We start from the raw sequence: 144,179 nt of genomic DNA, 5'->3' as shown, positions 1-144,179 counted from the left end.
TGAATTCAGAGAGTCAATTGAACAGTTTTTTATGAAATTCAGAACCTTGTCACCAGAATCAGAAACTTCAGTAGATGGTTATTCCTTCTTTAAGCTCTTGTTTGTAGAGTCTAGACCATCTTCACCTGAATCTGTAACATCATTTGATGAGTACAGGCCTCTCTCCTGACTCTCCAATTCCCCAGTTCTTACATCAATATTGTGATTATTATGTGTTATTCCCTGCTGATAGGTCTTCATCACCTGAATCAGTAACATCAGATATTGAATTCTCTGAGTTCTGTCTTGATGAATTGTTTGCTGAAGAAAGAGCAGATTCACCTGAATCATTTATATCAGAAGGTGAATATGAACATGTAGACGAGACGCACACTAAATCCAGTCCTCTGCCACCTGAAGATGAGTACGCTCGTTCTTTCGTTCAGTACTGGCTTTCAGAGTTACAACCATCTTCTGCAGAACCCATGATATCACTAGATGAGTTAGATGCTGCAGAAACAAGCCCATCTACAGAAATTGAGGATTCTGAATCCCAGCCTATTTATGAATTCTCTGAAGAAAAAACATCAACTCCAGAATATAGACTAGTTTATAAGGCAGTTCCCTCCACGCTAATGGCCCATACATTTGTCCCAGCGTACAAAGGTGACACTTATTTGAGTAAGACAGGTGTTTTTGAATATGCAGGAGACAGACAGGTTAGAAAAGTCCTGGATCAACCGCATCAATCAAGTGAAGACTTGAGGCCAGTTAGTGTTGAAGAACCTTGTCATTCTGCTACTCCAGCAGAGGAGGAGACGGTACAAGAGGGTTCCTTGCTAACAGTCCCTCATGTCACTGACCAGACAGTCACAGAAACTTTGCATGAACCTCATTTGCCAATATCCCAGCCAGTATCGACAGAAATCAGAACCCCTTCCCCCCGTCTTAGCTGAATGGGAGTTCACCCAGTTGTTGTCCCTTCCTGAGTACAGACCTCTTTCTCCTGAGTCACTCGGTTCAGACAGGGATGGAGTCCTTTTATATCTTGACCACTTATTTACTGACATGAGGCCATGTTCACCTGAATCTGTTGTGTCATTTGATGAGTACAGGCCTCTCTCTCCTGACTCTCCAGTTCCCCACTTCATGCCTAAATGTTGCAATTATTATTTGGCTCCCACTGGTGATCGATCTTCGTCACCTCAATCAGTAACTTCAGACATTGAATTCTCTGAGTTCTGTCTTGAGGAATTGTTTGCTGAAGACAGAGCAGATTCACCTGAATCATTAATATCAGAAGATGGAATGAGATTAGTAGATGAGTCAGACAAAGATAAGAGCCAAGACAGACCAATGACACCAGATTCAACATCGGGAGAGAGCCTGTCATTTTTAGAGGACTGGTTTTCAGAGTTAGATTTAAGACCATCCTCCCCTGAATCCATTGTATCACAAGAGGAGTACAGGCACCTCTCTCCTGACTCACCTGTCCTCCAATATGGACCGGGTCTGTCTGTTTTTGCCGTGTCATCAGGAGAGAAGTGTTGGACACCTGAATCTGTGATATCAGACTTGGATGAGTTTGGTCTGGAGGACTTGTTATGTGCGACTAGAGCCTGTTCTCCTGACTCCGTCTGTTCCAACACAGATACTGTTTTAACAGACGGTCAACATTCTCCTCCAATAGACCAGGTTTCCACTGAACATGAACCTGAAATGAGAGTTGAAAGAGCACGCTTAAAACAACCCCCGGAAATAATAGGGGCCCCTTTTAGTTTAGTTTTCCCAGTTGTTTGCCAAACTCACCGAGCAGTAGAAGCATTTTTTTGTAGGGCCTCCTCCCCAGACAGCCACAGAGAACCCGTAGAGGATGTAGATTTAGATTGGTTAGATGATGTAGAGACTCACAGACCTCACCAAGCGTCCTCTCAGTCGAGTCACGTGCTATCTGACGAACAAAATCTGGGATCTCCTGTTGCTGCTGTCAGGGCGGAGGAGGCAGTTCACGAAAGACTTCAAGCAAGTTGTAAGTCAATCCAAAGAAAAGAACACAGTAATGTCCCTACGTTGAAAGGAAGTGAAGTGCAACCCAAGATTGACGAGACAAGCAAAAGAAAGCCGATGAGAAAAGCGGAAGACAGCCGAGTTTCTGCGCCGTCGGTAAGACCACGCACGTTCTCCGTCAGCAGGGAATGCAGTGACGCTTTCTAAAAACAATTAAGGCTGGAAGTGCGTAGTGCGTAGTTCGCATGCGTCGTGAAGGACCCTTAGGCTCAAGCTTTCACTAATGTGTTTTGACGCATAGCTGTAGGAGCTTGACACTCCTGCTGAGGCATGTTTGCATCAGCAATGCAGGAAGTGTCTCGGAAAGGCAACTAATGAACGGTAGTGAGACACATTTAGTCTCAACGCCATGGACTTCCTTCCTGTCACATGGTGTGTCCTCAAGCTAAAAATGGCTGACTTTATGTAACTTTATTGCCTTCTGTAGTAACCTACTTTTGACCAGAGATGTGCAGGCCCTGGTTAAAAGTAGTGCACTACAAAGGGAATAGCGTGCCATAGGGCCCTGGTTAAAGTAGTGCACTACAAAGGGAATAGGGTGCCATAGGGCCCTGGTTAAAAGTAGTGCACTACAAAGGGAATATGGTACCATTTGGGACATAACCTCAGAAATGGACTGGGATACTGCATGATGGTGCATTTATTCACACAGAAAAAACAACAGAAGTCATGTCTTACATTGAAAGATTCCTTTGGAGCTTAGTAAGGTTAATAGTTGATTGTCTTGAATCTTAATCGGGTTGACAGTTGATTGCATTGGAGCTTAGTAGGGTTGACAATTGATTGCCTTGGAGCGTAGTAGGGTTAACAGTTTATTGCCTTGGAGCTTAGTAGGGCTGACAGTTGATTGGCTTGACTGTGTCTTTCCTACTGTGGTATTCCTGCATTTCAGAGAATGTTGTCCTGTAGAGAAGGCTTTAGGAGAATTTCTTTAAGAAATGTACCCATCGCATTTTGATATAAGGAGATATATGTGTCAACGAGGTCGTGTCCTAATCAAATGAGTACTGCGGAACTGCTTCTATGCTTTGTACTGCTATTAGATGTACAGTTCTTGTAAGTGCATGCAGGTAATGTATGTACAGTGTGACAATACGATAGGTTTATTGGTTTGGCTCATCATTTTTGGTAATTTCATTAATTCATTGGAATGTTCATTTGAAATACATTGTCATGATGTATGGAACCTTGTTGCTGCATGTGCTGCATTGCTCCTTTTTCATACTATAGTTTCCTCAACAACATTAATCATTCATCATTGAGGTTTATATATTCCAGTAACTTTCCCAAAATTCCCAGGTTTTCCAGAAATCCTGGTTGGAAAATTCTTGGATGATTCTTAGAATTCTTCCAACCCAGGATTCTGGGACACCTGGGATTTTTGGGGGAAAGTTACCAGAATTTTGCAACCCTACCTCTATCACAAACTCATTTATAATTTTTTCCCCATTCCATCATTCTCATCCAGGTTTCAGCAGTATCCTCCATGGAGAATCTATCAGAACCCAAACATGTATTAGCGTTGGACCAACCGTCTACTAATAGACCTATCTCAAACAAAACACTCATGTCTGAAACCCAATCTGTGACTCCAGATCTCCAGATTCCAAATGCCTTTGAATTCAGTCCGTTATCCCCTGAAATGACAATGCCCACTGAGAAGATGAGGGTATCGCCAGAAAGTCCAGAAAAACCATTGAATCTGAACAAGGAGTCATCTTCTTCTGAAACCAGTCCAGTGTTACCAGACCTTCTCAGCCACAACTCAGAAGACAGCCAAGGTGATGAACCACAATGGTCAGCGACCAATCTACAAACACCCCTGGAGTCAGGGGCACCCGCCGAGCTTGATCAGCTGCTGTCGGAATTTGAAGAAATCAAACCGAATTCCGACCAGAAACTCTGGAACCACTGGACTCACCTCTTTCGGAATCCAGCGAAGTGGGTCTTGAAGATCTACAACCTTATGTTGAGTTTGAAGATCTCTTGCCTGAATCAGACGGAAATCCCACTGAGGGTGAGGAAGAGATCTCTAGTCTAAGTCCCTCATCCCCTATTCAGATCACCGGGGAGACAGCTGAAATAAGTGTAGTGGCCTCAGTGCCGACCCGATCTCTCCCTGTCCTATGAAACTGATCCGGAGGTATTTGGGGTGACCGCAGATCTAATCAAGACCTTGCCAGAACCTAGCCAAGTTACAGCTGATCCAGTTCAGTTGAGCCACTTTGAGTACCTGCAAACACACAGAGCAGAAAAATCAGATCTCACTGGTTCCATATCTTTGGTTAGCCCCACTGCTGCTACGAAATCCGTCGGAGCACCGGAATCTCCAGAACCATGCCATAAAGTTCTTGAACTGTCATCAGAATCAATTGTTCCATCTCAAGAGTTCCAGTCACTTCCGAACATGATGATGCTGCTGTTTTTACCGAACCTTCAACTGTAGAAGAACATCGAATCAGTCTCCCACAGCAGGACCAGGAAACAGTTGATGAAGAATATGACAACTCCAAAGAAACATCAAGCATTCAAGCTGCAGTCAAAAAGGCATCTATTGAACAAAGCAAAGTATTGTGCGAATCTGGGGGATTAACCACTGAGCCCAGCCAATTGGTAGATGAAACATGCATGAGCAATACCCCAGAAGTTGTGTCACATTTAAGGGATAGCACTCCCCTGAAACCCTTGAATACGATGAGCAGTCGCCCCAGTCACGTTCTGAAGTGACCCCACAGACTCCAGAGACCGTCACCGCCTACAGGTCACATTTAAGGGATAGCACTCCCCCTGAAACCCTTGAATACGATGAGCAGTCGCCCCAGTCGCTCTCTGACGTGACTCCACAGACTCCAGAGACCGTCACCGTCTCCAGGCACTTCAGCTTCGAGGAGTTGATCCCTTACCAGAGTCCTAGGTACCTCAACATGCTCTCTGAAGAGCTCAAGCCAAATACCAGTGAGAAACCATCAGAGAATCCAGTCACCCCTGGTCCAGTAGAACCCAGGGCAGAGATGGTATCAGCTCAACCCGTTCCAGAGGTTACAGCATCAGCCCATGATGAAGAGTTCTTCATGGAGTTCAGCCTCCCTCCTGAGTATGCTGAGGCATCCTCCTCTATCCACAAACCCAAGCCTCCGGCCTACGCAGAAGTCATACGAGGAAGCACCACCATGCACTTATACGAAGACTCTGACCCGGAGACTTACTTTGACTGCAAACAGGGTGTCTCAGACTTCTTCGAGACGGAACCTGACGAACTGAAGAAGAGGGAAAGGTCAGGGGTCGGCCGAACCCAAGGACAAGCGTCCCATTCAGGAGCCCTGGGGAGAAAGTACCAGAAGCCGACGGCGCTTCCGGGTTGCTCCGCAGTGCGCAAACACGAGCGTGGAGTCCTGCTGTCCTCAGGGAGTGAGGATTATGAAGACGCACCTTATGATGACATCAAGGAAGAGAGCGAAGAGCTGGCCCAATCTCCCGGCACACACAGAGACGACTCAGCCTTTTACCAGGCTCCTCAGGAGCTTCGTCCCTCTCAGAGCAGCAGATGATGATGACTCCCTGGACAGGGTGAGATGACTGTTGAGAAAATCCTCCCGCCATTCTTACCCATCTCCTGCTCTAACCCCCTAGCTCCTGCTCTAACCCTATCTCCTGCTCTGACCTATTTCCTGCTCTGACCCCCTAGCTCCTGCTCTAACCCTATCTCCTGCTCTAACCCTGTTTCCTCCTCTAACCCCCTATCTCCTGCTCGAACGCCCTATCTCCTGCTCGAACGCCCTATCTCCTGCTCTAACCCCTTATATCCTGCTCTAACCCCTTATATCCTGCTCTAACCCCCTACCTCCTGCTCAAACCCCCTATCTCCTGCTCTAACCCTTATCTCCTGCTCTAACCCTTATCTCCTGCTCTAACCCCCTATCTCCTGCTCTAACCCCTTATATCCTGCTCTAACCCCCTATTCCTGCTCTAACCCCCTATCTCCTGCTCTAACCCCCTATCTCCTACTCTAAGCCTTATCTCCTGCTCTAACCCCCTATCTCCTGCTCTAACCCCCTATCTCCTGCTCTAAGCCTTATCTCCTGCTCTAACCCTTATCTCCTGCTCTAAGCCTTATCTCCTGCTCTAAGCCTTATCTCCTGCTCTAACCCTTATATCCTGCTCTAACCCCCTATCTCTTGCTCTAACCCCCCTATCTCCTGCTCTAACCCCCTATCTCCTGCTCTAACCCCCTATCTCCTGCTTCAGACGGAATTAATGCAGTGATGGGATTTGAAACGCCTTTAATTCATATTTTAAACAGAATTCCTCTCGCATGATGGCTTCATGGGAAAGAACAGTGCCACTGACCCGTGATGATGTCTGCTGGGTAGCTGGTTTACATCAAGTTACTGTAACGTCAACGCAGGGATTCAGAAAGCAGGTGCAGTTAGTGAGTTTAAGAATAATGTAGAACGATACAAAACAAGAGAAACATCTGACAAGGAAACAGAACCAATACTCCTGAAGAGTGATCCTAGGGAGTGCTGGATAAAGGGGGGAGTAATCAGGGTAGTGATGGAGTCCAGGTTTTCCTCATGATGGTGTGCAGGTGTGCGTAATGAGGGTTGCCAGGTGTGCGTAATGAGGGTTGCCATGTGTGCGTAATGAGGGTTGCCAGGTGTGTGTAATGAGGGTTGCCATGTGTGCGTAATGAGGGTTGCCAGGTGTGCGTAAAAATGGGTTGTCAGGACCGGTGGTTAGTAGACCGGCGACGTCGAGCGCCAGAGAGCGGGAGTAGATGTGACAGTTACATTGTGTTGTTCTTGTTGCCCTGAAGAAGGCACAGTGATACCCACACGGTGGTGGTTTACCCAATAAATGACTGGGAGCTTTTATAGAGAGTGTTCTACTGTCTTTATTTATTTATATAGAGAGTGTTCTACTGTCTTTATTTATTTATATAGAGAGTGTTCTTTATTTATCTATATAGAGAGTGTTCTACGGTCTTTATTTATTTATATAGAGAGTGTTCTACTGTCTTTATTTATTTATATAGAGAGTGTTCTATGGTCTTTATTTATTTATATAGAGAGTGTTCTACGGTCTTTATTTATTTATATGAGAGTGTTCTACGGTCTTTATTTATTTATATAGAGAGTGTTCTACGGTCTTTATTTATTTATATAGAGAGTGTTCTACGGTCTTTATTTATTTATATAGAGAGTGTTCTACTGTCTTTATTTATTTATATAGAGAGTGTTCTACTGACTTTATTTATTTATATAGAGAGTGTTCTACTGTCTTTATTTATTTATATAGAGAGTGTTCTACTGTCTTTATTTATTTATATAGAGAGTGTTCTACGGTCTTTATTCATTTATATAGAGAGTGTTCTACGGTCTTTATTTATTTATATAGAGAGTGTTCTACTGTCTTTATTTATTTATATAGAGAGTGTTCTACAGTCTTTATTTATTTATATAGAGAGTGTTCTACGGTCTTTATTTATTTATATAGAGAGTGTTCTACTGTCTTTATTTATTTATATAGAGAGTGTTCTACGGTCTTTATTTATTTATATAGAGAGTGTTCTACGGTCTTTATTTATTTATATAGAGAGTGTTCTACGGTCTTTATTTATTTATATAGAGAGTGTTCTACTGTCTTTATTTATTTATATAGAGAGTGTTCTACTGACTTTATTTATTTATATAGAGAGTGTTCTACTGTCTTTATTTATTTATATAGAGAGTGTTCTACTGTCTTTATTTATTTATATAGAGAGTGTTCTACTGTCTTTATTTATTTATATAGAGAGTGTTCTACGGTCTTTATTTATTTATATAGAGAGTGTTCTTTATTTATCTATATAGAGAGTGTTCTACGGTCTTTATTTATCTATATAGAGAGTGTTCTACGGTCTTTATTCATTTATATAGAGAGTGTTCTACGGTCTTTATTTATTTATATAGAGAGTGTTCTACGGTCTTTATTCATTTATATAGAGAGTGTTCTACGGTCTTTATTCATTTATATAGAGAGTGTTCTACGGTCTTTATTTATTTATATAGAGAGTGTTCTACTGTCTTTATTTATTTATATAGAGAGTGTTCTACTGTCTTTATTTATTTATATAGAGAGTGTTCTACAGTCTTTATTTATTTATATAGAGAGTGTTCTACTGTCTTTATTTATTTATATAGAGAGTGTTCTACGGTCTTTATTTATCTATATAGAGAGTGTTCTACTGTCTTTATTTATTTATATAGAGAGTGTTCTACAGTCTTTATTTATTTATATAGAGAGTGTTCTACGGTCTTTATTTATTTATATAGAGAGTGTTCTACGGTCTTTATTTATTTATATAGAGAGTGTTCTACGGTCTTTATTTATTTATATAGAGAGTGTTCTACGGTCTTTATTTATCTATATAGAGAGTGTTCTACGGTCTTTATTTATTTATATAGAGAGTGTTCTACTGACTTTATTTATTTATATAGAGAGTGTTCTACGGTCTTTATTTATTTATATAGAGAGTGTTCTACGGTCTTTATTTATTTATATAGAGAGTGTTCTACGGTCTTTATTTATTTATATAGAGAGTGTTCTACGGTCTTTATTTATTTATATAGAGAGTGTTCTACGGTCTTTATTTATCTATATAGAGAGTGTTCTACAGTCTTTATTTATTTATATAGAGAGTGTTCTACGGTCTTTATTTATCTATATAGAGAGTGTTCTACGGTCTTTATTTATTTATATAGAGAGTGTTCTACGGTCTTTATTTATTTATATAGAGAGTGTTCTACGGTCTTTATTTATTTATATAGAGAGTGTTCTATGGTCTTTATTTATCTATATAGAGAGTGTTCTACGGTCTTTATTTATTTATATAGAGAGTGTTCTACGGTCTTTATTTATCTATATAGAGAGTGTTCTACGGTCTTTATTTATTTATATAGCCTTACGGTTCTGGTTGTCTTTCCATCTGCTTCACATCTTGATGCTTTCCTCATATTTGATCAGCTGTGTCCTTTACTGAGAATAGACCAGAACCACATTCTGTTGCTATTTAGCCAATCAAAATCTAGTTTTCTACTCTATGTTGCTTTGCATGATATGGAGTGGTATGAAGCTCCCAGTTTCAGCACATTTTGTTGTACTTTGTAGTTTTGAAAACAACCCCCCCCAAAAAAAAACATTCAAAGCTTCCTTCAACCACTTCATTCAAATAAGGAAACTAAAGGAAGGCACACCATGACATCATCAACACTTCCTTTTGCTTTGCTCACCAACAAAACAAAATGTCTGCATCCCAAATGGCACCCTATTCCCCATATAGTGCACCGCTTATGACCGAAGCCCAAAAGGACCTAGAAAATAGGGACCTCAAAAGTATTGCACTATATAGGGAATAGGAAGCCATTTTAGAACCATCCAATGGCATGTAATGACCCACAATGCACCTGTGCTGCCCCGAAACCAGGAGGTAGCTGTGGAGGTGGGTGAGATGACTTCTGATGAGGAGGAGTTCCTGACCTCCAGAGTAGTACGGAGGAGGGTTATCATCCAGGTACCTTCCCCACAGAGAGGAAGCCCTCCTGGGAGGACGTGTGGTCTGGCTTGATGCTTCAGCATGTAGGGATGTGGCCCCTATTGGGGTCTCTGTGTGGTCTGAGGAGAAAGTTTGAAACTTATTTTGCGGATGGGGATTGTTTAAAACAAACAGCATGATGGGATTTCCTCTCTTTTGTTTAATGAATGGGAGACCTTTGTCTGATCCAGTGGTTGTTAGTCCAGTATGAAATGTGTGTATTCTGTACTGACCGACAGAATTGTTATATCTGACCCAGTGATGCGTGTATTTCGTGTATATTTAACTTTTCACGCTGGAGTCTTACTAGTGTTGTAACAATCTCTTTGTTTCATTTTTGCTGTGTTGGAATGCTGTGCTGGGATGCTGTGTTGGGATGCTGTGTTGAGATGCTGTGTTGGGATGCTGTGTTGGGATCTTGTGTTGGGATGCTGTGTTGAGATGCTGTGTTGGGATGCTGTGTTGAGATGCTGTGTTGGGTTGGGTTGCTGTGTTGGGATGCTGTGTTGGGATGCTGTGTTGGGATGCTGTGTTGAGATGCTGTGTTGAGATGCTGTGTTGGGATGCTGTGTTGGGATGCTGTGTTGGGATGCTGTGTTGAGATGCTGTGTTGAGATGCTGTGTTGAGATGCTGTGTTGGGTTGGGTTGCTGTGTTGAAATGGAAAAAACCCCGCTAATTTTCATTTTCCGTTGCAAAACATTTTAAAACGTTTTCCTGTTGTGTTTCCTCATGAATATGACCTGTGCAGTCTCAAGTGAGTCCCAAATGGAACCCTATGCTCTATGTAGTGTACTACTTTAGACTAGGGCCTATAGGGGACATCTATTGGTGTCATATAAACTATATAGGGAACAGCGCCCCATGTGGGGAATCATTGTAATAACAGGCCTCAGCGCCCCCTGTGGTGAATCATTGTAATAACAGGCCTCAGCGCCCCCTGTGGTAAATCAGTGTAATAACAGGCCTCAGCGCCCCCTGTGGTGAATCAGTGTAATAACAGGCCTCAGTGCTGACTGTGTGTCTCTCTCTCTCTACAGCAGGATGAGATGACAGACATCCCTCCTCAGACCGTGACAGAGGAGCATTACACAGATCAACATGGACACACGGTGGTCAGAAAGGTAATCATACGTTGAAATTAAGACAATGTTTGGTTCCTGTCATTTAGTCATTACATCTGTGTTTTCACAATCCTATTCCTGGGCAGTGGTGTAAAGCACTCAAGTAAAAATACTTTAAAGTACTACTTAAGTCGTTTTTTGGGGGTATCTGTACTTTCACTATTTATATATATATATATTTTTCAACCTTGTCCTGGTTGTCAGAAAGTCTAAAAACACAATTTTCTTCCACAATAGTGTTCAAGGAGTTTATACTACAGGAACGGCTGACATTAGTATGACATATTGGCAGTTAAAGAGAACTAACTACCTGTTGTGAAATGTCTACTGTCACTTTCCCTCAAAACTTACTAAATAAGATGATCATTTGGTTATAGCCAGTGTGTGTGTGTGTGTGTGTGTGTGTGTGTGTGTGTGTGTGTGTGTGTGTATCTGTGTGTGTGACTTACCCTAACCTGTTCTGTGACTTTTGCCCTCTCCATCCAGGTTACTCGTAAGGTGAACCGCCAGGTGATGTCGAGTGAGGGGTCGCAGAGGGAGGAGGTGAGGGTGGAGGGGGGTGCCCCCCCAGGGGAGGAGGGGGACGGATACTCCAGAGTGGTCGAGAGGACCGTGCTGAGGAGCCACAGAGATCACTCAGAGGTGAGGGTGGAGCTGGGTGCCCCCCCAGAGGTGAGGGTGTGTATATGTGTTTGTCAGGGTTGGGGTCAATACCAGTTCAATAGCGGAGGTGGATAAAGATGACAGCCCCCATTTATTACAGCTACAGTTCTCTGTGTTGCTTCTCTTTTCCTGTATAAACAGCTACAGTTCTCTGTGTTGCTTCTCTTTTCCTGTATAAACAGCTACAGTTCTCTGTGTTGCTTCTCTTTTCCTGTATAAACAGCTACAGTTCTCTGTGTTGCTTCTCTTTTCCTGTATAAACAGCTACAGTTCTCTGTGTTGCTTCTCTTTTCCTGTATAAACAGCTACAGTTCTCTGTGTTGCTTCTCTTTTCCTGTATAAACAGCTACAGTTCTCTGTGTTGCTTCTCTTTTCCTGTATAAGCAACTACATGATCCCACTTTTAGTTTCAACATGCTGGAAATGTGAAGAAGAAAAAAATCGATTGTACTGCTTTATTGGTACATTCAACCATATCGCGCTCCGTAGTTTCAAAACGAATTGGACAGTACTAAAACAATGACGTCATATCTGAATTCTACTTATCTTTATGGATGTTCGCCATTCCACGCAATTCAAGAAGTTCACTGTAATTCCATTTCCATTTCCTGTTCTCTTCAATGCTTTTCAATGAGGACAATGTGGAATTGGAGTTAGTTTTCCTTTCTGAACAGACTGGAATTGAAATGGAATTGTGCCCAACCCCCTGGTGTGGTTTGAATTGTTCATACCAGAATATACCTGATGTATCTTTTCATAATAATAATATATTCCGTTTAACAGACACTTTTATCCTAAGCCACTTACAGTTTAATTATGGGTGGCCCCAGTGGGATTTAACCACACAAGATCAATTACATATTGTATTTTATGTTATTGCAATCTTTCCTTCCTGTCCCTTCTAGGTGACATTTTCTGAGCGTGACTCTGACTCAGTGTGGGGTGAGGAGGAATCAGCTGAAGGTCGCGAGGTCAGCCGTGTGGAGCGGAACGCGGTGGTGGTGGAGGGGGATTGGACCGAGACGCACCACGGTGACCCCACCCTGACCTCTGACCTCCCCACGGCCCGGGACGACTTCACACAGGTCAGCCTCCAACCAGCCAATCAGAATAGCCATCTCTCCCCTCCATCTCTCCCTCTATCTCTCCCTCAATCTCTCCCTCCATCTCTCCCCTCCATCTCTCCCCTCCATCTCTCCCCTCCATCTCTCCCTCCATCTCTCCCTCCATCTCTCCCCTCCATCTCTCCCTCCATCTCTCCCTCCATCTCTCCCCTCCATCTCTCCCCTCCATCTCTCCCTCCATCTCTCCCCTCCATCTCTCCCTCCATCTCTCCCTCCATCTCTCCCCTCCATCTCTCCCTCCATCTCTCCCCTCCATCTCTCCCTCCATCTCTCCCTCCATCTCTCCCCTCCATCTCTCCCTCCATCTCTCCCCTCCATCTCTCCCCTCCATCTCTCCCCTCCATCTCTCCCTCCATCTCTCCCCTCCATCTCTCCCCTCCATCTCTCCCTCCATCTCTCCCTCCATCTCTCTCAGTCTCTGGGGTACATGGGGGGGGGGGGGTTATCAGAGCAGATCTCTAGTGGAGGAGAGAGAGACGGTCAAGGACGACGGATCTGTCATCAGGAGGTGTGTGTGGGTGTGGGTGTGTGGGTGTGGGTGTGGGTGTTGGTGTTGGTGTTGGTGTTGGTGTTTTTGTTGCGTGTGTGCGTGCGTCTGTGTTTTTGTTTCAAGTGTATATGTATGTGTGTGTTTTGTTGTAATTGTGTGTGTGTGTGTGTGTGTGTGTGTGTGTGTGTGTGTGTGTGTGTGTGTGTGTGTGTGTGTGTGTGTGTGTGTGTGTGTGTGTGTGTGTGTGTGTGTGTGTGTGTGTGTGTGTGTGTGAGTGTTGACTAACAAAGGAGAATCTCCAGTCAATATGGTTTGAAGGAACCATGGAGGTGAAGTTACCATGGTAACTGTTGAATTGTCACAATGTGGTGTGAAGGAACCATGGTAACTGTTGAACTGTCACAATGTGGTGTGAAGGAACCATGGTAACTGTTGAATTGTCACAATGTGGTGTGAAGGAACCATGGTAACTGTTGAACTGTCACAATGTGGTGTGAAGGAACCATGGTAACTGTTGAACTGTCACAATGTGGTGTGAAGGAACCATGGTAACTGTTGAACTGTCACAATGTGGTGTGAAGGATCCATGGTAACTGTTGAACTGTCACAATGTGGTGTGAAGGAACCATGGTAACTGTTGAATTGTCACAATGTGGTGTGAAGGATCCATGGTAACTGTTGAACTGTCACAATGTGGTGTGAAGGAACCATGGTAACTGTTGAACTGTCACAATGTGGTGTGAAGGATCCATGGTAACTGTTGAACTGTCACAATGTGGTGTGAAGGATCCATGGTAACTGTTGAACTGTCACAATGTGGTGTGAAGGAACCATGGTAACTGTTGAACTGTCACAATGTGGTGTGAAGGATCCATGGTAACTGTTGAACTGTCACAATGTGGTGTGAAGGAACCATGGTAACTGTTGAACTGTCACAATGTGGTGTGAAGGATCCATGGTAACTGTTGAACTGTCACAATGTGGTGTGAAGGAACCATGGTAACTGTTGAACTGTCACAATGTGGTGTGAAGGATCCATGGTAACTGTTGAACTGTCACAATGTGGTGTGAAGGAACCATGGTAACTGTTGAACTGTCACAATGTGGTGTGAAGGAACCATGGTAACTGTTGAATTGTCACAATGTGGTGTGAAGGAACCATGGTAACTGTTGAACTGTCACAATGTGGTGTGAAGGAACCATGGTAACTGTTGAATTGTCACAATCTCTTTCCTTCTAACATTCTCTTTTTACTTCCTACGTTGTCGTCCGTTTTGGCCTTTCTTCCCTTTGCTGTTGTTTACTATCCATGCTTTTAGTTTGATTATCAGAGGTACTAATCACCCTGTCTCCCATCTCGCTCTCTCTGTCTCCCCTCTCGCTGTCTCTCTCTGTCTCCCCTCTCTCTCTGTCTCTCATCTCCCTCTGCCTTCTACTCTACGCTCTCTCTCTGTCCTCCTTTTTCTCTCCATCTTTCTCTCTCTCTACTCTCTTCTCCTCCCACTCCTTCTCCTCCCCCTCCCCCTCTTCTCCCTCTCTTCTCCCTCTCTCTACCTCTCCTCTCTCCTCCCTCTCTTCTCTCTTCTCACTCTCTCTACCTCTCTTCTCCCCCCTCCTCCCTCAGGGCCAAGATGTGTAAGGGGCGTACCCAGAGACGGACAGTAGTGAGGGGGGAGGAGCCTGTGGTAACAGGAAGCAGGTTCTCTTGGAGCGACTAGATGAGCCCTCTGAGGGGTCCTGACTCCACGTCCTCCAGCAGCACCTTCATCACCTCATCCACCTCTACTGTTAGAAGGAGGAGGAAGAGGAGGAGGATGGGGGAGGAGGGGATGAGGAGGAAGAGGGGAGAAAAAGGAATAACAGGCCTCCTTTCTCGCCTCGCTAGTTTCCTGTTCGGCCTCTGACCCCGCCCCTTTCCCTGATGATCCACCAATCCTATGCATCAGGCACATGCAATCCCAGAGTGCACCTCAGTCCTCCACCGTCTTCCTGTTTCAACAATCACTACTGTTTGGTCTTAATTAACCTGCTTATTCACTTCTTTTCTTTCTTTCTTTTTTCTTTTCTTCTTTGTGTGTTTTTTTCCTTTTGCATTTTTTTTTTTTGTGACCAAAGAGTGTTTTTCCATGTTTGTTTTCTGTACGTATTGGATCTTGATGCTGTGGTAGAACACAGACAGACATTAGTCATATATGTGTTGTACTGCTAGAGTAGGTGGTTGGACTAACAGACGCTATGATATACATCTCACAGGACTACCTGTCACTGGTACTACTGTAACATCTCACAGGACTACCTGTCACTGGTACTACTGTAACACCTCACAGCACTACCTGTCACTGGTACTACTGTAACACCTCACAGCACTACCTGTCACTGGTACTACTGTAACATCTCACAGGACTACCTGTCACTGGTACTACTGTAACACCTCACAGGACTACCTATCACTGGTACTACAGTTCTTAGTTATTCTTACTACGACATGAAAACTACAGCACTTCCTCTTCCTCATATTGACCTTTCTTTTAAAAAGGTCAGATATCACGATGTCACTTGTAGCAACCCTTAACCCCAATCCTTGCTTCCTGCTTCCTGCTTCCTGCTGCTGCTGGAGTGTTTAGTGTTCTTGTTCTACCTGTCTTCAGAAAGTAGCTATATCTAAATATGTGGTTTAAAAAAACTTTTGTCACCCGTAACCTAGGCAACCTTATTAGTCCCCTCCATTACCAGGTAGAGTAGGCATGACTGGTTGGTTAGCTGGTGACGATCATAGCTGAGATATGGTTAATAATATATAGCCTTGATCCTTCTCTCTCTCTCTGTCTCTCTGTCTCTCTGTCTCTGTCTCTCTGTCTCTGTCTCTCTGTCTCTCTCTCTCTGTCTCTCTGTCTCTGTCTCTCTGTCTCTCTCTCTCTCTCTCTCTCTCTGTCTCTCTCTCTGTCTCGCTGTCTCTCTCTCTCTCTCTCTCTCTCTCTCTCTCTCTCTCTGTGTGTCTCTATCTATCTCTCTCTCTGTCTCTATCTATCTCTCTCTCTGTCTCTCTCTCTCTGTCTCTCTGTCTCTCTGTCTCTCTCTCTCTCTGTCTCTCTGTCTCTCTGTCTCTCTCTCTGTCTCTCTCTGTATCTCTCTCTCTGTCCCGCTCTCTTTCTGTCTCTTTATCTCTCAGTCTCTATCTATCTATCTATCTATCTATCTATCTATCTATCTATCTATCTATCTATCTATCTATCTATCTATCTATCTATCTATCTATCTATCTATCTATCTATCTATCTATCTATCTATCTATCTATCTATCTATCTATCTATCTATCTATCATCTATCTATCTATCTATCTATCTATCTATCTATCTATCTATCTATCTATCTATCTATCTATCTATCTATCTATCTATCTATCTATCTATCTATCTATCTATCTATCTATCTATCTATCTATCTATCTATCTATCTATCTATCTATCTATCTATCTATCTATCTATCTATCTATCTATCTTCTTGTCTTTTAAACTCTCTCTTGGTATATCTCTCTATGGTTTTTGACATTTCCAACCTCATCTCATTGTTTGACGCGTGTGTGTATGCGTGTGTGTGTGTGTGTGTGTGTGTGTGTCAGACCTGAATTGCTGCTATGAAGGGAGTGGTTGGTAAAAGCAGCAGTCTTCTCTGTTATTGGTTCAATTCTTTCCTTGTTTTTGAAGTTCTTCTTCTGTAGTTTTGGTTCAGTTCACTATCTAGATTTAAGGAACTAGTTTTTGTTTGTTGATTTGTTATGGAGACTTGACGTTTCCTTTATTAGGAAATTCCTTTATTTTTTTTCCCAATGGTGAATACGCTGTGAATAAGTTGATAAGGTGTGATCATGACTGTCTCGTTTAGAAACAGTCCTCTGATATGAAGAGGTCTGTGTCACTAATGGCATCCTATTCCCTATGCAGAACCCGTAGGGCCCAGGTCATAAGTAGTTCACTACATAGGGAATAGGGTCCTGGTCATAAGTAGTTCACTACATAGGGAATAGGGTCCTGATTATAAGTAGTTTACTACATAGGGAATAGGGCCCTGGTCATAAGTAGTTCACTACATAGGGAATAGGGTCCTGATTATAAGTAGTTTACTACATAGGGAATAGGGTGCCATTTGTGCCGCAGCCCCGAGGTTGGTATGAGAGCTTCTCAGATGGTTCTTAGTTTGATTTATCAATGTGATTATTGATTACTTATCGGCCCTTGAGAGTGTGGGACCAGGTGTTAGTGGTTGTGTGTGTTTGTGTGTGAATTTGATGACATGAGCAGAGAAAAATGAACTTTATTTCACAACAACCACGTTGCACTCCTGACTGTCAGGGGGACGCACCTCCACGCTTTGGGCACAAGGACACAGGAAATGGTATGTTTAGCCAATGGGAAGGCCCATCTAGGCAGAATACAGTATTTGTAGCCAATCAGTCAGCCCCATGTAGGCTGGGTTCTGTATGTCTAGCCAATGGGAAAGGCCCATGTAGAAAGTATATGAGGGCAGGTACGGGACAGAGACACACCTGACTAGAGGTGTGGTCAAGCAGGTTGAAAGTATGTATACACGGCATCATTCACAGCTCAGAGCATTACTGTATGTATTTACCACAGTCATTAGCTACTGTATGTATTTACCACAGTCATTAGCTACTGTATGTATTTACCACGTCATGTATTTACTTCACTGATATCACTGGTTACTTACTGTGAGTGACGTTTAAAAATAATATTTAAAAAAATAAAGTGATACAAATGCAAAACTAGTGGAAGTTCACTGTGACTGGTCGGTCCGGCTTTTAATTTAACCAATCAGCATTCTGTTTCCGTGGTGACGGCATTTATATACATATATGACATTATACATATATAAATATTTACGAGGGCATGTATTAGTTTATTAAAATGGTATAATAATAAAATGCTGCAGTGTGTTTATGGCTGATAGAGAATAAAATGTACAAGTAATTTCCTGTTGTGTTTTTATTGTGATTAGAAGTACTGTTGATGAAAACCTTACAACTTTTCTCTTCTTTAAGTGACTACAATATAACTTATTACAGTACAGAACTTATTCATTACAGTACAGAACTTTTTCATTACAGTACAGAACTTATTCAGTACAGTAGAGAACTTATTCATTACAGTAGAGAACTTATTCATTACAGTACAGAACTTATTCATTACAGTACAGAACTTATTCATTACAGTAGAGAACTTATTCATTACAGTACAGAACTTATTCATTACAGTACAGAACTTATTCTTTACAGTACAGAACTTATTCATTACAGTAGAGAACTTATTCATTACAGTAGAGAACTTATTAATTACAGTAGAGAACTTAATCATTACAGTACAGAACTTATTCATTACAGGACAGAACTTATTCATTACAGGACAGAACTTATTCATTACAGTACAGAACTTATTCATTACAGGACAGAACTTATTCATTACAGGACAGAACTTATTCATTACAGTACAGAACTTATTCATTACAGGACAGAACTTATTCATTACAGTACAGAACTTATTCATTACAGGACAGAACTTATTCATGGGTTGTATGTTTCATCACAATATTGTTTAGAATTTTTGTTTTGGACTGATGCCTGACTGAGCATTCTACTCAATGCATCGTCATTAAGCGCTGATGAAGATTTTCATCGAAAGTCCATTACAGTGGCTTGGAAATACAATGACATTCAAAAGGAGGCAAGTAATTAGTAGGAAAACCTTTTGTTATCATTTTGATGTCACCAGATTGACTTTAGATGCAGTTAGCTAGCTAGTTAAGATTGAGGGGAGGCCACTGGATTTTAGCTAGCTAACGTTAGTATTGCTAGCTATTTTTTGACAGAAACTTTGTTAGCTAATGACAACATTGCCATCTGTCTAAAGTAAATCTGACAACATGATAATTCTGGGAAAGTTGTTTCCTACTAAATATTTGACTACTTTAGTAATGTCAACGTATTTCCAGGACACCATAGTGTAATTCAGACTAAACAGTAGTTGGCCTCTGTCCAGAATGACTGGGCTTCTCACCACTTTAGGGCTTCATTATGGATAGAGGGCGGTTTGAGAACATTCATAACAATGGCTGATCGAGGGCGGTTTGAGAACGTTCATAACAATGGCTGATAGAGGGCAGTTTGAGAACGTTCATAACAATGGCTGATAGAGGGCAGTTTGAGAACGTTCATAACAATGGCTGATAGAGGGCGGTTAGAGAACGTTCATAACAATGGCTGATAGAGGGCGGTTAGAGAACGTTCATAACAATGGCTGATCGAGGGCGGTTAGAGAACGTTCATAACAATGGCTGATAGAGGGCGGCTAGAGAACGTTCATAACAATGGCTGATAGAGGGCAGTTTGAGAACGTTCATAACAATGGCTGATCGAGAGCGGTTTGAGAACGTTCATAACAATGGCTGATAGAGGGCAGTTTGAGAACGTTCATAACAATGGCTGATAGAGGGCAGTTTGAGAACGTTCATAACAATGGCTGATAGAGGGCGGTTAGAGAACGTTCATAACAATGGCTGATAGAGGGCGGTTAGAGAACGTTCATAACAATGGCTGATCGAGGGCGGTTTGAGAACGTTCATAACAATGGCTGATAGAGGGCAGTTTGAGAACGTTCATAACAATGGCTGATAGAGGGCAGTTTGAGAACGTTCATAACAATGCCTGATAGGAAGCAGTTTGAGAACGTTCATAACAATGGCTGATAGAGGGCGGTTAGAGAACGTTCATAACAATGGCTGATAGAGGGCGGTTTGAGAACGTTGAATCAATGAATCCATTTTGAAACAATGAATCCAGAATTCTAAATAATGTCACGGGTCTGATTGTCAGGGGTATGCGTCATTTTAACTGACTTATCTGGAAGGGCCCATAAAGATCTGAATGCGACTGCTGCTGCTGCTGCAAGAGAGAGAGAGAGAGATAGAGAGATAGAGAGAGAGACAGAGAGAGAGACAGAGAGACAGAGAGAGAGAGAGACAGAGAGAGAGAGACAGAGACAGAGACAGAGAGAGAGAGAGAAATAGTATAATTTATGCCGCTGCTCTTGCTTTTCATGAGAGTGGAGCGTGGTGCGTGCAGCTTGTTATTGGCCAATCATAAGTCATCAAAGCTTCATGTGTGGCAGAAGTTAGGAGATATCTATTCAGAAGTTAGGAGATATCTATTCAGAAGTTAGGAGATATCTATTCAGAAGTTAGGAGATATCTAATCAGAAGTTAGGAGATATCTATTTAGAAGTTAGGAGATATCTATTTAGAAGTTAGGAGTTATCTAATCAGAAGTTAGGAGATATCTAATCAGAAGTTAGGAGATATCTATTTAGAAGTTAGGAGATATCTATTTAGAAGTTAGGAGTTATCTAATCAGAAGTTAGGAGATATCTAATCAGAAGTTAGGAGATATCTAATCAGAAGTTAGGAGATATCTATTTAGAAGTTAGGAGATATCTATTTAGAAGTTAGGAGTTATCTAATCAGAAGTTAGGAGATATCTAATCAGAAGTTAGGAGATATCTAATCAGAAGTTAGGAGATATCTATTTAGAAGTTAGGAGATATCTATTTAGAAGTTAGGAGATATCTATTCAGAAGTTAGGAGATATCTAATCAGAAGTTAGGAGATATCTATTCAGAAGTTAGGAGATATCTATTTAGAAGTTAGAAGTTATCTAATCAGATGTTAGGAGATATCTATTCAGAAGTTAGGAGATATCTATTCAGAAGTTAGGAGTTATCTATTCAGAAGTTAGGAGATATCTATTCAGAAGTTAGGAGTTATCTAATCAGATGTTAGGAGATATCTAATCAGATGTTAGGAGATATCTATTCAGAAGTTAGTAGATATCTAATGAAAGGAAGATGGTAAAGGATAGGCTACAACGACCAAGAGCCAACAGGCAGGCTGCTACTTAATATTATGAATGGAGTTATGTGTAACTTTAGGGTGAGAAAGTGCATGCACTGCAGCATAGTTAGCCTAGCTAGCTAACAGTAGCTAGCTTAACTAGCTTCTCTTCCCGGTTTGATGTAGCCCAAGACAGGTACTATGTAATCATATTTGATCCAGTCCAAGACATGTACTATGTAATCATATTTGATCCAGTCCAAGACGTGTACTATGTAATCATATTTGATCCAGTCCAAGACATGTACTATGTAATCATATTTGATCCAGTCCAAGACAGGTACTATGCAATCATATTTAATCCAGTCCAAGACATGTACTATGTAATCATATTTGATCCAGTCCAAGACAGGTACTATGTAATCATATTTGATCCAGTCCAAGACAGTCCAAGACAGGTACTATGTAATCATATTTGATCCAGTCCAAGACAGTCCAAGACAGGTACTATGCAATCATATTTAATCCAGTCCAAGACATGTACTATGTAATCATATTTGATCCAGTCCAAGACAGGTACTATGTAATCATATTTGATCCAGTCCAAGACAGGTACTATGTAATCATATTTGATCCAGTCCAAGACATGTACTATGTAATCATATTTGATCCAGTCCAAGACAGGTACTATGTAATCAGGTTTGATCCAGTCCAAGGTACAGGTACTTTGCAGAATAATATGAAATGGTCTGAGACCAGGCTGGGGAGCAGGGAGGAGTATTTGATGATAAATAACCTAGCTATTATAGCAGGAGTCTGCTTGGTTAGTTACATTTACATTTTAGTCATTTAGCAGACGCTCTTATCCAGAGCGACTTACAGTAGTGAATGCATACATTTCATACATTTTTTCTCCGTACTGGTTGATGTCTCTCCCTCACTCCTCCCTGGTCTCAGACCATTTCATGTTATTCTGTATGTAAATCTGATAGACTCCATTTAGTATGATAGGTTACGGTTGGTATGGTTACATAAGACAGGTAGTTAATGAAGGCAAAAACGAGAGGGCAAGAGTTTCTACTGTTAGACACTACCAGAGTTTCTACTGTTAAGTCAAAGATGTGTCTAACTAATCCAAGATGGACCACAGCCTGTTGTTTCCAATGGAAGCTCCATCTTTTCCCACTGCCAGCCACTGGGCTTCCTCTCACTACCATATTTGGTAGTGAGTGGAAACGTCAACCCGGATGCTTCACATTTATACATCCTGTGAAATATCTGTCTCATTGTTCAATCTGTGGTTTAGTTAGACACCACCATGGAAAATGTACAAAGATTTCAAAACTGTGGCGTGGTAGCATTTCACAGCGTCTGAACACGCAACAGTGAAACATTTTTTTTTAAACCCTAAGACCAAGAAACAACAACAAAGAAATCTAAAACAGAAAAACAGCAAACATTAAAAACTGTAGCCTACATTGAAACAAAGACATGAGGCAGACACAAGGATAGCAGAAAATAACACGGAAGACGTTCGCTTTCAAATAAAACTGATGAAATGTGGATTTACATACTCCTTTGTAGCGTTTAAAATATGAGCCTTGTTTTAATTTAAAAAACAGTTTGTTCCCTGACCGGGAATCGAACCCGGGCCGCGGCGGTGAGAGCGCCGAATCCTAACCACTAGACCACCAGGGAAAGCTACTTGAATCAAAACAGTTTGACTTTTGTATTGATTACTCAGCGCTGAGTTAAAACTGTAAGTTTAACATGTCGCTCTTTCTTTGAAAGAAAACAATAACCACAGATAAACGTTATCAGTATCTTTGCAATGACACATCCCAAAACGGTGTGTACGGCCTCCACCTTTCAGCACTGTAGGCTTTCTGTCTGGTAAACAATCACACTTTAGTGGAAGTTCAGTGATGCTTGTGGAGACTTTAACGTTAGCTGTATGGTTTACAGCTAGCCAGCTCTGGCCTTTAGTCCTTCGGAGTTCAAAGTCAAGCTGTTCCACTCTGATGTTGATGAAAGACCGACTGGCATGCAGAAACAGCGGCAGGAGAGGGTTGGGCGGGTGGAACCACCGCTAAAAGTCGCCAAAACAGACAACTCTGAAGGTGGGTTTTCGATGATACGTAGGGTTGACAGGAGGAGCCAAGGACAAAGTGTTGCATCAACAATCAGGTATGTACAGCAAACATCAACCACACATTACAGAGGTAACAGGCAGGTATGTACAGCAAACATCAACCAAACATTACAGAGGCAACAGGCAGGGTGGTCTGTGTTGTATTACGTTCACTACTGTCATACAGAAGCCACATCTATCTATCTGTCTATCTATCTAATGTTATCTATATATATATATATATATATTTACAGTATCTATCTATCTAGTTAGTTAAATAAAGGTTAAATTTAATATGTCTATCTCAGTCTGTCTAATGAGCCAATGCCAATAGCTAAATGGAGTCCATCAGTCATAACTTTTAGCTACCTATTTGTCCATCATCATGATTACTTTAATGCGTCTCTCTGTGACAAAGTCTCTGTCCTGGATGGAACCCTATTCCCTATACACTCAGGGCTGCCAACCTTTGAAGAAAGCTTGGAGTGAGATTTTGGGGTGCTGCCCAAGGAAAATTGTACTGTTTTAAAGTGAATTTCCTGCAATTCTACTTATTTTGACATGGAAACAAATCACAGTTAATGTGTATTCAGAATGTTTTGAATATTAAATGAACACTCAAAATACGACAACTTTGTCACTTTGAGATTTTGGGGGGGATGAAATTTAAAGTATGCAAATATTTTTTTCAACAAATTTTGTAGGTGGTTTTACACTTTATTCAGACATTAAATGAAATCAGAGAGCAAGACAGGCAAATAGAGAAAACAGTAGGAAGCTCAGTGGATTGATTCCTGTTATCTAGAAACAGTGGGAAGGTCAGTGGATTGATTCCTGTTATCTAGAAACAGTGGGAAGGTCAGTAGATTGATTCTTGTTCTCTAGAAACAGTAGGAAGGTCAGTAGATTGATCTCTGTTCTCTAGAAACAGTAGGAAGGTCAGTAGATTGATCTCTGTTCTCTAGAAACAGTAGGAAGGTCAGTAGATTGATCTCTGTTCTCTAGAAACAGTAGGAAGGTCAGTGGGATTGATTTCTGTTCTCTAGAAACAGTAGGAAGGTCAGTAGATTGATCTCTGTTCTCTAGAAACAGTGGGAAGGTCAGTAGATTGATCTCTGTTCTCTAGAAACAGTAGGAAGGTCAGTAGATTGATCTCTGTTCTCTAGAAACAGTAGGAAGGTCAGTAGATTGATCTCTGTTCTCTAGAAACAGTAGGAAGGTCAGTAGATTGATTTCTGTTCTCTAGAAACAGTAGGAAGGTCAGTAGATTGATTTCTGTTCTCTAGAAACAGTAGGAAGGTCAGTAGATTGATCTCTGCTCTCTAGAAACAGTAGGAAGGTCAGTAGATTGATCTCTGTTCTCTAGAAACAGTAGGAAGGTCAGTAGATTGATCTCTGTTCTCTAGAAACAGTAGGAAGGTCAGTAGATTGATCTCTGTTCTCTAGAAACAGTAGGAAGGTCAGTAGATTGATCTCTGTTCTCTAGAAACAGTAGGAAGGTCAGTAGATTGATCTCTGCTCTCTAGAAACAGTAGGAAGGTCAGTAGATTAATTTCTGTTCTCTAGAAACAGTAGGAAGGTCAGTAGATTGATCTCTGTTCTCTAAAAACAGTAGGAAGGTCAGTGGGATTGATCTCTGCTCTCTAGAAACAGTAGGAAGGTCAGTAGATTGATCTCTGTTCTCTAGAAACAGTAGGAAGGTCAGTAGATTGATTTCTGTTCTCTAAAAACAGTAGGAAGGTCAGTGGGATTGATCTCTGCTCTCTAGAAACAGTAGGAAGGTCAGTAGATTGATTTCTGTTCTCTAGAAACAGTAGGAAGGTCAGTAGATTGATCTCTGTTCTCTAGAAACAGTAGGAAGGTCAGTAGATTGATCTCTGTTCTCTAGAAACAGTAGGAAGGTCAGTGGGAATGCTCTGCACAGGAAATACTTATATTAATGGTTGATGGCAGTGGGTGACCAAATCATAGATTGCAGTCTCCTTGTCCATAGACTGCTTTCAAGGTAAGGACACAAACATTTAGATTTTAGTACATTTTAGGTGAGCTATCTCTTTAAAATAGGTCTGGAACAAAATCCTGCTTGCTCTCCAGGAAATGCCACGACGCCCACGGTGCAATTTAGAAGTAGCCCAAAAACCTGCAAAGCGCGACCAAGAGTATGTGAGCGAACCAGAGCTGGAGTGGAGCGAGAAGCGGAGCAGTTTACTGCAGCTCGGAGCTCAGGGTGAAGAAGCATAGTAAGATGATCAGAACCTGATAAGCTTCTATGTTGTACACCGCAGTCGTCATATTAGGGATATCTAGGGGAAATGTCCAACGGTTTCCTGAAAAATCAGGACATTCTTACTCTGGGAAATCTATGTGAAATATCAATTTCTCTTTAAACCAGGACATGTTACATTCCCTTTGTTTTGTTTCCTTCGTTACAGGTTATGAGAATCTATCGTCTGAAGCTGAGGCAATATCCTTCCATTCAAGGACTGTACCTGAAATGATACAAGATCACTGATGAAGTGTTCATTACAAAAGTTCTTATAAACCAGTGGACCAGAAGAAGAATTCCTCACTACCGGCAGACTGTCAGAACATCATTTATAACAGTTATCTGTGGGACTGATACCAGTGGAAGAGCTGGTCATGTCTAATAGTTATCTATGGGACTGATACCAGTGGAAGAGCTGGTCATGTCTAATAGTTATCTATGGGACTGATACCAGAGCTGGTCATGTCTAATAGTTATCTATGGGACTGATACCAGTGGAAGAGCTGGTCATGTCTAATAGTTATCTATGGGACTGATACCAGTGGAAGAGCTGGTCATGTCTAATAGTTATCTATGGGACTGATACCAGTGGAAGAGCTGGTCATGTCTAATAGTTATCTATGGGACTGATACCAGTGGAAGAGCTGGTCATGTCTAATAGTTATCTATGGGACTGATACCAGAGCTGGTCATGTCTAATAGTTATCTATGGGACTGATACCAGTGGAAGAGCTGGTCATGTCTAATAGTTATCTATGGGACTGATACCAGTGGAAGAGCTGGTCATGTCTAATAGTTATCTATGGACTGATACCAGTGGAAGAGCTGGTCATGTCTAATAGTTATCTATGGGACTGATACCAGTGTGGAAGAGCTGGTCATGTCTAATAGTTATCTATGGGACTGATACCAGAGCTGGTCATGTCTAATAGTTATCTATGGGACTGATACCAGAGCTGGTCATGTCTAATAGTTATCTATGGGACTGATACCAGTGGAAGAGCTGGTCATGTCTAATAGTTATCTATGGGACTGATACCAGTGGAAGAGCTGGTCATGTCTAATAGTTATCTATGGGACTGATACCAGTGTGGAAGAGCTGGTCATGTCTAATAGTTATCTATGGGACTGATACCAGTGGAAGAGCTGGTCATGTCTAATAGTTATCTATGGGACTGATACCAGTGGAAGAGCTGGTCATGTCTAATAGTTATCTATGTGGGACTGATACCAGTGTGGAAGAGCTGGTCATGTCTAATAATTATCTATGTGGGAATCACTGGAGAGAACCAATGAGGACAGGGGAGAATGACCGTCTACCTCTCAGCATAACATCTATGATTTATCCTCTTTGAATAAACCTGATTTTCCTCCCCCTGATTTGCTTTGGGGTTTGTGTTATTCATTTTAAAGAGTAACATCAACTGCTAACAAGTTCATAAACCATGTGCCATGGAATCGGTACGTCGAACATCTCTTCCCAACTAGTTTGCAATCTATATGTCAGAGCTGTAAAGCTTTTGGTCCTTAAATGTAACTGGTACACTTGTGTATTTTTTTGAATTTTCTTTAACCATTTTTGGTCTTTAATGCCGACAGACAAGTTCCTTACTCTCTCCCCTTCCACTTGACTCTTCCATTTTAGAGGTAATGCTGCAATTAGTTGGTTGTAATTTTGGGTAGAGCAGACATTTCTATATATTTTTGTTAGCTGCATGTGTGACACAACTCCACCAGTCCTATTTATGATATGATTTACAAAGATTATACCATTCTTTCCATAAATATATATAGATATTTAAATCAATTAGTATATTTGAGTTTAACCATAATATGTGTTGTAATATTTGTTCTGTATTTTCTGGTGGATTAAAATGAAATTGCGAAACAGCTTTCTATGGATTGTTTTAAAAATAGCTTTTTTTTGAGGGGAGATGAAAAGTTATAATCTGAATAAAGGGGAAAAGGCCATTCTAGAACATGGGGTGAGACATTCTTACTAATCTGCTAGAGAACCAGTTCTGGTTTAGGTATAACCTTTCCATGACTGAAACCTTGAGTAAGAGGTCTTATGCTTTAATATTTAATCATTTCTGCCCTCCGAATTCATATTCATTATATGAATATGCCCGTTTCATTTTGTCTGACTTGCCGTTCCAAATAAAATTGAATCTTTTTTTCTCATTTAATTTAATATACAAGCAAATTGTGAAATCAAATTAGCAATAACGAGTAGTCATTCTGTATGGTTATCATGTATCATACATGTCATTTAGATGTTTATACTTTACAAACACACATTTTGTTTCTGTAGTTATCAAAATCCATAGATAGTAGACAAAAATCTACAGGTTTACCAAACGGTTAAGTGGTTAACCATTAAGCACAGTTGGATTAAGGGATGGTCAAATGTATTAAAACAAATGAGAAGAGAATCATATGAAAAGTGTTGTGAAGAATTGCATTGTGAAAGGCAATTACTTTTAAATTAAAGGTATTTCTAGATGAAACACTGACTAGGTTTTGGTGAAAAAGTTACTGTGTGATTTTGTGTCTTGTACTTTAGTCAATTGAAAATGTGCTTAAAGTAATAAAAACAGCCTTTTGATGATCTGTTGTGAGTTTCATACTAAAGAGTTGTGGAATTTTACCACATACTTGTGAAAATAATACCAAAGTGATAAAAAAACTAAATATACAAGCTTTTTAGGACGTGGTTTTGATGGTATTTACTGTGTTTCAAATCATATTTAAATAAAGCTTTTTGAAATGTCACTGTTTCATCCACAAGTTACCAAGTGGTGCCTGGAGAAGTAGGTATTCTCTAATTTTACAAACGACCTGCGAAGGAAAGGAGCCGGTGTGAAAAGTTCTGTTTTCCTATAGTTTTGAATGGGTTTTCCCACATCTTCTGGGGGCAGTTTCACTCTCAAATCACACTTTGTTTTTATAAAAAAAACGACCAAAAGTGATGATAAGTCCTTAACAATGCTTGCACCACATCAGGAGACCGTTTTTTAGGGAAAAATGTAAAATATATATTTTTGTGAGGGTATAGTTGCCAATTAATGAAATGGATAGATGACTATCTTCGCAAGAGAGTTTTTGGATAGCAGTGTTTCTGTAGGCTACAGTGTCTGATGGCAGGCTACAGTGTGATAGCAGTGTTTCTGTAGGCTACAGTGTGATAGCAGTGTTTCTGTAGGCTACAGTGTGTGATGGCAGAGTTTGCTAAACAAATGCCCTGCCGATTGATACAGATCATCATCATATCATTCTGCCAGGTAGACATTCTTGGCAGTCAACATTTCATTTAGAAGGTTTTTGGGGAAAGCCTTTAGAAACGTTAATTCAACCAGTTGAGAGCTGCACACAGTAGGTGGAGGAATCAGTGGTGATTCTAGCATGTCAATCTTAGTGGGGAAAACAACCCATTTTTTTAGATGCATGCCTGCGAAGCCACGACACAACTCTAAATAATACATTAAATGCACTATAACGGTGACAAACGGTGCCCACAAACGTTTAGGGTCAACATAAAGCTGTCCAGACAGTGGATCTTACGGCTGACTTGTTTAACTAAATATGGTTTCTACTGATTCCTTGTGGATTTGTGTAAGTCGATAAGAACCGCATTCTCCTTCGATAATAATGAACGACAACATGAGTTTTGACCTTTGAACCATACACAAACATTATTACATTTATATTCAGTAAATTCATCTTGTTTGTTCTTATATAATTAAACACTTAGCTCTAAGTATGAGCAAGTGTAAACAAACGAGCTGCGACGAGGCAGGCCTATTCGTTCAGCGCTTTCAAAATGGACACCGACAGAAATTAAGATGGATATTAGTTCAGATAAATTCAGCAAGATGTAGAGGCCTTCACTTTACTTTTGTTTAAGTCACCACAGAGAGAGAAAGAGAGAGATCCAGACTCAGCGGTTAGCCTACCATCTGAAGTATGTTATTAGTCCTATGTGGTCTAAAAAGGAAGGACAATACAATCACGAGGATCCACTTTTATAGACAATATACCAACTCACAGACAGCACATTGAGCAAACAAAACAACCATCACAATATGAACTGGAATTACATGGGTCTATTAAGTAACTTTTTGTTGAATACAAATATTTGAATGGGAAGAGACGGTCACTGGTAACCATGGTTTCAAGGAGAGTATACTATAATATAATATTGTTGGGTCTGTAACTTATCACCCTCCTCATGGAGAAAATCACCTGAGATAATTATAACACACAAAGTGAGAAAAACAATTAAATGCATCATTCTAACATTGCCTAAAATGATGAATAAGATACTAATGAGATAGACCTGCACTATAACAATGCAGATGTACTGTTTATAGCATATATGATTATAAACGGTTGAGGAAAACCCTCATTTACTTTTCCCAACTTTACGCAAATCACAAGCGGCGACCGCTGGGCGATGACCAATCATATCGATTGGTTCCCGTGACGATGACCAATCATATCGAGTGGTTCCCGTGACGATGACCAATCATATCGAGTGGGCTCCGTGACGACGACCAATCCTATCGAGTGGTTCCCATGACGATGACCAATCATATCGAGTGGTTCCCGTGACGATGACCAATCATATCGAGTGGTTCCCGTGACGGGATGGGACCCACGGCTGGAGACTTTCTCCAGCAAAGATGGCTGACAGAAATACTAGGACGGAAGCAAATGTAATTAACGATTCATGCTAAAAATTTACAGTTGAGAGGAATGTGTTAGCTAGTTAGTGTAGAGACAAACATTTATGCATATTTGTGTTGTCATAAAGTTACTTACGAAAATCGCTATTCAGCAAGCTAGCTGACTAGCTAACATCAGCTAGCTGACTAGCTAACATCAGCTAGCTGACTAGCTAACATCAGCTAGCTGACTAGCTAACATCAGCTAGCTGACTAGCTAACATCAGCTAGCTGACTAGCTAACATCAGCTAGCTGACTAGCTAACATCAGCTAGCTGACTAGCTAACATCAGCTAGCTAACATCAGCTAGCTGACTAGCTAACATCAGCTAGCTGACTAGCTAACATCAGCTAGCTGACTAGCTAACATCAGCTAGCTGACTCTGACTAGCTTTATGGGTGTTGTGACATGAGTATGAACTTGTAATTCTGGTTGTTTAATGTTGTAGGGACTCCAGAAACAACCAGCAAACCAGGCGGTCGTCTTGTGAAACAGTGGATGTAAATAATCTATCTAGCTAAGACATTTAATGCAAATTGAATGTACAATTTTGTAAGCTTGCCTTGCTGATATTTGCAATGCAGATGAAGTAACGTAGCTAGCTATTTTCTTGCTTATTGTGCAGTGGAAGATACAATACCTGTATGCCTATAGATGTGTAGCCGATCTGTATATGGACCCTAAAACGTTTGGTATGAATATTAGTTCAGAACCTAGCTATGAACCTCAGCTATCATAGCCAGTTGTATCAACTTCAAAACTGTCTGAATTACATTAATGAAGCCTATGGATTGAGTAGAATATAATATAACTTTGTGCCAAGGTTGCAAGTCGTATATACATGTAGTTATTGAGATCCCACATTGTAGCCTGTACATTTAGTATATTCACTGATCATGTACTCTACCATGGCAAATAAAGGTCCAGTTCAGGTATGAATGTCTGAGATTATTCTTCAGTCATATCCAATACCAGGAGTATCAAATTCCAGTCTTTGAATGATGCTGTGTCTGCATGTATGTATTAGAATTATACACTTCAACAGTGTTTACCAATCTTGGTCCTGGGACATCAATGGTTACACATTGTAACTATGCAATAGACTAGAAACATGATTTAACTAGTTAAAGACTGATTTGTAATTCATATATACAGAAATATAATTTTAAAAACACTACACTACACTTCCTATGCATCATGTAAATACTGTAAAACTAGTTAATCTCAATATCTAATTTCCTTCATCTGCATTGATCTGAAACAGGATAGGTGTAGTATTTCATCACATGAGAGAATGTCAACCAGTAGAAAATGTGAAACGCTTTATTGAAAAAAGTGAATTACCCAAGTGTTATAAATATTATAAATACAAGTTCAATCTGTACTTCAATGTACATCTGGTGTGCATTATAACAGAGGAAGAACGTGGCGAGAGGTGTAGAAGACAGAAAGGGAAAGAGGTAAGAACAGAGGAGCAGGGAAGACAGCATATGATTAATGAATCACAGTGCTACCCTAATATTCTCTTAGTTCATCACTATTACATAATTGTCTCTCTAGCTGTGTCTCCTAATCAGCCTTGGGCTCCCAGTCGGCCTGAAGGTTATCTTAAGAGCGGGTGAGGTGGCGATGACGGGACTGAGTGTTGGCATCCTCTCTCACGTCAAAACATACCCGTTTATTCCATGTGTAACTCCGTTGTTGTTTGTGTCGCACTGCTTTGCTTTATCTTGGCCAGGTCGCAGTTGTAAATGAGAACTTGTTCTCAACTGGCCTACCTGGTTAAATAAAGGTGTTTTTTTTTTATAAATACCTGCATATGGAGAGACCGAATAAAAATGAAAAAACAAAACAAGGCTTAAACATGCTAACAGTCTCAGTCATCATAATCATCAAGAGGTGAAATGCAAAACTGATCTTGGAACATTAACTCTGGGACTACTACATCTCTATCTGTATTTCAATGTAAAGCATCTCTTTCACTTCCTGTTGACCTGACCAAGGGACCTCTCACCTCTGATCATGCTGTGCCCTCAATGTAGCCAGTTCAGATGCGGGAGGGGTTCACCGACACAGCTGATATAACCTAGAGGATTTAGGGAGAAGGGGAGAGAGGGATGACGTGAAGGAGAGACTGATTGAGAAAATAAGGTAGTTAACCACACTAAGTGGCTGCAGAGTACTTCAAGCTGAAAAACATGCACAGACACACAAGGACTAACAATATAGCGTAGTCACAGAAATAATGAAGTGTCTTACTATTCTCCATGGTTGGGCCTCTTGCCTATTTTTTGTACCTTTATTTAACTAGACAAGTCAGTTAAGAACAAATTCTTATTTTCAATGACAGCCAAGGAACAGTGGTTAACTGCCTTGTTCAGGGGCAGAACGACAGATCTGTACCTTGTTAGCTCAGGCATTTAAACTTGCAACCTTTCGGTTACTAGCCCAATGCTCTAACCACTAGGCTACCCTGCCGCCCCACACTCTTATTCTTTGAAGGTGGAAGGAGCCACAGTTATACACCTGAGCCTGCTTACTGCACAACACAATCCATCAATCAGATTGATACATGAGTGTGTAGGTGTGGGTTATAGGGTGTCTAATTGTTCTACATTTTTTCAATACGGGTGATTTAAAATAGTCCGTTTTATTTTTGTACAGACATCACACCCTTACCTAAACAGAACCCTCACCTGAGAAGTAGAAATCAAAAGGGAGAGAAACTGTGAATTTTATATTTTATTTAACTAGCCAAGTCTGTTAAGAAATTCTTATTTATAATGACGGTCTACGAAAAGGCAAAAGGCCTCCTGCGAGGCCGGGATTAAAATAAATTAAATAAAAATAGGACAAAACACACATCACGACAAGAGAGACAACAACACTACATAAAGAGACCAAAGACAACATGGCAGCAACACATGACAACACAGCATGGCAACATGGTAGTAACAATATGGCAGCAGCACAGGGTACAAACATTATTGGGCACAGACAACATCACAAAGGTCAAGAAGGTAGAGACAACAATACATCACGCAAAGCAGCCACAACTGTCAGTAAGATTGAGTCTTTGAATGAAGAGATGGAGATAAAACAGATTTAACTGCAGTTGACATAGCTAAGTAAATGTTAGAACACTCTTATTGCAATGTGGATGGAATGTGGATGGCTCTTAAAATAGCCTTTGGTTGTGCATAGCGTAGTCTATGGCGTTGCACATGGATTGCCTCTCTTGCTGCGTTGTTGGACCCCATCAATGAAACATCCTGCATAGCAGCAGACTTCTCCTCTGGCACACGGAGGCGAGCTGCAGATCCCCTCCTAATCCTCGTGTCCATCCTCATGAAGTTATGCAGGAAACAGGTAGCCTTCACATAGCTGAATTCCTCCAGGCCGCCACCCCACCAACTTGCAATGCCCCCCTACGATGGCGTGGGAGGCGGTGAAAAAGTTCAATATTTCCACAAACACACACACTACCCAATAATGTATATATACACTAGATGATTTATAGGGGGCGCTGTATTGAAGCCCCTTTTGCATCCATCTTGGGACTCCCTAACTGGTGTAAAAAATATATTGGAAGCTATTGAAATGAATTTATTAATGTCTACATTCGTTTTTACCACGTTTATTATATTAAAGACATCGTAATGCATCCATATTAAATTACATGTGAGCTAAACATACAACTGAAAAAAATATACCAAAACATTTTCCTTAAAGTATAATTTTTTCAGATGACTAATGTTACTGTCCCCATTACAACAACACACATACTTAAATCCATGCAATTGTGTCATTGAAACATTTAATTGAAATACTGTAGAATTCCATTCATTCCTATGAAGGACTGCTCCTACTGTGGAGTGCCAATATGGCCGACCGGTGACTTCAAATATTCTCAATGGCCAATACATGACATCAACTATCCAGGGTTTATATACAGCGTTGGAGTCTCCTAATAAATTAAAAGTGAAAGTTAAAAGTATATATGCTGCTGCAATTTTGAAACAACTGCGCCATGAAGGTAACTTTTTTGTTTTAATTTAAGATATCAAATATCGTGGTTTAATACAGGTCTAGACACCAATTGTTTTACATGAGCAGACGAGCGTTATTATTTTGACACAGAACACGGTGCAGGTTTAGTTCTATGGTTAGTTTTAAGGACGACGTAACTTTTAGGAAGTCTGGGCGAGGCCATGGGCTGCGGACTATATTGAATCAAGATAGTTCATGTAAGGTTGTATAAAGGTTGTCATATTGTTAAAGTTATGACATTAAATATAGCTTGTAACCCACAAAAGCTGTAGGCATTTAACTAGTCTACATTTCGGTAAACCACTATAGATGAGTTTAGGTTACTATCTAATCTGCGGATGGGAAGCCATCGCATGGTTTTAGAAATAAACAGCTATAAACTATATAGATTTCATACAATGTTAATTATTAACTTCCCTTTAGTATGTGAAATAATGTAATGTTAGGTATTTAGTATCCTTTAGTCATGTCGATTCCATGTTTTCTACATTTAGGAGGCCATATCTGAACGTCAACAACATCGTAGGATTCCTACTATTTTATATTATTTTATTTAAATCGCTGACTTCTGTTTTTCCACAATAGGAGAACAATCTATGTTTTTCTGTGAAATATATTGAGCAACAGTAAACTGCCTTGGACTTTCATCCGCCGTCATTTCTGAGGATCCGATGTAAATCTCCTGACGGCCTGGGGAGAGTGAAGAAAATATGGAGGAAGACAGGTAAATTACTCTGACATTAGGCTTATCTGTATTGTTAGTTTATTTCATAATGTCTGTGAAATGTGTCCATTTCAAGTGCAGCTGTTCCAATAATTATAAAACAGCGCGAGGTGTGACACAGCTGGGGTATATTCATTAGGAACCGAACAAGCAAACGGGAAGGGATTTACATGAATTTGTCCATTGAGAAACTATCGTTTTCGTTGCAAAACGTTTTGCTACGGTGTGTTCTAATTCATACACCCCTGGCAGGTACCGTTGTAGCACACCTGCTGGTGATTACTGCAACACTGTCCCGTTCAGTAGCCAAACGTTGCCTATAGAAATGCCACCAGTAGCCTAGAGTCGACGCTATTCCACATGCTTACTGCGTTCCAAAACGTTGCATCTTGCTGAACGCGCCACAAAAGTTTTTTTTTTTAATACACGGAAGTATAAGTGAAATACATCTACACACGAGCTAACGGGAGGGACCTACCTGTATTCGACCAATAGAAACTCTTGTTTTATTTGCCAAACGTTTTTCTGTTGCTACTGTGTGCACTACTGAATACACCCCTGTTCAGTGGCGTTGATGCACAGCGAGCTCAGCCCCTGAGTGGATGAGTTCAGGCTAGCAAATTAGCTCAACTGTTGGGTCCTTCATTTTAGAAAAGTTAGCTAAGCAACACATTTCATAAATTTTGTCAACTTATTTTGTTCAGAAAAGCTAATTTGTATGTATATATCTACCTGGTTTGTGGGTTGTAGAAGGGTCAATATACTACCAGACAGGTTGGTAGTAGGTACAGTATATATCTACCTGGTTTGTGGGTTGTAGAAGGGTCAATATACTACCAGACAGGTTGGTAGTAGGTACAGTATATATCTACCTGGTTTATGGGTTGTAGTAGGGTCAATATACTACCAGACAGGTTGGTAGTAGGTACAGTATGTATCTACCTGGTTTATGGGTTGTAGTAGGGTCAATATACTACCAGACAGGTTGGTAGTAGGTACAGTATATATCTACCTGGTTTATGGGTTGTAGTAGGGTCAATATCTCTGGACGGTTCTGACTTAGAATTTGTGGACAACTACAAATACCTAGGTGTCTGGTTAGACTGTAAACTCTCCTTCCAGACTCACATCAATCATCTCCAATCCAAAGTTAAATCTAGAATTGGCTTCCTATTTCGCAACAAAGCATCCTTCACTCATGCTGCCAAACTTACCCTCGTAAAACTGACCATCTTACCAATCCTCGACTTCGGCGATGTCATTTACAAAATAGCCTCCAATACCCTACTCAACAAGCTGGATGCAGTCTATCACAGTGCCATCCGTTTTGTCACCAAAGCCCCATATACTACCCACCACTGCGACCTGTACGCTCTCGTTGGCTGGCCTTCGCTTCATAATCGTCGCCAAACACATTGGCTCCAGGTCATCTACAAGACCCTGCTAGGTAAAGTCCCCCCTTATCTCCGCTCACTGGTCACCATAGCAGCACCCACCTGTAGCACGCGCTCCAGCAGGTATATCTCTCTGGTCACCCCTAAAGCCAACTCCTCCTTTGGTCGTCTCTCCTTCCAGTTTTCTGCTGCCAATGACTGGAACGAACTACAAAAATCTCTGAAACTGGAAACACTTATCTCCCTCACTAGCTTTAAGCACCAGCTATCAGAGCAGCTCACAGATCACTGCACCTGTACATAGCCCATCTATAATTTAGCCTAAACTACTACCGCTTCCCCTACTGTATTTATTTATTTTATTTATTTTGCTCCTTTGCACCATATTATTTATATTTTAACTTTGAACTTTCTTCAAATAACAAATCTACCATTCCAGTGTTTTACTTGCTATATTGTATTTACTTTGCCACCATGGCCTTTTTTGCCTTTACCTCCCTTATCTCACATCATTTGCTCACATTGTATATAGTCTTATTTTTTCTACTGTATTATTGATTGTATGTTGTATTACTCCATGTATAACTCTGTGTTTTTGTATGTTGTCGAACTGCTTTGCTTTATCTTGGCCAGGTCGCAATTGTAAATGAGAACTTGTTCTCAACTTGCCTACCTGGTTAAATAAAGGTGAAATAAATAAAAAAAATATACTACCAGACAGGTTGGTAGTAGGTACAGTATATATCTACCTGGTTTATGGGTTGTAGAAGGGTCAATATAATGCCAGACAGGTTGGTAGTAGGTACAGTATATATCTACCTGGTTTGTGGGTTGTAGAAGGGTCAATATACTACGAGACAGGTTGGTAGTAGGTATATATCTACCTGGTTTATGGGTTGTAGTAGGGTCAATATACTGCCAGACAGGTTGGTAGTAGGTACAGTATATATCTACCTGGTTTATGGGTTGTAGTAGGGTCAATATACTGCCAGACAGGTTGGTAGTAGGTACAGTATATATCTACCTGGTTTATGGGTTGTAGTAGGGTCAATATACTACCAGACAGGTTGGTAGTAGGTACAGTATATATCTACCTGGTTTATGGGTTGTAGTAGGGTCAATATACTACCAGACAGGTTGGTAGTAGGTACAGTATATATCTACCTGGTTTATGGGTTGTAGTAGGGTCAATATACTGCCAGACAGGTTGGTAGTAGGTACAGTATATATCTACCTGGTTTATGGGTTGTAGTAGGGTCAATATACTACCAGACAGGTTGGTAATATGTCAAATGGCAATGGAAGAGTTGGTTAGATTATGCTTTTTTAAAGTTTATTTGAACAGGGACAATGTACAACAAAAACACACGTCTCAATTCCAGTTGAGAAATGATGGTTAGAAGCCTACCAGATCTAGCTAGCAGCTATTTCCATCTGCAGTCCCCAGGCAGGGGAACAACCAGGGCTGGTCCTACAGGGCTGGTCCTACATTCAAATCAAATTTTATTTGTCACATGCGCCGAATACAACAGCCTGACAGTGAAATGCTGAATAATCAAAATCAAATCAAATGTATTTATATAGCCCTTCTTACATCAGCTGATATATCAAAGTGCTGTACAGAAACCCAGCCTAAAACCCCAAACAGCAAAAAAATGCAGGTGTAAAAGCACGGTGGCTTGGAAAAACTCCCTAGAAAGGCCAGAACCTAGGAAGAAACCTAGAGAGGAACCAGGCTCTGAGGGGTGGCCAGTCCTATTCTGGCTGTGACGGGTGGAGATTATAACAGAACATGGCCAAGAATACAACAGGTGTAGTAGACCTGACAGTGAAATGCTTACTTACAAGCACTTAACCAACAATGCAGTTTAAGAAAATACCACAATAAAAGTATGAGATAAGAAAAACAAATGATTAAAGAGCAGCAGTAAATAAATACATGGGGAGACCTGTCTGATTGGCTCCTGTCTGAGTGGACTGATCCATTGTGGAGGCTGTGGGGATGGACCAGTCCATCAGTCTAAGACACCTGTCTGATTGGCTCCTGTCTGAGTGGACTGATCCATTGTGGAGGCTGTGGGGGATGGACCAGTCCATCAGTCTAAGACACCTGTCTGATTGGCTCCTGTCTGAGTGGACTGATCCATTGTGGAGGCTGTGGGGATGGACCAGTCCATCAGTCTAAGACACCTGTCTGATTGGCTCCTGTCTGAGTGGACTGATCCATTGTGGAGGCTGTGGGGATGGACCAGTCCATCAGTCTAAGACACCTGTCTGATTGGACTGATCCATTGTGGAGGCTGTGGGGGATGGACCAGTCCATCAGTCTAAGACACCTGTCTGATTGGCTCCTGTCTGATGACTGATCCATTGTGGAGGCTGTGGGGATGGACCAGTCCATCAGTCTAAGACACCTGTCTGATTGGCTCCTGTCTGAGTGGACTGATCCATTGTGGAGGCTGTGGGGATGGACCAGTCCATCAGTCTAAGACACCTGTCTGATTGGCTCCTGTCTGAGTGGACTGATCCATTGTGGAGGCTGTGGGGATGGACCAGTCCATCAGTCTAAGACACCTGTCTGATTGGCTCCTGTCTGAGTGGACTGATCCATTGTGGAGGCTGTGGGGATGGACCAGTCCATCAGTCTAAGACACCTGTCTGATTGGCTCCTGTCTGAGTGGACTGATCCATTGTGGAGGCTGTGGGGATGGACCAGTCCATCAGTCTAAGACACCTGTCTGATTGGCTCCTGTCTGAGTGGACTGATCCATTGTGGAGGCTGTGGGGATGGACCAGTCCATCAGTCTAAGACACCTGTCTGATTGGCTCCTGTCGAGTGGACTGGTCCATTGTGGAGGCTGTGGGGATGGACCAGTCCATCAGTCTAAGACACCTGTCTGATGGGCTCCTGTCTGAGTGGACTGATCCATTGTGGAGGCTGTGGGGATGGACCAGTCCATCAGTCTAAGACACCTGTCTGATTGGCTCCTGTCTGAGTGGACTGATCCATTGTGGAGGCTGTGGGGATGGACCAGTCCATCAGTCTAAGACGTGCTACTGAAATTGTACGTGGTTGTATTATATAAGAACAATGGTCTAACACTAATATAATTATTATTTTATAACAAATGCTCTTTCTCTCCCACGTTGGATAGCGGTCGCTGTCCGCTGTTCTGAAACACATCAGTGCACTGTTGAATCGTTGCCTTTTCCTAGACCATGTTGCTATGTGCATAATAGCAAAGTTAACCAGCATATTGGCGTTGGGAACAATGTAGTGGAAATTAGGAGACGAGGAAAACAGCCCTTGTCTTAATTGTTTAACAAAAGTGAGGAGAGAGGAATCCAACTTAATTAGATCTATAATCCTAACTGTTAAATTATGTCATTGGGCAGGTAGCATAGTGGTTAGTCTCTGCTTTGCTGTAATAAGGGCTTTACACTTTGTTTCTGTTAGAACAGCCTCTCTGGTATTACTTATCATTTATTTTGTGTTTACACTGTTCCAAATTGTCAGACAAATTATAATAATAATCCTCTTTTTTCTTGATCTCCTTGTCATTATTACTATGATCATCATTATAATTTGGGGTGGCAGGTAGCCTAGTGGTTAGAGCAGGTAGCCTAGTGGTTAGAGCAGGTAGCCTAGTGGTTAGAGCTGTCACGTCCTGACCAGTACAAGGGGTTGTTTGTTATTATAGTTGTGGCAGGGGGTGTTTGTTTAGGGTGTTTCGGGGTGTTTTTGTTTATGTTCTATGTTAGTGTATTTCTATGTTCGTTCTATTTGTTCTATTTCTATGCGTAGTTTATTGGGTTGACCTTCAATTGGAGGTAGCTGTTCCTCGTTGCCTCTAATTGAAGGTCATATTTAATAGAGGTGTTTTTGTCATGGGATTTGTGGGTAGTTGTTTCTCTGTATAGTCATTTTGTCCTTACGAGACAGTTTTTTCGTCGTTGTTTTTGTTTAAGTGTTTTGTATCACGTTTCTTTATAAATAAAGAAGAAGATGAGCACTTACATTCCCGCTGCGTTTTGGTCCACTCCATACGACAAACGTGACAAGAGCAGGTAGCCTAGTGGTTAGAGCAAGGCAGTTAACCCACTGGTCCTAGGCCGTCATTGTAGATAAGAATTTGTTCTTAACTGACTTGCCTAGTTAAATAAATAAAATAATAAGTAATGTCTATCATTAGTAGGCTTAGTATAGCAGCCTTGTATAACCACCATCCTGTTTAGTCTTAACTTACTAAGGCCTATATTTCAATACTTACAGTGCATTGGGAAAGTATTCAGACCCCTTGACTTTTTCCACATTTTGTTACGTTACGGCCTTACTCTAAAATGGATGAAATAGTTTTTCCCCCACATCAATCTACACACAATACCCCACAATGAGAAATCAAAAAGCAGTTTTTTTTTAATTTTTTTGCAAATGTATTAAAAATAAAAAACATGACATTTACATAAGTATTCAGACCCTTTACTCAGTACTTTGTTGAAGCACCTTTGGCAGCGATTACAGCCTCGAGTCTTCTTAGGTATGACTCTACAAGCTTGGCACACCTGTATTTGGGGAGTTTCTCGCATTCTTCTCTGCAGATCCTCTCAAGCTCTGTCAGGTTGGATGGGGAGCGTCGCTGCACAGCTATTTTGAGTCTTTCCAGAGATGTTCGATCGGGTTCAAGTCCGGGGTCTGGCTGGGCCACTCAAGGACATTTAGAGACTTGTCCCAAAGCCACTCCTGTGTGCTTAGGGTCGTTGTCCTGTTGGAAGGTGAACCTTCGCCCCAGTCTGAGTTCCAAGGATTTCTCTGTACTTTGCTCTGTTCATCTTTCCCTTGATCCTGACTAGTCTCGCAGTCCCTGCTGCTGGAAAAACATCCCCACAGCATGATGCTGCCACCACCATGCTACACCGTCGGGATGGTGCCAGGTTTCCTCCATACGTGACGCTTGGCATTCAGGCCAGAGTTCAATTTTGGTTTCATCAGACCAGAAAATCTTGTTTCTCATGGTCTGAGAGTCCTTTAAGTGCTTTTTGGCAAACTCCAAGCGGGCTGTCATGTGCCTTTTACTGAGGAGTGGCTTCCATCTGGCCAATCTACCATAAAGGCCTGGTTGGTGGAGTGCTGCAGAGATGGTTGTCCTTCTGGAAGGTTCTCCCATCTCCATAGAGGAACTCTAGAGCTCTGTCAGAGTGACTATCGGGTTCTTGGTCACCTCCCTGACCAAAGCCCTTCTCCCCCAATTGCTCAGTTTGGCCAGGCAGCCCGCTAGGAAGAGTCTTGGTGGTTCCAAACTTCTTCTATTTAACAATGATGGAGGGCATTGTGTTCTTGGGGACTTCCAATGCTGCAGAAATGTTTTGGTACCCTTCCCCAGATCTGTGCCTCAACATAATCCTGTCTCGGAGCTCTGATATGCTCTGTCAACTGTGGTATTTTATATAGACAGGTGTGTGCCTTTCCAAATCATGTCCAATCAATTGAATTTACCACAGGTGGACTCCAATCAAGTTGTAGAAACATCTCAAGGATGATCAATGGAAACAGGATGCACCTGCGCTCAATTTTCAGTCTCATAACGAAGGGTCTGAATACTTATGTAAAAAAGGTATTTCTGTTTTCGCTTTGTCATAATTGGGTATTGTGTGTAGATTGATAAAAAAAAAATATATATATATATATTTGATCCATTTCAGAATATGTTTGTAACCTAACAAAATGTGGAAAAAGTCAAAGGGTGTAAAGGCTGTCTTCAGGAATGGACCAAAATGCGGCGGAGTTAGGGTTCGTCAAATTTAATTGAACGATCACTTTACAACTACACAAAACAAGAAAAACTGACAGCCAACACAGTCCTGTCAGGTGCAACCACAATGACAAGAACAATTACCCACGAAACACAAAGGAAACGTAGGCAACTTATGTGTTACTCCCAATCAGCCACAACCCTCTACAGCTGTGCCTGATTGGAAGTCACACGGCCAAAATAAACGAAACAATCAAAAACAACCCTCTCTTCTGCCACGTCCTGACCCAACTACACCCTCTACTGGTCAGGACGTGACAGTACCCCCCCTCAAAGGTGCATACCCCGAAATGCACCTACACAACACACAGAAAAAAAAACAGAACGACAACAAACAAAAAAAATCCCCTAAACAAAAAGGGAGGGAAGGGAGGGTGGCTGCCGTCAACGACGGCACTGTGCTACACCCTCCCTCCCCCAACCCACCTATCCTGGAGGTGGCTCAGGTGCGGGACGTAAACCTCGCTCCACCTTCGGCGTCGTCCACTTTGGTGGCGCCGATAGCTGCGCCGGGCAGACGGGCCACTCGGGCTGACCCTGGCAGACGGACCACTCGGGCTGGGCCGGAGGACAGGCGGGCCACTCGGGCTGGGCCGGAGGACAGGCGGGCCACTCGGGCTGGGCCGGAGGACAGGCGGGCCACTCGGGCTGGGCCGGAGGACAGGCGAGGCACCCTGGCAGATCCGGGCAGATGGGCCACTCGGGCTGGGCCAGAGGACAGACGGGCCACTCGGGCTGGGCCGGAGGACAGGCGGGCCACTCGGGCTGGGCCGGAGGACAGGCGAGGCACTCCGGCAGCTCCGGGCAGTCGGGCCACTCTGGCAGCTCCGGCACGACGGGCCACTCTGGCAGATCCGGCACGACGGGCCACTCTGGCAGATCCGGCTCAGGATTTACCAGGCTGGGGAGATATGAAGGAGGCCTGGCTCTGGGCGCAGGCCCTGGACTCACCAGTCTGGGAAGACCCGCTGGAGGCCTGGTTTGAGGAGGTGGCACAGGAGAGACCAGGGTGGAGAGATCCACTGGAGGACTGGTCCTTGGAGGAAGCACAGCCTTGACCAGGATAGGGAGACCCACTGGAGGACTGGTCCGTGGAGGAGGCACGGGCTTGACCAGGATAGGGAGACCCACTGGAGGACTGGTCCGTGGAGGAGGCATGGGCTTGACCAGGATGGGAAGACATGCAGGAGGCCTGGTTCTGGGTGTAGGTACAGGACGTGCAGGGCTGGGAAGACATGCAGGAGGCCTGTTTCTGGGCGCAGGCACAGTCTTTACCAGACAACCAGCACGCACCTCAGGACGAGTATGGAGAGCTGCCTCAGGTGACATCATTCCCACGACACGCTCATTAGGGCGAATGCCGTACTTTATGCACCACACTAGCAGCTCTCTCATCTCTCTCTCCTTTAATTTCCCCATTAACTCCTTCACAGTCTCTGCCTCGTACCCCTCGCTCACCTCCAATGTCAACCCGACTGGCTCTGGTTCCGACCTCGGCTCCGCCGACTGTCCCGTGTGCCCCCCCCAAAAAATTATTGGGGCTGCCTCTCGTGCTCGTTGCGCTCTCTCTCCTCGTAATAGCGCCTCTCCGCTCTCGCCGCTTCAATCTCCCACTGCGGGAGGCGATAATCCCCAGCCTGAGTCCATGGTCCCTCTCCGTCCAGGATTTGTTCCCCATGTCACGCTGTACTCCTGCTGCTCCTTCCTCCTCCGTCGCTTGGTCCTGGTTTGGTGGGTAATTCTGTAACGGCTGTCTTCAGGAATGGACCAAAATGCGGCGGAGTTAGGGTTCGTCATATTTAATTGAACGATCACTTTACAACTACACAAAACAAGAAAAACTGACAGCCAACACAGTCCTGTCAGGTGCAACCACTATGACAAGAACAATTACCCACGAAACACAAAGGAAACGTAGGCAACTTATGTGTTACTCCCAATCAGCCACAACCCTCTACAGCTGTGCCTGATTGGAAGTCACACGGCCAAAATCAACGAAACAATCAAAAACACACACTTCTCTTCTGCCACGTCCTGACCCAACTACACCCTCTACTGGTCAGGACGTGACAATAATAGACCAATGAGAAGAGGAGACACTAATATAATATGATGTCCATATAATAGACCAATGAGAAGGACAGACACTATGATGTTGTCCATATAATAGACCAATGAGAAGAAGAGACACTAATACAATATGATGTTGTCCATATAATAGACCAATGAGAAGGACAGACACTAATACAATATGATGTTGTCCATATAATAGACCAATGAGAAGGAGAGACACTAATATAATATGATGTCTATATAATAGACCAATGAGAAGGACAGACACTAATATAATATGATGTTGTCCATATAATAGACCAATGAGAAGGAGAGACACTAATATAATATGATGTTGTCCATATAATAGACCAATGAGAAGGAGAGACACTAATATAATATGATGTCCATATAATAGACCAATGAGAAGAGGAGACACTAATATAATATGATGTTGTCCATATAATAGACCAATGAGAAGGAGAGACACTAATATAATATGATGATGTCCATATTATAGACCAATGAGAAGGGGAGACACTAATATAATATGATTTTGTTCATATAATAGACCAATGAGAAGGAGAGACACTAATACAATATGATGTTGTCCATATAATAGACCAATGAGAAGGACAGACACTAATATAATATTGTCCATATAATAGACCAATGAGAAGAGGAGAGACACTAATATAATATGATGTTGTCCATATAATAGACCAATGAGAAGGAGAGACACTAATATAATATGATGTTGTCCATATAATAGACCAATGAGAAGGGGAGACACTAATGTCCGCCATTTTACCTTCCAAGAGAATTCTCGTCAGTTATAGTCACAGCTGTGTACATTCCCCTTCAAGCGAACACCAAGACGGCCCTCAAGGAACTTCACTGGACTCTATGTAAACTGGAAGCTATATATCCGGAGGCTGTATTTATTGTAGCTGGGGATTTAAACAAAGCAAATTTGAGAACAATGCTACCTACATTTTATCAGCATATTGATTGCACGACACGTAGGGCTAATACTCTCGACCACTGCTACTCTAACTTCCACGATGCATACAAAGCCCTCCCCCGCCCTCCATTCGGCATATCCGACCACAACGCCATCTTACTCGTCCCGGCTTATAGGCAGAAACTCAAACAGGTTGTGCCAGCGACGAGAACCATTCAACGCTGGTCTGACCAATCGGAAGCCACGCTTCAAGATACTTTTGATCTGGAATGGAATGTTCTGGTCAGCCTCAGAGAACAACATTGACCTATACGCTGACTCGATGAGTGCTTTTATAAAGAAGTGCATTGGAGATATCATACTCACTGTGACTATTAAAACCCTAACCACAAACCGTGGATGGATGGTGGAATTCGTGCAAAACTGAAAGCGCAATCCACCGCATTTAACCATAGAAAGATGTCTGGAAATATGGCTGAATATAAACAATGTAGTTATTCCCTCCGCAAGGCCATCAAACAAGTGAAATGCCGGTACACGGACAAGGTGGAGTCGCAATTCAACGTCTCAGACACGAGACGTACAGTATGTGGCAGGGTCTACAGGAAATCACGGACTACAAAAACAGCCACGTCACAGACACCGACGTCACGCTTCCAGACAAATTAAACATCTTCTTTGCCTGCTTTGAGGATAATACAGTGCCACCGTTGTGACTTGCTAACAACAACTTTGTCCCCCCCTCCTTCTCAGTGGCTGACGTGAGTAAAACATTTAACCTGTCTGGTACCAGTGGGACGGTAGCGTCCCACCTTGACAACAGCCAGTGAAATTGCAGGGCACCAAATTCAAAACAACAGAAATCCCATAATTAAAATTCCTCAAACACACAAGTATTATACACCATTTTAAAGATAAACTTCTTTTAAATCCAACCACAGTGTTCGATTTCAAAAAGGCTTTACGGAGAAAGCACACCATGCGATTATGTTAGGTCAGTGCCTAGTCACAGAAAACCATACAGCCATTTTCCAGCCAAGGAGAGGGCTCATAAAAGTCAGAAATAGCGATTAAATGAATCACTAACCTTTGATGATCTTCATCAGATGGCACTCCCAGGTCTCCATGTTAGACAATAAATGTTTGTTTTGTTCGATAATGTCCCTCTTTATTTCCAAAAACCTCCATTTTGTTGGTGCGTTTCATTCAGTAATCCAAAGGCACAATTCGCACTCTCTACATCAGACAAAAAAGTCAAAAAAGTACAATAAAAGTTAGTAGAAACATGTCAAACGATGTTTAAAATCAAACCGCAGGTTGTTTTTGTCATAAATAATAAATAATATTTCAACCGGATAAAAGCATCGTCAATAGAAAGGAGAAACAAGAAAGGCGCGTTCCCGATCACGCGCTGGGCTCATGGCTGGAAATTTCCACTGTCCACTCATTGAAAGTGCTGTATCTCCCTCATTTCTCAGAGTAAAAGCCTGAAACAATGCCTAAAGACTGGCCACATGTAGAGGAAGCCATAGAGATCGTGAACTGGTTCCTAAGTCTTTGTATGTTGGATAGGCTTTCAATGGAAAAACAGCCTTTCAAAATAATAGTACTTCCTGGTTGGATTTTCCTCAGGTTTTCGCCTGCCATATCAGTTCTGTTATACTCACAGACATTATTTTAACAGTTTTTGAAACTTTGGAGTGTTTTCTATCCAGATATACTAATTATATGCATATCCTAGCTTCTGGGCCTGAGTAGCAGGCAGTTTAATTTGGGCACGCTTTTCATCCAAAATTCCGAATGCTGCCCCCTACCCTAGTGAAGTTAAACTTGTTAACCCTCGCAAGGCTGCTGGCCCAGACAGCATCCCTAGCTATGTCTTCATAGCTTGCGCAGACCAGCTGGCTGGTGTGTTTACGGACATATTAAATCTCTCCCTATCCCAGTCTGTTGTCCCCACATGCTTCAATATGGCTACCATTGTTCCTGTACCCAAGAAGACAAAGACAACTAAACTAAATGACTACCGCCCCATAGCTAGTCAAGGATCATATCACCGCCACCTTACCGGCCACCAAAGACCCACTTCAGTTTCCATACCGCCCCAACAGGTCCAAAGATGACGCAATCGCCATCACACTGCACACTGCCCTATCCCATCTGGACAAAAATAATACCTATGTAAGAATGCTGTTCATTGACTAAAGCTCACCATTCAACACCATAGTACTCTCCAAGCTCATCATCAAGCTGGAGGCCCTGGGTCTCAACCCCTCCCTGTGCAACTGGGTCCTGGACTTCCTGACAGGCCGCCCCCAGGTGGTGTGGGTAGGAAACAATATCTCCACTTCGCTGACCCTCAGGAAATCTTAAGTCTTATTACATACAGCCGGGAAGAACTATTGGATATAAGAGCAATGTCAACTTACCAACATTACGACCAGGAACACGACTTTCCCGAAGCGGATCCTCGGTTTGGACCACCACCCAGGACAATGGATCGGATCCCAGTAGCCGACCCAAATCAATGGCGCCGCAGAAGGGGCAGACAGAGCGGTCTTCTGGTCAGGCTCCGTAGACGAGTACATCGCTCACCGCTCCCGAGTATACTACTCGCCAACGTCCAGTCTCTTGACAACAAGGTAGACAAAATTCGAGCAAGGGTTGTCTTCCAGAGAGACATCAGAGATTGTAACATTCTCTGTTTCACGGAAACATGGCTCACTCGGGATATGTTATCAGAGTCGGTACAGCCACCCGGTTTCTTTACGCATGGAGCCGACAGAAACAAATATCTCTCTGGTAAGAAGAATGGCGGGGCTGTATGCCTTGTGATTAACGAGTCGTGGTGTGTGTCACGTCCTGACCCTTGTAAGGGGTCATTTTCTATAGTAGACTGGTCAGGGAGTGACAGGGGGTGTTTTGGGTGGTTTTCTTGCTTTCTGTTTCTATGTGGGTTTTCTAGATTTCTATTTCTATGTTGGGGTTATTGGGATGATCTCCAATTAGAGGCAGCCGGTTCTAGGGCGAAGATGGACATTGAGCCAGGAAGGAGTAGGCCTGCTCAGCATGCCTGGTCTCCAGTTTGCCTCCATCGTCCGGTACGTACTGTGCCTCCTCCCCGCACTCGCCCTGAGGTGCGTGCTACCAGTCTGGCGCCACCTAGGCCAGTTCCACGCATCAGACCTCCAGTGCGCATGCCCAGTCCGGAGTGTCCTGTTCCTGCTCCCTGCACTGGTTCTGAGGTGCGTGTCACCAGTCTGGCGCCACCTAGGCGAGTTCCACACACCAGACCTCCAGCGACGCTCTCCAGTCCGGAGCCTCCAGCGACGCTCCTCAGTCCGGAGCCTCCAGCGACGCTCTCCAGTCCGGAGCCTCCAGCGACGCTCTCCAGTCCGGAGCCTCCAGCGACGCTCTCCAGTCCGGAGCCTCCAGCGACGTTCCCCAGTCCGGAGCCTCCAGCGACGTTCCCCAGTCCGGAGCCTCCAGCGACGCTCCCCAGTCCGGAGCCTCCAGCTAGGCCTCCCAGTCTGGAGCCTCCGGCGATGCTCCCTAGTCCGGAGCCTCCGGCGACGCTCCCTAGTCCGGAGCCTCCGGCGGCGGTCTGCAGCCCGGAGCCTCCGGCGGCGGTCTGCAGCCCGGAGCCTCCGGCGGCGGTCTGCAGCCCGGAGCCTCCGGAGGCGGTCCGCAAGCCCGGAGCCTCCGGAGGCGGTCTGCCGCCCGGAGCCTCCGGAGGCGGTCTGCCGCCCGGAGCCTCCGGCGGCGGTCTGCCGCCCGGAGCCTCCGGCGGCGGTCTGCCGCCCGGAGCCTTCGGCCGAGGTCTGCAGCCCGGAGCCTTCGGCCGAGGTCTGCAGCCCGGAGCCTTTGGCGGCGGTCTGCAGCCCGGATCCTCCCGCGGCAGCCTGTAGGTCGGAACCTCCAGCGGCGGTCGGCAGCGCAGAGCCTCCGGTATTGATCTACAGTCCGATTCCTCTAATGATCCACAGGTCGGTGGTACAGAAGCGGAGGGATCTGTGGGCGGAATGGGGGTTACGCCCTGAGCCAGAGCCACCTCCGTTGCTGGAGGATCGGAGGGAGAGGAAGGTTCTGGGTGTAGCACGAGAGCCGCCATAGACTTTTTCACCCTCCCTACCCTCCCTTTGTTTTTGGGGTTGTTTTGTTGGGTTTTGTTTGGGGTGCAGTCGGGGTCTGCACCTTAGGGGGGGGGGTACTGTCACGTCTTGACCCTTGTAAGGGGTCATTTTCTATAGTAGAGTTGTCAGGGCGTGACAGCGAGTGTTTTGGGTGGTTTTCTTGCTTTCTGTTTCTATGTGGGTTTTCTAGATTTCTATTTCTATGTTGGGGTTATTAGGATGATCTCCAATTAGAGGCAGCCAGTTCTAGTTGTCTCTAATTGGAGATCATATTTATGTAGGGGGTTTTCCTTTTGTATTTTGTGGGTTGTTAATTTTTGAGTAGTGTTTGCCTGCTCTGCGTTACGACTTTTGTTGTTTTGTTATTTAAAGTGGTTGGTGTATTGCATTTAGTTTCACGGTTAATAAATAGATGTGGAACTACGTACACGCTGCGTTTTGGTCCGATCAGTCCGACAGCTGTGACAGTGTGATCATAACAACATACAGGAACTCAAGTCCTTTTGTTCACCTGACATAGAATTCCTTACAATCAAATGCCGACCACATTATCTACCGAGAGAATTCTCTTCGATTATAATCACAGCCGTGTATATCCACCCCCAAGCAGACACCTCGACCACCCTGAAAGAACTTCACTGGACTCTATGTAAACTGGAAACCATATATCCTGAGGCTGCATTTATTGTAGCTGGGGATTTTAACAAAGCTAATCTGAAAACAAGGCTCCCTAAATCTTATCAGCATATCGAATGCACGACCTGGGCTGGCAACATTTTGGATCATTGCTACTCTAACTTCCGTGACGGATACAAAGCCCTCCCTCGCCCTCCTTTCGGCAAATCTGACCACGACTCCATTTTGTTGCTCCCAGCCTATAGACAGAAACTAAAACAGGAAACGCCCGTGCTCAGGTCTGTTCAACGCTTGTCCGACTAATTGGATTCCACGCTTCAAGATTGCTTCGATCACATGGACTGGGATATGTTCCGGATAGCCTCAGACAACAACATTGATGTATACGCTGATTCAGTGTGCAAGTTTATTAGCAAGTGCATCAGTGATGTTGTACCCATGGTGACTATTAAAACCTTCCCCAACCAGAAACCGTGGATTGATGGCAGCATTCGCGCAAAACTGAAAGAGTGAACCACTGCTTTTTTTCATGGCAAGGCGACCGGAAACATGACCGAATACAAACAATGTAGCTATTACCTCCTCAAAGCAATCAAACAAGCTAAGCGTCAGTATAGAGACAAAGAAGAGTCGCAATTTAACGGCTCAGACATGAGACATATGTGGCAGGGTCTACAGTCAATCATGGAATACAAAAAGAATACCAGCCCCGTCACGGACACCAACGTCTTGCTCCCAGACAAATTAAACAACTTCTTTGCTCGCTTTGAGGACAATACAGTGCCACTGACACGGCCCGCTACCAAAACCTGCAGGCTCTCCTTCACCGCGGCCAACGTGAGTAAAACATTTAAACGTGTTAACCCTCGCAAACTGAAATGGTCCACCCACACAGACAGCATGGTGAAGAAGAGACAACAGCGCCTCTTCAACCTCAGGAGGCTGAAGAAATTTGGCTTGTCACCGAAAACACTCACAAACTTTTACAGATGCACAATTGAGACCATCCTGTCGGGCTGTATCACCACCTGGTACGGCAACTGCTCCGCACACAACCGTAAGGCTCTCCAAAGGGTAGTGAGGTCTGCACGCATCACCGGGGGCAAACTACCTGCCCTCCAGGACACCTACACACCCAATGTCACTGGAAGGCCAAAAAGATCAAGGACAACAACCACCCGAGCCACTTGCTGTTCACCCCGTTATCATCCAGAAGGCGAGGTCAGTACAGGTAGACTGAAGAACAGCTTCTATCTCAATGCCATCAGACTGTTTTAAACAGCCATCACTAACATTGAGTTGCTGCAGCCAACATACTGACACAAATCTCTAGACACTTTAATAATAAGAAATTGTATGTAATAAATGTATCACTAGTCACTTTAAACATTGCCATATAATGTTTACATACCCTACATTACTCTTCTCATATGTACAGTTGAAGTCTGAAGTTTACATACACTTAGGTTGGAGTCATTATTAAAACTCGTTTTTTCAACCACTCCACACATTTCTTGTTAACCTCTTATCCTCTATGGGCTATGTGGGACACCTGCGGGACACACTCCCAACAGCCAGTGAAATAGCAGGGCGGCAAATTCAAAACAGCAAAAATCTCATAATTAAAATTTCTCAAACATGCAACTATTTTACACCATTTTAAAGATACACTTCTCCTTAATCCAACCACATTGTTTGATCTCAAAAAGGATTTACGGCGAAAGCAAAACATTAGATTATGTTAGGACAGCGCCTAAAAAATAAAAGCCACACAGCCATTTTCCAAGCAAGGAGAGGCGTCACAAAAACCAGAAATACAGCTAAAATTAAGCACTAACCTTTGATTATCTTCATCAGATGGCACTCATAGGACTTCATGTTACACAATACATGTATGTTTTGCTCGATAAAGTTCATATTTATATCCAAATACCCCATTTCACATTGGCCCGTAATGTTCAGAAATGCTTTTCCTCCAAAAACTTCCGGTGAATGATCACATCAATTTATAGAAATACTCATCATAAACGTTGATAAAATATTAAACTGTTATTCAAAGAATTATAGATAAACATCTCCTTAATGCAACCGCCGAGTAGCAGGCAGTTTAATATGGGCACGTCATTCATCCGTATTTCCGAATACTGCCCCCTGTCACTAAAAAGTTATGCAAGGGGGCAGTATTTCCACGTCCTGATGAAAAGCGTGCCCATAGTAAACTGCCTGTTACTCAGGCCCAGAAGCTAGAATATGCATATAATTAGTAGATTTGAATGGAAAACACTCTAAAGTTTCCAAAACTGTTAAAATAATGTCTGTGAGTATAACAGAACTCATAGAAAAATCCAACCAGGAAGTGGGGAAATCTGAGGTTTGTAGTTTTTCAAGTGATTGCCCATCCAATTTACAGTGTCTATGGGGTCAGATTGTACTTCCTAAGGCTTCCACTAGATGTCAACAGTCTTTAGAACGTTGTTTCAGGCTTCTACTATGAAAGGGGAGCGAATAATAGCTGTTGAAACCAGTGGTCTGGCAGAAAGCCTTGAGTTTAGTCACGCGCACAGCCGTGATCACGAGCTCCGTTCCCTTTCATTTCTAATGACATAGGAATTGTCCGGTTGGAATATATTTGAAGATTTATGATGAAAACATCCTAAAGATTGATTATATACATCGTTTGACATGTTTCTACAAACTGTAATGGAACTTTTTTGACTTTTCGTCTGGACTTAGTGCCCGCACGTTGTACATTTGGATTACTAGACTAAGCGCGCAAACAAAAAGGGAGGTACTTGGACATAAATGATGGACTTTAACAAACAAAACAAACATTTATTGTGGAACTGGGATTCCTGGGAGTGCATTCCGATGAAGATCATCAAAGATAAGTGAATATTTATAATGCTATTTCTGACTTTTGTTGACTCCACAACATGGCGGGTATCTATGGTGGCTGAGCACTGTACTCAGATTATCGCATTGTGTGCTTTTGCCGTAAAGCTTTTTTGAAATCTGACACAGCGGTTGCATTAAGGAGAAGTTTATCTTTAATTCTATGCAACACTAAGTTATATTATATAAATGAATTGCTAGATGTATCATATGTGTAATATGAGTAGTATTTTAATATCCTACTCAAGGAGAAGTACTGTTACTGATATGTATGGAAGAGATCATGTACAACAACGTTCAGGTAACCTTAGTGCAGTTAATTTCTGCCCAATGAATGAGTTCAAATGTCATCCATCTTTGATCTGACCCCATCAAAACCCCAAATATACTCTTGTTTTTCTCCATTGTTATAGATACATTCACATGTAGTTGGTGTATGTTTTGTTTACATGGGATAAAAAGTTTAACTTAAAAAATAAACCTAATCATTACTTGACTGTTCTACTATTGACTGACTATGTACTGTCTTCTTCCAGAGATCCTACGTGTTGAAACATACCAGTGATGCTGCAGAAGCAACCTCAGACATGGCTTCTACAAGACAATCTGCTTTAGAGTACATTACAAATGGAAGGCGACGTCTCATTGGAAGGCTCCAGAATCTGCCCCTTATTGTGGAAAACCTGTTCCAGCGCAAGGTTCTTCACGAGGAGGAAGTAAGTAAAATTCAGGCTGAAGTTGACTGTTTTGACCAAACCAGAAGAATTCTGGACTGGGTCTCAGCCAAAGGAGAGGCTGCATGCTACGAGTTACTGACAATTCTAGACATCACAAGGAAGAGGACCTTAGATGACGCTGACTTACAGCAATGGATCAGCTGTTTCCCCTTCAAGGAAGACCCAGAGATGACAGACTACCTTGTTGGTAAGTGATTGTATAGTATCCTATTAGTTTACACTATATACAGTTGAAGTCGGAAGTTACCATACACCTTAGCCAAACACATTTAATCTCCGTTTTTCACAATTCCTGACATTTAATCCTAGTAAAAATCCCTGTCTTAGGTCAGTTAGGATCACCACTTTATTTTAAGAATGTGAAATGTCAGAATAATAGTAGAGAGAATTATTTATTTAATCTTTTATTTCTTTCATCACATTCCCAGTGGGCCAGAAGTTTACATACACTCAATTAGTATTTGATAGCATTGCCTTTAAATTGTTTAACTTGGGTCAAACGTTTTGGGTAGCCTTCCACAACCTTCCCACAATAAGTAGGGTGAATTTTGGCCCATTCCTCCTGACAGAGCTGGTTTAACCTGTCTGGGCTAGGGGGCAGTATTTTCACGGCCGGATGAAAAACGTACCCAAGGTACCCAAGGTTACTTCTCTGGCCCAGAAACGAGAATATGCATATTATTAGTAGATTTGGATAGAAAACACTCTGAAGTTTCTAAAACTGTTTGAATGGTGTCTGTGAGTATAACAGAACTCATATGGCAGGCAAAAACCTGAGAAAAATTCAAGCAGGAAGTGGAAAGTCTGAGAATTGTAGTTCTTCTTTTGATTCTCTATCAAAGCTACAGTGTCTGTTGGGTGATGTTGCACTTCCTAAGGCTTCCATTGGCTTTCTAAAGCCTTCAAAAAGTGGTTTGAGCATTTTCCTGTCGCTGGGCAGAGTATAGGAGCTCAGTTACTGAGTGGTCTGCCTGGCAACAAAGGGATTGGATATGCTCAGTCACGCGAGCACGCCGTTTCTTATTTTTCTTTTTGAATGAATATACTATTGTCCGGTTGGAATATTATCGAAATTCTACGTTAAAAATACAATAAAGATTGATTTTAAGCAGCGTTTGACATGCTTCTAAGTACGGTAATGGAACATTTTGACATTTCGTCTCTCGTTCCGCGCTCACGCGTTATTCCTTTGGATAAGTGATCTGTACGCACAAACAAAAATTTGTTTGTACATAAATATGGATTATTTGGAACAAAAACAACATTTCTTGTGGAAGTAGCAGTCCTGGGAGTGCATTCTGACGAAGATCAGCAAAGGTAAGAGAATATTTCTAATGCTAATTCTGAGTTTAGGTTGCCCCGAACTTGGCGGGTGTCTGAATAGCTCACCGTGATTGCTGAGCTATGTACTCAGAATATTGAAAAATGTGCTTTCTCCGTAAAGCTATTTTAAAATCTGACACAGTGGTTGCATCCAGGGGTAGTCCATCTATAATTCTTTAAATAATTGTTATATATTTTGTCAACGTTTATGATGAGTATTTTTGTAAATTGATGTGCACATTCACCGGGCGTTTTGGTGGGAATACATTTTCTGAACATCACGCGCCAATGTAAAATGCTGCTTTTGGATATAAATATGAACTTTATCGAACAAAACATACTTGTATTGTGTACCATAATGTCCTAGGAGTGTCATCTGATGAAGATTGTCAAAGGTTAGTGCTTCATTAAGCTGTGTTTTGGGTTTTATTGACACATGTCCTTGCTTGGAAAATGGCTGTGTGATTATTTTTGTCTATGTACTCTCCTAACATAATCTAATATTTTGCTTTCGCTGTAAAGCCTTTTTGAAATCGGACAATGTGGTTACATCAAGGAGAAGTGTATTTTTAAAATGGTGTAAAATAGTTGTATGTTTGAGAAAGTTGAATTATGATATTTTGTTGTTTTTGAATTTGCCGCCCTGAAATTTCACTGGCCCGCTAGCGTCCCACCTAGCCCATAGAAGTTAACTGATTCAGGTTTGTAGGCCTCCTTGCTCGCACACGGGTTTTCAGCTCAGCCCACAAATGTTCTATAGGATTGAGGTCAGGGCTTTGTGATGGCCACTCCAATACCTTGACTTTGTTGCCCTTAAGCCATATTACCACAATTATGGAAGTATTCTTGGGGTAATGTCAATTTGGAAGACCATTTTGCGACCAAGGTTTAACTTCCTGACTGATGTCTTGAGATGTTGCTTCAATTTATCCACATAATTGTCCTTCCTCATGAAGCCATCTATTTTGTGATGTGCACCAGTCCCTCCTGCAGCAAAGCACCCCCATAACATGACGCTGCCACCCCCGTGCTTCACGGTTGGGATGGTGTTCTTCGGCTTGCAAGCCTCCCTATTTTTCCTCCAAACATAACGATGGTCATTATGGTCAAACAGTTCTATTTTTGTTTAATCAAACCAGAGTACATTTCTCCAAAAAGTATGATCTTTATCCCCATGTGCAGTTGCAAACCGTAGTATGGCGGTTTTTGGAGGAGTGGTTTCTTCCTTGCTGAGCAGCCTTTCAGGTTACGTCGATATAGGACTTGTTTTACTGTGGATATAGATACTTTTGTACCTGTTTCCTCCAGCTGTCACGACTTCTGCCGAAGTCGATGCCCCTCCTTGTTTGGGTGGTGCTCAGCGGTCGACGTCACCGGTCTTCTAGCCATCATTGATCAGTTTTTCATTTTCCATTGGTTTTGTCTTGTCTTCCTACACACCTGTTTCCAATCCCATTAATTACATGTGCATTTAACCCTCTGTTTCCCCTCATATTCTTGTCGGTGATTGTTTGTTATGTTATGTACTTGTGGATTATGTATCGGTGTGCTACGGGTTATTTTTACCCGGGTTATTTTGTACGTTGGTTTTGGAGTTTGTTTTTTGTAATAAATACTCCAGTTAAACCATTTTGGTTTCTCCTGCACCTGACTTCCCTGCCACCTACAAACACGGATATGACAGAATCACCGACCAACATATTGAAGTCAGCAGGAGAAGATACCCCGGACAGGGAGGTGGAGGAGCGCATCCAGGAGAATGCGGAGAAGCTACACCATCTATGCGCCGCCATGGATCGCGTTGTCCAGAATATGGACCGCTGGGAGAGACAGGGATTTCATCCAGCGCCTCCACCAGCACAACCGGGGTCGATCCGAAGCACCCCGTGTCAACCTGAACCCGGTGGCATCCGTCTAGCCTCAGGGTTACGACGGAAGTGCTGCCAACTGCCAGGGTTTCCTGCTCCAATTAGAACTTTATCTGGCCACAGTCCACCCAGTTCCATCAGACCGTGAGAAGCGTTTCGCCCTCATCTCGTGCCCTGGAATGGGCCAGCGCTGAGTGTGGCAGAGGATTATGCGGCGTTGGACCGTTATGAGGAGTTCATCCGCCGTTTCCGGGCTGTCTTCGACCACCCACCCGAGGGCAGAGCGGCAGGTGAGCGCCACTACCATCTGAGGCAGGAGACGAGGAGCGTCCTGGATTTTGCTTTGGAGTTCAGGACCCTTGCAGCCGTTGCGGGATGGAATCACGGGGTCCTGATCGACCATTATCGCTGCAGTCTGCGTGAGGACGTCCATCGGGAGCTGGCCTGTAGAGACACCACCCTCACCTTCGACCAGCTGGTGGATCTGTCCATCCGGCTGGATAATTTGCTGGCTGCTCGCGGACGTCCAGATCGGGGTCTGGTGGTTCCATCCTCCCGCACCCCCTCTCCTATACCCATGGAGCCGGGAGAGAGGGTGCACAGGGAGACCGGAGGGGGTTCCCGCTCGTGCACCATCGGTGACCTCAGAGGTCACACTGCTGGTCGGTGCCGGGTAGCTTCTTCTGGGAATCGAGGTAGCAGGCAGGGCGCTCTGGCGCCACCCCAGGTGAGTAGGCACCATTCTCATCCAGAGCCCTCTGTTGCCCATATATTTGTGTCTGTCACTTTTCCTGATTTTTTTTCCCCCTCATTCCCAGCATAAGGCGCTAGTAGATTCAGGTGCGGCTGGGAATTGTATTGATCAAACGTTTGCTCATAGTTTAGGGATCCCTATTGTACCGGTGGAAGTGCCTTTCCCCGTTCACACCTTAGATAGTCGACCATTAGGGTCAGGGTTGATCAGGGAGGCCACAGCTCCTTTGAGTATGGTGACGCAGGGGGGTCATATGGAGAAGATTAGTCTGTTCCTTATTGACACTCCTGCGTATCCCGTGGTGCTGGGCCTGCCCTGGTTAACTAGTCATAACCCCACTTTTTCTTGGCCACATAGGGCTCTCACGGGGTGGTCGCGAGAGTGCTCAGGTAGGTGTGTAGGGGTTTCCGTTGGTGCTACTACGGTGGAGAGTCCAGACCAAGTCTCCACCGTGCGCATTCCCCCCTAATATGCCGATTTGGCTCTCCCCTTCTGTAAAAGGAAGGCGACTCAATTACCACCCCATCGACAGGGGGATTGTGCGATAAATCTCATGGTAGACGCTGCACTTCCCAAGAGTCACGTGTATCCCCTGTCGCAAGCGGAGATGGTGGCTATGGAGACATATATCTCCGAATCCCTGCCTCAGGGGTACATTAGGTCCTCCATTTCACCCGTCTCCTCGAGTTTCTTTTTTGTGAAGAAGAAGGATGGAGGTCGTGCGCCTGTGCATTGCTTATCGAGGTCTCAATAAATCACAGTGGGGTTAATGCATGGGGCGCGCTTCTTCACTAAACTGGATCTCAGGAGTGCATACAATCTGGTGCGTATCCGAAAGGGAGATGAGTGGAAGACAGCATTTAGTACCACCTCAGGGCATTATGAGTACCTAGTCATGCCGTACGGGTTGAAGAATGCTCCATCAGTCTTCCAATCTTTTGTAGATGAGATTTTCAGGGACCTGCACGGGCAGGGTGTAGTGGTGTATATCGATGACATTCTGATATACTCCGCTACACGCGCCGAGCATGTGTCCCTGGTGCGCAAGATGCTTGGTCGCTTGTTGGAGCATGACCTGTAGGTCAAGGATGAGAAATGCCTGTTCTTTCAACAGTCCGTCTCCTTTTTAGGGTACCGCCTATCCACGTCAGGAGTGGAGATGGAGAGTGACCGCATTGCAGCAGTGAGTAATTGGCCGACTCCCACCATGGTGAAAGAGGTGCAGCGATTTTTAGGGTTTGCCAATTACTACCGGAGGTTTATCCGGGGTTTTGGTCAGGTAGCTGCTCCCATTACCTCACTGTTGAAGGGGGGTCCGGTGCGTTTGCAGTGGTTGCAGTGGTCGGCTGGGGCGGACAGGGCTTTTAGGCAACTGAAGGCTCTGTTTACATCGGTTCCTGTTTTGGCTCATCCGGATCCTTCTTTGCAATTCATAGTGGAGGTGGACGCTTCTGAGGCTGGGATAGGAGCTGTGCTCTCTCAGCGCTCGGGTACGCCACCTAAGCTCCGCCCCTGTGCTTTCTTCTCACAGAAGCTCAGCCCGGCGGAGCGAAACTATGATGTGGTGGACCGGGAGTTGTTAGCTGTCGTCAAGGCTTTGAAGGTGTGGAGACATTGGCTTGAGGGGGCTAAACACCCCTTTCTCATCTGGACTGACCACTGCAATCTGGAGTACATCCGGGAGGCATGGAGACTGAATCCTCGCCAGGCAAGGTGGGCCATGTTTTTCACCGATCACCCGTTTTCACCCATTTTTTCACCCTCACTTACAGACCAGGTTCCCAGAACGTTAAGGCAGACTCACTGTCCCGGCTGTATGACACAGAGGAGCGGTCCATAGATCCTACTCCCATAATCCCAGCCTCTTGTTTGGTGGCACCGTTAGTATGGGAGCTGGACGCGAACATTGAGTGGGCGTCACGTGCAGAGCCCGTTCCCCCTCAGTGTCCAGCCGGGTGTCTGTACGTTCCGTCCGCTGTCCGCGACCGATTGATCTACTGGGCTCACACGTCACCCTCCTCTGGTCACCCTGGGATCGGTCGGACAATGCGCTGTCTTAGTGGGAAATACTGGTGGCCCACTTTAGCTAAGGACGTGAGGGTTTATGTTTCCTCCAGCTCAGTGTGCGCCCAGCGCTCCTAGACCTACCCAGAGGTAAGTTACAACTCTTACCCGTTCCACAACGGCCGTGGTCGCACTTGTCGGTGGATTTCCTAACCGATCTTCCACCTTCACAAGGTAACACCACGATCCTGGTCGTTGTGGATCGTTTTTCTAAGTCCTGTTGTCTCCTCCCTTTGCCCGGCCTCCCTACGGCCCTACAGACTGTGGTGGCTCTGTTTACCCACGTCTTCCGGCACTACGGGGTGCCTGAGGATATAGTGTCTGATCGTGGTCCCCAGTTTACATCAAGGGTCTGGAAGGCGTTCATGGAACGTCTGGGGGTCTCGGTCAGCGTTACCTCGGGTTTTCACCCTGAAAGTAACGGGCAGGTGGAGAGAGTAAACCATGATGTGGGTAGGTTTCTGAGGTCTTATTGCCAGGATCCGGAGTGGGCGGCGTTCGTGCCCTGGGCAGAGATGGCCCAGAACTCACTCCGCCACTCCTCCACTAACCTCTCAGCCAGTTCTGGCTCCTTGGCATGAGAGTCAGACCGAGGCTCCTGCGGTGGACAACTGGTTCTGGCGCGCGGAGGAAACCTGGGACGCCGCTCACGTCCACCTTCAGCACGCCGTTCGATGTCAGAAAGTTGGCGCAGACCGTCACCGCAGTGAGGCCCCGGTGTTTGCACCGGGGGACAGGGTCTGGCTCTCAACCCGAAACCTGCCCCTCCGCCTGCCCTGCCGGAAGTTGGGTCCGCGGTTTTGTGAGGCCGTTTAAAGTCCTGAGGAGAGTGAACGAGGTATGTTATAGGTTAAGGCTTCCCCCACATTACCGCATTAACCCCTCGTTCCTATGTTATGTACTTGTGGATTATGTATCGGTGTGCTACGGGTTATTTTTACCCGGGTTATTTTGAACGTTGGTTTTGGAGTTTGTTTTTTGTAATAAATACTCCAGTTTAACCATTTTGGTTTCTCCTGCAACTGACTTCCGTGCCACTGACTTCCCTGCCACCTACATACACGGATATGACACCAGCATCTTCACAAGGTCCTTTGCTGTTGTTCTGGGATTGATTTGCACTTTTCCCACCAAAGTACGTTCATCTCTAAGAGACAGAACGCGTCTCCTTCCTGAGCGGTATGACGGCTACGTGGTCCCATGGTGTTTATACTTGCGTACTATTGTTTGTACAGATTAATGTGGTACCTTCAGGCTTTTGGAAATTGCTCCCAAAGATGAACCAGACTGATGAACCAAAGATGAACCAGAAATTGCTCCCAAAGATGAACCAAACTCAATGAGGCACTGAGTTTGAAGGTAGGCCTTGAAATACATTCACAGGTACACCTCCAATTGACTCAAATTATGTCAATTAGCCTATCAGAAGCTTCTAAAGCCATGACATCATTTTCTGAAATTTTCCATGCTGTTTAAAGGCACAGTCAACTTAGTGTATGTAAACTTCTGACCTATTGGAATTGTGATACAATTAATTATAAGTGAAATAATCTGTTTGTAAACAATTCTTGGAAACATTACTTGCATCATGCACAAAGTAGATGTCCTAACCGACTTGCCAAAACTATAGTTTGTTAACAAGAAATTTGTGGAGTGGTTGAAAAACGGGTTTTAATGACTCCAACCTAAGTGTATGTATACTTCCGAATTCAACTGTAGTATACAATTGGCTGGGCTGAAAATAGCAGACATGTTGAAATTTGTCTTTCAAATATTATTTTAGGTGTGGTTAATTTAGCTTACTGTGCGACTCAGTGAACAGGGTTTGTACTTTTGGCACTATTCCTTTGGTTCCATTGTGCTGGGGAAGCTATTTGAAGCGCACATTGAAGGGGGGTTAATGTACCTTTTAGATTGTTAATCAAAAACTAGGACGACCAATGCCCTTTTCATGAAGAAAAAAAGGCTTCATTATGATGGCATGTTCAATAGAGATTTGTGTCATTGTACTCCCTGACGAAGGCTATGCTGAAACGTGTCAGAATTTTAATAGATAATGTTCTGTTGAACACGCCATAATAACAAAGGCATTTTAACTTTGTTTTTAGTGTCCCTCGGTCCTTCTTGTTTTTGATGACCATTTATCCCCAAAAGATCACCTTAAATCTATGAAGATCTACTAGTGTATCCTTGTAGCTTTCTATCCTGATATTCTCTAGTCCTTTAGATTGGCTTTGATTTGTTGGCACAGTGCATTTACTCTCTCTTCCCTCTTCTCCCTATTCTCTCTACCCTTATTTTAGGTTCAAAACCCTGTCACAGATATCAGACACAGCTGAAATGTGAAGCACAGAGGATCACCGAGAGTGCATGGAAACAAAGTTGTAGTCTCCTATCAGAGAGATTTAGAAATGAGGGGACTTTCTCTTACACCCCTCTTGTGTTAGATACAGATGTGCATTCATCTGACTCTAAAATTAAAATGAAGAATAAAAGATGCAAGAAAGCTCGGCCTAAAAAGCTAAAGAGCTTCATCCCCATGGCCAAACAGGAAACATCCCCTGCTGAGCTGCTAAAAACACATGAGAAAAAAATCCTCCTGATTGGAAAACCTGGAATTGGAAAAACAACAGTCGCCCATCAAATGTTGAACCTCTGGGCAGAGAAAGATCACAGAGAACTAGATTACGTGTTTTATTTTGACGTGAGAGACATTTCACACAGAAAACCCATGAACCTGGAGGACCTTCTCTTTAACATGAACAGTGAGCCAAAAGAAAGCAAAGAAGAAGTGTTACAGGATATTAAGAAGAACTCTGAAAATGTTGTCATTATATTTGATGGAATCACAGACCTCTCCTATCTATCGGTAGTAAAGAACCTTGTGGAGAAACTCCTCCCTGATGCAAAGATTGTGACCACATGCAGACCAGATCAATCTGAAGACTTCCTGACATACTGGCCCGTAGACTGGTTCAGAGTGGAGGTGAAAGGTTTCAGTGATGAATCCATTAGGACTTACTTAACACAGATGCTGAGTGCTGAGCTTGACTCCTTGAGCAGTGTGTTAAACAACCTAGAGTTGTTCAGTCTGTGTCATGTCCCAATGTACGCACTGATGGTGGTTACCTGCATTTATTTCCCTACCTCAGAGGCTTCTAAACAGACATGCACTATAACTGGAATGTACAGCAACATCCTCCGTCACTGCATCCAAAAACACAGTGCCAAACGACTTAAGGATACCGACAATTGTCTCAAAGAAAACAGAGAGAAGATATTGTCTTTGGCAGAAATTGCTTTTGATGCAACAAATGAAAAAAACATGAACTTGACAACACTGAGTTGTGAAGAAAGCAGTATCCATTTTGCATTCTTGGGGGCATTTATGGTTAAGGTTGCACCCACAGCATCAGACACTTACGCTGCATTTCTCCACTACACAATGCAGGAGTTCTTTGGTGCCCTTTGGCTCTTACAGAATCCAGACAAAATCAGAGAGGTTCTAGAGAAGTGCCAGACTGAAGAATGGAAACACACAAAACACTTGATTCCTTTCCTGTGTGGGCTTCTGAATGAGAGGAATATTAGATTGGTAAACAGTCTAGTTCCAGCTCAACAGATCAAGAAGACGTCAGATTGGTTCTTCAAGGAAGTTGTGAACACATTTCTTCCATCTCAAACAAACCAAGATGATGCAGAAGGTGGTGCTCCTGAGTTTGAGGTAGATGTTCTGTTTTTGTGTCAGTGCTTGTATGAATATCAGTCTACTGAGGCCTGTCTGCTTCTCCTGGACAAACTAGACTATCATCTAGACCTGAGTAGAGAACATCTTGATCCTCACCAGTGCTGTGCAGTCTCTTATGTCACCAGTCAGTCTGCAGAGAGAAAGGTTGGCTTGGACCTGAACGGCTGCACTGTGTCAGACCAAGGAGTAAGGCTGATACTGGGCTCTCTGAAGAATGTCAGACATCTTGGGTAAGGTTATTATCTGTGTTCAAACTAACCTAGTCAAATAAAGATTGGTAATCACCATTCATGCAACTACTTTAATTCCTTGTTTGTCACAGCTGATACCATTTGAGGTCAGGATACATCTCTCTGTAAATTTTAAAACTGTCTCAAGACTTTTCCCTACTGATTAAATCAACCCCATATCCCTGCAAATAAGTTATCTTGAGGAATGCAACATTCACTGGTATTATCAGCCATTTTACTGAGTTAGTTGTCAAGATGACAAAATGCTCATGCTACTTCCAAAAATGTAAGATTTGAATGTCACAACTTCTGCCGAAGTCGATGCCTCTCCTTGTTCGGGCGGTGTTCGGCGGTCGAAGTCGATGCCTCTCCTTGTTCGGCGGTCGAAGTCGCCGGTCTCCTAGTCATCACCGATCCATTTTTCATTTTCCATTTGTTTTGTCTCGTTTTTCCACACACCTGGTTCTCATTTCCCTCATTTTGTATTGTGTATATAACCCTGTTTTCCCCATGTCTTTGTGTGGTATTGTTGATTGTTTCGTGTATGCACACGTTAGACTGGTTGCACTGGGTTGTTACCCGTATTGTGTTTAGTGTGCTTAGTGCCGTGTGTTTTTGCCTAAATAAAAGGCTCCGTTTGCTAGCCACATTCTGCTCTCCTGCGCCTGACTACCTTACAGCCAGTTACACATACCTGACATTGAATTAAAGATCAAATCTGTTTACTGATGATACATCTGACCCTTCAATGCATGTCAGACATCTTGGGTAATATTTGTGTTATCTAATTCACCAGTTTATTTCCAATTAACCAGTCAAAGAAAGATATATTTTTAAGATGGGTTGTTTCATCACAATGTATCTTATATTCTCTTCCATTCAGATACTGAGTTATAAACACTTCTGTTTCATGCTACTTTGAAATAATCAGTATATATTATCTTTTAAAGACCATCCTCTGATGATTCATCTGACCCCTCAATGCTGTGTCAACTCTGGATAACTTTGCTGAGCAGTGAGGCAGAAATGGACTTCACCACTTTACTTGGTCTCTGTGGAAATGAGTTGCAGCTTCCAGTCCAGGGTGAAATACGAGTGTTTGAGAGAGCAGAAGAAGTGATGAAGCAGAGTCTAGAGAGGGTTCATCTCTGTCTACACTGGGATCAGAGAACTGTTCTCAGTGAAGCTCTCAGCAAAACCATCTTAAAGTGTCTACCAAATATCAGCAAGTTCAGGTGAGTGCCCACATGAACAAATAATTACACTTTACTATAGAATACTACAGTAAATACTACAATAAATTCCCCCAAAATACTACAGTAATTACTACTGTAAAGATTTTTTTTAACTACAGTAAATACTGCAGTCTAGTATACTAGTATTTTTTATGAAGACATTACAACAACACAACAAGATAGACACACATGACAACAGTATTCAGTCTGTAAAAGAGCCAGCAGTCACATTCTCCCTGCTTCTATCTGAACATAGACATTCTTATGTTTTATGGGTTACAGGTTTACCCCTCTACAACATCAGAGAGGATCCCTTGAAAGACTGGAAACAGAAGAGAAAGCAGCCCTACTAGATTTGTGTCTACAAGCAGCACTAGATCACAGAGAAACGCTCCAGAGAACTGTGAACACACTGCTGTCAATGTTCTCTGTGTATCAAACTGAGAGATATGACATCCTGCTGGATCTGTACTCTCATGTGAAGTACAATAGGAATCAAACAGCCAGGAGTGTCCTTCCATCATTGAAGCCACTTTACCAGTCAGCCAGTCATGTAGTCTGGTCCATAGACCTCTCAGAGAGAAAGGCCTCCCTCCTCCTAGAAGTGCTGAAACTCCAACCAGAGAAGAAACCAGTAGAGCTGAAGGGCTGGTCAGATGAAGAGAGTGAAGTGAGGAGTTTCCTTCAGTGTCTGCCCTACATCTCACAGCTGAGGTGAGTGAGTTTATCCAACAAGAGTCCATATGTCATTGAACTGGTGTAGATAGTATTTATGTTTTACACTGTCCTTATCTTTTTAATACATGCACATATGAAGATGCTGTAAAAACTCTAATTCAGTAGGAATTTAAATTGAACAAAATTCCAATTCATAGTTGTATTGTTTTAATAGAAGGAGTCATATGGAGCTATTAGTTTTCAGTTCCCCAACCCTGTTACTCATATCAGTCCTCATCACTGACCTGTATATCATCTGTGTTGTAAACTGTTTGTTCAGATTTCCTCCACTGAAGGATAATCTAGAGAGGAGAAAGAGAGAGAAGACATTCCTACTGGATCTGTGTCTTCAAGCAGCTCTCCATGAGAGAGGAACCATACAAACAACTGTAGAGAAAGTGTTGTCCCTGTCTGAAGTATATCACAATCAGAAAGATGTTTTCCTGCTGGATCTGTACTCACATGTGAAGGACTATGAGACTCAAACAGGCAGGAGTGTCCTTCCAGCATTACAGCCAGTTTACCAGTCAGCTCCTGCATTCTGGTCCATAGACCTCTCAGAGAGAAAGGCCTCCCTCCTCCTAGAAGTGCTGAAACTCCAACCAGAGAAGAAACCAGTAGAGCTGAAGGGCTGGTCAGATGAAGAGAGTGAAGTGAGGAGTTTCCTTCAGTGTCTGTCCTACATCTCACAGCTGAGGTGAGTGAGTTTATCCAACAAGAGTCCATATGTCATTGAACTGGTGTAGATAGTATTTATGTTTTACACTGTCTTTATCTTTTTAATACATGCACATATGAAGATCCTGTAGAAACTCTAATTCAGTAGGAATTTAATTTGAACAAAATTCAAATTCATAGTTGTATTGTTTTAAAAGATGGAGTCATATGGTGCTATTAGTTTTCAGTTCCCCAACCCTGTTACTCATATCAGTCCTCATCACTCACCTGTATATCATCTGTGTTTTAAACTGTTTGTTCAGATTTCTTCCACTGATGGATAATATAGAGAGGAGAAAGAGAGAGAAGACATTCCTACTGAATCTGTGTCTTCAAGCAGCTCTCCATGAGAGAGGAACCATACAAACAACTGTAGAGAAAGTGTTGTCACTGTCTGAAGTATATCACTATCAGAAATGTAATTTCCTGCTGGATCTGTACTCACATGTGAAGGACTATGAGACTCAAACAGGCAGGAGTGTCCTTCCAGCATTACAGCCAGTTTACCAGTCAGCTCCTGCAGTCTGGTCCATAGACCTCTCAGAGAGAAAGGCCTCCCTCCTCCTAGAAGTGCTGAAACTCCAACCAGAGAAGAAACCAGTAGAGCTGAAGGGCTGGTCAGATGAAGAGAGTGAAGTGAGGAGTTTCCTTCAGTGTCTGCCCTACATCTCACAGCTGAGGTGAGTCTGAACATGTGTGGTGGTTAGTGATTATGTGATGCTACTGGTTATTATCTTGTAGAAACATTTGAGAGTGAGGGATGAGAGAGACAGAAAGAGTGAAGGAAGAGAGTGTGAGGGAGGAGAGAGAGTGATTGAGGGAAGAGAGAGAGTGAGTGAGAGAAGAGAGAGAGTGGGGGAGACTGAGGGAGAGAGAGTGAGGGGAGAGAGCGTGAGGGATTGAGAGTGAGTGAGGGAAGCAAGAAAGAGAGAGTGAGGGAAGAGAGAGAGAGTGTGAGAGAGAGAGTGAGAGAGAGAGTGAGTGAGGGAAGAGAGAGAGTGAGTGAGGGAAGAGAGAGAGTGAGTGAGGGAAGAGAGAGAGTGAGTGAGGGAAGAGAGAAAGAGTTAGTGAGGGAAGAGAGAAAGAGTTAGTGAGGGAAGAGAGTGAGGAGAGAGAGAGAGAGTGAGTGAGGTTAGAGAGAGAGAGAGAGAGAGAGAGGGAGGAGAGAGAGAGGGAGGAGAGAGAGAGTGAGTGAGGGAAGAGAGAGAGTGAGGGTAGAGGGAAAATAAACCAGAGTTGTGCAGCATCACACTATCAAACTGCCCCCAGAGAGTCTCCTTTCTGACTGCTGATGCAAAGTGGCAGCACACGGTGAAGGCTCCGTATAAAACTACACATGTTGGTGAATCTGGGAACATTTATCAGCCCATTTCCTGACATAACTAATGTTACATTACTAAATGTCACAGATAAATCATGTGAATGTCTCTAAAATGAAATACTTTAACATATAACCAAAGCACATTATGTAAATGTATAACTACTTCATATATCTTTAACTATGACTGGTTTCATGTGTTCATCCATGTCTGAATCAGCTGTTACTGTCCTTGTTGCAGTTTCTGTCCATGGAGGTATGATCCCTCAAAGGTGATCAAGTTCCTGGTGGATCTCCTGTCTCAAGCAGCAGAGAGGGAGGAGCAGACAGGAGAGAAGACTCTGAAGCTGGTATCATCAGTGTGGACTTACAGCACCTTTCCTTTCTGTGATGATGATAATGTTGTGATCAAGGAATATCAATGTGATTTCCTGCTGGATCTGTACTCACATGTGAAGGACTATGAGACTCAAACAGGCAGGAGTTTCCTTCCAGCATTACAGCCAGTTTACAAGTCAGCCAGTCCTACGGCCTGGTCCATAGACCTCTCAAAGAGAAAGGCCTCCCTCCTCCTAGAAGTGCTGAAACTCCAACCAGAGAAGAAACCAGTAGAGCTGAAGGGCTGGTCTGATGAAGAGAGTGAAGTGAGGAGTTTCCTTCAGTGTCTGTCCTATATCTCACAGCTGAGGTGAGTCTGAACATGTGTGGTGGTTAGTGATTATGTGATGCTAGTGGCTATTATCTTGTAGAAACATTTGACATATAAAACTTCAAGTGTTGGTAAATCTTGTAGCAGTATTGTTAGAGAGGGGTAAAGGTAAAGATTTTGTTGGGGCGCCAGGCAGGTATTAACCCTGCAGAAAGGAACGGAGTAGGATAGAGAGAGACCCACTACCAGACACACACACATCAGCAGAAGAGACTGTCTAGAGTGTAGCCTGTTAGCCAGATAGCCAGTGGAGAGAAAAGATAAGACACACCATATAAAACACCCATCACAGCACAGGGGAAATCCCACCAATAATACCTCATACAATAATGATGGCAGAGCAATTTAACGGCAACTTCATAGAAACTATTTACAAGAAAGAACCCAGTCATCAACATTAGAGGATTTGTAATAATCTGTATTACCTCCCAGTGGAGGAGTGCAGAGGGTATGAATGGTGGGGGGGTCATAGACAAACAAAGACCTTAAAATGTCCACAATCTTCTGGGCCACATGTCATTAGTACCACATCAATACAGTTCAAACAACAAGACACAATAAACTGGCAAGAAACCTCCCTTTAACTAAAATGTCAACCCAAATATGTCTGGCAGGGCAATAATAGTCCAGCGACGCTGAACCTCAAAGGGAAGAGCATTGAAAACAATAATAAAGACTGCTGCAGTGTAAAGCACTGGAGAGAGTGAGAGTGAGAGAGAGAGAGAGAGAGAGAGAGAGAGAAGAGGGAAATGAGAGAGAGAGAATGAGGGAAATGAGAGAGTGAGGGGGAATGAGGGAAGAGAGAGAGTGAGGGGAGAGAGGGAGAGAGTGAGGGGAGAGACGGAGAGAGAGTGAGGGAAGAGAAAGAGAGAATGAGGGAAGAGAGAGAGAGAATGAGGGAAGAGAGAGAGGGTGTGCGGGAAGGGAGAGAGGGTGTGCGGGAAGGGAGAGAGAGTGAGGGAAGAGAGAGAGTGAGGGAAGAGAGGGAAATGAGAGAGGTAGTGAGGGAAGAGAGTGCGTGAGGGATGAGAGTGCGTGAGGGATGAGAGAGAGAGTGAGGGAAGAGAGAGAGAGTGAGGGAAGAGAGAGAGAGTGAGGGAAGAGAGAGAGGGAGTGAGGGAAGAGAGAGTGAGGGAAAGAGAGAGAGAGTGAGGGAAGAGAGAGAGGGAGTGAGGGAAGAGAGAGAGGGAGTGAGGGAAGAGAGAGAGGGAGGAAAGAGAGAGAGAGTGAGGGGGAGAGGGAGAGAGAGTGAGGGAAGAGAAAGAGAGAATGAGGGAAGAGAGAGAGAGAATGAGGGAAGAGAGAGAGGTGTGCGGGAAGGGAGAGAGGGTGTGCGGGAAGGGAGAGAGAGTGAGGGAAGAGAGAGAGTGAGGGGAGAGAGAGAGATGGTGTGAAGAGAGAGAGAGTGAGGGAAGAGAGGGAAATGAGAGAGGTAGTGAGGGAAGAGAGGTAGTGAGGGATGAGAGTGAGTGAGGGATGAGAGAGAGAGTGAGGGAAGAGAGAGAGGGAGTGGGGAAGAGAGAGAGGGAGGAAGAGAGAGAGAGTGAGGGGAGAGAGGGAGAGAATGATGGAAGAGAGAGCGAGAGAGTAAGGGAAGAGAGAGAGTGAATGAGAGAGTGAGGGATGAGAGAAAGTGAGGGAAGAGAGAGAGAAAGAGGGAGGGTAGAGAGATAGAGGGAGGGAATAGAGAGAGTGAGGAAAGAGAGAGTGAGGGAAGAGAGAGAGAGTGTGAGGGAAGAGAGAGTGAGGAAAGAGAGAGTGAGGGAAGAGAGAGAGAGCGTGAGGGAAGAAAGAGAGGGTGTGAGGGAAGAGAGAGAGAGTGAGGGAAGAGAGAGAATGAGGGAAGAGAGAGAGGGTGTGCGGAAGAGAGAGAGAGAGTGAGGGAAGAGAGAGAGAAATGGTGTGAAGAGAGAGTGAGGGAAGAGAGGGAAATGAGAGAGGTAGTGAGGGAAGAGAGCGAGTGAGTTAGGGATGAGAGAGAGCGTGACAGAAGAGAGAGAGGGAGTGAGGGAAAGAGAGAGAGAGAGAGGAAGAGAGAGAGAGTGATGGAAGAGAGAGAGAATGAGGGAATAGAGAGGGAGAGAGTGAGGGAGAGAGAGAGTGAGTTTGAGAAGAGAGAGAGAATGAGGGAAGAGTGAGAGATGAGTGAGGGAAGAGAGAGAGGGGAGAGAGTGAGGGAGAGAGAGAGAGAGAGTGTGGGAAGAAAGAGAGAGGGAAGAGAGAGAGTAAGGGAAGAGAGAGAGAGTGAGGGAAGAGAGTGAGGAGAGAGATAGTGAAAAAGAGAGTGAGGGATGGGAGAGAGAGTGAGGGATGAGAGAGATAGTGAGGAAGAGAGAGAGAGTGAGGCAAGAGAGAGAGAGTTAGGGAAAGAGAGAGAGTGAGGGAAGAGAGAGAGTGAGGGAAGAGAGAATGAGAGAGAGAGAGAGAGTGAGAGTGTGGGAAGAGAGAGAGAGTGAGTGTGAGAAGAGAGAGGGAGAATGAGGGAAGAGAGAGTGAGGTAAGATAGAGAGTGAGGGAAGAGAAAAAGAGTAAGGAGAGAGAGAGTGAGAAAAGAGAGAGAGTGAGGGAAGAGGGAGTGAGGAGAGAGGGAGTGGGAGAGAGTGAGTGAGGGATAAGAGAGAGTATGAGAGACTGAGGGAAGAGGGAGAGAGTGAGGGAAGAGGGAGAGAGTGAGGGAAGAGGGAGAGAGTGAGGGAAGAGAAAGTGAGGGGGTGAGAGTGAGTGAGGGAAGAGATAGAGAGAGACTGAGATAGTGAGGGAAGAGAGAGAGAGAGTGAAGAGAGAGAGAGATAGAGAGAGAATGAAGCGAGAGAGAGTGAGGGATGAGACAGAAGAGATAGGGAAGAGAGAGAAGAGAGAGAGAAGGAAAGGTCAGTGAGTGAGTGAGTGAGTGAGTGAGTGAGTGAGTGAGTGAGTGAGTGAGTGAGTGAGTGAGTGAGTGAGTGAGTGTGTGAGTGAGTGAGTGAGTGAGTGAGTGAAGAGAGAGAAAGAGAGTGAGTGAGGGAAGAGAGAAAGAGAGAGAGAGTGAGTGAGGGAAGAGAGAGAGAGTGAGGGAAGTGTTAGAGAATGAGGGAAGAGAGAGAGAAAGAGAGGTGAGAGTGAGTGAGGGAAGAGAGAGAGAAAGAGAGGTGAGAGTGAGTGAGATAAGAGAGAGAGAGGGGAGAGAGAAGAGAGAAAACCAGAGTTGTGCAGCATCACACTATCAAACTGCCCCCCAGAGAGTCTCCTTTCTGACTGCTGATGCAAAGTGGCAGCACACGGTGAAGGCTCCGTATAAAACTACACATGTTGGTGAATCTGGGAACATTTATCAGCCCATTTCCTGACATAACTAATGTTGCATTACTAAATGTCACAGATAAATCATGTGAATGTCTCTAAAAACTAAATACTTTAACATATAACCAAAGCACATTATGTAAATGTATAACTACTTCATATATCTTTAACTATGACTGGTTTCATGTGTTCATCCATGTCTGAATCAGCTGTTACTGTCCTTGTTGCAGTTTCTGTCCACGGAGGTCTGATCCCTCAAAGCGGATCAAGTTCCTGGTGGATCTCCTGTCTCAAGCAGCAGAGTGGGAGGAGCAGACAGGAGAGAAGACACTGAAGCTGGTATCATCAGTGTGTACTTACAACACCTTTCCTTTTCCCAATGGAGACAATTCTGAACAGAGTGATTTCCTGCTGGATCTGTACTCACATGTGAAGGACTATGAGACTCAAACAGGCAGGAGTGTCCTTCCAGCATTACAGCCAGTTTACCAGTCAGCTCCTGCAGCCTGGTCCATAGACCTCTCAGAGAGAAAGGCCTCCCTCCTCCTAGAAGTGCTGAAACTCCAACCAGAGAAGAAACCAGTAGAGCTGAAGGGCTGGTCAGATGAAGAGAGTGAAGTGAGGAGTTTCCTTCAGTGTCTGTCCTACATCTCACAGCTGAGGTGAGTCTGAACATGTGTGGTGGTTAGTGATTATGTGATGCTAGTGGTTATTATCTTGTAGAAACATTTGACATATAAAACTTCAAGTGTTGGTAAATCTTGTAGCGGTATTGTTAGAGAGGGGTAAAGGTAAAGATTTTGTTGCGGCACCAGGCAGGTATTAACCCTGCAGAAAGGAACGGAGTAGGATAGAGAGAGACCCACTACCAGACACACACACATCAGCAGAAGAGACTGTCTAGAGTGTAGCCTGTTAGCCAGATAGCCAGTAGAGAGAAAAGATAAGACACACCATATAAAACACCCATCACAGCACAGGGGAAACCCCACCAATAATACCTCATACAATAATGATGGCAGAGCAATTTAACGGCAACTTCATAGAAACAATTTACAAGAAAGAACCCAGTCATCAACATTAGAGGATTTGTAATAATCTGTATTACCTCCCAGTGGAGGAGTGCAGAGGGTATGAATGGTGGGGGGTCATAGACAAACAAAGGCCTTAAAATGTCCACAATCTTCTGGGCCACATGTCATTAGTACCACATCAATACAGTTCAAACAACAAGACACAATAAACTGGCAAGAAACCTCCCTTTAACTAAAATGTCAACCCAAATATGTCTGGCAGGGCAATAATAGTCCAGCGACGCTGAACCTCAAAGGGAAGAGCATTGAAAACAATAATAAAGACTGCTGCAGTGTAAAGCACTGGAGAGAGTGAGAGTGAGAGTGAGAGAGAGAGAGAGAGAGAGAGAGAGAGAAGAGGGAAATGAGAGAGAGAGAATGAGGGAAATGAGAGAGTGAGGGGGAATGAGGGAAGAGAGAGAGTGAGGGGAGAGAGGGAGAGAGAGAGGAGACAGAGAGAGAGAGAGAGAGAGAGAGAGAGAGAGAGAGAGAGAGAGAGAGAGAGAGAGAGAGAGAGAGAGAGTGAGAGAGGAAGAAAGAGGGAGAGAGAGAGAGAGTGAGGGAAGAGAGAGAGAGAGGGGAGAGAGAGAGAGTGAGGGAAGAGAGAGAGGTGAGGGAAGAGAGAGTGAGGGGAGAGAGAGTGAGGGGAGAGAGAGTGAGTGAGGAAGAGTGAGAGTGAGTGAGGTAAGAGAGAGAGGAGGGAAGAGAGAGAGAGTGAGGGAAGAGTGAGAGTGAGGAAGGAGAGGAGAGAGTAAGGGAAGAGAGAGAGAGTGAGGGAAGAGAGAGAGTGAGGGAAGAGAGAGAGAGAGAGGGAGGAGAGAGAGAGAGAGAAGGGAAGAGAGAGAGTGAGGGAAGAGTGAGGAGAGAGAGAGAGAGAGAGAGTGAGGGAGAGAGAGAGTGAGGGAAGAGAGAGAGTGAGGGAAGAGAGAGAGAGTGAGGAGAGAGAGAGAGAGTGAGGGAAGAGAGAGAGGAGTGAAGAAGAGAGAGTGAAGAGAGAAGAGAGAGAGTGAGGGAAGAGAGAGTGAGTGAGGGAGAGAGAGAGTGAGGAAGAGAGAGAGGAGTGAGGGAAGAGAGAGAGAGAGAGGAAGAGAGAGAGAGAGAGTGAGGAAGAGAGAGAGTGAGGAAGAGAGGAGAGAGTGAGGGAAGAGAGAGTGAGTGAGAAGAGAGAGAGTGAGGGAGAGAGAGAGATGAGTGAGGGAAGAGAGAGAGAGAGAGTGAGGGAGGAGAGAGAGTGAGGAAGAAAGTGAGTGAGGAAAGAGAGAGAGTGAGGAAGAGAGAGAGAGTGAGGGAAGAGAGTGAGAGAGATAGTGAAGGAGAGAGAGTGAGGTGGGAGAGAGGTGAGGGAGAGAGATAGTGAGGAAGAGAGAGAGAGTGAGGAAGAGAGAGAGAGTGAGGAAGAGAGAGAGAGTGAGGGAAGAGAGAGAGTGAAAGAGAGAGTGAGAGAGAGAGAGAGAGTGAGAGTGAGGGAAGAGAGAGAGAGTGAGTGAGAGAAGAGAGAGAGAGAAGAGGGAAGAGAGAGTGAGGAAGAGAGAGAATGAGGAAGAGAGAGAATGAGGGAGAGTGAGGGAGAGAGAGTGATGGAAGAGGGAGAGAGAGAGAGAGAGAGAGAGAGAGAATGAGGGATGAGAGAGAGGAGAGTGAGGGAAGAGAGAGAGGTGAGGGATGAGAGAGTTTGAGGAAGAGGGAGAGAGAGAGTAAGGGAAAGGGAGAGAGTTGGAGGAAGAGGGAGAGAGAGAGTGAGGGAAGAGAGAGAGAGAGACGAGAGTGAGGAAGAGAGGAGAGAGTGAGGGAAGAGAGGAGAGAGTGAGGAAGAGAGAGAGAGTGAAGAGAGAGAGAGATGAGAGAGGAAGAGAGAGAGTGAGGGATGAGACAGAGAGTGGAGGAAGAGAGAGAGAGAGAAAGAGGAGAGAGAGAGAGTGAGTGAGGAGAGAGAGAGAGCGAGTGAGTGAGTGAGAGAGAGAGAGTGAGTGAGGACAGAGAGTGAGTGAGGTCAGAGAGTGAGTGAGGGAAGAGAGAGAGAGAGAGAGGGAAGAGAGAGAGTGAGGGAGGGAAGAGAGAGAGAGAGAGAGAGAGAATGAGGGAGGTGAGAGAGAGAGAGAGTGAGTGAGGGAAGAGAGAGAGTGAGTGAGGGAAGAGAGAGAGTTGAGTGAGGGAAGAGAGAGTGTGAGTGAGGGAAGAGAGAGAGTGAGTGAGGGAAGAGAGAGTGAGTGAGGGAGAGAGAGTGAGTGAGGCAAGAGAGAGAGAGTGATTGAAGGAAGACAGAGAGAGTTAGGGGATAGAATGAGTGAGGGAAGAGAGAGAGTGAGTAAAGGAAGAGTGAGTGAGGGGAGAGAGAGTGAGCGAGGGACGAGAGAGAGAATGAGTGAGGGAAGAGAGAGTGAAAGAGAGATAGAGGGACGTGAGAGAGAGTGAGGAAGAGGGAGAGAGAGAGTGTGGGATGAGAGAGAGAGTGAAGGAAGAGAGAGAGTGGGACAGGGAGAGTGGGAGAGAGTGAGTGAGGGAGGAGAGAGAGAGTGAGTGAGGTCAGAGAGTGAGTGAGGTCAGAGAGTGAGTGAGGGAAGAGAGTGAGTGAGTGAGGGAAGAGAGTGAGAGAGTGAGGGAAGAGAGAGAGAGTGAGGGAAGAGAGAGAGAATGAGGGAAGTGAGATAGGGAGAGAGTGAGTGAAGGAAGAGAGAGAGTGAGTGAGGGTAGAGAGAGAGTGAGTGAGGGAAGAGTGAGTGAGGGAAGACGGAGAGTGAGCGAGGGACGAGAGTGAGTGAGTGAGCGAAAAGAGTGAGTGAGTGAGTGAGCGAAAAGAGTAAGTGAGGGAAGAGAGAAAGAGAGTGAATGAGGGAAGAGAGAGAGTGAGTGAGGGAAGAGAGAGAGTGAGTGAGGGAAGAGAGAGAGTGAGCGAGGGAACGAGAGTGAGTGAGTGAGGGAAAAGAGAGTGAGTGAGGGAAGAGAGAAAGAGAGTGAATGAGGGAAGAGAGAGAGAGTGAATGAGGGAAGAGAGAAATAGTGAGTGAGGGAAGAGGGAGAGAGAGAGAGAGAGTGAGCTAGGGATGAGAGTGAGTGACGGAGTGAGTGAGGGAAGAGAGTGAGTGAGTGAGGGAAGAGGGAGTGAGTGAGTGAGGGAAGAGAGAGAGTGAGTGAGTGAGTGAGGAGAGAGAGAGTGAGTGAGGGAAGAGAGAGAGAGTGAGTGAGGAAGAGAGAGAGAGAGAGTGAGGAGGAGAGAGTGAGTGAGGAGAGAAGAGAGAGTGAGTGAGGGAAGAGAGAGTGAGTGAGGGAAGAGAGAGTGTGAGTGAGGGAAGAGAGAGTGAGTGAGAGAAAAGAGAGAGTGAGTGAGGGAAGAGAGAGTGAGTGAGGGAAGAGAGTGAGTGAGGGAAGAGAGTGAGGGAAGAGAGAGAGAGTGAGGGAAGAGAGAGCAGAGTGAGGAATGAGAGAGAGAGTGAGGGAAGAGAGAGGGAGAGTGAGGAAGAGAGAGAGAGTGAGTGAGGAAGAGAGAGCGAGAGTGAGGGAAGAGAGAGTCAGTGAGTGAGGGAAGAGAGAGTCAGTGAGTGAGGGAAGAGAGAGTCAGTGAGTGAGGGAAGAGAGAGAGAGAGTGAGGGAAGAGAGAGAGAGAGTGAGGAGAGAGAGAGAGAGTGAGTGTGGGAAGAGAGTGAGTGAGGGAAGAGATGAGGAAGAGAGAGAGAGAGAGTGAGGAAAGAGAGAGTAGAGGGAAGAGAGCGAGAGAGTGAGGGAAGAGAGTGAGGGAAGAGAGAGAGAGAGTGAGGAAAGAGAGTTAGTGAGGGAAGAGAGAGATTTAGTGAGGGAAGAGAGTGAGAGAGAGTGAGGAAAGAGAGAGAGAGTGAGTGAGGGAAGAGAGAGTGAGGGAAGAGAGAGAGAGTGAGTGAGGGAAGAGAGAGCGAATGAGTGAAGGAAGAGAGTGAGTGAGTGAATGAAGAGAGAGATAGTGAGGAGTGGGAGAGAGAGAGAGAGTGAGGTAAGAGAGAGAGTGAGGGAAGAGAGAGAGAGGGAGGAGAGAGAGAGGGAAGAGAGAGGGAGAGAGAGTGAGTGAGGGAAGAGAGAGAGAGTGAATGAGGGAAGATAGAGAGAGTGAATGAGGGAAGAGAGAGTGAATGAGGGAAGAGAGAGAGAGTGAATGAGGGAAGAGAGAGTGAATGAGGGAAGAGAGAGAGAGTGAATGAGGGAAGAGAGAGAGAGGAGGAGGGAGAGAGAGCGAGTGAGGGAGAGAGAGAGAGCGAGTGAGGGGAGAGAGAGCGAGTGAGGAGAGAGAGAGAGCGAGTGAGGTGAGAGATGAGTGAGGGAAGAGAGAGAGAGTGAGTGAGGGAGAGAGAAAGAGAGTGAATGAGGAGAGAGAGTGAGTGATGGAAGAGAGAGAGAGATGAGTGAGGGAAGAGAGAGAGAGAGTGAGTGAATGAGTGAGGGAAGAGAGAAGTGAGGGAAGAGAGTAAGTTAGTGAGGGAAGAGAGAGTGAGTGAGGGAAGAGAGAAAGAGAGTGAATAGGAGAGAGAGTGAGTGATGGAAGAGAGAGAGATGAGTGAGGAAAGAGAGAGAGAGAGTGAGTGAATGAGGAGGGAAGAGAGTAAGTGAGGGAAGAGAGTAAGTGAGTGAGGGAAGAGAGAGTGAGTGGGAAGAGAGAGTGAGTGAGGAAAGAGAGAGAGAGTGAATGAGGTAAGAGAGAGAGAGGGAGTGAGGGAAGAGAGAGAGATGAGTGAGAAGGGAGAGTGAGTGAGGGAAGAGATAGGAGTGAGGGAAGTGAGAGAGAGAGAGTGAGGGAAGAGAGAGAGTGAGGGAAGAGGGAAAGAGATAGTGAGGGAAGAGAGAGAGAGAGAGTGAGGAAAGAGAGAGTGATAGTGATGGAAGAGGGAGAGAGAGTGAGGAGGAAGAGAGAGAGAGTGAGTGAGGGAAGAGAGAGAGTGAGGAGTGAGGGAAGAGAGTAAGAGGGAAGAGAGAGAGTGAGTGAGGGAAGAGAGAGATAGTGAGTGTGAGTGGGAGGAGAGAGAGAGAGTGAGGTAAGAGAGAGAGTGAGGGAAGAGAGAGAGAGGGAGAGAGAGAGAGGGAAGAGAGAGGGAGAGAGAGGGAGTGAGGGAAGAGAGAGAGAGTGAGTGAGGGAAGAGAGAGAGAGTGAATGAGGGAAGAGAGAGAGAGAGTGAATGAGGGAAGAGAGAGTGAATGAGGGAAGAGAGAGAGAGTGAATGAGGGAAGAGAGAGAGAGCGAGTGAGGGAGAGAGAGCAGTGAGGGGAGAGAGAGAGCGAGTGAGGGAGAGAGAGAGCGAGTGAGGAGAGAGACTGAGTGAGGGAAGAGAGAGAGAGAGTGAGTGAGGAAGAGAGAGAGAGAGAGTGAGGGAAGAGAGAGAGTGAGTGAGGGAAGAGAGAGTGAGTGAGTGAGAGAGAGAGAGAGAGTGAGTGAGGGAAGAGAGAGAGAGTGAGTGAATGAGTGAGGGAAGAGAGTGAGTGAGGGAAGAGAGAGTGAGTGTGGGAAGAGAGAGTGGTGAGGGAAGAGAGAGAGAGAGTAATTGAGGTAAGAGAGAGAGAGAGTGAGGGAAGAGAGAGAGAGAGTGAGGAAAGAGTGAGTGAGGGAAGAGAGATAGTGAGTGAGGGAAGTGAGAGAGAGAGTGAGATGAGGGAATGAGAGAGTGAGGGAAGAGAGAGAGAGTGAGTGAGGGAAGAGAGAGAGAGAGTGAGGAAAGGAGAGAGAGAGTGAGTGAGGGAAGAGGAGAGAGAGTGAGTGAGGGAAGAGAGAGAGTGAGTGAGGGAAGAGAGAGAGAGAGGAGTGAGTGAGGGAAGAGAGAGTGAGTGAGGGAAGAGAGAGTGAGTGAGGGAAGAGAGAGAGTGAGTGAGGGAAGAGAGAGAGAGATGAGGGAAGACAGAGAGAGTGAGTGAGGGAAGAGAGAGAGTGAGTGAGGGAAGAGAGAGTGATGAGGGGAGAAGAGAGAGTGCGTGAGGGAAGAGAGAGTGCGTGAGGGAAGAGAGTGAGTGAGGGAAGAGAAGTAGGAAGAGAGAGAGAGAGTGAGGAGAGAGAGAGAGTGAGTGAGGGAAGAGAGAGAGAGAGTGAGGGAAGAGAGAGAGAGAGTGAGGGAAGAGAGAGAGAGTGAGGGAAGAGAGAGCTAAGAGTGAGGGAAGAGAGAGCCAGTGAGTGAGGAAGAGAGAGTAGCAGTGAGTGAGGGAAGAGAGAGAGTGAGTGAGGGAAGAGAGAGAGAGAGTGAGGGAAGAGAGAGAGAGAGTGAGGGAAGAGAGAGAGTGAGTGAGGAAGAGAGTGAGTGAGGGAAGAGAGAGAGTGAGTGAGGGAAGAGAGAGATAGTGAGTGAAGAGGAAGAGAGAAGAGAGCGTGAGCAGAGAGAGAGTGAGGGAAGAGAGAGAGGAGGGAGAGAGAGGGAGAGAGAGGGGAGAGAGAGTGAGTGAGGGAAGAGAGAGAGAGTATTGAGGGAAGACAGAGAGAGTGAATGAGGGAAGACAGAGAGAGAGTGATTGAGGGAAGAGAGAGTGATTGAGGGAAGACAGAGAGAGTGATTGAGGAAGAGAGAGAGAGTGCGTGAGGGGAGAGAGAGTGCGTGAGGGGAGAGAGAGTGCGTGAGGGGAGAGAGAGAGCGAGTGAGGGAGAGAGACTGAGGAGGGAAGAGAGAGAGAGAGTGAGTGAGGGAAGAGAGAGAGAGAGAGTGAGTGAGGGAAGAGAGAAAGAGAGTGAATGAGGGGAGACAGAGAGAGAGTGAGTGAGGGAAGAGAGTGAGAGAGTGAGTGAGGGAAGAGAGAGAGAGTGAGTGAATGAGTGAGGGAAGAGAGTAAGTGAGGAAGAGAGAGTGTGGGAAAGAGAGTGAGTGAGGGAAGAGAGAGAGAGTAAGTAAGAGAGAGAGAGGAGTGAGGGAAGAGAGAGAGAGAGTGAGGAACAGAGTGAGTGAGGAAGAGAGATAGGAGTGAGGGAAGAGAGAGAGAAGTGAGTGAGGGAATTAGAGAGTGAGGGAAGAGAGAAAGAGTTAGTGAGGGAAGAGAGATGAAGAAGTGAGGGAAAAGAGAGAGAGTGAGTGAGTGATGGAAGAGAGAGAGAGAGTGAAGTGAGGGAAGAGAGAGAGAGGTGAGTGATGATAAGAAGAGAGAGTGAGTGAGTGAGGGAAGACAGAGAGTGAGTGAGGAAGAGAGAGAGTGAGTGAGGGAAGAGAGAGAGTGAGTGAGGGAAGAGAGAGAGTGAGTGAGGGAAGAGAGAGAGTGAGTGAGGAAGAGAGAGAGAGAGTGAGTGAGGGAAGAGAGAGAGTGAGTAGAAAAGAGAGAGTGAGTGAGAGAAGAGAGAGAGTGAGTGAGGGAAGAGAGAGAGTGAGGAAGAGAGAGAGTGAGGGAAGAGAGAGTGAAGGAAGAGAGGAGAGATGAGGGAAGAGAGGAGTAGGAAAGAGAGAGAGAGTGAGGGAAGAGAGAGGAGAGTGAGGGAAGAGAGAGAGAGGAGGGGAGAGAGAGAGAGTGAGTAGGAGAGAGAGAGTGAGTAGGAAGAGAGTGAGTGAGGGAAGAGAGAGAGAGAGAGAGAGAGAGAGAGAGAGGAGTGAGGAAGAGAGAGAGAGTGAGGAAAGAGAGAGTGAGGGAAGAGAGAGAGGAAGTGAGGGAAGAGAGTGAGGAAGAGAGAGAGAGAGTGAGGAGGGAAAGAGAGAGTTAGTGAGGGAAGAGAGAGAGATTTAGTGAGGGAAGAGAGTGAGAGAGAGTGAGGAAGAGAGAGAGAGGAGGAGGGAAGAGAGAAGTGAGGGAAGAGAGAGAGAGTGAGTGAGGGAAGAGAGAGCGAATAGTGAAGGAAGAGAGTGAGTGAGTGATGAAGAGAGAGAGAGTGAGTGAGTGGGAGAGAGAGAGAGAGTGAGGAAGAGAGAGAGAGTGAGGGAAGAGAGAGAGAGAGAGAGAGAGAGAGAGATGAGAGAGGGAGAGAGAGTGAGTGAGGGAAGAGAGAGAGAGTGAGTGAGGGAAGAGAGAGAGAGGAGTGAGGGAAGAGAGAGAGAGTGAATGAGGGAAGAGAGAGAGAGTGAATGAGGGAAGAGAGAGAGAGCGAAGTGAGGAGAGAGAGCGAGAGTGAGGGAGAGAGAGAGCGAGTGAGGGGAGAGAGAGCGAGTGAGGGAGAGAGACTGAGTGAGGGAAGAGAGAGAGAGTGAGTGAGGAAGAGAGAGAGAGAGTGAGGGAAGAGAGAAAGAGAGTGAATGAGGAGAGAGAGGTGTGAGTGATGGAGGGGAGAGAGAGAGTGAGTGAGGAAGAGAGAGAGAGAGTGAGGAATGAGTGAGGAAGAGAGTAAGAGGGAAGAGAGTAAGTGAGTGTGGGAAGAGAGAGTGAGGTGGGAAGAGAGAGTGAGCGAGGGAAGAGAGAGAGAGTGATTGAGGTAAGAGAGAGAGAAAGAGGGAGTGAGGGAAGAGAGAGAGAGAGGAGGAAAGAGTGAGTGAGGGAAGAGAGATAAGTGAGTGAGGGAAGTAGAGAGAGAGTGAGGAAATTTAGAGAGTGAGGGAAGAGGGAAAGAGTTAGTGAGGGAAGAGATGAGAGAGAGTGAGGAAAGAGAGAGAGTGAGGAGTGATGCGAAGAGGGAGAGAGAGTGAGTGAGGGAAGAGAGAGAGAGTGAGTGAGATTGGGGAAGAGAGAGAGAGAGTGAGTGAGTGTCGGAAGAGAGAGAGTAGTGAGTGAGGAAGAAAGTGAGTGAGGGAAGAGAGAGAGAGTGAGTGAGGGAAGAGAGAGATAGTGAGTGTGAGGGAGGAGAAAGAGAGAGTGAGGAAGAGAGAGAGTGAGGGAAGAGAGAGAGAGGAGGAGAAAGAGAGGGAAGAGAGAGGGAGAGAGAGTGAGTGAGGGAAGAGAGAGAGAGTGAGTGAGGGAAGAGAGGGGAGAGTGATGAGGGAAGAGAGAGAGAGTGAATGAGGGAAGAGAGAGTGAATGAGGGAAGAGAGAGAGAGTGAATGAGGGAAGAGAGAGAGAGCGAAAGTGAGGGGAGAGAGAGAGCGAGGAGGGGGAGAGAGAGCGAGTGAGGGGAGAGAGAGAGCAGTGAGGGAGAGACGAGGAGGGAAGAGAGAGAGAGGAGTGAGGAAGAGAGAGAGAGGAAGAGGAGAGAGAGTGAGTGATGGAAGAGAGAGAGAGTGAGTGAGGGAAGAGAGAGAGAGAGTGAGTGAATGAGTGAGGGAAGAGAGTAAGTGAGGGAAGAGAGTAAAGTGAGGGGAAGAGAGAGAGTGAGGGGAAGAGAGAGATGAGTGAGGGAAGAGAGAGAGAGTAGTGAGGTAAGAGAGAGAGAGGAGTGAGGGAAGAGAGAGAGAGAAGTGAGGAAAGAGTGAGTGAGGGAAGAGAGATAGTGAGAGTGAGGGAAGTGAGAGAGAGAGTGAGGGAATTGAGAGAGTGAGGGAAGAGGGAAAGAGTTAGTGAGGGAAGAGAGTGAGAGAGGAGGAAAGAGAGAGGTGAGTGAGTGATCGAAGAGGGAGAGAGAGTGAGTGAGGGAAGAGAGAGAGAGATGAGTGAGTGTGGGAAGAGAGAGAGAGGAGTGAGTGTGGGAAGAGAGATAGTGAGTGAGGGAAGAAAGAGTGAGGGAAGAGAGAGAGTGAGTGAGGAAGAGAGAGATAGTAAGTGTGAGATGGGAGGAGAAAGAGAGTGAGGTAAGAGAGAGAGAGTGAGGAAGAGAGAGAGAGGAAGAGAAAGAGAGGGAAGAGAGAGGGAGAGAGAGTGAGTGAGGGAGAGAGAGAGAGTGGAGTGAGGGAAGAGAGGGAGAGTGAATGAGGGAAGAGAGAGAGAGTGAATGAGGAAGAGAGAGGAGCGAGTGAGGAGGAGAGAGCAGTGAGGGAGAGAGAGAGACGAGTGAGGGAGAGAGAGAGGAGTGAGGGAGAGACTGGAGTGAGAGGGGAAGAGAGAGAGAGAGGAGTGAGGGAAGAGAGAGAGAGAGTGAATGAGGAGAGAGTGAGTGATGGAAGAGAGAGAGAGTGAGTGAGGGGAAGAGAGAGAGAGTGAGTGAATGAGTGAGGGAAGAGTAAAGTGAGGGAAGAGAGTAAGTGAGTGTGGGAAGAGAGAGTGAGTTGGAAGAGAGAGTGAGTGAGGGGAGAGAGAGAGAGAGTAATTGAGGTAAGAGAGAGAGGGAGTGAGGAAGAGAGAGAGAGAGTGAGGAAAGAGTGAGTGAGGGAAGAGAGATAGTGAGTGAGGGAAGTGGAGAGAGAGAGTGAGGGAATTGAGAGAGTGAGGGAAGAGGGAAGAGTTAGTGAGGGGAAGAGAGTGAGAGAGAGTGAGGAAAGAGAGAGAGTGAGTGAGTGATGGAAGAGGGAGAGAGAGTGAGTGAGGGAAGAGAGAGAGAGTGAGGGAGTAGAAGAGAGAGAGAGAGTGAGTGAGGGAAGAGAGAGAGTGAGTGAGTCTTCGGAAGAGAGAGAGTGAGTGAGTGTGGGAAGAGAGTGAGTGAGGGGAAGAGAGAGAGAGAGAGAGAGAGAGAGAGAGAGAGTGAGTGAGGGGGAAGAGGGAAAACAAACAGATGTTGTGCAGCATCACACTATCAAATCTGCCCAGAGTCTCCCTTCTGACTGCTGATGCAAAGTGGCAGCACACGGTGAAGGCTCGGTATAAAACTACACATGTTGGTGAATCTGGGAACATTTATCAGCCCATTTCCTGACATAACTAATGTTACATTACTAAATGTCACAGATAAATCATGTGAATGTCTCTAAAACTAAATACTTTAACATATAACCAAAGCACATTATGTAAATGTATAACTACTTCATATATCTTTAACTATGACTGGTTTCATGTGTTCATCCATGTCTGAATCAGCTGTTACTGTCCTTGTTGCAGTTTCTGTCCATGGAGGTCTGATCCCTCAAAGCAGATCAAGTTCCTGGTGGATCTCCTGTCTCAAGCAGCAGAGTGGGAGGAGCAGACAGGAGAGAAGACACTGAATCTGGTATCATCAGTGTGTACTTACAACACTTTCCCCTTCTGTGATGATGATGATGATGAGATCAAGGAATATCAATGTGATTTCCTGCTGGATCTGTACTCACATGTGAAGGACTATGAGACTCAAACAGGCAGGAGTGTCCTTCCAGCATTACAGCCAGTTTACCAGTCAGCTCCTGCAGCCTGGTCCATAGACCTCTCAGAGAGAAAGGCCTCCCTTAGTGCAGAAACTCCAACCAGAGCAGAACCGTAACTGGGGCTGCTCAGATGAAGAAAGTGAGTGAGTTTCCTTCAGTGTCTGTCCTACATCTCACAGCTGATGTGAGTTCAAAAGTATGTAATGATTATATGATGCTGAATGATATAATCCTTTACAAATTCAATTTAATATTTAATTTGTGTTGTAATCTTGGGTATTGGAGGTTAAAGATTTCGTCACACCAGCCAGGTAGTAACTGAGAAATGAACGATAGACCCACTAAAACCACAAACATATCTAGGAGTGTCATGATGAGACTGTAAAGAGTGTAGCATGTTAGCCTTACCCTGTCGAGACAAAAGATAACACACACATGTAAAACATGCACAGATCCTAACATACCTACAATTGATGCAGAGCAATTCGCCGTAAAACCTATTTACAAGAAAGAACCTAGTATCACATTAGAGGATATGTATTATCTGTATTACCTCCAAGTGGTGAGTGCAGAGGTATGAAATTTGAATTTTGACAAACAAAGCCGCCTTGAAATGCGCACCTGCTGTTGATGGAGTGCACCACAGGTGGCATGCAAAGCGATCCCACCCGCACCAAGAGATTAACTAAAATGTCAACCCAAATACATCTGGCAGGGGCGATAATAGTCCAGCGATGCTGAACCTCAAAGGGACGAGCATTGAAAACAATAATAAAGACTGCTGCAGTGTAAAGCACTGGAGAGAGTGAGAGTGAGAGTGAGAGAGAGAGAGAGAGAAGAGGGAAATGAGAGAGGGAGAATGAGGGAAATGAGAGAGGGAGAATGAGGGAAATGAGAGAGTGAGGGGGAATGAGGGAAGAGAGAGAGTGAGGGGAGAGAGGGAGAGAGTGAGGGGAGAGAGGGAGAGAGAGTGAGGGAAGAGAAAGAGAGAATGAGGGAAGAGAGAGAGAGAATGAGGGAAGAGAGAGAGGGTGTGCGGGAAGGGAGAGAGGGTGTGCGGGAAGGGAGAGAGAGTGAGGGAAGAGAGAGAGTGAGGGGAGAGAGAGAGATGGTGTGAAGAGAGAGAGAGTGAGGGAAGAGAGGGAAATGAGAGAGGTAGTGAGGGAAGAGAGGTAGTGAGGGATGAGAGTGAGTGAGGGATGAGAGAGAGAGTGAGGGAAGAGAGAGAGAGTGAGGGAAGAGAGAGAGAGAGGAGAGAGAGAGGGAGTGGGGAAGAGAGAGAGGAGGAAGAGAGAGAGAGTGAGGGAGAGAGGGAGAGAATGATGGAAGAGAGAGCGAGAGAGTAAGGGAAGAGAGAGAGTGAATGAGAGAGTGAGGGATGAGAGAAAGTGAGGGAAGAGAGAGAGAAAGAGGGAGGGTAGAGAGATAGAGGGAGGGAATAGAGAGAGTGAGGAAAGAGAGAGTGAGGGAAGAGAGAGAGAGTGTGAGGGAAGAGAGAGAGTGAGGAAAGAGAGAGTGAGGGAAGAGAGAGAGAGCGTGAGGGAAGAAAGAGAGGGTGTGAGGGAAGAGAGAGAGAGTGAGGGAAGAGAGAGAATGAGGGAAGAGAGAGAGGGTGTGCGGGAAGAGAGAGAGAGAGTGAGGGAAGAGAGAGAGAAATGGTGTGAAGAGAGAGAGTGAGGGAAGAGAGGGAAATGAGAGAGGTAGTGAGGGAAGAGAGCGAGTGAGTTAGGGATGAGAGAGAGCGTGACGGAAGAGAGAGAGGGAGTGAGGGAAAAGAGAGAGAGAGGGAAGAGAGAGAGAGTGATGGAAGAGAGAGAGAATGAGGGAATAGAGAGGGAGAGAGTGAGGGAGAGAGAGAGTGAGTTTGAGAAGAGAGAGAGAATGAGGGAAGAGAGAGAGATGAGTGAGGGAAGAGAGAGAGGGGAGAGAGTGAGGGAGAGAGAGAGAGAGTGTGGGAAGAAAGCGAGAGGAAGAGAGAGAGTAAGGGAAGAGAGAGAGAGTGAGGGAAGAGAGTGAGGAGAGAGATAGTGAAAAAGAGAGTGAGGGATGGGAGAGAGAGTGAGGGATGAGAGAGATAGTGAGGAAGAGAGAGAGAGTGAGGCAAGAGAGAGAGAGTTAGGGAAAGAGAGAGAGTGAGGGAAGAGAGAGAGTGAGGGAAGAGAGAATGAGAGAGAGAGAGAGAGAGTGAGAGTGTGGGAAGAGAGAGAGAGTGAGTGTGAGAAGAGAGAGGGAGAATGAGGGAAGAGAGAGTGAGGTAAGATAGAGAGTGAGGGAAGAGAAAAAGAGTAAGGAGAGAGAGAGTGAGAAAAGAGAGAGAGTGAGGGAAGAGGGAGTGAGGAGAGAGGGAGTGGGAGAGAGTGAGTGAGGGATAAGAGAGAGTATGAGAGACTGAGGGAAGAGGGAGAGAGTGAGGGAAGAGGGAGAGAGTGAGGGAAGAGGGAGAGAGTGAGGAAAGAGAAAGTGAGGGGGTGAGAGTGAGTGAGGGAAGAGATAGAGAGAGACTGAGATAGTGAGGGAAGAGAGACCGAGAGAGTGAGGGAAGAGAGACCGAGAGAGTGAGGGAAGAGAGAGAGAGAGTGAAGAGAGAGAGAGATAGAGAGAGAATGAAGCGAGAGAGAGTGAGGGATGAGACAGAAGAGATAGGGAAGAGAGAGAAGAGAGAGAGAAGGAAAGGTCAGTGTAGTGAGTGAGTAGTAGTGAGTGAAGAGAGAGAAAGAGAGTGAGTGAGGGAAGAGAGAAAGAGAGAGAGAGTGAGTGAGGGAAGAGAGAGAGAGTGAGGGAAGTGTTAGAGAATGAGGGAAGAGAGAGAGAAAGAGAGGTGAGAGTGAGTGAGGGAAGAGAGAGAGAAAGAGAGGTGAGAGTGAGTGAGATAAGAGAGAGAGAGGGGAGAGAGAAGAGAGAAAAACCAGAGTTGTGCAGCATCACACTATCAAACTGCCCCCAGAGAGTCTCCTTTCTGACTGCTGATGCAAAGTGGCAGCACACGGTGAAGGCTCCGTATAAAACTACACATGTTGGTGAATCTGGGAACATTTATCAGCCCATTTCCTGACATCACTAATGTTACATTACTAAATGTCACAGATAAATCATGTGAATGTCTCTAAAATTAAATACTTTAACATATAACCAAAGCACATTATGTAAATGTATAACTACTTCATATATCTTTAACTATGACTGGTTTCATGTGTTCATCCATGTCTGAATCAGCTGTTACTGTCCTTGTTGCAGTTTCTATCCATGGAGGTCTGATCCCTCAAAGCGGATCAAGTTCCTGGTGGATCTCCTGTCTCAAGCAGCAGAGTGGGAGGAGCAGACAGGAGAGAAGACACTGAAGCTGGTATCATCAGTGTGTACTTACAGCACCTTTCCTTTTGACTATGGAGACAATTCTAAACAGAGTGATTTCCTGCTTGATCTGTACTCACATGTGAAGGATTATGAGACTCAAACAGTCAGGAGTGTCCTTCCAGCATTACAGCCAGTTTACCAGTCAGCTCCTGCAGTCTGGTCCATAGACCTCTCAGAGAGAAAGGCCTCCCTCCTCCTAGAAGTGCTGAAACTCCAACCAGAGAAGAAACCAGTAGAGCTGAAGGGCTGGTCAGTTGAAGAGAGTGAAGTGAGGAGTTTCCTTCAGTGTCTGTCCTACATCTCACAGCTGAGGTGAGTCTGAACATGTGTGGTGGTTAGTGATTATGTGATGCTAGTGGTTATTATCTTGTAGAAACATTTGACATATAAAACGTCTAGTGTTGGTGAATCTGGTAACATTTATCAGCCCATTTCCTGACATAACAAATATGTTGCATTACTAAATATTACAGATATATTGTTAATTTATCTAAATTATGTGATGCTAGACATTTGTCTTTTAGAAATCTTGTGAATTTTATCTTTGAGAAATGTTGTAATATTAAACCTGAACCTTTATATTCAGAATATCTAATCTATAAACCAAATGTCATGTATATTATGTAACTTTCTCTGTGACATGGTGTTTCCATATGACAGGCAGGTATTCATGTACAGTGAGGAAGACGTATTGGGACAGTGATGCATTTGTTATTTTGTCTCTGTACACTTTGACATGATACAATGACTGAGGTTAAAGGTCAAACTGTCAGCTTTAATTTGAGGGTATTTTCACCATGTTTCTCAGGAAATTATATTTCAAATGTTTATTCCACTTAGTTTGACGATGATGTTTCTGTATTTAGTCAGTGGTGAAGAGTTATGTGTTTTATTTTTCATTCATTTCTTATTTTGACAAAAAAAATGTCAAATTCATTGAATTTTAATTCCAGGTTGTAACACAATAAAAAGTCTTAAGGGGATTGAAAACTATTGCAGGGCACTGTATGTACAAAAAGTGCTGTAATTTCTAAACAGTTCCCCTGATATGTATGAAAATACCCTCGGATTAAAGCTGACCTTTAACCTCATAGTCACTGTATCATTTCAAAGTGCTGGAGTACAGAGCCAAAACAACAATCCATGTGTCACTGTCTCCTAAATATCTGATTCGATGTCCCCCATGTTTTGCTGTTTCAGCTGTGATGATGACAGGTTCTTCCAGACTGTGTGTGAATCCATCCCTGTGAGGTCCAGAGAGGAGGACCAGCAGTTGGCCTCTCTCCTCCAGGCCTTGGGCTCCACCCTGTCACTGGGAGGAGAGTTACCCAGGAAAACCTGCAGGTCTGTGGGGAGAGTCCTGGGTCTCTGTGCCTCCAGAGTGGACCTCACTCTCACCCCCAGCAAGATCTCTCTCCAAGGAGCCTTACTTCTTTTGAGACATGAGTCAAAGCTCCACAAGCTCAGGTATGTTCAGTAAGACAGCTTTTACAGGTCTATTGAACAGTTGATTTTCCTACTGAGTATTTATCTGACAAGGTTTCTCTGTTTTAAGTGACTTAAGGTTTGTCTTTTCATTCCAGGCTGAATGTGGGTATGGCAGTGAAACTGTCCAGACTGGTTAGGAGGACAGAGAGAGGTGCTACTCCTACGACTGTCCCAGAACTCTCCCTGGTCCTAAAGAGCAGCCAGCCACCAGAGAGAGTGTTATCCAGGGCTCTGAGTAGTGTGGCGTCCCTGCTGAGACTCTGGAGGGTTCAGTGTCTGGACCTGACTGACTTCTGGATCCAGGGTCACTCTCTCATCACACTGCTGTGTCACCAGGGACCTCTCTCTCTCAGGTCAGTCTGAAGCTGATGTTTTTTAAATAGAAATAGTAACTTCATTCATGTGTTTTTCTTCATATTTCTGACTGCCTGTATGTTCCAACCTCCTAGACTGAACTCAGACACTCTGCAGCAGCTGACTGTAGTTGTGTATGAAGCTCAGGACAAGGACTTGACTCAGTGGTTCCTGGAGAAGGTTGGTGGAGACCTGACCTCCTGCAGGCTGGACTGGGAAGTGCTTCTCTCTCTGCTGCAGCATTCAACCCACAACATCACTGTGGACCTCAGGAAGAACGGGCTTCTAGAGAAGAACATCTCAGATCTTCTCCCCTTTCTGGGAAGAGTTACTCTCAAGAGGTGGGAGAACTTCTTTCTCTATTCAGACTTTCTAGAAATAATAAAATAACTATTTCTATCCAGTGACATGTTGTTCTGAGTTATCCTCTGTAATATCATTAGGTTTTTAATGAAGAGGTGGGAGATCTTTATTCAATATTTATAGACTTGAATTATTAATGTCCTATCCAGCCAGTTGTTACTATGTGAGTTATCCTTTATAAAACCTTGACATAACCACAACAATCCATTCTCCATGTTTGTTCAGGTCCAGTTCCAGCTTTGTAAAGTCTTCCATCAGACAGATCTATGACAGTAGAGCCAGTGACTGTGTGTCCAGTTTGTTGAGGTCTTCAGACCATTGGATCAACCTGAACAGCAGAGAGCTGGACAGAGTGGACTGTACTGCTCTGTGTTTTACCCTGCAGCACAGCCACCAAGTCAAAGTCAACCTGCTGTGGACCTCCATACCACCGGGGGAGATAGAGAGCATCCTGCCTCTTCTGGACAGAGTCTCCCAACTCAGGTTTAGTTGCCACTCTTTGACCCTGCTAGAATGGATAGAACTATGAGGCTTTCCACTTCCTGACTGATTTAACCTCTAACCCTAACCTTAGTGTAATGTACTAACCTTAACCTCAGCTAGGAGTGGAATTGAAGGGGAACGCCTGGGAGTTGACCTGACTAACAGAGTTGTAGTGTGTTTATCAGTGTTTTAATGTGTGATGCTGTGAAAATAGGTCTCTCTCTCTATCCTCTCTCATACTCTGTCTCTGTATCTCTGTGTCTCTCTCTGTCTCTCTCTCTCACTCTGTAGTGTTGACAGGAGGTTACTGCTGAGTTTCCTCCAGTGCTGTGCTGCCTCTCAGATCCAGCAGGGGGCACCACCACCACCAACAGCAGTATGGCTGCTCAGGTCTCTGCACTACAGGCTGGACTTCTCCTGCTCCTCCTCTGTGGACCTGTCAGCTCAGGACCAGGAGAAGGCTCTGTGTCTGACCACTGCAGGGCCATCAGCTCTGTTCTGAAGCAGAACCAACACAGCACCCAGCTGGTCCAGAACCAGGTCCAGCTCATCCTAAGAGACTGTGAGGTGGAGGACAGAGCACTGAGGGAGCTGCTTCCCATCCTGCATATTGTCAAGCTGAGGTTAGACACACAAAGACAAACATTTGACCAACTAGTTTATCAGTAGGAGTTAGACCTACTCTGTGTCATAATGTTGTCTCTGCTTCTTGTCCTCTCAGCCCCAGCAAAGCTCTGCTACTTCAGCTGCTGGACCTTGTGTGTGAGGGGGATTGAAGAGGGGCTGCTGAGGCACACAGAGTCCCTGTGCAGAGCCCTGGATGGGGAGCTGGACCTCAGTGAGACCAGGCTGGACCAGAAGGCCTGTGGATCTCTGGCCCTGGTTCTGGAACACTCAGAGGGTCTGTCAGAACTGGACCTCAGCCACTGTCAACTCACAGACCACCACCTACAGCCCCTGATCACACACCTGCATAAAGTACAAGTCCTGGAGTGAGTGGCTTTCACTGTGTGTGTGTGTTTCTGTGTCTGTGATACTAGATGACAAATGTCTGATCACTTGTTCTCTCTCTCGCTCTGTCTCTCTCTCGTAGCCTGAGTCACAATGACATCACTGATGCTCTGACTGACAGAATACTCCAACTGGTCTCTACCAACACTTCAATACACACCGTACGGTAAGGGTGTGTGTGACGGTGAGCAGAGCATGTGTGTGTGTGTGAGATCATATGGGTGTGTCTGTTGCTGGGGGCAACAGTTGGAGGATGGAGATGTGTTGTCTAATGATGTACATTTACATTTTAGTAATTTAGCAGACGCTCTTATTCAGTGAGTTTCATTTCAGTTTCATTTCATCCTTTTTTTTCTTTCTTTTTTTTCTCCGTACTGGTCCCCCGTGGGAATCGAAACCACAACCCTGTCATTGCAAACACTCTACCAACTGAGCCACACAGGACTAGAATAATAATAATAATAATGATTAATAATTATCATGTTCTATAGACTCTTCAACAACAGAATCCAGGACAGAAGACCCTTCCTGACAGACAAGAGGTTTGACATCTGGTGAAACAACATCAGGTCTTAGTCCAGGAAGAGAAGGCTGAATCCAGGACAGAAGACCTTTCCTGACAGACAAGAGGTTTGACATCTGGTGAAACACATCAGGTCTTAGTCCAGGAAGAGAAGGCTGAATCCAGGACAGAAGACCTTTCCTGACAGACAAGAGGTTTGAGATCTGGTGAAACATCAGGTCTTAGTCCAGGAAGAGAAGGCTGAATCCAGGACAGAAGACCCTTCCTGACAGACAAGAGGTTTGAGATCTGGTGAAACAACATCAGGTCTTAGTCCAGGAAGAGAAGGCTGAATCCAGGACAGAAGACCCTTCCTGACAGACAAGAGGTTTGACATCTGGTGAAACAACATCAGGTCTTAGTCCAGGAAGAGAAGGCTGAATCCAGGACAGAAGACCCTTCCTGACAGACAAGAGGTTTGACATCTGGTGAAACAACATCAGGTCTTAGTCCAGGAAGAGAAGGCTGAATCCAGGACAGAAGACCCTTCCTGACAGACAAGAGGTTTGAGATCTGGTGAAGATAATGTCGTATAATGACAGTATAATGTGGAACATAAACTGATGGAACATTTTAATACAAAACACACACAAAAAAACAGTTGTTACAGCTGGAACAGTCCAATCATGTATAAATACTGTGTTATCAACAGAACTGGTTGTTACAGCTGGAACAGTCCAATCATGTATAAACTACTGTGTTATCAACAGACTCATTAACCTTTATGGGCTAGGTGGGACGCTTGCGTCCCACCTACGCAACAGCCAGTTGAATCCTGTGGCGCGTTATTCAAATACCTTAGATATGCTATTACTTCAATTTTTAAAAAATATGACTATTTTACACCATTTTAAAGATAAGACTCTCGTTAATCTAACCACACTGTCCGATTTCAAAAAGGCTTTACAACGAAAGCAAAACATTAGATTATGTCAGCAGAGTACCCAGCCAGAAATAATCAGACACCCATTTTTCAAGCTAGCATATAATGTCACATAAACCCAAACCACAGCTAAATGTAGCACTAACCTTTGATGATCTTCATCAGATGACAAGCCTAGGGCATTATGTTATACAATACATGCATGTTTTGTTCAATCAAGTTCATATTTATATCAAAAACCAGCTTTTTACATTAGCATGTGACTAGCATGTGACTAGCATTCCCACCGAACACTGCCGGTGAATTTACTAAATTACTCACGATAAACGTTCACAAAAAGCATAACAATTATTTTAAGAATTATAGATACAGAACTCCTCTATGCACCCGATATGTCCGATTTTAAAATAGCTTTTCGGTGAAAGCACATTTTGCAATATTCTCAGTAGATAGCCCGGCATCACAGGGCTAGCTATTTAGACACCCAGCAAGTTTAGCACTCATCAAAGTCAGATTTACTATAAGAAAAATGTTATTACCTTTGTTGTCTTCGTCAGAATGCACTCCCAGGACTTCTACTTCAATAACAAATGTTGGTTTGGTCCAAAATAATCCATCGTTATATCCAAACAGCGGCGTTTTGTTCGATGCGTTCTAGACACTATCCTAAAGGGTAAATAAGGGTGGCGAGCATGGCGTAATTCGTGACAAAAAATTCGAAATATTCCATTACCGTACTTCGAAGCATGTCAACCGCTGTTTAAAATCAATTTTTATGCCATTTTTCTCATAAAAAGCGATAATATTCCGACCGGGAATCTGCTTTTAGGTAAACAGACAAAGGAAAAGAAAGCATTCGGTCGAAGCGGGCACGCGCCTAAGCCCATAGTACTCTGAGTGGCCACTTGCCAAAAGCGATAAAGTGTTTCAGCCAGAGCCTGCCTCGATATCGTTCAGCTTTTTCCCGGGCTCTGAGACCCTATGGAAGCCGTAGGAAGTGTCACGTTATTGCACAGATCCTGAGTCTTCAATAAAAAGAGCCAAGATGAAACACTACTTCTCAGACAGGCCACTTCCTGCTTGAAATCTTCTCAGGTTTTGGCCTGCCATATGAGTTCTGTTATACTCACAGACACCATTCAAACAGTTTTAGAAGCTTTAGGGTGTTTTCTATCCAAAGCCAATAATTATATGCACATTCTAGTTACTGGGCAGGAGTAGTAACCAGATTAAATCGGGTACATTTTTTATCCAGCCGTGTCAATACTGCCCCCTAGCCCTAACAGGTTAAAGAGATTCTCTGCTACTTTTTGTATACTTTTTAGCCAGTAGTGCTGAAAGTAGCACTCACAAGCCAAAAGTGGTCCCAGAAAATGTTGTACTACATCACATATGTTCACCACGTCATTGTTCTCTCTCTCTGCCTTAGCCCACCCTGCAACCTCATTGGATAACGCTGGGCTGGCTTCTTGCTAGCTGTCAAATAAAACTGCATTGTTGGTTAAGTGCTTGTAAGTAAGCATTTCACTGTAAGGTTGTATTCAGCATTTCACTGTAAGGTTCTACACCTGTTGTATTCATGTGACTAATAAAGTTTGATGTGATTATCAGTTGATGATGTATTTCTTTCCTTTTGTTTCCATAACAACCATCTAGGGACAGGTGTTGGAAATGAGTTTAGGCTGGAAACACTATAGAGCATCTGAAGATTGTTTAATGTGTTGATGTGTTGGTACTTGTCTCTATCCAAATAAAACTAAAACGTTTTAAGGCTTTCTTTTCTGATATCAACAGAAAAACCTCCCTAATGTTTACTTTTTATGACTGTGTAAATCATTTATTAATATATAGTATTTGTGTTTTTAATAAATTAACCATGAGGCATGTGATTGGTGTTTGTTACTGTGTTTTCTCTGAAGGTTGAAATCATTACTAGTAAATCCTAAATAATCAGTTTCAAGTTATTGCTGGTTTGAAAGCAATCCCACCCCAAGTGTGCATCTTTTCATGCCGATGTAAAAGTTGTTTGTTGAAGACATCTCCCTCTGGCAGGCCGATCTCGGGATAGCTGGACCCACCCATTTACCAGGATGCACCATATTAGGTCAATGACAACGACGGAATGTCATTTTGGAACGTTCCATTTCTTGGGAACTTAGAACTTGTTGTCTTCACTGATAAATGCCAGTTAAATTACATATTCAAATAAATCAAACTTTATTAGTCACATGCGCCGAATACAATAGGTGTAGACTTTACCGGGAAATGTTTACTTACAAGCCCTTAACCAACAGTGCAGTTCAAGAAGAAGAAAACATTTACCAAGTAGGCTAAAATAAAAATTAATAATAAAAAGTAACACAATAACAACAAGGCTATATACAGGGGGCACCGGTACCGAGTCAGCGTGCAGGGGTACAGGCTAGTTGAGGTAAAATACAGCCCACACCAGGGTTTCTGTAGAGAATGTAGCTTTTATACAGCCCACACCAGGGTTTCTCTAGAGAATATAGCCTTTATACAGCCCACACCAGGGTTTCTCTAGAGGATATAGCCTTTATACAGCCCACACCAGGGTTTCTCTAGAGGATATAGCCTTTATACAGCCCACACCAGGGTTTCTGTAGAGAATGTAGCTTTTATACAGCCCACACCAGGGTTTCTCTAGAGAATATAGCCTTTATACAGCCCACACCAGGGTTTCTCTAGAGGATATAGCCTTTATACAGCCCACACCAGGGTTTCTCTAGAGAATGTAGCCTCTATACAGCCCACACCAGGGTTTCTCGAGAGAATATAGCCTTTATACAGCCCACACCAGGGTTTCTCTAGAGAATGTAGCCTATATACAGCCCACACCAGGGTTTCTCTAGAGAATATCGCCTATATACAGCCCACACCAGGGTTTCTCTAGAGAATATAGCCTATATACAGCCCACACCAGGGTTTCTCTAGAGAATATAGCCTATATACAGCCCACACCAGGGTTTCTCTAGAGAATATAGCCTATATACAGCCCACACCAGGGTTTCTCTAGAGAATGTAGCCTTTATTCAGCCCACACCAGGTTTTCTATAGAGAATGTAGCCTTTATACAGCCCACACCAGGGTTTACCCAACTCGTCTCTGCCCCAGAATTGCATTGGGGGCATTCTTATATGTCCAGCCTAACCTATGGATTGGAAACGGAAATGGGGTATCAGCCTAATCACACCAACAGAACCAATTATTTTGAAATTACACAAATATTACTGTCTTAGAATTTATACAGCAACATTCCAACATTGTTTAGCATTATATTGTCCAGTTGTGGCATTTTTTCACTATATATTTATCGGTTTGCATCAGTTACAATGGGGGACTTTTATTTTGAAGGCGAACTGCCGATTACACTATTGCTGCTCACGCCACACTGGTCCACATCAGAATGAAACCTGGGAGTCTCCGTGGTCCGCTCAGGCGGGAGAGAGGACGAACAACTATGAACGGTAGACCTACAATCTGCAGTATTTACAACTGTTGAATGGCAACTGATTTTTACAATAGAAAACCCTCATGAGCGCAGTTACCTACACCTGTCATAACAGAGATGATAGCTATCCCCTGTCATAACAGAGATGATAACTATCACCCATTGGTGGTGAGACACGCCCAACACCTGTCATAACAGAGATGCCAACTCTCACCTGTCATAACAGAGATGCCAACTCTCACCTTTCATAACAGAGATGCCAACTCTCACCTGTCATAACAGAGATTACGCATTTGACCCTCTAATTCTGGCACACCTCTTATATCTCACGCAAAATACTTTCTTAGTCTCCAATGTAATAACTGACTGCTCACTGCTGTAGTTCATTCAGCAAGCAGCCTGGAAACTCCAGAGACAAGTTCCACATCATAGTTTACACGTCATTAAGATTATAACTCCTATAGATTTTAATAGACCGACCGACCGGCTTCATTCATAATGCATGAATGAAATGATAGTCATTGCCCGGGACTAAACTAACTGGGGAATGTTCACTGAACAGGACCCAACGTTTTGGAACGTTCAGATGTTATGAACAAACATGCCTCTCTGACATTTATAATAGTGAATCAGGTCGGCTCTATGTCTGGTAATTATATCTGTAACATTCGACAACGCCGAAACAGGGAGGGACGAATCTTAACTTGTCCAGTGAGAAAGGCTATTTTCTGTTGTAAAATGTTTTGCTACGATTTGCACTATTGAATACACCCATGGAAAGTATGAGACAGCGTTCCTGCTGGTGATTACTACAACAAAACCACGTTCAGGAGCCAAACGCTGTCGAATGTTGCCGATGGAAATGCCATGAATAGAGCGGACGTGATTCCTTATTCTAAATGTCAGATGTTTGTTCTACATCGTGTATTTCTATCTGAACGTTCCAAAACGTTGCGTCTTGCTGAACCGCCCCATATTGTTTTTATACACGGAAGTAAAAGTGAAAGTAAAATAGGTCACTGCAGCAGAGACAGATTTCAGGGACTCGAGGTAAGGCTTTTCTAACAATCAATCATAATAACGTGTTAAATGAAGGTTAGGCCCTACTTGTTACATTTTAGCTGGTCCAGACTAGACTTCATAAAAAGGTCGGAAAATTGAGAGTCTGACGAATTGTCAAAGGATCTGCAGTCCATAAATCTGACTAGTATATTTAGTTGTCTATAGGACGTATACAAACTAGTTTGATTTGTTTCTTCATATCCTAAATAATATAATATAATATCAGGTTGTAATGTGATCCGCTGATCTTAGCGCAGTAACGACTAGCGCAGTTACCTACTAGCGCATTGTTTGCTGTTTGGGGTTTTTGTACAGCACTTTGTGACATCAGCTGATGTAATAAGGGCTTTATAAATACATTTGATTGAGTGTATGTTTTGTTTACATGGGATAAAACGTTTTAAATTAAATAAATAAACCTAATCATTACTTGACTGTTCTACTATTGACTGACTATCTACTGTCTTCTTCCAGAGATCCTACGTGTTGAAACATAACAGCGATGCTGCAGAAACAACTTGAGACATGGCTTCTACAAATCAATCTGCTTTAGAGTACATTACAAATGGAAGGCGACGTCTCATTGGAAGGCTCCAGAATCTGCCCCTTATTGTGGAAAACCTGTTCCAGCGCAAGGTTCTTCACGAGGAGGAAGTCAGTCAAATTCAGGCTGAAGTTGACTGTTTTAACCAAACCAGAAAAATACTGGACTGGGTCTCGGCCAGAGGAGAGGCTGCATGCTACGAGTTACTGACGATTCTAGACATCACAAAGAAGAGGACCTTAGGCGACGCTGACTTACAGCAATGGATCAGCTGCTTCCCCTTCGAGGAAGACCCAGAGATAACAGACTATCTTGTTGGTAAGTGATCGTATAGTATCCTATTAGTATACACTCTATAGTATACAATTGGCTGGGCTGAAAATAGCAGACATGTTGAAATTTGTTTTTCAAATATTATTTTATGTGTGGTTAATTTAGCTTACTGTGCGACTCAGTGAACAGGGTTTGTACTTTTGGCACTATTCCTTTGGTTCCATGGTGCTGGGGAAGCTATTTGAAGCGCACATTGAAGGGGGTTAATGTACCTTTTTAGATTGTTCATCCAAAACAAGGACGACCAATGCCCTTTTCATGAAGTAAAAATGCCTTCATTATGATGGCATGTTCAATAGAGATTTGTGTCATTGTACTCCCTGACGAAGGCTATGCTGAAACGTGTCAGAGTTTTTATAGATATTGTTCTGTTGAACATGCCATCATAATAAAGGCATTTTAACTTTGTTTTTAGTGCCCCTCGGTCCTTCTTGTTTTTGATGACCATTTATCCCCAAAAGATCACCTTCAATCTATGAAGATCTACTAGTGTATCCTTGTAGCTTTCTATCCTGATTTTCCTCTCGTCCTTTAGATTGGCTTTGATTTGCTGGCACTGTGCATTTACTCTCTCTTCCCTTAATACCCTTATTTTAGGTTCAAAACCCTGTCACAGATATCAGACACAGCTGAAATATAAAGCACGGAAGATCACAGAGGGTGCATGGAAACAAAGCTGTAGTCTCCTATCAGAGAGATGTAGAAATGAGGGGACTTTCTCTTACACCCCTCTTGTGTTAGATACAGATGTGCATTCATCTGACTCTAAAATTAAAATGAAGAATAAAAGATGCAAGAAAGCTCGGCCTAAAAAGCTAAAGAGCTTCATCCCCATGGCCAAACAGGAAACATCCCCTGCTGACCTGCTAAAAACACATGAGAAAAAAATCCTCCTGATTGGAAAACCTGGAATTGGAAAAACAACAGTCACCCATCAAATGTTGAACTTCTGGGCAGAGAAAGATCACAAGGAACTAGATTACATGTTTTATTTTGAGGTGAGAGACATTTCACACAGAAAACCCATGAGCCTGGAGGACCTTCTCTTTAACATGTACAGTGAGCCAAAAGAAAGCAAAGAAGAAGTGCTACAGGATATTAAGAAGAACTCTGAAAATGTTGTCATCATATTTGATGGAATCACAGACCTCTCATCTCTGTCGGTAGTAAAGGACTTTGTGGAGAAACTCCTCTCTGATGCAAAGATTGTGACCACATGCAGACCAGATCAATCTGAAGACTTCCTGATAGACTGGCCCACAGACTGGTTCAGAGTGGAGGTGAAAGGGTTCAGTGATGAATCCATTAGGACTTACTTAACACAGATGCTGAGTGCTGAGCCTGACTCCTTGAGCAGTGTGTTAAACAACCTAGAGTTGTTCAGTCTGTGTCATGTCCCAATGTACGCACTGATGGTGGTTACCTGCATTTATTTCCCTACCTCAGAGGCTTCTAAACAGACATGCACTATAACTGGAATGTACAGCAACATCCTCCGTCACTGCATCCAAAAACACAGTGGCAAACGACGTAAGGAAACCGACGAGTGTCTCAAAGAAAACAGAGAGAAAATATTGTCTTTGGCAGAAATTGCTTTTGATGCAACAAATGAAAAAAACATGAACTTGACAACACTGAGTTGTGAAGAAAGCAGTATCCATTTTGCATTCTTGGGGGCATTTATGGTTAAGGTTGCACCCACAGCATCAGACACTTACGCTGCATTTCTCCACTACACAATGCAGGAGTTCTTTGCTGCCCTTTGGCTCTTACAGAATCCAGACAAAATCAGAGAGGTTCTAGAGAAGTGCCAGACTGAAGAATGGAAACACACAAAACACTTGATTCCTTTCCTGTGTGGGCTTCTGAATGAGAGGAATATTAGATTGGTAAACAGTCTAGTTCCAGCTCAACAGATCAAGAAGACGTCAGATTGGTTCTTCAAGGAAGTTGTGAACACATTTCTTCCATCTCAAACAAACCAAGATGATGCAGAAGGTGGGGCTCCTGAGTCTGAGATAGATCTTCTGTTTTTGTGTCAGTGCTTGTATGAATATCAGTCTACTGAGGCCTGTCTGCTTCTCCTGGACAAACTGGACTATCATCTAGACCTGAGTAGAGAACATCTTGATCCTCACCAGTGCTGTACAGTCTCTTATGTCACCAGTCAGTCTGCAGAGAGAAAGGTTGGCTTGGACCTGAACGGCTGCACTGTGTCAGACCAAGGAGTAAGGCTGATACTGGGCTCTCTGAAGAATGTCAGACATCTTGGGTAATATTTGTGTTATATATTTGTGTTATCTAATTCACCAGTGTATTTCAGATTAACCAGCCAAAGAAAATGTATTGGGATGAAGCAACGCATCTTTAAAAAAATATCTATTCAGATACTGAGTTATAAACACTTCTGTTTCATGCTACTTTGAAATAATCAGTATATATTCTCTTTTAAAGACCATCCTCTGATGATTCATCTGACCCCTCAATTCTGTGTCAACTCTGGACAACTTTGCTGAGCAGTGAGGCAGAGATGGACTTCACCACTTTACTTGGTCTCTGTGGAAATGAGTTGCACCTTCCAGTCCAGGGTGAAATACGAGTGTTTGAGAGAGCAGAAGAAGTGATGAAGCAGAGTCTAGAGAGGGTTCATCTCTGTCTACACTGGAATCAGAGAACTGTTCTCAGTGAAGCTCTCAGCAAAACCATCTTAAAGTGTCTACCAAATATCATCAAGCTCAGGTGAGTGTTTCCACAGCCAATATGTTTACTCAATGTCTTTGTGACTATTCATTTATTTAAGTCAATTGAGAACATATTGTTCTTATTTCCAATGACAACCTATCAAAAGGCTAAGACGGACAGACAAGACATTACAACAACACAACAAGATAGACATGACAACAGTATTCAGTCTGTAAAAGAGGCAGCAGTCACATTCTCCCTGCTTCTATATTTTATGGGTTACAGGTTTACCCCTCTACAAGATCAGAGAGGATCCTCTGAAAAACTGGAGACAGAAGAGAAAGCAGTCCTACTAGATTTGTGTCTACAAGCGGCACTAGATCACAGAGAAACGTTCCAGAGAACTGTGAACACACTGCTGTCACTGTTCTCTGTGTATCAAACTGAGAGATATGACATCCTGCTGGATCTGTACTCACATGTGAAGTACAATAGTAATCAAACAGCCAGGAGTGTCCTTCCATCATTGAACCCGCTTTACCAGCCAGCTCCTGCAGTCTGGTCCATTGACCTCTCAGAGAGAAAGGCCTCCCTCCTCCTAGAAGTGCTGAAACTCCAACCAGAGAAGAAATCATTAGAGCTGAAGGGCTGGTCAGATGAAGAGAGTGAAGTGAGGAGTTTCCTTCAGTGTCTGTCCTACATCTCACAGCTGAGGTGAGTCTGAACATGTGTGGTGGTTAGTGATTATGTGATGCTAGTGATTATTATCTTGAAAACATTTGACATATAAAACTTCAAATGTTGGTAAGTCCGGTTGTATTTATCTGCTGATTTCCTGAGATAAAAAATGTTGCATTACTAAATCAATAATGTGAATGTCTCTAAAATGAAATACTTTTACATATAACCAAAGCACATTGTGTAAATGTACAACTACTTCATAAATCTTTAGCCATGACTGTTTTCATGTGTTCATCCATGTCTGAATCAGCTGTTACTGTCCTTGTTGCAGCTTCTGTCCATGGAGGCCTGATCCCTCAAAGCAGATCAAGTTCCTGATGGATCTCCTGTCTCAAGCAGCAGAGAGGGAGGAGCAGACAGGAGAGAAGATACTGAAGCTGGTATCATCAGTGTGTACTTACAGCACCTTTCCTTTTCCCAATGGAGACAATTCTAAACAAAGTGATTTCCTGCTGGATCTGTACTTACATGTGAAGGACTATGAGACTCAAACAGGCAGGAGTGTCCTTCCAGCATTACAGCCAGTTTACAAGTCAGCCAGTCCTGCAGTCTGGTCCATAGACCTCTCAGACAGAAAGGCCTCCCTCCTCCTAGAAGTGCTGAAACTCCAACCAGAGAAGAAACCAGTAGAGCTGAAGGGCTGGTCAGTTGAAGAGAGTGAAGTGAGGAGTTTCCTTCAGTGTCTGTCCTACATCTCACAGCTGAGGTGAGTCTGAACACGTGTGGTGGTTAGTGATTATGTGATGCTACTGATTGTTGTCTTGTACAGTCGTGGCCAAAATTTTTGAGAATGACACAAATATTAGTTTCCACAAAGTTTGCTGCTTCAGTGTCTTTAGATATTTTTGTCAGATGTTACTATGGAATACTGAATTATAATTACAAGCATTTCATAAGTGTCAATGGCTTTTATTGACAATTACATGAAGTTGATGCAAAGAGTCAATATTTGCAGTGTTGATCCTTCTTTTTCAAGACCTCTGCAATCCGCCCTGGCTTGCTGTCAATTAACTTCTGGGCCACATCCTGACTGATGGCAGCCCATTCTTGCATAATCAATGCTTGGAGTTTGTCAGAATTTGTGGGGTTTTGTTTGTCCACCCGCCTCTTGAGGATTGACCACAAGTTGTCAATGGAATTAAGGTCTGGGGAGTTTCCTGGCCATGGACCTAAAATATCGATGTTTTGTTCCCCGAGCCACTTAGTTATCACTTTTGCCTTATGGTAAGGTGCTCCATCATGCTGGAAAAGGCATTGTTCATCACCAAACTGTTCCTGGATGTTTGGGAGAAGTTGCTCTCGGAGGATGTGTTGGTACCATTCTTTATTCATGGCTGTGTTCTTAGGCAAAATTGTGAGTGAGCCCACTCCCTTGGCTCAGAAGCAACCCCACACATGAATGCTCTCAGGATGCTTTACTGTTGGCATGACACAGGACTGATGGTAGCGCGCACCTTGTCTTCTCCGGACAAGCTTTTTTCCGGATGCCCCAAACAATCGGAAAGGGGATTCATCAGAGAAAATGACTTTACCCCAGTGCTCAGCAGTCCAATCCCTGTACCTTTTGCAGAATATCAGTCTGTCCCTGATGTTTTTCCTGGAGAGAAGTGGCTACTTTGCTGCCCTTCTTGACACCAGGCCATCCTCCAAAAGTCTACGCCTCACTGTGCGTGCAGATGCACTCACACCTGCCTGCTGCCATTCCTGAGCAAGCTCTGTACTGGTGGTGCCCCGATCCCGCAGCTGAATCAACTTTAGGACATGGTCCTGGCGCTTGCTGGACTTTCTTGGGCGCCCTGAAGCCTTCTTCACAACAATTGAACCGCTCTCCTTGAAGTTCTTCATGATCCGATAAATGATTGATTTAGGTGCAATCTTCCTGGCAGCAATATCCTTGCCTGTGAATCCCTTTTTGTGCAAAGCAATGATGACGGCACGTGTTTCCTTGCAGGTAACCATGGGTGACAGAGGAAGAACAATGATTCCAAGCACCACCCTCCTTTTGAAGCTTCCAGTCTGTTATTCAAACTCAATCAGCATGAGAGAGTGATCTCCAGCCTTGTCCTCGTCAACACTCACACCTGTGTTAACGAGAGAATCACTGGCATGATGTCAGCTGGTCCTTTTGTGGCAGGGCTGAAATGCAGTGGAAATGTATTTTTTGGGTTTCAGTTCATTTGCATGGCAAAGAGGGACTTTGCAATTAATTGCAATTCATCTGATCACTCTTCATAACATTCTGGAGTATATGCAAATTGCCATCATATAAACTGAGGCAGCAGACTTTGAGAAAATTAATATTTGTGTCATTCTCAAAACTTTTGGCCACGACTGTAGAAACATTTGACATATAACACTTTAAGTGTTGCTGAATCTGGTAACATTTATCAGCCCATTTCCTGACATAATAAATGTTGCATTACTAACTGTCACACATAGATAATGTGAATGTCTCTAAAATGAAATACTTTTACATATAACCAAAGCACATTGTGTAAATGTACAACTACTTCATATATATTTAGCTTTGACTGTTTTCATGTGTTCATCCATGTCTGAATCAGCTGTTACTGTCCTTGTTGCAGCTTCTGTCCATGGTGGTCTGATCCCTCAAAGCAGATCAAGTTCCTGGTGGATCTCCTGTCTCAAGCAGCAGAGAGGGAGGAGCAGACAGGAGAGAAGACACTGAAGCTGGTATCATCAGTGTGTACTTACAACACCTTTCCTTTTCCCAATGGAGACAATTCTAAACAAAGTGATTTCCTGCTGGATCTGTACTTACATGTGAAGGACTATGAGACTCAAACAGGCAGGAGTGTCCTTCCAGCATTACAGCCAGTTTACAAGTCAGCCAGTCCTGCAGTCTGGTCCATAGACCTCTCAGAGAGAAAGGCCTCCCTCCTCCTAGAAGTGCTGAAACTCCAACCAGAGAAGAAACCAGTAGAGCTGAAGGGCTGGTCAGATGAAGAGAGTGAAGTGAGGAGTTTCCTTCAGTGTCTGCCCTACATCTCACAGCTGAGGTGAGTCTGAACATGTATGGTGGTTAGTGATTATGTGATGCTAGTGATTATTGTCTTGTAGAAACATTTGACATATAAAACTTCAAGTGTTGGTGAATCTGGGAACATTTATCAGCCGATTTCCTGACAAAACAAATGTTGTATTACTAAATGTCGCACATAGATAATGTGAATGTCTCTAAAATGAAATAGTTTTACATATACCGTAATTTCCGGACTATTGAGCGCACCTGAATATAAGCCGCACCCACAAAATTTTAAAAATAATATTATTTTGAACATAAATAAGCCGCACATGTCTATAAGCCACGGGTGCCTACCGGTACATTGAAACAAATGAAATTTACACAGGCTTTAACAAAACACGGCTTGTAATAAAAATAAATAGGCTTTAACGAAACACGGCTTGTAACAAAAATAAATAGGCTTTAACGAAACATGGCTTGTAACAAAAATAAATAGGCTTTAACGAAACACGGCTTGTAACAAAAAATAAATAGGCTTTAACGAAACACGGCTTGTAACAAAAATAAATAGGCTTTAACGAAACACGGCTTGTAACAAAAAAAAAAAAATTGCAGTAAGCTTTAGTTGTCTTTTTGCACTAAGTCAATTCCTCACGCTGCTGTTTCCAACGTTTTATCATCGACTCATTAAGACCAAGCTCCCGTGCAGCAGCTCTATTTCCTTTTCCAACAGCCAGATCAATCGCCTTCAACTTGAAAGCTGCATCATATGCATTTCTCCTTGTCTTTGCCATGATGAGGGTGACAAAATGACTACCGTAATCAGAATGATGGGACGTTTGAGAGCGCTCGATTTAATCTAAACAGTAAACAAAAAAGTTGTTTGACCTTAACCCGTTCGGCAATTTCATTGGTCTAATGAAAGCTTCATGCCGCCAAAAAACTGAGCACGTCACAGAATGTGTTTTTTTTTGAAGAAAAAAAATTGAAAGCGGGAAAAATCCATATATTAGCCGCGTCATTGTTTAAGCCACGAGGTTCAAAGCGTGGGGAAAAAGTTGCGGCTTATAGTCCGGAAATTACGGTAACCAAAGCACATTATTTAAATGCGTAACTGCTTCATATATCTTTGTCTATGACTGATTTTGTGTGTTCATCCATGTCTGAAACAGCTGATACTGTCCTTGTTGCAGATTCTATCCAGACTGGTCTGATCCCTCAAAGCTGATCAAGTTCCTGGTCGATCTCCTGTCTCAAGCAGCAGAGTGGGAGGAGCAGACAGGAGAGAAGATACTGAAGCTGGTATCATCAGTGTGTACTTACAGCACCTTTCCTTTTCCCAATGGAGACAATTCTAAACAGAGTGATTTCCTGCTGGATCTGTACTCACATGTCAAGGACTGTGAGACTCAAACAGGCAGGAGTGTCCTTCCAGCATTACAGCCAGTTTACCAGTCAGCTCATGCAGTCTGGTCCATAGACCTCTCAGAGAGAAAGGCCTCCCTCCTCCTAGAAGTGCTGAAACTCCAACCAGAGAAGAAACCAGTAGAGCTGAAGGGCTGGTCAGATGAAGAGAGTGAAGTGAGGAGTTTCCTTCAGTGTCTCTCCTACATCTCACAGCTGAGGTGAGTCTGAACATGTGTGGTGGTTAGTGATTATGTTATGCTAGTGGTTATTATCTTGTAGAAACATTTGACATATAAAACTTCAAGTGTTGGTGAGTCTGGTTACATTTATCAGCCGATTTCCTGACGTAACAAATGTTGCATTACTAAATGTCACACATAGATAATGTGAATGTCTCATCTAGATGTAAGAGGTTAATGTACTACACCATATCCTCTTACATCTAGACGTTCCGCTAGCGGAACACCTGCTCCAATATCCAATGATAGGCGTGGCGCGAATTACAAATTCCTCAAAAATACAAAAACTTCAATTTTTCAAACATATGACTATTTTACAGCATTTTAAAGACAAGACTCTCCTTTATCTAACCACATTGTCCGATTTCGCTTTACAGCGAAAGCAAAACATTAGATTACGTCAGCAGAGTACCCAGCCAGAAATAATCAGACACCCATTTTTCAAGCTAGCATATAATGTCACAAAAAACAAAACCACAGCTAAATGCAGCACTAACCTTTGATGATCTTCATCAGATGACAACCCTAGGACATTATGTTATACAATGCATGCATGTTTTGTTCAATCAAGTTCATATTTATATCAAAAACCAGCTTTTTTACATTAGCATGTGACGTTCAGAACTAGCATACCCCCCGCAAACTTCCAGTGAATTTACTAAATTACTCACGATAAACGTTCACAAAAAACATAACAATTATTTTAAGAATTATAGATACAGAACTCCTCTATGCACTCGATATGTCCGATTTTAAAATAGCTTTTCGGTGAAAGCACATTTTGCAATATTCTGAGTAGATTGCCCAACCATCACGGCTAGCTATTTTGACACCCACCAAGTTTAGCCCTGACCAAACTCCGATTTACTATTAGAAAAGTTTGATTACCTTTGGTGTTCTTCGTCAGAATGCACTCCCAGGACTGCTACTTCAATAACGAATGTTGGTTTGGTTCAAAATAATCCATAGTTATATCCAAACAGCGGCGTTTTGTTCGTGCGTTCAAGACACTATCCGAAAGGGTAAAGAAGGGTGACGAGCACGACGCATTTCGTGACAAAAAATCTCTAAATATTCCATTACCGTACTTCGAAGCATGTCAACCGCTGTTTAAAATAAATTTTTATGCCATTTTTCTCGTAAAAAAGCGATAATATTCCGACCGGGAATCTGCGTTTAGGTAAAAGGACGAAAGAAAATAAAGCATGGGGTCGTCTCGTGCACGAGCCTCAGTCTGAAGGTACTCTGACCGGCCACTTGCCAAAGGCGATAATGTGTTTCAGCCAGGGGCTGCCTCGATATCATTCAGCTTTTTCCCGGGTCCTGAGAGCCTATGGAAGCCGTAGGAAGTGTCACATTACAGCAGAGATCCCCTGTTTTGGATAGAGATAATCAAGAAGTTAAAGAAATGGTCAGACAGGGTACTTCCTGTACAGAAGCTTCTCAGATTTTGGCCTGCCAAATGAGTTCTGTTATACTCACAGACACCATTCAAACAGTTTTCGAAACGTTGGAGTGTTTTCCATCCAAAGCTAATAATTATATGCATATTCTAGTTTCTGGGCAGGAGTAATAATCAGATTAAATCGGGTACGTTTTTTATCCGGCCGTGAAAATACTGCCCCCTATCCATAACAGGATATACAGTTGAAGTCAGAAGTTTACATACACCTTAGCCAATTACATTTAAACTCAGTTTTTCACAATTCCTGACATTTAATCCTAGAAAAAAATCCCTGTCTGTAATGGTCTGGGTATATCTGGTGCAGAGGAGTCAGGTGCAGGACAACAGAGATGAGTAACACAAGTAACTTTACTCAAATATTCCAATAACACGTCGTAATACCGAGCCCACAATAACGGACCGAACATACATAAAACAATCACGCACAAAAACCATGGGGAAAACAGAGGGTTAAATAATGAACATGTAATTGGGGAATTGAAACCAGGTGTGTAAAACAAAGAGAAAACAAATGGGAAATGAAAAGTGGATCGGCGATGGCTAGAAAGCCTGTGACGCTGAACGCCGCCCGAACAAGGAGAGGGACCGACTTCAGCGGAAGTCGTGACAGTACCCCCCCCCTTGACGCGCGGCTCCAGCAGCGCATCAACACCGACCTCGGGGACGACCCGGAGGACGAGGAGCAGAGCAATCCGGATGGAGATGGTGGAACTCCCGCAGCAACGAACGGTCCAAAACGTCCTCCACCGGCACCCAGCATCTCTCCTCCGGACCGTACCCCTCCCACTCCACGAGGTATTGAAGGCCCCTCGCCCGACACCTCGAGTCCAGTATGGCTCGAACAGCATACGCCGGGGCCCCCTTGTGGAGGAACCTCCAGCACCTCAGACTCCTGGAGTGGACCAGCCACCACTGGCCTGAAGAGAGACACATGGAATGAGTGGTTAATACGGTAATCGGGGGGGAGCTGTAACCTGTAGCAAACCTTTTTCAGTCTCCTCAGGACTTTGAATGGCCCCACAAACCGCGGGCCCAGCTTCGGCAGGACAGGCGGTCGGGCAGGTTTCGGGTCGAGAGCCAGACCCGGTCCCCCGGTGCGAACACCGGGGCCTCACTGCGGTGGCGGTCAGCGCTCGCCTTCAGACGCCTCACGGCCCGTTGCAGGTGCACATGAGCGGCGTCCCAGGTCTCCTCCACGCGCTTAAACCATTCGTCCACCGCAGGAGCCTCGATCTGGCTTTGATGCCAAGGTGCCAGAAACGGCTGATACCCGAGTACGCACTGGAAGGGGGAGAGGTTAGTGGAGGAGTGCAGAGAGAGTTTTGGGCCATCTCTGCCCAGGGGATGAATGCCGCCCACTCCCCTGGCAATAAGACTGCAGAAACCTACCCACATCCTGGTTTACTCTCTCCACCTGCCCGTTACTCTCAGGGTGAAAACCCAAGGTAAGGCTGAACGAGACCCCCAGATGTTCCATGAACGCCCTCCAGACCCTTGACGTGAACTGGGGACCTCGATCAGACACTATATCCTTAGGCACCCCGTAGTGCCGGAAGACGTGTGTAATCAGGGCCTCCGCAGTCTTTAGGGCTGTAGGGAGACCGGGCAAAGGAAGGACATGGCAGGACTTAGAGAACCGATCCACAACGACCGGGATCGTGGTGTTACCCTGTAAGGGAAGGATATCCGTGAGGAAGTCCACCGATAGGTGCGTCCACGGCCGTTGTGGAATGGGTAAGGGCTGTAACTTCGCACACCGAGCAGGAGGAAACATAAACCCTCACGTCCTTGGCCAAGGTGGACCACCAGTACTTCCCACTAAGACAGCGCACTGTCCAACCGATGCCAGGATGACCAGAGGATGACCAGAGGAGGGTGACGTTTGGGCCCAATAGATCAAACGGTCGTGGACAGCAGACGGAACGTACAGGCGCCCAGCCGTCCAGCTCTCACATCACCGGTGCCACCAGGCAAGAGGCCGGAAGTATGGGAGTATGATCTATGGACCGCTCCTCTGTGTCATACATCCGGGAGAGTGCGTCTGCCTTAGCGTTTTGGGAATCTGGTCTGTAGGACAGGGTGAAAACAAAACGGGTAAATAACATGGCCCACTTTGCGACGGTTCATTCTCCTCGCCACCCGGATGTACTCCAGATTTCGGTGGTCAGTCCAGATGAGAAAAGGGTGTTTAGCCCCCTCAAGCCAATGTCTCCACGCCTTCAGAGCCTTGACAACAGCCAACAGCTCCCGGTCCCCCACATCATAGTTTCGCTCCGCCGGGCTGAGCTTCTTCGAAAAGAAGGCACAGGGGCGGAGCTTTGGTGGCGTACCCGAGTGCTGAGAGAGCACGGCTCCTATCCCAGCCTCGGACGCATCCACCTCCACTATGAACGCCAAAGAGGGATCCGTTTGATCCAGCACGGGAGCCGAGGTAAACAGAGCCCTCAGGTGACCAAAAGCCCTGTCCGCCTCAGCCGACCACTGCAGTCGCACCGGTCCCCCCCCCCGAGCACTTTCGTGACCACCCCTTGAGAGCCCTCTGTTGCCACGAAATAGTGGGGTCATGACAGGCCAACCAGGGTAGGCCCAGCACCACGCGAAACGCAGGAGAATCAATAAGGAAAAGACTAATTCTCTCCTTGTGACCCTCCTGCGTAACCATGCCCAGTGGAGCGGTGACATCCGTAATTAGCCCTGACCCTAATGGTCGACTATCTAGGGCATGCACAGGGAAGGGCATATCCACAGGAACAATGGGGATCCCTAAACTATGGGCAAATGCTCTGTCAAAAAAATCCCAGCTGCGCCTGCATCTACGAGGGCCTTATGCTGGAATGCAGGGAAAACTGAGGAAAATGTATAAACAAAAACATGTGAGCAACAGGGGGCTCTGAGTGAGCCTGGTGCCGACTCACCTGGGGTGACACGAGAGTGGCCTGCCTGCTGCCTCGACTCGCAGAGGAACCTCCCCAGCACCGACCAGCAGTGTGCCCTCTGCTGCCACAGATGGTACAGGGAACGGCCCCTCTTCCAGTTGCCCTAACCGCAGCACCTCCCAGCTCCATGGGCTTCGGAGCGGTGGTGCTGGGGGATGGAACTGATAGGCCCCGATCTGGACGTCCGCGGTAGCCAGCAGGTTATCCAGCCGGATGGACAGGTCCACCAGCTGGTCAAACGTGAGAGTGGTGTCCCTGCAGGCCAACTCCCGACGGACGTCCTCGCGCAGACTGCACCGGTAGTGATCGATCAGGGCCCTGTTGTTCCATCCTGCGCTGGCGACCAGGGTCCGGAAGTCCAAGGCGAACTCCTGTGCGCTCCTCGTCCCCTGCCTCAGGTGGAACAGACGTTCACCCGTCGCTCTACCCTCAGGCGGGTGGTTGAAAACTGCCAGAAAGCGGCAGGTGAACTCCGCGTAATGGTCCAACACCGCTTCTCCTTCCCCCCCATACGGCATTGGCCCACTCCAGGGCTTTCCCTGAGAGACAGGAGACGAGGGAGGACACACTCTCACGTCCCAAAAGAGCCGGGTGGACGGTTGCCAGGTAGAGTTCCAGCTGGAGTAGGAACACCTGGCATCCAGCAGCCGTCCCATCATACTCCCTCGGGAGCGCGAGCTGAATCCCACTGGGACCGGGTGAAGGACGGGTGAACAGTGGTGCCTGTTGTAGTGGTGCCGGTGGAGGTGCTGGAAGAACTCCTCCTCTCTCCCATCGGTCCATCGTCTGCAGCACGCGATCCATGGCGGTGCCGAGACGTTGCAACATGGTCGCATGCTGCTGCACGCGCTCCTCGACCGCCAAAGGGGGGGGGGTTGTCTGTGCCTGCTGACTCCATTTTTGAGGTGCGTGATTCTGTAATGGTCTGGGTGTAGCTGGTGCAGAGGAGTCAGGCACAGGACAGCAGAGATGAGTAACACAAGTAACTTTGGATATTATTCCAATAACATTCCAATAACATGTCGTAATACCGAGCCCACAATAACGGACCGAACATACATAAAACAATCACGAACAAAAACCATGGGGAAAACAGAGGGTTAAATAATGAACATGTAATTCGGGAATTGAAATCAGGTGTTTAAAACAAAGACAAAACAAATAGAAAATTAAAAGTGGATCGGCGATGGCTAGAAGGCCGGTGACTTCGACGGCCGAACGCCGCCCGAACAAGGAGAGAGACCCGACTTCGGCGGAAGTCGTGACACTGTCTTAGGTCAGTTAGGATCACCACTTTATTTTAAGAATGGGAAATGTCAGAATAATAGTAGAGGGAATGATTTATTTCAGCTTTTATTTCTTTCATCACATTCCCAGTGGGTCAGAAGTTTACTTACACTCAATTAGTATTTGGTAGCATTGCCTTTAAATTGTTTAACTTGGGTCAAACGTTTTGGGTAGCCTTCCACAAGCTTCCCACAATAAGTTGGGTGAATTTCAGCCCATTCCTCTTGACAGAGCTGGTGTAACTGAGTCAGGTTTGTAGGCCTCCTTGCTCGCACACACTTTTTCAGTTCTGCCCACAAATGTTCTATAGGATTGAGGTCAGGGCTTTGTGATGGCCACTCCAATACCTTGACTTTGTTGTCCTTAAGCTATTTTGCCACAACTTTGGACGTATGCTTGGGGTCATTGTCCATTTGGAAGACCCATTTGCGACCAAGCTTTAACTTCCTGACTGATGTCTTGAGATGTTGCTTCAATATAGCCACATAATTTTCCTTCCTCAATGCCATCTATTTTGTGAAGTGCACCAGTCCCTCCTGCAGCAAAGCACACCCACAACATGATGCTGCCACCCCCGTGCTTCACGGTTGGGATGGTGTTCTTCGGCTTGCAAGCGTCCCCCTTTTTCCTCCAAACATAACGATGGTCATTCTGGCCAAACAGTTGTATTTTTGTTTCATCAGACCAGAGAACATTTCTCCAAAAAGTACGATCTTTGTCCCTATGTGCAGTTGCAAACCGTAGTCTAGCTTTTTTTATGGCGGTTTTGGAGCAGTGGCTTCTTCCTTGCTGAGCGGCCTTTCAGGTTATGTCGATATAGGACTCGTTATACTGTGGATAAAGAAACTTTTGTACCTGTTTCCTCCAGCGTCTTTACAAGGTCCTTTGCTGTTGTTATGGGATTGATTTGCACCTTTTGCACCAAAGTACATTCATCTCTAGGAGACAGAAAGCGTCTCCTTCCTGAGCGGTATGACGGCAGTTTGGTCCCATGGTGTTTATACTTGCATACTATTGTTTGTACAGATGAACGTCGTATCTTCAGGCGTTTTGAAATTGCTCCCAACGATGAACCAGACTTGTGGAGGTCTACAATTTTTTTTCTGAGGCCTTGGCTGATTTTTTTGATTTTCCCATGATGTCATGGAAGGAGGCACTGAGTTTGAAGGTAGGCCCTGACATACATCCACAGGTACACCTCCAATTGACTCAAATTATGTCAATTAGCCTAACAGACGCTTCTAAAGCCATGACATCGTTTTCTGGAATTTTCCAAGCTGTTTAAGGGCACGGTCAACTTGGTGTGTGTAAACTTCTGACCCACTAGAATTGTGATACAATTAATTATAAGTTAAATAATCTGTCTGTAAACAATTGTTGGAAACATGTCTTGTGTCATGCACAAAATAAATATCCTAACCAACTTGCCAAAACCATAGTTTGGTAATATAGTTTGTTAACAAGAAATTTGTGCAGTGGTTGAAAAACGAGTTTTAATGACTCCAACCTAAGTGTATGTAAACTTCCGACTTCACTGTATCTTTAGTTATGACTGGTTTCATGTGTTCATCCATGTCTGAATCAGCTGTTACTGTCCTTGTTGCAGTTTCTGTCCATGGAGGCCTGATCCCTCAAAGCAGATCAAGTTCCTGGTGGATCTCCTGTCTCAAGCAGCAGAGAGGGAGGAGCAGAAAGGAGAGAAGACACTGAAGCTGTTATCATCAGTGTGTACTTACAGCACCTTTCCTTATCACTATGGAAACACTTCCAAGCAGAGTGATTTCCTGCTGGATCTGTACTCGCATGTGAAGGACTATGAGACTCAAACAGTCAGGAGTGTCCTTCCAGCATTACAGCCAGTTTACCAGTCAGCTCCTGCAGTCTGGTACATAGACCTCTCAGAGAGAAAGGCCTCCCTCCTCCTAGAAGTGCAGAAACTCCAACCAGAGAAGAAACCAGTAGAGCTGAAGGGCTGGTCAGATGAAGAGAGTGAAGTGAGGAGTTTCCTTCAGTGTCTGTCCTACATCTCACAGCTGAGGTGAGTCTGAACATGTGTGGTGGTTAGAGATTATGTGATGCTACTGATTATTGTCTTGTAGAAACATTTGATATATAAAACTTGAAGTGTTGGTGAATCTGGGAACATTTGTCTGCTGATTTCCTGACATATGACATTTTGAATTACCAAATGTCACATATAAATCATGTGAATGTCTCTAAAATTAAATACTTGTACATATAACCGAAGCACATTATGTAAATGTATAACTACTTCGTATATCTTTAGCTATGACTGGTTTCATGTGTTCATCCATGTCTGAATCAGCTGTTACTGTCCTTGTTGCAGTTTCTATCCACGGAGGTCTGATCCCTCAAAGCAGATCAAGTTCCTGATGGATCTCCTGTCTCAAGCAGCAGAGTGGGAGGAGCAGACAGGAGAGAAGACACTGAATCTGGTATCATCAGTGTGTACTTACAGCACCTTTCCTTTTCCCAATGGAGACAATTCTGAACAGAGTGATTTCCTGCTGGATCTGTACTCACATGTGAAGGACTATGAGACTCAAACAGGCAGGAGTTTCCTTCCAGCATTACAGCCAGTTTACCAGTCAGCTCCTGCAGTCTGGTCCATAGACCTCTCAGAGAGAAAGGCCTCCCTCCTCCTAGAAGTGCTGAAACTCCAACCAGAGAAGAAACCAGTAGAGCTGAAGGGCTGGTCAGATGAAGAGAGTGAAGTGAGGAGTTTCCTTCAGTATCTGCCCTACATCTCACAGCTGAGGTGAGTCTGAACATGTGTGGTGGTTAGTGATTGTGATGGTAACACTGTACCCAATTGTCATTCTTGAGTAAAAGTGAAAGTCTCTCTGTAAAATACTTGATTAAAAGTCTAAAAGTATTTGGTTTTAAATATACTTAAGTGTAAAAGTATAAATAATTTCAAATTGCTTATATTAAGCAAACCAGACGGCACCATTTTCTTTCTTTTACATTTTTCTTTTTACGGATAATCACGGGCACACTCCAACACATGTGTTTAGTGAGTCTGCCAGATCAGAGGCAGTAGGGATGACTAGTGTCGTGTCTTTGGCTATGCCAGATTAGGATATGACATGCTATTCAATAAAATCATTTCTCTGTAATTAATATTACCAGATTAACCTGTTGGGGATAGGGGGCAGTATTTGCACGGCCGGATAAAAAAACGTACCCGATTTAAACTGGTTACTACTCTTGCCCAGAAACGAGAATATGCATATAATTAGTAGATTTGGATAGAAAACACTAAAGTTTTTAAAACTGTTTGAATGGTGCCTGTGAGTATAACAGAACTCATATGGCAGGCCAAAACCTGAGAAGATTCCATACAGGAAGTGCCCTGTCTGACAATTTGTTCACCTTCATTGGCATCTCTATCAAAAATACAGCATCTCTGCTTTAACGTGACATTTTCTAAGGCTTCCAACAATCAACTATTTTACACCATTTTAAAGATAAGACTCTCATTAATCTAACCACATTGTCCGATTTCAAAAAGGCTTTACAGCGAAAGCAAAACATTAGATTATGTTAGGAGAGTACATAGACACAAATAATCACACAGCCATTTTCCAAGCAAGCATATATGTCACATAAACCCAAACCACAGCTAAATGCAGCACTAACCTTTGATGATCTTCATCAGATGACACTCCTAGGACATTATGTTATACAATACATGCATGTTTTGTTCAATCAAGTTCATATTTATATCAAAAAACAGCTTTTTACATTAGCATGTGATGTTCAGAACTAGCCTACCCACCGAAAACTTCCGGTGAATTTACTAAATTACTCACGTTAAACGTTGACAAAATACAAAACAATTATTTTAAGAATTATAGATACAGAACTCCTTTATGCAATCGCGGTGTCAGATTTTAAAATAGCTTTTCAGCGAAAGCACATTTTGCAATATTCTGAGTACATAGCTCGGCCATCACGGCTAGCTATTTTGACACCCACCAAGTTTGGGACAACCTAAACTCAGAATTACTATTAGAAAAATTGGATTACCTTTGTTGTTCTTCGTCAGAATGCACTCCCAGGACTTCTACTTCAACAACAAATGTTGTTTTGGTTCCAAATAATCCATAGTTATATTGAAATAGCTCCGTTTTGTTCGTGCTTTCAGGTCACTATCCGAAGGGTGACGCGCGAGCGCATTTCGTGACAAAAAATGTCAAAATATTCCATTACCGTACTTCGAAGCATGTCAAACGCTGTTTAAAATCAATTTTTCTGCTATTTTTCTCGTAAAATAGCGTTAATATTCCAACCGGGCAACGTTGTATTCATTCAAAGGCTGAAAGAAAAAAATGGAGTAGTCTCGTGACCGTGCATCGCCAGTGTCACTGTCCCCAGGCTGACCACTCACAAATTCTGCTGCTGTTCTTTGCCCAGAGACAGCAGACACCCCATTCCACTTTCTGGTGGCTTTAGATAGCCAATGTAAGCCTTAGAAAATGTCACGTTACAGCAGAGATGCTGTATTTTCGATAGAGATGCAACAGAAGGACAACAAATTGTCAGACAGGGCACTTCCTGTATGGAATCTTCTCAGGTGTTGGCCTGCCATATGAGTTCTGTTATACTCAGACACCATTCAAACAGTTTTATAAACTTTAGAGTGTTTTCTATCCAAATCTACTAATTATATGCATATTCTCGTTTCTGGGCAGGAGAAGTAACCAGATTAAATCGGGTACGTTTTTTATCCGGCCGTGAAAATACTGCCCCCTATCCCAAAGAAGTTAAGTTGTACTTTAAAGTATTTTTATATAAGTGCTTTACACCACTGGATGCTAGTGATATACAGTGGCAAGAAAGTATTGAACCCTTTGGAAATACCTGGATTTCTGCATTAATTGGTAATAAAATTTGATCTGATCTTCATCAATAGACAAACAGTGTGCTTAAACTAATAACACACAAACAATTCTACGTTTTCATGTCTTTATTGAACACACTGTGTAAATGTTCACAGTGCAGGGTGGGAAAAGTATGTGAACCTTTGGATTTAATAACTGGTTGACCCTCCTTTGGCAGCAATAACCTCAACCAAACGTTTTCTGTCGTTGCGGATCAGACCTGCAGAACGGTCAGGAGGAATTTTGGACCATTCCTCTTTACAAAACTGTTTCAGTTCAGCAATATTCTTGGGATGTCTGGTGTGGTTTGCTCTGTTGAGGTCATGCCACAGCATCTCAATCAGGTTGAGGTCAGGACTCTGACTGGGCCACTCCATAAGGCGTATTTTCTTCTGTTGAAGCCATTCTGTTGTTGATGTACTTCTGTGTTTTGGGTTGTTGTCCTGTTCCATCATCCAACTTCTGTTGAGCTTCAATTGGCAGACAGATAGCCTAACATTCTCCTACAAAATGTCTTGATAAACTTGGGAATTCATTTTTCTGTTGATGATAGCAAGCTGCCCAGGCCCTGAGGCAGCAAAGCAGTCCCAAACCACAATGCTCCGTCCACCATACCTTACAGTTGGGATGAGGTTTTGATGTTGGTGTGCTGTGCCTTTTTTTCTCCACACATAGTGTTGTGTGTTCCTTTCTTCCAAACAACTCAACTTTAGTTTCATCTGTCCACAGAATATTTTGCCAGTAGCGCTGTAGAACATCCAGGTGCACTTTTGCAAACTTCAGACGTGGAGCAATGGTTTTTTTTGGACAGCAGTGGCTTCTTCTGTGGTGTCCTCCCATGAGCACCATTCTTGTTTAGTGATTTACGTATCGTAGACCCGTCAGCAGAGATGTTAGCCTGTTCCAGAGATTTCTGTAAGTCTTTAGCTGACACTCTAGGATTCTTCTTAACCTCATTGAGCATTCTGCGCTGTGCTCTTGCAGTCATTTTTGCAGGACGGCCACTCCTAGGGAGAGTAGCAACAGTGCTGAACTTTCTCCATTTATAGACTATTTGTCTTACCGTGGACTGATGAACATCAAGGCTTTTAGAGATACTTTGGTAACCCTTTCCTACTTTATGCAAGTCAACAGTTCTTAATCTTAGGTCTTCTGAGATCTCTTTTGTTCGAGGCAGGGTTCACATCAGGCAATGCTTCTTGTGAACAGCAAACTCAAATTTTGTGAGGGCTTTTTATAGGGCAAGGCAGCTCTAACCAACATCTCCAATCTCGTCTCATTGACTGGACTCCAGGTTAGCTGACTCCTGACTCCAATTAGCTTTTGGAGAAGTCATTAGCCTAGGGGTTCACATACTTTGGGATGAATTGGAACGCCAACTTTTGATAACCTACACTGTGAATGTTTAAATGATGTAATCAATATAGACCAAAAAAATACAATAGTTTGTGTGTTATTAGTTTAAGCACACTGTGTTTGTCTATTGTTGTGACTTAGATGAAGATCAGATCAAATTTGATGACCAATTTATGCAGAAATCCAGGTAATTCCAAAGGGTTCACATACTTTTTCTTGCCACTATGTCTTTTAGAAACATTGTCATCATATTAAACTTCAAATGTTGGTGAATCTGGTAACATTTATACTCATATTTCCTGAAATATAAAATGTTCAATTATCAAATGTTAGCCAGATATTGCGAATGTTTTTAAGGTTACATGCACTACAAAAGTAGTGTGGACACCTGCTTGTCGAACATCTCATTCCAAAATCATGGTCATTAGTATGGAGTTGGCCCCCTCCCCCCTTTGCTGCTATAACAGCTTCCACTCTTGTAGGAAGGCTTTCCACTAGATGTTGGAACATTGCTGGGGGGACTTGCTTGCATTCAGCCATGAGCATTAGTGAGGTCGGGCATTGATGTTGGGCGATTAGGCCTGGCTCGCAGTCGGCGTTCCAATTCATCCCAAAAATGTTTGATGGGGTTGAGGTCAGGGCTCTGTGCAGGCCAGTCAAGTTCTTCCACACCGATCTTGACAAACCATTTCTGTATTGTGAGCGGACCAAGTCATTTGGTGTCACTCTAAAGCGGAAAGGTGGAATAAACGAGTCAAGAGTAGGTTTTCTTGATTCAACACAGTTCTCTATTAAGGGATTTCTGACAATACAAACACTCCAACACAGTCAATGAGAATCTCCAAAGGAAGAACATGCATCTTCTTCTTTAGATGACACAGGATCACATTACGATTATCTTCAAACTATAACAACAATCACATATTTGTCACCGTCTTAATGGATCTTCTTGGATAGCACCTCTCTCTCCGTAGCCATTCTCCAGAGATAGTTTATCTTCCCCCCCCTTCCTTGCTGGTTCCATCCTCTCTCTTGTAGGGGAAAGCAAATATCTCATTAGTACCGTCAGCTGTGCTTAATTGCCTCTGGTTACCTTGTCTCACATGCCTTGTTGGGCTTCTATCAGTGAGCCCAGCCTGCCCTCTGGTGGTCCTTCCACAGTATGTACCCCCCTTTGTGCACGGGGCATTGTCATGCTGAAACAGGAAAGGGCCTTCCCCTAACTTTTGCCACAAAGTTGTGAGTGCAGGATCCTCGAGAATGTCATTGTATTCTGTAGCGTTAAGATTTCCCTTCACTGGATCTAAGGGGCCTAGCCTGAACCATGAAAAACAGCCCCAGACCATTATTCCTCCCCCCCCAAACTTTACAGTTGGCGCAATGCATTCGGACAGGTAGCAGTCTCCGGGCATCCGTCAAATCCAGATTCGTCAGTCAGACTGCCAGATGGTGAAGTGTGATTCATCACTCCAGAGAACGTGTTTCCACTGCTCCCGACTCCAATGTCAGCGAGCTTTACACCACTCCAGCCGACGCTTGGCATTTCACATGGTGATCTTAGGCTTGGGTGCAGCTGCTTTGGCCATGGAAACCTATTTCATGAAGCTCCTGAATAACAGTTATTGTGCTGACGTTGCTTCCAGAGGCAGTTTGGAATTCGGTAGTGAGTGTTGCAACCGTGGAGAGACGATTTTTACGCGCTTCAGCACTCGGCAGTCTCGTTGTGTGAGCTTGTGTGGCCTACCACTTCGCAGCTGAGCCGTTGTTGCTCCTAGACGTTTCCACTTCACAATAAGAGCACTTACAGTTGACCGGGGCCGCTCTAGCAGGGCAGAAATTTGACAAACTGACTTGTTGGAAAGGTGGCATCCTATGACGGTGCCACCTTCAGAAAGGCCATTCTGTTGCCAATGTTTGTTTATGGAGATTGCATGGCTGTGTGCTCGACTTTATACACCTGTCAGCAACGGGTGTGGCTAAAATAGCTAAATCCACTAATTTGAAGGGGTGTCCACATACATTTGTATATATAGTGTATAACCAAAGCACATTATGTAAATGTATAACTACTTCATATATCTTTAACTATGACTGGTTTCATGTGTTCATCCATGTCTGAATCAGCTGTTATTGTCCTTTTTGCAGCTTCTGTCCATGGAGGTCTGATCCCTCAAAGCAGATCAAGTTCCTGGTGGATCTCCTGTCTCAAGCAGCAGAGTGGGAGGAGCAGACAGGAGAGAAGACACTGAATCTGGTATCATCAGTGTGTACTTACAGCACCTTTCCTTTTCCCAATCGAAACAATTCTGAACGGAGTGATTTCCTGCTGGATCTGTACTCACATGTGAAGGACTATGAGACTCAAACAGGCAGGAGTGTCCTTCCAGCATTACAGCCAGTTTACCAGTCAGCTCCTGCAGTCTTGTTCATATACCTCTCAGAGAGAAAGGCCTCCCTCCTCCTAGAAGTGCTGAAACTCCAACCAGAGAAGAAACCAGTAGAGCTGAAGGGCTGGTCAGATGAAGAGAGTGAAGTGAGGAGTTTCGTTCAGTGTCTGCCCTACATCTCACAGCTGAGGTGAGTGAGTTTATCCAACAAGAGTCCATATGTCATTGAACTGGTGTAGATAGTATTTATGTTTTACCCTGTCTTTATCTTTTTAATACATGCACATATGAAGATGCTGTAGAAACTGTAATTCAGTAGGAATTTAAATTGAACAAAATTCTAATTCATAATTGTATTGTTTTAATAGATGGAGTCATAAGGTGCTATTAGTTTTCAGTTCCCCAACCCTGTTACTCATATCTGTCCTCATCACTCACCTGTATGTCATCTGTGTTTTAAACTGTTTGTTCAGATTTCCTCCACTGAAAGATAATATAGAGAGGAGAAAGAGAGAGAAGACATTCCTACTGAATCTGTGTCTTCAAGCAGCTCTCCATGAGAGAGGAACCGTACAAACAACTGTAGAGAAAGTGTTGTCACTGTCTGAAGTATATCACTATCAGAAATGGGATTTCCTGCTGGATCTGTACTCACATGTGAAGGTCTATGAGACAAAAACAGGCAAGAGTGTCCTTCCAGCATTAAAACCAGTTTACCTGTCAGCCAGTCCTGCAGTCTGGTCAATAGACCTCTCAGAGAGAAAGGCCTCCCTCCTCCTAGAAGTGCTGAAACTCCAACCAAAGAAGAAACCAGTAGAGATGAAGGGCTGTTCAGATGAAGAGAGTGAAGTGAGAAGTTTCCTTCAGTGTCTGCCATACATCTCACAGCTGAGGTGAGTTGGTTTTCATAGTAATGTTTTCTCATGTTTATGATGTATCAATACTCTAATAATATCTACATGTTTCAACGTGTTAATTTTGTCCCTCGTTTATCGGCTAATATCAAAGTTTTTTTAAATTTACAAGTTTATATATATTTTGTACACATCACAGAGTGTCAGATTGTCTGGATCAGTTTTTACTGTCCTTGTTGCAGTTTCTATCCATGGTGGTCTGATCCCTCAAGTCAGATCAAGTTCCTGGTGGATCTCCTGTCTCAAGCAGCAGAGAGGGAGGAGCAGACAGGAGAGAAGACACTGAAGCTGGTATCATCAGTGTGTACTTACAGAACTTTCCCTTTCTGTGTCCAGGATGATGATGAGAGTAAAGAATATCAATGTGATTTCCTGCTGGATCTGTACTCGCATGTGAAGGACTATGAGACTCAAACAGGCAGGAGTGTCCTTCCAGCATTACAGCCAGTTTACCAGTTAGCCAGTCTTGCTGTCTGGTCCATAGACCTCTCAGAGAGAAAGGCCTCCCTCCTCCTAGAAGTGCTGAAACTCCAGCCAGAGAAGAAAACAGTAGAGCTGAAGGACTGGTCAGAAGAAGATATTGAAGTGAGGAGTTTCTTTCAGTGTCTTCCCTACATCTCACAGCTGAGGTGAGTCTGAACATGTGTGGTGGTTAGTGATTATGTGATGCTAGTGGTTATTATCTTGTAGAAACATTTGACATATAAAACATCACAAGTGTTGGTGAATCTGGTAACATTTATACTCAGATTCCTTGTCATGACAAATGTTGCATTACTAAATGTCACACAGATATTGTGAATCTTTCTAAGTTATGTGATGCTGCACATTTATCTTTTAGAGATCTTGTGGATTTTATCTTTGGGAAATATTGTAACAATAAACCTGAACGTTTATATTCAGAATATATAATCTATAAACCAAATGTCATGTATATTATGTAACTTTCTCTGTGACATGGTGTTTCCATATGACAGGCAGGTACCGTAATTTCCGGACTATAAGCCGCTACTTTTTTCCCACGCTTTGAACCTCGCGGCTTAAACAATGACGTGGCTAATATATGGATTTTTCCCGCTTTCAAATATATATATTTTTTTTAAAACACATTCTGTGACGTGCTCAGTTTTTTGGCGGCATGAAGCTTTCATTAGATCAATGAAATTGCCGAATGGGTTAAGGTCAAACAACTTTTTTGTTTACTGTTTAGATTAAATCGAGCGCGCTCAAACTTCCCATCATTCTGGTTACAGTAGTCATTTTGTCACCCTCATCATGGCAAAGACACGGAGAAATGCATATGATGCAGCTTTCAAGTTGAAGGCGATTGATCTGGCTGTTGGAAAAGGAAATAGAGCTGCTGCACGGGAGCTTAGTCTGGAGCAATGACTTTCTTGGTAGGCTACTGTTTACTGCAATTTTTTTTTTGTTACAAGCTGTGTTTCGTTAAAGCCTATTTATTTTTGTTACAAGCCGTGTTTCGTTAAAGCCTATTTATTTTTGTTACAAGCCGTGTTTCGTTAAAGCCTGTGTAAATGTGTTTCAATGTACCGGTAGGCACCTGCGGCTTATAGACATGTGCGGCTTATTTATGTTCAAAATAAGATTTTTTTTTTAATTCAGTGGGTGCGGCTTATATTCAGGTATGCTCAATAGTCCGGAAATTACGGTATTCATGTACAGTGAGGAAGAAGTATTGGGACATTTTGTTTTGGCTCTTTACTCCAGCACTTTGGATTTGAAATAATGCATTGACTATGGGGTTAAATTGCAGACTGTCAGCTTTAACCTCTCTAGGGGATGTGGGACGACTATTCAACAGCCAGTGACAAATCAGAGCGCCAAATTTAAAACCACAAAATGTCATAATTCAAAGTTCTCAAACATAGGACTATTTTACACCATTTTATAGATACGCTTCTCCTGAATCGAACCACGTTGTCCGATTTCAAAAAGGCTTTACAGCGAAAGCAAAAAATTAGATTATGTTAGGAGAGTACATATACACAAAAAAACACACAGCCATTTCCAAGCAACTAGCATGCATCACAAATACCCAAAACACAGCTAAATGCAGCACTAACCTTTGATGATCTTCATCAGATGACACTCCTAGAACATCATGTTACACAATACATGCATTTTTTTGTTCGATCAAGTTCATATTTAGATCCAAAAACAGCATTTTACAATGGCTCGTGACGTTCAGAAAATATTTTGCCTCCAAAACTGCCGGTGAATCAGCACACTGATTTATAAAACTACTATTCATAAATCTTGATAAAATATTAAATTGTTATTCAAAGAATTATAGATCAACATCTCCTGAATCCAACCACGTTGTCCGATTTCAAAATAACTTTACGTGGAAAGCACACTTTGCAATAATCTGAGTACTGCGGTCAGAAAAAGACATCAAGCAATACAGATAGCCGCCATTTTTGAGTCATCTAAAAGCATAAATAAAATTAGAAATATTCGCTTACCTTTAGTAATCTTCAGCAGAAGGCACTTCCAGGAATCCCAGGTCCACAATAAATGTTGTTTTGTTCGATAAACTCCATAATTTATGTCCAAATAGCTCCTTGTTGTTCGCGCGTTCAGTTCAGCTACTCCAAATGTCACGAAGGAAAATCTCACAAAGAAAAGTAAAAAAAAAAATCTATTTACGTTCGTTCAAACATGTCAAACGTTGTAAAGCATCAATCTTTAGGGCCTTTAGAACGTGAAGATTCAGTAATATTCCAACCGGACGAAACCAGTGTCTTGAAAAACGTTTTGGAATGTGGAGCTACCTCTCGCGTGAACGTGCGTCTCATTCCCAGGGTCACCAAGTTCCCAGCCTTCTCATTCGGTCTCTGTTCATCATAGACGACTCAAACAACTCTCTAAAGACTGCTGACCTCTAGTGGAAGCCTTAGGATGTGCAAAATGAACCCTAACTAACTGTCTGTAAGAAAGGCAAGGACTTGAAAGGACTACAAGCACCAGAATTCTCACTTCCCGGTTAGATTTTTCTCAGGGTTTTGCCTGCCATATGAGTTCTGTTATATTCACAGACATCATTCAAACAGTTTTAGAAACTTCAGAGAGTTTTCTATCCAAATCTACTAATAATAATATGCATATTCTAGTTCCTGGACCCGAGTACTAGGCCGTTTAATTTGGGTACGTTTTTCATCCGGCCGTGAAAATACTGCCCCCTACCCTAGAGAGGTTAATTTGAGGGTAATTTAATCCATACCGGGTGAACCGTTTCGAAATTACAGCACCTTCTGTACGTCGTACCCCCATTTTAGGGAACCAAAAGTATTTGGATAAATTCACATATTTGAATTAATGGAGTACAAAGTTTAGTATTTGGTCCCATATTCCTAGAACACAATGACTACATCAAGCTTTTGATTCTACAAACTTGTTGGATACATTTGCTGTTTGTTTAGATTGTGTTTCAGTTAATTTTGTGCTCAATAGAAATTAATGGTAAATAATGTATTGTTTGAAAATAAAGGAGAGCCGCACACTCTAGGAGCACAGATGCAAAAATGTAATGTCCAACGTTTCGACAGACATGCTGTCTTCATCAGGGGTTGGTGGTAATGAAAATGATGGGGGCGAAGCCCAAAACAAACACGTATGTAAAACACACAGGGATGTAACCCAAACAAAAGAGTGAGGTGTAAACCTCTACAATATACACAGGATGAGACCCGTAATACTGGTCCAAAAACACAGAGCACGAAAGCCCATAACACACGTAGTCCCAAGACCAACGGACATGAGACAATATTCCACAAGGACAATGGGGAACAGAGGGCACATATATACACTTACTAATCAGGGGGAATGGGAACCAGCTGTGTGTAATGAGACCAGTCAGTCCGGGGTTGATGGTAATGAGACCTGGCAGTCCGGGGTTGGTGGTAATGAGACCAGACAGTCCGGGGATGGTGGTAATGAGACCAGACAGTCTGGGGTTGGTGGTAATGAGACAAGACAGTCCGGGGTTGGTGGTAATGAGACAAGACAGTCCGGGGTTGGTGGTAATGAGACCAGACATTCCCGGGGTTGGTGGTAATGAGACAAGACAGTCCGGGGTTGGTTTTAATGAGTCTAGACAGTTCAGGGTTGGTGTTAATGACACCAGACATTCCGGGGTTGATATAAAATGCTAACCCCTCCTTGTTATTGTGTTAGTGAGAGGTTAGCATGTCTTGGTGGTTTGAAATAAAATGCTAAACCCTCCCTGTTATTGTTATGGGGAGAGGTTAGCTTGTCTTGGTTGTATGATATAAAATGCTAACCCCTCCCTGTTATTGTAAATGTGACAGGTTAGCATGCTATAATGGTGTTAGCAATTTATGTTATTCCTCAATTACACAAACTGCAAAGCAAATCAGTGGGAGAAAAATTTTGTTTTTTGAGAAGGACAAATCATAGATGTTATGCTGGGAGGTAGATGTTCAGTCTCCCCTGTCCTCAGCTTTTCTCCACCGAACAAAGGAACAGGATGCCATTTATAACCCTCCACCCTAGCCTGGGGTTGACCAATCAGAAGTCCTTGCAGTACCACTGGGCCAATGGCCAAATAACAAGTATCCTGCTCCCGACTCAATGCACAGAACATAGCACACGTAGCTCTGAGTTCTGGAGTGACATTCTACAGATTCTAAACAAACTGAAACCCAACTCCTATTTACATTTCCTATTGATCATTAGTGCTCTACATTTTAGTCCTCTCATCCTCTGCGTTGTGTATTTGTCTTCAAAATATTCTTATAATGGTGAGAGTTTAGCATGTCTTGGTGGCATGATATAAAATGCTAACCCCTCCCTGTTATTGTAATGGTGAGAGGTTAGCATGTCTTGGTGGCATGGTATAAAATGCTAACCCCTCCCTGTTATTGTAACGGTGAGAGGTTAGCATGTCTTGGGGCTATGATCTTTGTGCCTCTAACTTGCTCACTCATCATTATTCATGATTCATTCACGATTATCTGTAATCATGGTAGCATCCACATGAATGTAGAATTTCTATATTAACGCTCAATACGTTAGGTGTTTCTGTATTTTGTCAGGGGGGTGAATACTTATGTAATCAAGGTATATTGGTGATTAATTTAAAACAAATTGGTTCGTTATTATGTGATGCTAGTGATTATTGTCTTAGAAACATTTGACATATAAAACTTAAAGTGTTGGTGAATCTGGTTACATTTATCTGCCGATTTCCTGTCACACATAGAAAATGTGAAGGTCTCTAAAATGAAATACTTTTACATATAACCAAAGCACATTATGTAAATGTATAACTACTTCATATATATTTAGCTATGACTGGTTTCATATATTCATCCATGTCTGAATCAGCTGTTACTGTCCTCATTGCAGTTTTTATCCAGACTGGTCTGATCACTCAAAGCAGATCAAGTTCCTGGTGGAGCTACTGTCTCAAGCAGCAGAGTGGGAGGAGCAGACAGGAGAGAAGACACTGAAGCTGGTATCATCAGTGTGTACTTACAGAACCTTTCCTTTTCCCTATCGAGACAATTCTCAACTGAGTAATTTCCTGCTGGATCTGTACTCACATGTGAAGGACTATGAGACTCAAACAGGCAGGAGTGTCCTTCCAGCATTACAGCCAGTTTACAAGTCAGCCAGTCCTGCAGTCTGGTCCATAGACCTCTCAGAGGGAAAGGCCTCCCTCCTCCTAGAAGTGCTGAAACTCCAACCAGAGAAGAAACCAGTAAACCTGAAGGGCTGGTCTGATGAAGAGAGTGTAGTGAGGAGTTTCCTTCAGTGTCTGCCCTACATCTCACAGCTGAGGTGAGTCTGAACATGTGTGGTAGTTAGTGATTATGTGATGCTAGTGATTATTGTCTTGTAGAAACATTGTAATATACAATTTCAAATGCTGTTGAATCTGGTAACATTTATACTCAGATTTCTTGACATAACAAATGGTGCATTACCAAATGTCACACAGATAGTGTGACATTTTTTAAACTATGTGATGCTAAACATTTGTCTTTTATAAATCTTGAAATCTGAATTTTATCTTTGACAAATGTTGAAACATGAAACTTCAACGTTTATACTCAGAATACTGTGGTGGTTAATTTCTGTGTTATCTAATGAGGAGAGACAAACTCGTCACACAAGTCAGAGTCATACTTAAACTGAATCTTTGTTAGTGAGAGCTCTGCAATAGCGATGGCTGGTCGACGAATCACCCTCAGATGATTCGTTGAGAGCCACAACACAAAGACTACTGAGATCTTTTATAGCAAAGATCCATCCCCTAGTCTACATAACAAACCACAGATGTTTGGAACGGGTCACAAGGTGAGACTTGTTAAATGAGAAAGGAGTATCCCGTAGCCAGATAGCATTTGCTATAAATTCTGTTATTTTTGTTCAGTTTGGCCCCTAAGACGAGGCTCCGATCTCGTTCCTGGTACTTCATAGCACAAAAACACCAGCTCATCCTATGGCATAAATCAATTGTCAACTTCAGATACTCCCATCTCAAGTAAAACCTCTTCTTGACCACACGCCTGGACAATCTGACTGAGGGGAGTGAGCCTCTAGGTCATACACTATCCCTGGATAAGTGCAACATCAGAGAGGACATACAATGGTTCAAGACACTACCCCACACATCTGTTGTCTCAAATCTTATGTCCCCCAAGGCCAAAGGAGAGAGTGACTGGCGCACAGACATTGTGGAGACAAGTAATTGGTTCCCCATTAATCACGCCATCCCTTCACATGGTTTAGAATAGGTAAAGACACGTTCAGGCAGTAATTGGTTCCCCATTAATTACATGGTTTAGAATAGGTAAAGACACATTGGAAATTTCCATCCCTAACTATAACATTTTCTGACAAGATAGAACTGCCAAAGAGAGCCTGCAGAGTGTCTGTCTTACTATCCAGGTCTGTGCCCAAACAATTCAAGCTTCTACTTCTAAAAATCCAACAAATCCAACAAGTCTCTCACCGTTGTCGCTTGTTATAGACCACCTTCTGCCCCCAGGTGTGCTCTGGACACCATATGTGAATTGATTCCCCCCATCTATCTTCAGAGTTCGTACTGTTAGGTGACCTAAACGGGGACATGCTTAACACCCTGGCTGTCCTACAATCTAAGCTAGATGCCCTATATCTCACACAAACTATCAATGACCCTACCAGGTACAACCTCAAATCCGTAAACACGGGCACCCTCATAGATAACATCCTGACCAACCTGCCCTCTAAATACACCTCTGCTGTCTTCAACCAGGATCTCAGCGATCACTGCCTCATTGCCTGCATCTGTAATGGGTCTGCGGTCAATCGACCACCCCTCATCACTGTCAAACGCTCCCTAAAACACTTCAGCGAGCAGGCCTTTCTAATCGACCTGGCCCTGGTATCCTGGAAGGATATTGACCTCATTCCGTCAGTAGAGGATGCCTGCTTATTCTTTAAAAGTGCTTTCCTCACCATCTTAAATAAGCATACTCCATTCAAAAAATGTTGAACCAGGAACAGATATAGCCCTTGGTTCACTCCAGACCTGACTGCCCTTGACCAGCACAAAAACATCCTGTGGCATACTGCATTAGCATCGAATAGCCCCCGCGATATGCAACTTTTCAGGGAAGTTAGGAACCAATATACACAGGCAGTTAGGAAAGCAAATGCTAGCTTTTTCAAACAGAAATTTGCAACCCGTAGCACAAACTCCAAAAAGTAATGTGACACTGTAAAGTCCATGGAGGGTTTGAGCACCTCCTTCCAGCTGCCCACTGCACTGTCACCACCAATACAATCCACGATAATCGAGAATTTCAATAAGCATTTCTCTACAGCTGGCCAAGCTTTCCATCTGGCTACCCCTACCCCGGTCAACAGCCCTGCACCCCCCCCCACAGCAACTTGCCCAAACCCCCCCCATTTCTCCTTCACCCAAATCCAGATAGCTGATGTTCTGATGTTCTGAAAGAGTTGCAAAATCTGAACCCCTACAAATCAGCTGGGCTAGACAATCTGGACCCTCTGTTTCTAAAATTATCCGCCACAATTGTTGCGACCCCTATTACTAGCCTGTTCAACCTCTCTTTCGTATCGTCTGAGATCCCTAAAGATTGGAAAGCTGCCACGGTCATCCCCCTCTTCAAAGGGGGAGACACTCTAGACCCAAACTGTTACAGACTGTTAGGTTCTTATTTTTCAGAGTAAATAACTCACGAACACTAGAGAAGCTTTAACCAAGTTTAATTCTGCCCAAAGGTTCTGTACAGCTGGAATTCAGACAACCCAACATTTCTCCCATCACAGATATATATACCCATCCCACTTAAGACACTCCTCCTTCTCTCCAATCCTTACATCTTATGGTTCTACAGTGAAGAGTAACAGGATACTAAACCCTTATTACTCCTTGTTTAGGTCCTAAACAACATCATAACCACCATCGATAAAAGACAATACTGTGCAGCCGTTTGCATCGACCTGGCCAAGGCTTTCGACTCTGTCAATCACCACATACTTATCGGCAGACTCAACATCCTTGGTTTCTCAAATCACTGCCTCGCCTGGTTCACCAACTACTTCTCAGACAGAGTTCAGTGTGTCAAATCGGAGGGCCTGTTGTCCGAACCTCTGGCATTCTCTATGGGGGTGCCACAGGGTTCAATTCTCGGGCCGACTCTTTTCTCTGTATACATCAATGATGTCGCTCTTGCTGCTGGTGATTCTCTGATCCACCTCTATGCAGATGACACCATTCTGTATACTTCTGGCCCTTATTTGGATACTGTGTTAACAAACCTCCAGATGAGCTTCGATGCCATACAACTCTCATTCCGTGGCCTCCAACTGCTCGTAATTGCAAGTAAAACTAAATGCATGCTCTTCAACCGATCGCTGCCCGCACCTGCCCGCCCGTCCAGCATCACTACTCTGGACGGTTGTGACTTAGAATATGTGGACAATAATAAATACCTAGGTGTCTGGTTAGACTGGAAACTCTCCTTCCAGACTCACAGTAAGCATCTCCAATCCAAAATTAAATCTAGTGGTGAGAGGTTAGCTTGTCTTGGTGGTATGATATAAAATGCTAATCATACATTTTTTTGGTTAGTGATTATGTGATGCTACTGATTGTCTTGTAGAAACATTTGACATATTAAACTTCAAGTGTTGGTTAATCTGGTAACATTTATCAGCCCATTTCCTGACGTAACTAATGTTCCATTACTAAATGTCACACATAGATAATGTGAATGTCTCTAAAATGATATGCTTTAAGTACAACCAAATCACATTTGTGTAAAAGTATAACTACTTCATATATCTTTAGCTATGACTGGTTTCATGTGTTCATCCATGTCTGAATCAGCTGTTACTGTCCTTGTTGCAGTTTCTATCCACGGAGGTCTGATCCCTCAAAGCAGATCAAGTTCCTGGTGGATCTCCTGTCTCAAGCAGCAGAGTGGGAGGAGCAGACAGGAGAGAAGATACTGAAGCTGGTATCATCAGTGTGTACTTACAGCACCTTTCCTTTTCCCAATGGAGACAATTCTAAACAGAGTGATTTCCTGCTGGATCTGTACTCATATGTGAAGGACTATGAGACTCAAAAAGGCAGGAGTGTCCATCCAGCATTACAGGCAGTTTACCAGTCAGCCAGTCCTGCAGTCTGGTCCATAGACCTCAGAAAGAGAAAGGCCTCCCTCCTCCTTGAAGTGCTGAAACTCCAACCAGAGAAGAAACCAGTAGAGCTGAAGGGCTGGTCAGATGAAGAGATTGAAGTGAGGAGTTTCCTTCAGTGTCTGCCCTACATCTCACAGCTGAGGTGAGTCTGAACATGTGTGGTGGTTAGTGATTATGTGGTGCTAGTGGTTATTATCTTGTAGAAACATTTGACATATAAAACGTCTAGTGTTGGTGAATCTGGGAACATTTATCAGCCCATTTCCTGACATAACAAATATGTTGCATTACTAAACGTCACAGATATATTGTTAATTTATCTAAATTATGTGATGCTAGACATTTGTCTTTTAGAAATCTTGTGGATTTTATCTTTGAGAAATGTTGTAACATAAAACCTTAACGTTTATACTCGGAATACCTAATCTATAAACCAAATGTCATGTATATTATGTAACATTCTCTGTGACATGGTATTATATTTCCATATGACAGGCAGGTATTCATGTACAGTAAGGAGGAAGTATTGGGACAGTGATACATTTTGTTTTGGCCCAGTTGTTTTGGCTCTGTACTCCAGCACTTTGAAATGACTGAGGTTAAAGTGCAGACTGTCAGCTGATTTGGGTGAACCGTATAGAATTTACAGCACTTTCTGTACATAGTCCCCCCCATTTTAGTGCATCAAAAGTATTTTGATAAATTCATGTGTATTAAGGTAGTCAGAAGTTTAGTATTTGGTTCCATATTCCAAGAGCACAATGACTACATCAAGCTTGTGGTTCTACAAACTTGTTGGATACATTGGCTGTTTGTTTTGGCTGTGTTTCAGATTATTTTGTGCCCAAAATAAATGAATGGTAAATAATGTTATGTGTAATTTTGGAGTCATTTTTATTGTAAGTAATAATATAATATTTTTCTAAACACTGCTACGTTAATGTGGACGCTACCATGATCTCAGATAATCCTGAATGAATCCTGAATAATGATGAATGAGAAAAGTACAGAGGCATAAATATCATAACCTCCAAAGAAATGCTAACTCCCCCTTTATTGTAATGGTGAGAGGTTAGCATGTCTTGGTGGTATGATATAAAATGCTAACCCCTCCCTGTTATTATAATGGTGAGAGGTTAGCATGTCTTGGGGGTATGATATAAAATGCTAACTCCCCCTTTATTGTAATGGTGAGAGGTTAGCATGTCTTGGTGGTATGATATAAAATGCTAACCCCCCCCTGTTATTGTAATGGTGAGAGGTTAGCATGTCTTGGTGGTATGATATAAAATGCTAACCCCTCCCTGTTATTATAATGGTGAGAGGTTAGCATGTCTTGGGGGTATGATATAAAATGCTAACCCCTCCCTGTTATTGTAATGGTGAGAGGTTAGCATGTCTTGGGGGTATGATATAAAATGCTAACCCCTCCCTGTTATTGTAATGGTGAGAGGTTAGCATGTCTTGTGGGAATGATATTTGTGCCTCTAACTTTCTCACTCATTGTTATTCACGTTTCACTTTAACGTCATAGTCATTTAATCATTTCAAAGTGCTGGAGTACAGAGCCAAAACAACAACAAATGTGTCAATGTCCCAATACTTTTGGACGTCACTTTCTCCTAAATGTCTGGTTTGTCTGTTTTAAAGTGACTTAAGGTTTGTCTTTTCATTCCAGGCTGAATGTGGGTATGGCAGTGAAACTGTCCAGACTGGTTAGGAGGACAGAGAGAGGTACTACTCCACTGACTGTCCTAGAACTCTCCCTGGTCCTAAAGAGCAGCCAGCCACCAGAGAGAGTGTTATCCAGGGCTCTGAGTAGTGTGGCGTCCCTGCTGAGACTCTGGAGGGTTCAGTGTCTGGACCTGACTGACTTCTGGATCCAGGGTCACTCTCTCATCACACTGCTGTGTCACCAGGGACCTCTCTCTCTCAGGTCAGTCTGAAGCTGATGTTTTTTAAATAGAAATAGTAACTTCATTCATGTGTTTTTCTTCATATTTCTGACTGCCTGTATGTTCCAACCTCCTAGACTGAACTCAGACACTCTGCAGCAGCTGACTGTAGTTGTGTATGAAGCTCAGGACAAGGACTTGACTCAGTGGTTCCTGGAGAAGGTTGGTGGAGACCTGACCTCCTGCAGGCTGGACTGGGAAGTGCTTCTCTCTCTGCTGCAGCATTCAACCCACAACATCACTGTGGACCTCAGGAAGAACCGGCTTCTAGAGAAGAACATCTCAGATCTTCTCCCCTTTCTGGGAAGAGTTACTCTCAAGAGGTGGGAGAACTTCTTTCTCTATTCAGACTTTCTAGAAATAATAAAAGAACTATTTGTATCCAGTGACATGTTGTTCTGAGTTGTCCTCTGTAATATCATTATGGTTTTATTCAAGAGGTGGGAGATCTTTATTCAATATTTATAGACGTTAATTATTAATGTCCTATCCAGCCAGTTGTTACTATGTAAGTTATTCTTTATAAAACCTTGACATAACCACAACAATCCATTCTCCATGTTTGTTCAGGTCCAGTTCCAGCTTTGTAAAGTCCTCCATCAGACAGATCTATGACAGTAGAGCCAGTGACTGTGTGTCCAGTTTGTTGAGGTCTTCAGACCATTGGATCAACCTGAACAGCAGAGAGCTGGACAGAGTGGACTGTACTGCTCTGTGTTTTACCCTGCAGCACAGCCACCAAGTCAAAGTCAACCTGCTGTGGACCTCCATACCACCGGGGGAGATAGAGAGCATCCTGCCTCTTCTGGACAGAGTCTCCCAACTCAGGTTTAGTTGCCACTCTTTGACCCTGCTAGAATGGATAGAACTATGAGGCTTTCCACTTCCTGACTGATTTAACCTCTAACCCTAACCTTAGTGTAATGTACTAACCTTAACCTCAGCTAGGAGTGGAATTGAAGGGGAACGCCTGGGAGTTGACCTGACTAACAGAGTTGTAGTGTGTTTATCAGTGTTTTAATGTGTGATGCTGTGAAAATAGGTCTCTCTCTCTATCCTCTCTCATACTCTGTCTCTGTATCTCTGTGTCTCTCTCTGTCTCTCTCTCTCACTCTGTAGTGTTGACAGGAGGTTACTGCTGAGTTTCCTCCAGTGCTGTGCTGCCTCTCAGATCCAGCAGGGGGCACCACCACCACCAACAGCAGTATGGCTGCTCAGGTCTCTGCACTACAGGCTGGACTTCTCCTGCTCCTCCTCTGTGGACCTGTCAGCTCAGGACCAGGAGAAGGCTCTGTGTCTGACCACTGACCACTGCAGGGCCATCAGCTCTGTTCTGAAGCAGAACCAACACAGCACCCAGCTGGTCCAGAACCAGGTCCAGCTCATCCTAAGAGACTGTGAGGTGGAGGACAGAGCACTGAGGGAGCTGCTTCCCATCCTGCATATTGTCAAGCTGAGGTTAGACACACAAAGACAAACATTTGACCAACTAGTTTATCAGTAGGAGTTAGACCTACTCTGTGTCATAATGTTGTCTCTGCTTCTTGTCCTCTCAGCCCCAGCAAAGCTCTGCTACTTCAGCTGCTGGACCTTGTGTGTGAGGGGATTGAAGAGGGGCTGCTGAGGCACACAGAGTCCCTGTGCAGAGCCCTGGATGGGGAGCTGGACCTCAGTGAGACCAGGCTGGACCAGAAGGCCTGTGGATCTCTGGCCCTGGTTCTGGAACACTCAGAGGGTCTGTCAGAACTGGACCTCAGCCACTGTCAACTCACAGACCACCACCTACAGCCCCTGATCACACACCTGCATAAAGTACAAGTCCTGGAGTGAGTGGCTTTCACTGTGTGTGTGTGTTTCTGTGTCTGTGATACTAGATGACAAATGTCTGATCACTTGTTCTCTCTCTCGCTCTGTCTCTCTCTCGTAGCCTGAGTCACAATGACATCACTGATGCTCTGACTGACAGAATACTCCAACTGGTCTCTACCAACACTTCAATACACACCGTACGGTAAGGGTGTGTGTGACGGTGAGCAGAGCATGTGTGTGTGTGTGAGATCATATGGGTGTGTCTGTTGCTGGGGGCAACAGTTGGAGGATGGAGATGTGTTGTCTAATGATGTACATTTACATTTTAGTAATTTAGCAGAAGCTCTTATTCAGTGAGTTTCATTTCAGTTTCATTTCATCCTTTTTTTTCTTTCTTTTTTTTCTCCGTACTGGTCCCCCGTGGGAATCGAAACCACAACCCTGTCATTGCAAACACTCTACCAACTGAGCCACACAGGACTAGAATAATAATAATAATAATGATTAATAATTATCATGTTCTATAGACTCTTCAACAACAGAATCCAGGACAGAAGACCCTTCCTAACAGACAAGAGGTTTGAGATCTGGTGAAACATCAGGTCTTAGTCCAGGAAGAGAAGGCTGAATCCAGGACAGAAGACCCTTCCTGACAGACAAGAGGTTTGACATCTGGTGAAACAACATCAGGTCTTAGTCCAGGAAGAGAAGGCTGAATCCAGGACAGAAGACCTTTCCTGACAGACAAGAGGTTTGAGATCTGGTAAAACATCAGGTCTTAGATGGACATAGTAGTTTCAAGAGTAGTAGGCAAGGCCCAGTTCTGTGACAGAGGACATGGTTAGGAAGGCCCCAATCACTCTCTCTCTCTCTCTCCCTCTCTCTCTCTCTCACACACACACACACACACACACACACACACACACACACACACACACACACACACACACACACACACACACACACACACACACACACACACACAAAGAAGGTTCAGTCTCACCCACCACGTGGAACTCAAAGAAGAATGAACATTCTGAGAGAATTGACATTGATTAAAGAAAATAAGAAGAAATTAATTTATTAAGATAGTAATAAAATGTTAAATATGTTAAATGTTGGAAGCATTGGGAAACATATAGTGGGAGATATTAAAAGGTGATTCAAGTAATGCAGTGAAATGGTTCAGAATGTTTTAATGTTGGTTGCTTTAAGGTACGATGCTTGTAGACTGTGTTGGTTAGGTTTAAAGGACAAGGCCTTATGGTCTGTAGGAGGTTGGTAATGACATGTTATAATGATGAAATGGTATAATGTTGAAGGGTTTTAAAAATGTTGAATGTTTAGGAAGTAATGGGAAGAATAGGTTCGAGTGGGATTATAATTGAGAAGGGAATGTTAATGTTTAAAAATTCATGTTTAGAAATAAATGTTTTAAAAGTTAATGATAATGGAGTGTACTGAGGGTGCTATCTTGCTTTGGGAATCCCCCGGTCAGAGCAGCCAGGAGGAGGCATCCTGTCTAGACGTCCTGCCTATGTGAGGAAAGATGGGGGTTAGTGGGTGCTGAAAGAGCACCTTTTGAGTGATGGCCACATTAGGTGCTAACCACTGAATGCATCATTGGAGCAGGTGTTAGCCACAATGAGTTAACAGAAAGGAAGATGGAGGGTATAAAGGAGGCATCATTCTGGAGAAGGGTACGACTCTCTATTAGCTTCAACAACCTGTGGACTGATGGAAGAAGATTTCTGCTGTAGCTTTTTAGCTTGAAATATATTTTTATATATATTAAACTCATATTTAGATTTATATTATACTCATATTTAGATTTATATTATACTCATATTTAGATTTATATTATACTCATATTTAGATTTATAGCTTGAAATACATTGAGTTTTTTATTATTCTCATATTTAGATTTGTATTATTCTCAGTTAAAGTAAAATTCTAGGAGGGATCCTTAAGGTTTCCTCATTGATAGAAGTGTGTTAAAGTAGCTGGTAGAGTTTTTAGACGCCAACTGAGGGACTGATCATCCTGAGGGGGGAGATAAAAAACAGTATGTAAAGTTGTAGAAGGTAAGAACCTGTTTTTCTATATATTAATTACTGTGCTTCTCATAAAGTTGTAAAATACAAAACATATTTTATTGGCAATAAGGGTATAGTTATTAAGGGCTCTGAAGGTGTCTATCAATTTAATTTACTGTTGATGTTGCTTATCATTGATGGTGATATTGATTTGTGATTGACTGATTGATCTGGGATTTTTTATGCCTCTTTCTGGGATTTTGAATAAACTTTCCTTATTGTTCTGAAACCTGTGTCATCAAAGAGTCATTCAAGTGCATGTCGTTTTACTTTCGGTTTCTGAAAAATATTTGATTAATTGAGTATTTTTAGCATCTGGTAAATTAGTCTAGAGGAGACCTGAGTGGCTGGTATAAAGTAACCTGAGACTAGACTATAGGTACTGAGTGCATTGGTAGGAGTCGTAAGAGGGGTGATTCTGGGCTAAACCAACCCAGTTTACAGGGGGCACCCCGTCATAGTGCTCTACAGCAGAAACTCGGTCCTGGATCATCCTGAAGAGGTGCAAGGTTTATAGAGTGAGGGCGAGGCAGCATAGGCATTAGGCTCTGAGGATAGCCCACTTTACTGTAAGACCCTTACTGTTGATTCTGAGGATAGCCCACTTTACTGTAAGACCCTTACTGTTGAGTCTGAGGATAGCCCACTTTAATGTACGGCCCTTACTGTTGATTCTGAGGATAGCTCACTTTACTGTAAGACCCTTACTGTTGATTCTGAGGATAGCCCACTTTACTGTAAGGCCCTTACTGTTGATTCTGAGGATAGCTCACTTTACTGTAAGACCCTTACTGTTGAGTCTGAGGATAGCCCACTTTACTGTAAGACCCTTACTGTTGAGTCTGAGGATAGCCCACTTTACTGTAAGACCCTTACTGTTGAGTCTGAGGATAGCCCACTTTACTGTAAGGCCCTTACTGTTGATTCTGAGGATAGCTCACTTTACTGTAAGACCCTTACTGTTGAGTCTGAGGATAGCCCACTTTACTGTAAGACCCTTACTGTTGAGTCTGAGGATAGCCCACTTTACTGTAAGACCCTTACTGTTGAGTCTGAGGATAGCCCACTTTACTGTAAGGCCCTTACTGTTGATTCTGAGGATAGCTCACTTTACTGTAAGACCCTTACTGTTGAGTCTGAGGATAGCCCACTTTACTGTAAGACCCTTACTGTTGAGTCTGAGGATAGCCCACTTTACTGTAAGACCCTTACTGTTGAGTCTGAGGATAGCCCACTTTACTGTAAGGCCCTTACTGTTGATTCTGAGGATAGCTCACTTTACTGTAAGACCCTTACTGTTGAGTCTGAGGATAGCCCACTTTACTGTAAGGCCCTTACTGTTGAGTCTGAGGATAGCCCACTTTACTGTAAGACCCTTACTGTTGAGTCTGAGGATAGCCCACTTTACTGTAAGACCCTTACTGTTGAGTCTGAGGATAGCCCACTTTACTGTAAGACCCTTACTGTTGAGTCTGAGGATAGCCCACTTTACTGTAAGACCCTTACTGTTGAGTCTGAGGATAGCCCACTTTACTGTAAGGCCCTTACTGTTGAGTCTGAGGATAGCCCACTTTACTGTAAGACCCTTACTGTTGAGTCTGAGGATAGCCCACTTTACTGTAAGACCCTTACTGTTGAGTCTGAGGATAGCCCACTTTACTGTAAGACCCTTACTGTTGATTCTGAGGATAGCTCACTTTACTGTAAGACCCTTACTGTTGAGTCTGAGGATAGCCCACTTTACTGTAAGGCCCTTACTGTTGAGTCTGAGGATAGCCCACTTTACTGTAAGACCCTTACTGTTGAGTCTGAGGATAGCCCACTTTACTGTAAGACCCTTACTGTTGAGTCTGAGGATAGCCCACTTTACTGTAAGGCCCTTACTGTTGAGTCTGAGGATAGCCCACTTTACTGTAAGACCCTTACTGTTGAGTCTGAGGATAGCCCACTTTACTGTAAGACCCTTACTGTTGAGTCTGAGGCACAGTTCCTAGCTATAGACTAGCTCAGTGGTAAGGCAGAGCAGCAAATCTCTAGGGGTTAATGACAAGGAATTACTGGACTGCTTCAGCAAAGTACTGAGTAAAGGGTCTGAATATTTATGTAAATGTGATATTTACGTTTTTTTTGCAAACATTTCTAAAAACCTGTTTTTGCTATGTCATTATGGGGTATTGTGTTTAGATTGATGAGGGGAAAGGTGGATAGTCAAGGTCAAAGGTTCTGGGACTGCTTCTGGATCTTGTTCTGCCAGCGGTATCTTCAGAACGTCTTTCTTCTTCAGAGTGTTCTGACATTTATTCTCCAAATGTTAGCTCTGACACACTTGTGCCACCAGTGGCACCCTCAGAATATAGTAAGTTCTGAGGGTCCCTCGCCAGTGGCCCATCTTCCAGCACTAGTCCTCTCACCCATGTCCATTTCAGGTATATCGTTCATGGATGAGTCCTCCATCTCCTCACTGTGATCCTCCCGTATTAGGTGTCTCCAAGGCAGTGTCAGAGGGAGGCAAGACGTTTACAGGCATTATCAGATTACGGTGGACTGTTTTCTCCTGGCCAGTTGACATGTTTTGTATCTTGAAGATGTGGATACCACTATTCTTCTCTGTAACAATATAGAGGTTGTTCTCCCAACAATCAGCCAGCTTCCGATTTCCACGTTCACCCTTATTCGCCAGCAGCACCCGATCACCGACCCCCACTGGAGCTCCTCCTCCTTGTGGAAAATATTGAATCAAATACTTCACCAATACCGGAACTTGTGAATTCAATTAGACTTTATTACAAGGTACCAGAGCTGAGCAATTCCATGGAACAACTCAATTCTCTTGCCACAGACATACATTTACATTTAAGTCATTTAGCAGACGCTCTTATCCAGAGCGACTTACAAATTGGTGCATTCACCTTATGATATCCAGTGGAACAACCACTTTACAATAGTGCATCTAAATCTTTTAGGGGGGGTTAGAAGGATTACTTTATCCTATCCCAGGTATTCCTTAAAGAGGTGGGGTTTCAGGTGTCTCCGGAAGGTGGTGATTGACTCCGCTGTCCTGGCGTCGTGAGGGAGCTTGTTCCACCATAGGGGTGCCAGAGCAGCGAACAGTTTTGACTGGGCTGAGCGGGAACTGTGCTTCCTCAGAGGTAGGGGGGCCAGCAGGCCAGAGCTGGATGAGCGCAGTGCCCTCGTTTGGGTGTAGGGACTGATCAGAGCCTGAAGGTACGGAGGTGCCGTTCCCCTCACGGCTCCGTAGGCAAGCACCATGGTCTTGTAGCGGATGCGAGCTTCAACTGGAAGCCAGTGGAGAGAGCGGAGGAGCGGGGTGACGTGAGAGAACTTGGGAAGGTTGAACACCAGACGGGCTGCGGCGTTCTGGATGAGTTGTAGGGGTTTAATGGCACAGGCAGGGAGCCCAGCCAACAGCGAGTTGCAGTAATCCAGACGGGAGATGACAAGTGCCTGGATTAGGACCTGCGCCGCTTCCTGTGTGAGGCAGGGTCGTACTCTGCGAATGTTGTAGAGCATGAACCTACAGGATCGGGTCACCGCCTTGATGTTAGTGGAGAACGACAGGGTGTTGTCCAGGGTCACGCCAAGGTTCTTAGCACTCTGGGAGGAGGACACAAGGGAGTTGTCAACCGTGATGGCGAGATCATGGAACGGGCAGTCCTTCCCCGGGAGGAAGAGCAGCTCCGTCTTGCCGAGGTTCAGCTTGAGGTGGTGATCCGTCATCCACACTGATATGCCTGCCAGACATGCAGAGATGCGATTCGCCACCTCATGCTTTATAGGTTTCCACTTTCAGATAACACACATGGTCACTCCCCTCTATGTATATGATTAACACCCCTTGACCTCTTGCCACCATTATCTCTCTGTCTCAATTCTTGCTTGTTTACCGATTCTATTGGTGGCGTATCCATACACAAATGTAGGTGTCTGTCCCATGATACTCATGGGACAACACAATGGCTCTCCCCAAGCCTGTAATGGCACAGACATACATATACAATAGAATCACATGCCTTAAAGCTAGTCACAGGACCAGGAAATGACTTCCCTCAGGCCTACAACAGCACAGGCATATATACATAATGCAATTGTATATCTCAACGCTAGTCACAGGAACAGGTAATTAGTTCCCTCAGGCCTATAATAGCACAGGCATACATTTTCTGCTTACGTTCTACTTTTGCATGTCTTGTGATTAACTCCATGTTGACCCAGTCTGTACATTCTCCTGAGCTCAGCCTTTATTCTGTTTACACGTCTATTAATTAACCCTATGTTTTCTGACTCAATCCTTTTATGGGAGAACAGTCTAGATACTGGAAAATCAACCATGAATTTTCACCTACATAACCCCCCTTTGGAACTCACAGAGTTCCACACAATTATATTTTCCAGTATAGATGAGAAGGGGAGCACCTTCTGAAACTCTATGGAGGTAATCAACCTCTCGTCCATCTTAACAATCTGAGCTCCACTTTCTCATACACACTGGTGACTCAGGACCAAACATCTCCAATCATAATTACCAAGAAAGGAGTAAAACATCCATTCTCAAGCCAATTATCCTTTAAGTATACAGTGTGGAAGCATGTGCATGTATTACTTAGCCTTGCCTGAGGTTATCTCAGTTATGTAGAATATATGAAAAATAATAAAACAATACAATTAATAATAAACAAGGAGAAATAAAAGCAGTGAGAATAATAAAGTAATCTTAATAAACCCTTATAACGTCATTCTAAATAAGACACCTAAACAAGATCCTCCCTCGCAGACACCTCTCTGACAACAGTGATATCATAAATGAAAAACCTGTTAAAGGATTAAGGACCGTAGACACTTGTGTCGTGTCTTTGCTATGCCGGATACAGTGATATGACATGCTATTCTATAAAATCATTTCTCTGTAATTAATATTACCTGATTAAAGACCTGGTAATCTTTTATATCAATAGCAGTCAATTATTAATCGTCACCTTATTCAGTCTCATCTGAAAGTTGTAAATTCTTGGTTGTCTTCACGAACCCTGGCTAACAAGTTGAATCAGCAATACCAAATTTGGTTTAATTATTTATTTACTAAATACCTAAATTGTCACGGTTGTCGTAGGAATGAGCGGACCAAAGTGCAGCGTGTGTCGTTCCACATATTATTTATACTGTGAAGCTATGCAATACACAAATAAACTGAATGACAAAAACAACAAACCGTGACGCAGAGGTGAAACATACACTACTCAAAATGAATCTCCCACAAACCCAGGTGGGACAAACACCAACTTAAATATGACCTCCAATTAGAGACAACGATGACCAGCTGCCTCTAATTGGAGATCATCTCAAACAAAGCCCAACATAGAAATACAAAAACTAGAACAACCCAACATAGAAATACAAAACTAGAACAACATAGAAAAAAAACGAAACTAGAAAACCCCCCCTGTCACGCCCTGACCTACTCTACCATAGAAAATAACAGCTTACCATGGTCAGGACGTGACATAAATAATCACACAGAATTACATATACACAGGATGGATCATACATTGATTACTAATTATATCATACAAGAAAACATCCCTGGTGGACGGAACCGATATGACGGCTAGTTACACAAAGAAAGGGGGTTGAGTTTGAATGAAAGCGCGGGGAAGACTAAGGAACAAAAGGATTGGGTCTCTGATCAGACCTTGTGAAGCTATGCTATCGTAAATACAGAATCTTATACATTCTAAATAACCGCCCATCTGAAAAAGGAAAATGCAAGAAATATTTACTCTGAGCTGCGCTTCGATAGATTGGTCATCAATGGAAGGCTGGGTTGCCCAGCATAGATCTCTTGTCCTCTGAAGAATGTCTGGTGGTAAAGTGGACATGTTGTAGTACCGTCGTAGTGTGGTAGAACAGATACTTTGTCCGTCCTTTCCTAGCCCACGTTTACAGCTGCTGCTGCCGCTATCTCAACAGCTAGGAGGAATCTCTTCTTTAGTGAATAAGAGGTCAAAGTTCATAACAAGTTGCCATACTTTTAGCTCATGCAATATTCTGGCTGGTAAAGTCGAAATTAATCTTTCCAGCGTGTCAATCGTCACCTCCACATTGAAATTCGCCCTTTTTAACGTATGGACAGCAGTCCTCATGTCCTCGGAAAACGATGCTAATTTCGTTGGGTTATGGTTGTTCAACCGTTCGCAACCAGAGCTCACCCCGAGGTTGGCTTAGTTCTGTAGTTGATATTAGCCCTTTTAACGCAGGGACAGAAGTCCTCACGTCCTCGGGAACAACAGTTGATATTTTCGTAAAGGGGCTTATGTCGTGGTGGGAGAGAAGGGCGTGTTTCATAGTTTGCAACCAATGTCTGTTCACTTGGACGGGGCCACTGAGTGAGCAGAGTTTTTACTTTACGTAAACCATTCTCTCATTTAGAAGCTAAAATTACATTTAATCTTTTCACAAATAGTTTCATATTTAAACATTTAAATTGCACAACAATTCCATGTGAATCTGATAACTAGAATGTGTAGACTTTCCAAGATACAGTTTATGTCATCCTATCATCAGTAATAATGTCTGACGACAACTGATCTGACATCATATTCCTTAAGTACCAGCGCATATTTTCAGCTGGTTGGATTACTGAAATATGGTTATGTTCCTCACCCTTTTAATGTTACCAGGCTCTCTCTATGTTAATAAAAACGTTGGTTATTTGAGTAGATCAGAAAGGCCTTATTGTCCAGCTGAATGTTTGTCATATTTGGGTAATCCATATAATCAAAGATATTACAACCAAACTGGCTGGGGAAAATAGTGTCAAGAATTGGATGTATGGGTGGAAGCACAAAAGGTAGAGGCCCCATATGTGTATCGAATAGATTATACACAACCGTATGAATGTTTTAACAACACAGAAGGACAGAATGAGATGGGGAAGTTTAACCTCTCTAGGGAAGGTGGGACGAAATCGTCCCACCTACGTAACAGCCAGTGGAATCCTGTGGCGCGTTATTCAAATACCTTAGAAATGCTATTATTTCAATTTCTCAAACATATGACTATTTTACACCATTTTAAAGACAAGACTCTCGTTAATCTAACCACACTGTCCGATTTCAAAAAGGCTTTACAACGAAAGGAAAAGATTCGATTATGTCAGCAGAGTACCCAGCCAGAAATAATCAGACACCCATTTTTCAAGCTAGCATACAATGTCACATAAACCCAAACCACAGCTAAATGCAGCACTAACCTTTGATGATCTTCATCAGATGACAATCCTAGGACATTATGTTATACAATACATGCATGTTTTGTTCAATCAAGTTCATATTTATATAAAAAAACAGCTTTTTACATTAGCATGTGACGTTCAGAACTAGCAAACTTCCGGTGAATTTACTAAATTACTCACGATAAACGTTCACAAAAAACATAACAATTATTTTAAGAATTATAGATACAGAACTCCTCTATGCACTCGCTATGTCCGATTTTAAAATAGCTTTTCGGTGAAAGCACATTTTGCAATATTCTAAGTAGATAGCCCAGCATCACAGGGCTAGCTATTTAGACACCCACCAAGTTTAGCCCTCACCAAAGTCAGATTTACTATAAGAAAAATGTTATTACCTTTGCTGTTCTTTGTCAGAATGCACTCCCAGGACTTCTACTTCAATAACAAATGTTGGTTTAATCCATAGTTATGTTCAAATATCCTCTGTTTTGTTCATGCGTTCAAGACACTATCTGAAGTGTAAAGAAGGGTGACGTACTTCGAAGCATGTCAACCGCTGTTTAAAATAAATTTTTATGCCATTTTTCTCGTAAAAAAGCGATAATATTCCGACCGGGAAACCGTGTTTACATTCAAAGAGAGAGAAAATAAAAACATGGGGTCGCCTCGTGCACGCGCCTCAGTCTCAT

General features: G+C 43.8%; 2 protein-coding genes, 2 long non-coding RNA genes and 1 other non-coding gene across 5 annotated transcripts; 4 read left to right on the top strand and 1 right to left on the bottom strand.

Moving 5' to 3' along the window:
• Positions 1-925: 925 nt before the first annotated feature.
• LOC106591029 (uncharacterized) lies at positions 926-15,250 on the top strand. Its single transcript, XM_045713097.1, has 9 exons — positions 926-2,142; positions 3,515-4,063; positions 4,749-5,320; positions 5,493-5,613; positions 9,512-9,598; positions 10,659-10,742; positions 11,229-11,414; positions 12,311-12,490; positions 14,644-15,250. The coding sequence occupies exons 1-9, from the start codon at positions 1,048-1,050 to the stop codon at positions 14,656-14,658; spliced, it is 2,889 nt and encodes a 962-aa protein (XP_045569053.1). The 5' UTR covers positions 926-1,047; the 3' UTR covers positions 14,659-15,250.
• Positions 15,251-22,543: 7,293 nt separating this feature from the next.
• On the bottom strand, positions 22,544-22,615 carry trnae-cuc (transfer RNA glutamic acid (anticodon CUC)). The gene has a single exon. It is a non-coding gene; the product is annotated as a tRNA-Glu (tRNA).
• A 7,326-nt stretch (positions 22,616-29,941) lies between these two features.
• Positions 29,942-30,977, top strand: LOC123735930 (uncharacterized). The gene is made up of 2 exons (XR_006765824.1): positions 29,942-30,032; positions 30,491-30,977. It is a non-coding gene; the product is annotated as an uncharacterized lncRNA (long non-coding RNA).
• Positions 30,978-34,004: 3,027 nt separating this feature from the next.
• On the top strand, positions 34,005-136,467 carry LOC106592710 (uncharacterized). Its single transcript, XM_045713100.1, has 28 exons — positions 34,005-34,078; positions 34,678-34,816; positions 53,234-53,621; positions 61,747-64,656; positions 64,939-65,370; positions 65,654-66,070; positions 66,354-66,770; positions 67,650-68,096; positions 71,627-72,058; positions 86,692-87,013; positions 100,653-100,762; positions 101,061-101,495; positions 103,375-103,809; positions 104,969-105,400; positions 112,716-113,147; positions 113,457-113,888; positions 119,518-119,949; positions 120,233-120,652; positions 120,856-121,302; positions 126,065-126,499; positions 130,086-130,520; positions 132,057-132,314; positions 132,411-132,656; positions 132,904-133,161; positions 133,453-133,791; positions 133,890-134,159; positions 134,261-134,344; positions 134,670-136,467. The coding sequence occupies exons 4-28, from the start codon at positions 64,403-64,405 to the stop codon at positions 134,734-134,736; spliced, it is 8,688 nt and encodes a 2,895-aa protein (XP_045569056.1). The 5' UTR covers positions 34,005-34,078; positions 34,678-34,816; positions 53,234-53,621; positions 61,747-64,402; the 3' UTR covers positions 134,737-136,467.
• On the top strand, positions 90,272-92,022 carry LOC106602102 (uncharacterized). The gene is made up of 3 exons (XR_006765826.1): positions 90,272-90,491; positions 90,593-90,676; positions 91,002-92,022. It is a non-coding gene; the product is annotated as an uncharacterized lncRNA (long non-coding RNA).
• Positions 136,468-144,179: the final 7,712 nt, after the last annotated feature.

Source organism: Salmo salar, unplaced genomic scaffold (assembly GCF_905237065.1).
Source record: "Salmo salar unplaced genomic scaffold, Ssal_v3.1, whole genome shotgun sequence".
Lineage (NCBI taxonomy): Eukaryota > Metazoa > Chordata > Actinopteri > Salmoniformes > Salmonidae > Salmo > Salmo salar.
This window is presented reverse-complemented; position numbering and strand designations above follow the sequence as displayed.

Coding starts and splice junctions, on each gene's coding strand:
- LOC106591029 (XM_045713097.1), top strand. CDS start 1,048: ATGAGGCCATGTTCACCTGAATCTGTTGTGTCATTTGATGAGTACAGG. Junction 10,743..11,228: donor GACACACGGTGGTCAGAAAG/GTAATCATACGT, acceptor CTCTCCATCCAG/GTTACTCGTAAGGTGAACCG. Junction 11,415..12,310: donor AGCTGGGTGCCCCCCCAGAG/GTGAGGGTGTGT, acceptor TGTCCCTTCTAG/GTGACATTTTCTGAGCGTGA.
- LOC106592710 (XM_045713100.1), top strand. CDS start 64,403: ATGCTGTGTCAACTCTGGATAACTTTGCTGAGCAGTGAGGCAGAAATG. Junction 65,371..65,653: donor CCCTACATCTCACAGCTGAG/GTGAGTGAGTTT, acceptor CTGTTTGTTCAG/ATTTCCTCCACTGAAGGATA. Junction 68,097..71,626: donor TCCTATATCTCACAGCTGAG/GTGAGTCTGAAC, acceptor TCCTTGTTGCAG/TTTCTGTCCACGGAGGTCTG.